We start from the raw sequence: 118325 nt of genomic DNA, 5'->3' as shown, positions 1-118325 counted from the left end.
AAAATGGTTAAAAATCTCTGATCTAGTCCAAAACTGTTTTACAGATAAGGAAACTGGGGTTCCTAGAGATGATATGACTTTCAAGGATAGGAAACTAGTTAGTGGCAAACCAGTTTATTTCCAGTTCTCCCTAACCAAAGATTCTGCATCCTAAAAGATCTTAGATGCAGAGCTGTAATGAATTTCAGTGTCCTTAGTTGAACCCTCTCATTTCACAGATGAGAAAGCCAAAGCTTGGAGAGGTTGTGACTTTGGTAAGCATCAATGATGTTATTTGATATTAAAGCTATCAGCAACATCATAAAAGCAAAGATATAAAATATAACTACTACAAACCCCATAAAACCTTGGAATTATGTTGTCTTATAAAATGGGCATAAATAATATTTTAAAATATGTTGTACTTATTTATTAGAATAGAGTGGTCCTTAATGTATATCATTTCTATGATGTACAACAGTAAGATGGCAATCATAAATTTGCCCAAACAAAAACTATTAGCTATTATGCATGTTAATTAATGATTAAAGTTATTTTTTGCTTAATGATAACTTTTAAAATAAAAGACTTTTAAATTTAGAACAATTTGAATGACAACTGTAATAGCTAATTAAAGAGAAAAAATGCCTTCTTTTTCTTTTAAGTTTTTCTGTAAAAATCAAAGACATTCCAAATTATTCCACTTATTTTCCCAGTTACCTCTCAAACATAATTTCCTGAAATCATAGGAAAGCAAGTATCAGTATCAGAGGTGGAATTTGAATCCAGGTCCTCTTACTTAAGAACCAATGGGTTCTTTCCAACACAGCCTTTTTTGTGTGTCTTGTGAATGAGTTCAATTATTGTATCAGTAATAAAGGTTTATGTAGAAGATATTGGTAGAATAATTGGGATGAATCTGTATTGACATGCCCTGGAAATTATTTTGTAAAAATACACCCAGAAACTTTGTTTTGAGTGACTAGGGATATTTGTTATAAGAATCTTGTTTTTCTTTTTTCTTTTCCCAATGGGGAAAGAGGACATTAGCAATAGGTAGAATTGCCAAAAAGAAAAGAAAGAAAAGAAGATCACTAAAACATTTTTAAATGCATGGAAGAGAATAGAAAGAAATTCGTTAACAGATAAGCTGTACAGCTTTGAAAGTTACATGATGAAATTTTTTATATATGTAAAAGGAAAAGCAAGCTATCCATAATAGATTTGCAGTTTCATGCAAAAATCCTGGTTTTCTCTTCTATTCTGCATATAGCAATGCATATTTTATTTGGTATTTAAGTTCAGAATAAAATCATAATAAAAAATAAACTGTAGTCTCTAAACTAAGAACTCTTATTACTTTGTGTTCTCCAATAATCTCAGCTTATATTTTTACACACAATTCACAAAAAAACCTTACCTTCATTACCTTGTCTTAATTATGACAATTCAGAGTAAGACCAGCCAACTAAAAATAGGAAGAGAAGAACCTACATATTCCAGCATTTTCTCTGTCTCTACCATCTTAAGAGAAAAATAATTTCATGGAGAAATTGAGTCTTATGTAATCCTGTAGGATCCCACTCAATCAGCATAGTTTCTATAGTAGCCAATAAGGCCTATTTTCAGAGACTTGTCCATTCCTAAGTGTATGGAAAATCATAGTTTAAAAAATTAAATACCCCTCCCTTCCTCTAGTTTCCTGAAGCATTCCTTATACTTTCCTAATAAAATTTCCTTATTAAAAAAAAAAACTTTGAGAAACCTACATTTCTTTTTTAGAGTGACAAATAAAAGTAATAAAAATTTGCAAATAGAACACATTGTTCTTCAGGTAAATTCCAAACTACAATGTAAGCTAATAAGGAATAATAACTATACTTTTCCTAAGCAGATTTAAATATCATATAAGTATTATTATCCCCATTTTACAGGTGAAAAATTGAAACTCAAAAAAGTCCAAGTGACTTGTCTAGGATCACATATTTGTGGTTCAGCATAATCTCATTTGGGCTTTTCTTGGTAGACCCTGTAATGGTTTGCCATTTCCTTTTCCATCTCATTCTACAGAGGAAGAACTGAGACAGAGCTAAGTTCCAAGGTCACACAGTAAGTTTCCAAGATTAGATTTGAACTCATGTCTTACTGATTCCAGATCTAACACACTATCCACTGTACCAACTACCTGCCATGATTACATATCCATCTGGTAAAATGTCTGAGCCCAGTCTCAAATGCAGAACCTGAATATCTGCTGAATTCCAAGACAGGTGTCTATTATATCACAATGAATTCAAACTTAAAAGCAAATTATTTAGATCATCATACTATATATATATATATATATATATATATATATATACATATATATTATACACAATATAAATATTTTGATAAACCAATAAAAATTGGGATAATTGCAAATGTCACTTAAGTCTGTAATAATTCTATTTTAAGACCTCAACAAATGATAAAGTTTCATTATCCCTTTCAAGATGATTGAATTTCCCCATGATTTCCAAAACTTTGATCACTTTCTCAAATTCCATGGCCCCTTAAAGGTAGAGGCTAATTTAATCCCTGGCCCAGGCTATTTGTAGTAACAGATACAATATGCCACCTCCTTCAGAAACACTGGAACAAGGAAACATCATTTAATTTGGTTGGTCACATACAAAGGTGGTAGATGAAGTAAAGACATCTAGATATATTAAGGGACAAACCAACCAAAGTAAGGAAAGGGTTGCACAAATATTTACAGTCCTTTCTCCCCAATGGCAAACAAATATTAACATTTATAAAACCTACTTTCCACATATAATGCCCCTGGTAAAGAAGTATAGGAATACAATCATTCTTATTTCCTATTCCATAGATAAAAACAAACATTAATACACTTCAAAATTTTGAATTACATTTTAACTCTGAAAATGAAACCACTTTTGAAGAGTCAAGTGTATATGAGCATTTCTTTTGGCCCATTTACTATTATAGACACATTTAAGTGTGGGGAAAAATGAGCCTTATCCATTTTTTATTAAAATTAATATCCAATAAATCCAAGTATTATATTTTATGAGATTTATTAATAATCACTTGAAGTAGAGAAACAAAAGTAAAAGTAAAGCCTGAGTAAAGAGCAGTCTTTCCCAACCATGCTTGCGGGAGAAGAGAGAGGAGGAGATGGGCTTACCAAAACTTTATCTCTAAAATATAAGGATGCAAAGGAAGAACTAAAGTGATATTCTGGGAAATGGAGTTCTGGGATACAAAATTCTAAATACACAATCTCCCCTGTGATTACCATGGAAAATGAGCATGTAGAAATCTCCCAGATTTACATGCCTAGTTTTCCCATGGAATCAGTACACATAACCAACTTATATCTCTAAAGATTTTTAACTAGAGGTGCATACAATATTGTACTCTCTAAGGGGAAATTACAATAATTTGGGGATAAGACGGAAATAAAAGAGAAAAGGAACAAAATCAATGTTAGGTGCATTGACCCCCCCAAAAAAACTATTAGGGGGCAGTCCCCTTTGGCATAAGAGTATACATTCAAAATAAATGCATTCAACCCCCCACAGTTCAAATCACCGCTATATCCCAAAGTTCATTCTGGATTCTTTGGTACAGTGTGAGGTTTCTGCAGACATCTCAATGGCACCATCTCCAAACAGTTCACTTTCTAGATTTGGGGAGGTAGAAAGGTTCTTAACCTAAAATTACTCTCAAAAGAATTTAAACTTTTCATTATAAGATAATAATACAATCCCCCACAAGGAGGGTGTTGACAAACACATAGATCACCCAGGGATACATGGCTAAATTATGAGGTCAATAAATTATGAGGCATCATTTGTCAAAAGAAATAAAAAACATCCAAAAAATCCAAATAAAAGAAAAAAGTAACTTCTGGATGAAATATAAAATATCAAAGTCTTATATGTAAAAAATCTAAGTATGGAAAAATAAACCTATAACAGGTCCTTGAACCAAGGCCCAATTACATTGATTTATGTCTTACAAGTCTGTGGTAGAAATTATGCACTTACCCAATCAGCAGCCTGGACTACAGAAAATTACCACACTATGAAAGAAAGAAAGAAAAAGATTCAAGCTTTTAGCAGCAAATAGGAAATAGCATCCCCTGGTCTGATTTTACCTTTGCTCTCAGGGATTGGTTAGTCAGAATGGCCATGAGATACTTGGTAGAAGCATGGATCTGACACAAGGGAATCTTACATCTGACTTTGCAAACAGCCACTTTGAACCCCAGAATAAATTCAAGGCCCCGGGGTCTTGGCGCAGAATCTCATGAATCCCAACAGGATTGGTTGGTCTTTTTGATCTTGTGCTTATTGGCACTGTACAGGTTAACTTTGTGTTCCTTGGCATTCTGCAGTGTCTCTTTTGTGATCCCTTCTCCTGGAATCAGACAATTATTAATAAAAGTCCCATAATATTTAACAATCAATGGCAGGTTTATATAGTCCAAAGTTTTGGGGTATTCATTGACATTAGAGGTAATGGACATTTTAAACTTACCCTAGTGCAAAATTTAAAAACCATTAATACTGGTAACATGCTTCAAGTACAAAAACTGAGAGAAAAAAACATCAAATACTGTATTGCACATATAAGGAAAACCAATAATATTTTTTAATCAAAAATATACAGTTCACAATCAGTAACACACTGTGTCAGCCAAGTAGAGGCAGAATACAAAGGATTCTCACCCCAAAATGAGATGCATTTCATGTGAATGCAAATTATTTTCACCAAGTAATAGCTTTATAAAACAGTAGTATAGCTGGTAATGCACATTCAAAGAAATACCAAAATTCACAAAAAGCATATCAATTTTTCTAATGGTTACTAATACAAGTTTTGTCCAACTAGTTTGTGGACTTTTATAATGGTATTTTCTCCATTCCAAGAATAGGATAGTACAAATAAAGAGAGTGCAAAAGAATGTATATGTAATAGCCAAAACACAATAAGAGAAAGTGACATAGTGTAAGAGAATATTATAGATTAAATTTAACATATAAACTTAAAAAAATTAAATCTTAAAGCAAAAAATTATAAAATACAATAAAATTATAGGATACAGTCACTATCAATAGAAGGTGCTCTCTGTGAAGGATAGTTTTAGGGTTGTGACTTTAAAATCTAAATTAATTTGGTTGCCATGAAAATCCCATATAAAATACCCAAGTCAGCTGGAAGTTTTGGTGATTTTAATTAATATAGGGGAAAGAAATTAAGAGAGAGAGAGAGAGAGAGAGAGAAACAGAGAGAGAGAGAGAGAGAGAGAGAGAGAGAGAGAGAGAGAGAGAGAGAGAGAGAGAGAGAGAGAGAGAGAGAGGAAAAGAGTTAATTTAAACTTTTAAACTGCTCCAGCTTAGGCTGAGCCAGGCAGAAGTTCAAGGGCTTGGCCAAGGAGGGCTCCCCTGAGAGACAAGGGGAAAGGGAGTCAGTCTTATCAGTCACCACATGACTGTCTCAAGGAAGCTGTCTGAGGGAGCTCCTCCAGGCTCGAGTTCCAGGATCGAACTGGCTCCCAGGCTTGCTCACAAGAAGTCACCAGAACTACCTCTCTGGGGAAAGAACTGGAAGGTTCCCTGGAGAGAGTCAGTGAGCCAAATATATAGCCCCCTTTTACTCTTGTGTCTCCTCTTCTAAATGCCCAGTCTTTAGTTCTCATCTTCTTTGATTAGATTATATCTTTAGAGTTACTTTACACTACTTTGTTAAGTTCACCATTTGTGAGTTACTTAACCTTTTTGTGATTAATCTAACCTTTATAGTTACTTAACACCTTTTTGTATTAAGATCTTAAAATAGACTTAACTAAAAGTTCTAGTTTCACTATAAAGTAAGAACTAAGTACCTTCATTGTTCAATTAGGAAATTACAATTTCATCTTCTCCATAAAGTAAGATCTAAGTAGGGTGGAATAATGCAAAGTTCCCAAGACATTCCTGATTCTGTTAAACTAAGTATCTTCATTGTTAAAATTAGGAGATAGCTAAATCCAATCTTCACATCTCTTTACATGTGAACAATGGAGCCAAGAGTCATTTTCTCCAATTTTGATAGCTCTTGGAATGGTTAAGAGGACTTGAAATGGACCTTCCCAGGCAGGTTGAGTTGCCCCAGGGTGCTGGAAGTTCTTTATTTACACCTTGTCACCTGGGTGCAAGTCATGGAGTGAGAAATCTATAGGTCCTGCTTATACAGCAGCTCCAGATTCACACAATTCTCGCAATTTGTTTCACAAATCTTGAATATATGAAGCAATTGAAGTATCTTTCCCTAGTAATAATGTGTATGCAGGAGAGGCTTAGCCTGTATATGGGGATGTCCAAAAAGCATCTCAAATGGTGAGATGTCTAGATCTCCCCTGGGCCTGCTACAAAGATAAAATAGGGCCAGAGGGAAAATTTCAGGCCATTTTAAATGAGTCTCAGTGCACAATTTGCCAATCATAGTTTTATGATTTCTATTCATTCTCTCAACTTGACCTGAGCTATGGGGATGGTATGGTACATAGAATTTAGGACTTATCCCCAAATAAGAATATACCTGAGACAAAACCAAATCAGTGAAATGAGTTCCTCTGTCTGAAGTACTTTGTGTTGGCAAGCATATGTGAGAAATAATCTCTTTTAAAAGCAGCTTGCTAACAAAAGTCACTGTGGCTCAAACAGTAGGAAATGTTTCAGGCCATCTGGTCAGCTGATCTACTATGACCAGACAAAATTTATACTGTCCAGCTTTTGGCATAGTGATAAAATCAATTTGCAGGTGTTCAAAAGGTGTATAAGTGAGAGAATGCCCACCAAAAGCTTTGGCACAAAAGGAGTGCTGATTAAATGCTTGGTGGGTAGGACAGGCTGTACATACTTTAGAGGCTATGGCATATATGCCAGGGGATATCCATACTCTTTTAACAGAATCCACAATTCCCTGGGTACCAAAATGACCATTTTTGTGAATAGATTGGCAATTTTGGTGATAAAAAGGTCTAGGGGTATAGGGGTTTTGCTTCAGATGATACCCATACTCCATTCATCAATTTCTTTAAATTTATGATTCCATTTTCCCACTTTCTTGTCATTATAAGAAAGGGGAAAATTTAAGTCATCACTAGTTGCTAATGTTAAAATTAACTCAGGCCCTTCTAAGTCTGCTAGCTTTGCAATGGTATCTGCCTGGTCATTCCCCCTAGAGACAAAGTCAGTGCCACCTGTATGGGCAGGGCAATGAACTACAGCTAGGGCATCAGGAAGCTGAAGGGCAGAAAGAACTTTATTAATAATTTCTGCATTTGCTATACATTTTCCAGCTAATGTTAAAAATCCCCTTTGAAGCCATAGAATACCCACTGCATGACATATTCCAAATGCATATGTACTATCTATGTAAATTGTTGCCTTCTTATCTTTGGAAATTATACAGGCATGTTTTAGAGCACTTATAGAGAACTTTTAGTTCTTCACCTTGAACATAATTGAGGGCAGTAAAGCTGACCACATAATAACAAATTCTGTGACTAAAGCAGCTCCAGTGTAGGGTATGCTATCCCTCATGAAAGAAGAACCATCAGTGAATAAGACTTGATCTGAATTGTCTAAAGGAGTGTCCAGGAGATTATCTCAAGGTTTTTCAGCCATAGACACTAAATATTCACAACTGTGCAAAGGATCTCCTGAAACTGTTAATCTGGAAGCAAGGTTGCAGGACTTAGAACTATACAGTGTTTCAAAGTAATATTTTCATTACTTAACAAGGTTACCTTATACCTTGCAAATCTCTGATCAGAAAATGCCTGTGTTCTATGTCTTAGCAAAAATACTTCAACTTCATGTAAGCACATTATGTTTAAAGGGCATCCCAATACTAAATCAACAGATTTTGTTACTAGCAAGGCTATGGCAGCTATGCCTCTAAGACATGGTGGTGCTCCTGAAGCTACTGGGTCCAGCTGGGCTGAATAATAAGCAACTGGGTGCTGAGCAGATCCAAAAATTTGAGTTAGAATACCTGAAGCTACCCCTCTGTATTCATGTATGTATAAAGTAAATGGCTTGCTGTAAACTGAGATGCCTAGGGCAGGGGGAGACAGGATAGCCTGTTTTAATTTAGAAAGAGCTGACAGGTGTTCTGCCTCTAATTTAAGTGGTTCAGGGACTGAATTTTTGTCAGTGCTATAAGGGGTTTTGTGGCTGCCAGTAGCCACAAATTAATATGTTTGTGGGTGAACACTCAAAAGGGAGGTTTAAGACTGAGGGAGAATGGGTGATGAGGTAAAAGGAGAGGAGAAACAATAAAGGAAGAAAGACTCAGAGATTAAGGATTCAACAACCTGGGCTCCAGCATGCATGGTCCTCTGATGGTGATAAGATAGAGCAACACAATAAAGAATGACTTAGAGAAAAGAATAGTAGCAAAAGAGTAGTCCTTACAGCAAGTAGGCTCCGGCTAGGATTGAGGTTTGATGGAATAGGGCTCTGGTGATCAAGAGCTTTGGTGGAGAAGAGCTTCCTCATGATCAGACATACTCTTTTTTATTCGGGTTACAAAAAGGAAGGGAGGAGGTACAAAGGTGGTCTGACAAGTTAGGTAATCATCACAAGATGCACACTGACATATCCTAGAATAATAAATGTAACTAATATCCCAAGTCAAGAGTACATATGGCCCAAGGCATCTAAACTTGTTTGATACAGTTGTTAATTGATTGTTGTCAAAACAAGGAAACTGAGTTAGTAGGTCAGTTTTCTGGAGTGTAGCCTCAGGGATGGGTTAGGAATTAGATAAGGTTAATTACTGAACCAAGGGCATAGAAATTGGCTTTCTAAAAATGAGCATGTAGCTCATAAGCATGATTTTGAGTACCCCTAAAATATAACCAAGGTGGATAGGTTTTGGACTGCTAGGTTTAGTGATTTCCCCATAGCAAGGGATCCACTGCTTACAAGATCCTGTTGCTCCAAGAATTGCCCTCAACTGTTTCTTAGTGGAGGGTATGCTCAATTTTTGAATATCTTCATTGTGCTTAGGGGAAATGGAGCAGGCTCTAGCAGTTAAAATAAATCCTAAAGATTTTACTTTGGGGAGACACCACTGAACCTTTGCCTTTGAGACCTTGTGGTCTCTCTTATGCAGCTCTAAAAGGAGATATTTGCTATCTTTCTGGCACATTGTGGCATTTGGTGAGGCCAAGAGAAAATCATCCACAGCTATTCTTAAATTTAATATTATCTGTGTCTTGACTCAAAATTTGTGAGAACAATGTAGGACTGTCCATGGACCCTTGTGGCAGCCAACACTAGGGTCACTGTGAACTTTTCCAGGTAAAGGCAAATATATTTCTGGAATTCTCATGAATTGGTATTGAGAAAAATGCTGAGCACACAACTACTACTGTAAAGTATGTGGCTGCGCTAGGAATAGAGGAGATAATTGTGTTTTGGTTTGGAACCATAGGATGTCTCTTTATGGCATGATTACTTAAAGCCCTTGAATCTTGGATAAATCTACAGATAGTTTTCCCATCAGGGCCTAATTTTGGCTTTTTTACAGGTAGAATGGGTGCATTATATTCAGATTTGCATGGAATTATTTTTTCTTGCTCAATTAATGACTCTATCACTGGAGTAATTCCCTCAATTGCCTCTTTTGATAGAGGATACTGAGGAATGGAAGGAGGTAGACCAACTTTTTTCCTAATTTAAATAGGAACAGTTGGTTTAAGTAGAGTAACATCAGAAGATGATGTGGCCCAGAGAGACTCAGATATATCAGCTGGGATTTCAAAAGTATGAGGTTCCTTCATCTCCTGGCTATCTGAAAGAAGTACAGGGAGCAAATTTAATGATTCCTCAGGCAATTCTAGTGACATAAAGCTGTCTGGAGAGTAAGTTATTGTGGCTCTAAGTTTACATAAAAGATCTCTCCCTAGCAAATTTATAGGGGGCTAGGCATTAGAAGGAAAGATGCTCTACTGACACCATTCAAGGGGAAAGCTTTGGGAATTTAAGGGGTGACCCTGAAATCCCAACTATATTTAGAGAGCCTATGGAATCACAATCAGGATCAGGTGTACTCATCAATAACTATCTGGAGGCTCCAGCGTCCAAGAGGCAATCATAATACATATTACCAACATTCAGGGTTACATGAGGTTCATCACTATGGGAGGAGGGGACTGGATAGTGATAACTGGCATTAAAACATCAGGGTCTGGGGAATCAAAGGTTTCACTCTCTGATTCTGGTGCCCTTATCCCTACCCCCACACCTTCATAAAGATCCTTAAGTATTTCTCTGGGATCTTCCCCACTGAGGGTCATTTTCACCCCGAATATAGTGTGGACAAGTCCAACTTTGGATATATTGTTGTTTGGAATTTTGGTGTGAATTATCATTTGCCTCACTTGGATTATTATTTCTATAATTGTTATTGTTTCTAAAGTTATAATTTCTAAACACCTGATTCCACTTCTTACAGTTCATCATTATGTGATTCCATTTTGCACAGAAGTAACATGTAAATGATTGATTTTTGGATTCCTACAAAGGAGCAATAGCCACTGCTTGACCTGCTTTTTCTTTTTTTCAAACCTCTCAGTTAAAGCTTTTATTTCCTTCCTTAATGCCTCTACTAATTCATTGGTCTCATCATTTTTCTGTTTATGGCCTTTATATACATAAACTGTGACTCTCCTCAATTCTTCAAGGTCCATGTTAGTACAGTTTGGGCAGTTTGTCCTAAAATAATCTTTTGCCACTTTGCAACAGTTATTTACAAACTGTCTTCTAATGTGCCTGACATCTCTCTCATTGAAAAAGTCTAGATCTATTTACCTACCTCCAAGTTCAATAAGTATATCCATAAACAGGGAGAGAATTTCATCCTCTGCCATGTACCTGGCCTATCAGAATGATCTCTCATTGCTTTTAGCAATGTCTCTCTAGCCTGGCATAGTTGTAAATAATCCCCTTCCTCATTAATATCCCTTTTAGGATCTTGCTCAGGCCAGCTTTTATTAACAAGAGAAACATTTTTTTTCTGTCAAAAAGGCTTGAAGCAAGTTTTCTGTGTCCACCCATGAAGGATCATATGTACAAAAAATGTTGCAAAGTTTCTTATGTGAATTTTAAAAGTCTCCATCTTGGTCTAGCACCCAAAAATTGTGCACACCCACACTACACGGGCATGTGCTAGTCAATGACAAATCAGAAATAACTAACTGCCCACCTGGGCTGTCCTAAGCCAAGCTAGAGCCAACCATTGGCATTTGTGAGACACAGGAAGTGAGGTAGGGAACAGCCTCTGGTATTCGCTCACTTCCTGTGGAGAGAGCGAGACGTGTGTGGGTGTTAGGAGCTTGGACAGGAAGGACGCCCGCAGACAGCTTTCCTTCAGAGCGGTCACGTGAGTTAAGGACTGATTCTTTCCACCTTGGCCCTTTGGGCCTAGAACTCCCTCTGCCTTGGTCAGAGGTTGAGTAGCCCCTTTCCCTTTTCTCTTCTCTCCTTCTCTCCCTCTCCTTTCCCTACTCCCAGTGTGATTAAACCTCCATAAACTCCATTCTGACTTGAGTGTTTCATTTTAGGAATTTCATAAGCAAATTCCTTGGCGGCCATTGTTCAATATTACATAAATCCTGTAGCCACATATTTAACCATTACAGTGCTCATACCCTCTCCCAAGAGCCAAATATTTCTACCATTACACTTAATGACTACAATAGGTTTGTCTTCAAAATAGGGAGTATTTTGCTTGAATATCTTAGGGTGTAAAAGGTGTGTGGTGCCTTAAGATCACCACTTGTCCATCCTTATTTTAGGTGAGTCCTTCCCTTAAGGCGAAAAGGTATTTAACTGAATTATTTGCTGTTCTCGTCTCTTGGCTGGATGTCTGTGTTGCTACAGAGTAAGGGGAAGGGTAGGGAGAGGAGCTGGTGAGTTTAGAGGGAGGGACTGATCTGAGGATGGGGAGGGATGGAGGCTCGTAGAAGGAACAGGGGAGGGAAGGGTGGACAAGAGCTGCACAAGGTGAGGGAGGAGGTATTCCACCTGAAGCACAGATGGGGAAGGATCTTCCTTTTGCATCTTGAGATCAGTCAAGTATTTTTCAAAATTTGCCATATGGGTCTGTAATTTAAGCAGACTAGATTTCTGTTTTCTATTCTTGAGGAGCAAATAAAGTGGGAAATGTACAATGAAAATGAAAACCCCGTGAAACAGAATTAAACAGAGCCAATCTGAACTTGTAAACCTTTCCAACTCAGGAAAATTCCCAGGGAACAAAAACTGTTCCTTTAGAGTTTCAATCATGCTTTGTAACATCATTAGTCTTCAGATATCTCTATGGCTTTTGAATACAGGGAGAACAAAAGACACTCACTTGAAGGTAAAAAAAAAAACTTTCAGGAGTTAGCTACGAAGTTTGGAAAAGTATTCTTCCTTCCTCTCCTCCCTAAGGGTGAAAATGCCAGGGAGAACAAAAATGGTATTTAAATGGAAAATACAGACTCCACCTGATATTTGGGTCAGGAAACCCCAGATGCTAATTTCCACAAATTTTGACTTCAAATCCACTGACCTGCTACTTACCCCTACTGTTATGCTAGGTTTTAGGGTGTATAGGGTAGCACAGGAGACCCCTCTGTGGCTAACCCCTCATTTTCCACCCTCTCAGCCAGGAGTGTGAAAACCCCCAGTGTCAGCTTAAAAATTGGATTGGAAATTAGGAGGATGTGGTGGGGTGGATAGCATGAATTGGCTGCTTCACACTGTGTTACCCTGCTGAAAAGTGACTAGTGCAGGCTTGAGACCCATGTGCATATGGGAAGTGGTGTAGCCACAACTTGAAATCACAGGACCAGATACTTAGCTTCTCACCTTCTGCCGCAGGAACTTCCAGGGATCTGCAAAGCTTGCAGGCAGCAACGCGAAACACTCTCAGCGAAGGTGTAGGGCAGGTGGAGACCCTGATACCCGGCTTTCATAGTGGGTGGGTCCCCACTACCAGAAAAACACCCCATTTTCACTCAAAAGCTATCTTAAAAAAATTGAGAGACTTCCGGTCAAGATGGTGGCTTAGAGAAATATAAAGTTCAGATCTCCTGAAACTCTTCCTTACCAATCTCAAACCAAATGCTCCTAGGGCACCGAAATTCAAAACGATCAACAGCATAGACCCCGGGACTCCTCCTCCTGGACCTGGACCAAAAATCAAAAAATAAATAAGAAAGAGGTAAAAGAAGTGAATGAAATCTTAGAAACATTAGAATTAATAGACATATGGAGAAAAATAAATAGGGATAAAACAGAATACACCTTCTTCTCAGCACCACATGGCACATTCACAAAAATTGACCTTACATTAGGTCACAGAAACATAGCACACAAATGCAGAAAAGCAGAAATAATAAATGCAGCTTTCTCAGATCACAAGGCAATAAAAATAATGATCAGTAAAGGTACATGGAAAACCAAATCAAAAACTAATTGGAAACTAAACAATATGATACTCCAAAATCTTTTAGTTAGAGAAGAAATCATAGAAACAATTAATAATTTTATCGAGGAAAATGACAATGGCGAGACATCCTTTTAAACCTTTTGGGATGCAGCCAAAGCAGTAATCAGAGGTAAATTCATATCCCTGAGTGCATATATCAACAAAGTAGGGAGAGCAGAGATCAATCAATTGGAAATGCAAATAAAAAAACTCAAAAGTGATCAAATTAAAACCCCCCAGCAGAAAACCAAACTAGAAATCCTAAAAATTAAGGGAGAAATTAATAAAATAGAAAGTGATAGAACTATTGATTTAATAAATAAGACAAGAAGCTGGTACTTTAAAAAAACAAACAAAATAGACAAAGTACTGGTCAATCTAATTAAAAAAAGGAATGAAGAAAAGCAAATTAACAGCATCAAAGATGAAAAGGGGGACAGCACCTCCGATGAAGAGGAAATTAAGGCAATCATTAGAAATTACTTTGCCCAATTATATGGCAATAAATACACCAATTTAGGGGATATGGATGAATATATACAAAAATACAAACTGCCTAGACTAACAGAAGAGGAAATAGAATTCTTAAATAATCCTATATCAGAAAATGAAATCCAACAAGCCATCAAAGAACTTCCTGAGAAAAAATCCCCAGGGCCTGATGGATTCACCAGTGAATTCTATCAAACATTCAGAGAACAGTTAATCCCAATACTATACAAACTACTTGACATAATAAGCAAAGAAGGAGTTCTACCAAACTCCTTTTATGACACAAACATGATACTGATTCCAAAACCAGGCAGGTCAAAAACAGAGAAAGAAAACTATAGACCAATCTCCCTAATGAATATAGATGCAAAAATCTTAAATAGGATACTAGCAAAAAGACTCCAGCAAGTGATCAGAAGGGTCATCCACCATGATCAAGTAGGATTTATACCAGGGATGCAGGGCTGGTTCAATATTAGGAAAACCATCCACATAATTGACCACATCAACAAACAAACCAACAAGAATCACATGATTATCTCAATAGATGCAGAAAAAGCCTTTGATAAAATACAACACCCATTCCTATTAAAAACACTAGAAAGCATAGGAATAGAAGGGTCGTTCCTAAAAATAATAAACAGTATATATCTAAAACCATCAACTAATATCATCTGCAATGGGGATAAACTAGATGCATTCCCAATAAGATCAGGAGTGAAACAAGGATGCCCATTATCACCTCTAGTATTTGACATTGTACTAGAAACACTAGCAGTAGCAATTAGAGAAGAAAAAGAAATTGAAGGCATCAAAATAGGCAAGGAGGAGACCAAGTTATCACTCTTTGCAGATGACATGATGGTCTACTTTAAGAATCCTAGAGATTCAACCAAAAAACTAATTGAAATAATCAACAACTTTAGCAAAGTTGCAGGATACAAAATAAACCCACATAAGTCATCAGCTTTTCTATATATCTCCAACACAGCTCAGCAGCAAAAACTAGAAAGAGAAATCCCATTCAAAATCACCTTAGACAAAATAAATTACCTAGGAATCTATCTCCCGAGACAAACACAGGAACTATATGAACACAACTACAAAACACTGTCCACACAACTAAAACTAGACTTGAGCAATTGGAAAAACATTAACTGCTCATGGATAGGATGAGCCAATATAATAAAAATGACCATCCTACCCAAACTCATCTATCTATTTAGTGCCATACCCATTGAACTCCCAAAATATTTCTTTACTGATTTAGAAAAAACCATAACAAAATTCATTTGGAATAACAAAAGATCAAGGATATCCAGGGAAATAATGAAAAAAACACATATGATGGGGACCTTGCAGTCCCAGACCTTAAACTATATTACAAAGCAGCAGTCATCAAAACAATTTGGTACTAGCTAAGAAACAGAAAGGAAGATCAGTGGAATAGACCAGGGGCAAGTGACCTCAGCAAGACAGTATACGATAAACCCAAAGATCCCAGGTTCTGGGACAAAAATCCATTATTCGATAAAAACTGCTGGGAAAATTAGAGGACAGTGTGGGAGAGATTAGGTTTGGATCAACACCTCACACTCTACACCAAGATAAATTCAAAATGGGTGAATGACTTAAACATAAAGAAGGAAACCATAAGTAAATTGGGTAAACACAGAATAGTATACATGTCAGACCTTTGGGAGGGGAAAAGCTTTAAAACCAAGCAAGACATAGAAAGAATCACAAAATGTAAAATAAATAATTTTGACTACATCAAATAAAAAGCTTTTGTACAAACAAAACCAATGTAACTAAAATCAGAAGGGAAACAGCAAATTGGGAAAAAATCTTCATAGAAACCTCTGACAAAGGTTTAATTACTCAAATGTATAAAGAGCTAAATCAATTGTACAAAAAATCAAGCCATTCTCCAATTGATAAATGGGTAAGGAACATGGATAGGCAGTTCTCAGATAAAGAAATCAAAACTCTTAATAAACACATGAAGAAGTGTTCTAAATCTCTTATAATCAGAGAGATGCAAATCAAAACAACTCTGAGGTATCACCTCACACCTAGCATATTGGCTAACATGATAGCAAAGGAAAGTAATGAATGCTGGAGGGGATGTGGCAAAGTAGGGACATTAATTCATTGCTGGTGGAGTTGTGAACTGATCCAACCATTCTGGAGGGCAATTTGGAACTATGCCCAAAGGGCGATAAAAGAATGTCTACCCTTTGATCCAGCCATAGCACTGCTGGGTCTGTACCCCAAAGAGATAATGGACAAAAAGTCTTGTACAAAAATATTCATAGCTGCGCTCTTTGTGGTGGCCAAAAACTGGAAAACGAGGGTATGCCCATCAATTGGGGAATGGCTGAGCAAATTGTGGTATATGTTGGTGATGGAATACTATTGTGCTAAAAGGAATAATAAAGTGGAAGAATTCCATGGAGACCGGAATGACCTCCAGGAAGTGATGCAGAGTGAGAGGAGGAGAACCAGGAGAACATTGTATACAGAGACTAATACACTGTGGTATAATCGAATGTAATGGACTTCTCCATTAGTGGTGGTGTAATGTCCCTGAACAATCTGCAGGGATCTAGGAGAAAAAACACTATTCATAAGCAAAGGATAAACTATGGGAGTGGAAACACCGAGGAAAAGCAACTGCCTGACTACAACGGTTGAGTGGACATGACAGAGGAGAGACTCTAAACGAAACTCTAATGCAAATATTGACAACATGGAAATGGGTTCGAATCAAGAACACATGTGACACCCAGTGGAATCACGCGTCGGCTATGGGGGGTGTGGGGGAGGAAAAGAAAATGATCTTTGTCTTTAATGAATAATGCTTGGAAATGATCAAATAAAATATTATTTAAATTTTAAAAATATTGAGAATTCTTTTTCCAACTTCGGTGGTTGACAGAAATGTAAGATTAAAATTAATATCCAATAACTCCAACTATTATATTTATAAGATTTATTAATGATCATTTGAAGTAGAGGAAACAAAAGTAAAAGTAGAGCCTGATTAAAGAGCAGTTTTTCCTGACCACATTTTCAGGAGAAGAAAAAAGAGGGGGCAGTGTTACAGAAACTTTATCTCTAAAACATAAAAATGCAACATGAGAAAGAAAGTGGGATTCTGGGAAATGGAGTTCCGGGGTACAAAATTCTAATTACTAACCATTTCCTCTTTCAACTTCTCAATTAGTTTGTGTAACATTTTCATCTTTTTAAATTCCAGGGTAAAATAACCATTTTACTAGTAAACTTTATATTACATATATTGTGATTTTTGTTAATACCTTTTGTTTTTAGATTGTCCTTGCTTCCAGCTTCTCAAATAAATTTCATAATATTCATATAAAGTCCCACAGTAAAATAAGTAAACTTTTCATTTACAAACTTCTTATAATTTTTATTGCAACCTCTTGTATTTATCTAATCTTTATTTACAAATATATAATTCCTTCCACCCATCTCCTATTAGGAGAATCACATGGGACACATAAGAAAGAATATTTTTTGAAAAAATGGAAATAAGAACTTCAGCAAAACAAATTCTTAAATTAACTTAGTTTTGACAGTAGCATATGCATTATTCCATACCCATAGTTCTGTCCCTCTTCAAAGGAAGCAGATAGATGTTTAAGGTTTAAATTTTTTTTGTTTATCTGTATTAATCTAGTCAATACCTTTCTGTAATACTTAATCATTTTAAGCTACTATGTTTTGCCTATATTGATCTTTAATTTGTACCTTTACCTCTGCTGAAGAACAAAATATCACTGTATAAGCCTATGAACATCTTGCCTAAAACCCTTGTCACTAGATCCATTGGCAATCACATGCTGCCTTTGTTAATTTTCACAAAGATGAGGATGGATGGATTTCAACAAAACTGGTTAAATTATATACAACCTTTAGAGGATTTAATAAGCTAAGAATTTTAAGGGGTATTCAGAAATAATTTTACATAACTAGTGGTTTCTGAATGGATGATTTTATATATATATTATAAAGAATGTTGTATTAAAGGTAGAGAAACAAATAAATGTTCCTACCAAGGTGTTTATATATATCAGGAAGCAGGAAAAAAGAGCTCCTATAAAACTCTTCATTTTAATTTACTTCCAACAGAACAATCTTGATTTCTTGATGATGTTCTAGTCCCAAATAAGTTTTACTTTGTTTAAAAATATGTTAAAAATATGTTTGCCAAGGTTGAGAGATTTGCTACATCTGTAAAAATTGTGACAAATATCCATCAGTTCATAGGGTTTTTTTATGTCATACAGCAACTATGTGAAATATGATAGTTGGTTTGTTTGCTATTGTAATTAACTGGGCTGTTGTGAATTTTGGGGACTTTGGTACTTCATTAAATGTGCCTTATCTACTGTGTTACTGTTTTATTCTGGAAATCATTTTGTACTCGCACATGGCTGATTTTAAACTATATATTTATTTTATTTTCCTTGGAGATTTCCCATTTTATTTCCTTTTCCTCAATAATATGCCACATGCTAGCCTGCTTAAACTACAAACCAACCTGAAATATTTGACAAAGTTCCAAAAGTCCTAACTGCTCCCAACTTGCAGAGTGGAGATTCTGCCCTGTGCTTCTATGCAGAAATTCAGAGCGGTGACAAAAGAAATCTAAATGGATAATAAATATGGGGGGAAGGGAAAGAAACTTTAGAAAAGATCTGGAAGTTTATTGCTAACTATTTTGAGTTTATTCTCCCCCTATAATAGTGAAGATGTCTATTGGGATTGGTGAAAAGGATTTTGACTGTACTGCCTGCCTGTACTTTTGTTTATATCATTGTATTTTTGATTTTTAAAACTTTCTTAAAACAACTTTTCATTGCATGTGCAATATAGTATCTGAGTTTTATTTTTCTCTCCTTTTTGTATTTGAAGCACGTGTCAATAGTATTGAGAAAATTTTTCTTTAAATTTTTTTTATTTTGCAGTAATAGAAGTTTTAAATACAGTTGTTCTAATATTAATGCATACCCAAAAAGCTTTAGACTATAAAAATGATGCACTGATTGTTTAAAAAAAATTTTTTATGGGACTTTGCTAAATGATTCTGTTTGATTCCAGAATAAGAGAAAACAAAAAGAGCCATTGCACAGTGCCAAAGAAGCACAAAGCTAAACTGCACAGGGTCAATTAAGCACAAGGTCAAAGAGATGAACCAATACTGGTGGGATTGATGTAATTTTGAGCCAAGACAAGAGGACTTTAACTTATTTGGGGTTCGAGGTTGCAGCTGTTTAACATGAGTTAAAGGCAGGTCTTCCTTGTCCCACATTCTACCAACTATCTCAAATTTGGCTCCTACCTGGCTCCTATAATCTAGTCCCTTTTCTGTCTTTCATAGTATGGCAAACTTTCTATAGTCCTGACTACTGATTGGGTAGTGCATAATTTCTTAAATCATTTTAATTGGGCCCTAATTCAAGGACCTGTTATAGATTTGTTTTTCCTTTACTTAGATTTCCTTTTAGACAGAAGACTTTTACATTTTGTATTATATCCACAAGTTATTTTTCTCTTTTAGTTGGATTTTTTCATGTTTTTTATTTTCTTTTGCAAATTTATTCATATACCTCATATCACAGCCATTCATCCCTGAGTGATTCCTCTGTTTGTTATTTTTCATCTCAGGGGGGCCAAGTTATTGTTGTATACTTTGATTTAAACTTAAGCAATTTTAGGATAAGAAACTTGCTACCTCCCAGAATCCAGAATGCCCCATGAAGATAGATGCCTGCAGAGACCACATGCTGTACCAGAGGATCAAGAGTGAACTTTGGAATGCGAATTGAACTATGGGGGGTTGAAATGACTTTGTTTTGAATGTGTACTCTTATGCCAAAGGGGACTGCCCCCAAATTGGCTTTTTGTCAACCTAGTAATCGTTGTTTTTGTTCCCTTTTCCTCTTATCCATAAATTATTGCAATTTTTAAGTTGATTATGTTTCCATGATTCTTTTGGGGAAACTGGTTTCCCAATAGGATCACAGGGAGATATGTATAAATGGAGATTTTGAGCCTTTGGAATTCATCCCCCCCAAATCCTTTAGTTTTTTCCCAAAATTCCATTTTCCTGCATCCCCACATTTTGTGTGATTGTATTTAGGTGGCTGTAACCCCTCCTTTGTGCTTTTTTGAACTTATGACCAGGCTGAATCCAGGCAGTTCTTTTGTTTTAGTTATTATTAATAAAATGTTAAAAATATAATATTTAGTTATTGATTATTAATTTAAAAACCCACACACTCTAGTATCTTTGCCAAGAAAACCACAAATGGGAAGTCCAACATAACTAAATCTTAAATTACTCATACCTGAACATAGTAGATTTTAAACTGGCTGAATATTCACATTTTAAATGATGCCAGTATGTGCTTAATCACATTCCATTTTTTTTTTATCATCACTTGAATGAAGACACAATGACATGAGTACCACATTGGTTGTTGATACAAACCTGGGAGGGATAGATAACATTTAGTATTATATGGCTTTGGCACACACACAGATCCCATCAACTTGTTTATCTGATGAAAGCTCTCCTTCTGGAAGATGCTGGAAAACTTGCTTCTGGGAGAATCATGATGATGTATAAGAAATGTACCTTGAAAAGTCTATGGAGAACATCTAGTAAAATGGTGGAGGTAAACTAAATGGCCTCTGTGGTGGCTCTTTCACTGTTTTTTGAAACATGGGAATTTCAGCATAGGCCCCATGATCCTTACAGGGCAATGCATCTCCCTTAGTGCCATTTTCACTGAAAAAAAATATGATTTCTGGTGCTGTAACTTTTGATGGTGCCAAGAACATCCTGCCATAAGCAAATAAGGATTTACTCTCTTTTCATAGTATAGATGTTAAAACTGAAAGTAAGGATGAAAAAGTTAATGCTAAGTGGTTAAATGGAGCTGGAGCTTAATCATGCACCCCTAACTGTATTGAAAACATAGACAAGGAAGCCTTGAGTCAAGAGTCCCAGTAAAGAAGAAAGATACTCTAACCTCCACTCCCCCCAGGGGATTTTAGAACATCTAAGGGAGATCCAGTGAGCCTGGCTCTGGTGAGTGAGTCAGAGCCTCCAAGTTATAATGGAATGATAGAATTAGTTTACAAAAAGATCTTGGAAAGCTGATTTGACAAATCTCACAATTAATATAATAATTGGAAAGCTAACACAATGGACAAAATCAAACAAGATTTAAGTTAATACAGACAAAGATATATGACAATTAAATATTCCTAGAGATTGGCTTCTGGGTCAGGCTATCAATTTATTAATTAGTCTTAGCTTAACCAATAAATGAATGGTTAAAAAAATTTTGTAGTGATTTAAACTAGTTTAATTTATCTCAGAATCATTATATAAAAAGTAAAAAACTAAGGCCCAAGGAGAACAGAAAGGGATGGGGACCTTCCTCATGGTGTCAGGTCTGATCATTCATTTCTCCTGCACTGTCCCCTGTTTCCAATGATAATCAAAACCCCAAAGTCCCCTCTTGTGGAACCATAAATAGACACTTTCAGAAGCTCATTATTTAGCCTTCCCTTGGACATCATGTCTAACTGGTGAATAGCCAATGAGGAGATGATCCATTGAAACTCTCAACTCCTCTTCATCCCTGATGACAGCAGGTTAGTCATGTAGACATCTCAAGTTTCCAACTACTGAGGGGGTAAAATCCATTTCTACTCTGTCATGAGTGTTCTTCTCCAGTGAATCTTAATGAGAAGTGAAAGGTCTCATTAGAGCTATATATATGGGTACATCTAGCTTGAATTGGTAAGCTAGATAGAACTTCATATCTTAATCTTCCATCTTCCTTCAGTGGAAGATTCTTAAAGTGGGACATATCTCTGAATTCCCTACAAACAAATGTGGGAAGATTTTGAGCCTCAATTTGGGACTCAGGAATACAAATATTTTGGTATTATTAAAAATAAATCATTGGGGGGCAGCTGGGTAGCTCAGTGGATTGAGAGCTAGGCCTAGAGACGGGAGGTCCTCGGTTCCAATCTGGCCTCAGACACTTCCCAACTGTGTGACCCTGGGCAAGTCACTTAATCCCCATTGCCTAGCCCTTACCACTCTTCTGCCTTGGAGCCAATACACAGTATTGACTCCAAGACAGAAGGAAAGGGTTTAAAAAAAAAAATTAACCATCGAAGGCAAAATCCTACAATTACATTCAAAGAATTTAAGAATCGATTGAGAGAGCACAAAGTGTGAAGGAGCTAAAAAATAGTTTATGTAAAAATAAAGGAGTTTTAGCCGACTGCAAGTTCAATATGAACTATTATTGTGACAAAACTACCCAGAAAACCATTATACCTTACTTCAATTTCTCTTAGCTAAAGGAACTGTGATTTCATCCATATGGAAATTCCCTCCACCAATGTAGATAAAAACTTCTCTTTTCTTTGTTGAATCCTACTTTTACCTATATTCTAAGAATATCATGAACTTGGAATGTTTAACTTTGTCAGTGGTAGTTCACCTTGATAGATTATATCCAACAATATAGTCACAGTATTTTGTTGAAAACAGGAGTACAAATTTATTAAGAATAGAGAATCCAAATACACCCTGCTCATATAGGAGGAATAACTCACAGACAAATATGCAAATAATTTTTCATAAAAACAAACTTTACTTCAATCATTCATTCCTTTGCTTTACATCTCCTAATAAATCCCCACGTATTCTAGACAGAAAAGACACATAGAAGGGAGACAAATGGCTATGATTCATGAAGAGAAGGTCTATCCACCCAGAAAAAAAAATATTGGGGACAGAAGTGGAGGCTGCATTTTCAGCATAAGTATCTCCCAGAAAATAACAATACAGATAGATACCTTGCCCTGGGGGACTGTTGAATCTTTGTAGCTGGGGTATATTGGAGTTTCTGGGAAGCAGAAAAAGAAATAGAACTTCTAAGCCTCGCAGATCTCAAAAAAAAAAAAGACAGACTTATCTGGGGAAAAGAGAGGGAAGTGGGGGAGTTATCTCTGAGTATCTCTTCAAGACTAGGAGAGACAAGTAAACAAAATCATTCTTCTCAAGAAAATCAGTAGCAAAAAGAGGACAAAAAAAAGTCTAACTAAAAATTACTTTTCTCAAAAAAGTATCAACAAGAAGTGACAAAAAAAACTAAGTCTATTCTAGTAAATATGTATTTTTCAAAGTACTTAATACACAGTTATCCTTGTAATCCCTTACTTTCTCATGGTAGGGATATCTATTGAACTGTTCTTTGTTCTAGTGCAGTGATGGACACCTTTTAGAGATGGAGTGCTGGGCCTGGCCCCCACTACACTCCCCAGACTGAGTACTGTGCCCACCCTCCCCAGAAACTATGTGTTATGTCCCTCTTCCCTACCAAGTATCTGGTGTGCCCTGCACCTCTTTACCCCCTACTAGGGAGGGATAAAGTGCTCCCATTGGGCTGCTGGACAGAGGGGCGGGTCATGTGAAAAAATGTCATCAGGGCTAGTGGAGAGGGGGAAGGGAGCAGCTCTGCCTGAGTCCCTCTGCCTTTCTAGTAATGAACTCTGGGGGATGGGGGTGGTGGTGGTGGCTGGGCAACCACGTGCTCATAAAGAGCGTTGTGTGTCTTCTTTTGCACCTGTGCCATAGGTTCATCATCACTGTTCTAGTGTATCTCTTTCTATTTCATCTTGTCTGACCTTGTGTAAACATTTGTTATTACTCTACTGTCCCTAGTTAGATAGCTGTACAAAAGATCTTTATAGAACACTTAGATAACTTCTTCAAGGACCATTCCATGTTGGAGACAAAGTGGTGATGGGCCATGCAAGAAGAGGGGCTGTAGTTATCTACTATAGATTATGTTCTGCAAAATTTTAATCTAGTTATTACAGCCTTGACCTTGTATTATTTATTTTAATGTGGTGTTAGTCAATTTATATGTTTTCAGAAAAGTTCTGCCACAACTTTCGTGGGTTGCCTCTTTAATTTTGTTCTATTGCTCCTATATGTTCACCTGGGACAGATTCAGTATTCAGAATTATTTTTTTTTTTTTTAAATATATTTTATTTGATCATTTCCAAGCATTATTCGTTAAAGACATAGATCATTTTCTTTTCCTCCCCCCCACCCCCCATAGCCGACGCGTAAGTCCACTGGGCATTAGATGTTTTCTTGATTTGAACCCATTGCTTTGTTGATGGTATTTGCATTAGAGTGTTCATTTAAAGTCTATCCTCTGTCATGTCCCCTCAACCTCTGTATTCAAGCAGTTGCTTTTTCTCGGTGTTTCCACTCCCATAGTTTATCCTTTGCTTATGAATGGTGTTTTTTTTCTCCTGGATCCCTGAAAGTTGTTCAGGGACATTACGCCGCCCCTAATGGAGAAGTCCATTACGTTCGATTATACCACAGTGTATTAGTCTCTGTGTACAATGTTCTCCTGGTTCTGCTCCTCTCGCTCTGCATCACTTCCTGGAGGTTGTTCCAGTCTCCATGGAACTTCTCCACTTTGTTATTCCTTTGAGCACAATAGTATTCCATCACCAACATATACCACAGTTTGTTCAGCCATTCCCCAATTGATGGGCATCCGCTCGTTTTCCAGTTTTGGGCCACCACAAAGAGCGCAGCTATGAATATTTTTGTACAAGTCTTTGTGTCCATTATCTCTTTGGGGTACAGACCCAGCAGTGCTATGGCTGGGTCAAAGGGTAGATATTCTTTTGTCGCCCTTTGGGCATAGTTCCAAATTGCCCTCCAAAATGGTTGGATCAGTTCACAACTCCACCAGCAATGAATTAATGTCCCTACTTTGCCACATCCCCTCCAGCATTCATTACTTTCCTTTGCTGTTATGTTAGCCAATCTGCTAGGTGTGAGGTGATACCTCAGAGTTGTTTTGATTTGCATCTCTCTGATTATAAGAGATGTAGAACACTTCTTCATGTGCTTGTTAATAGTTTTGATTTCTTTATCTGAGAACTGCCTATCCATTTCCCTTGCCCATTTATCAATTGGAGAATGGCTTGATTTTTTGTACAATTGATTTAGCTCATTATAAATATGAGTAATTAAACCTTTGTCAGAGGTTTCTATGAAGATTTTTTCCCAATTTGTTGTTTCCCTTCTGATTTTAGTTATATTGGTTTTGTTTGTACAAAAGCTTTTTAGTTTGATGTAGTCAAAATTATATATTTTACATTTTGTGATTCTTTCTATATCTTGCTTGGTTTTAAAGCCTTTCCCCTCCCAAAGGTCTGACATGTATACTATTCTGTGTTTACCCAATTTACTTATGGTTTCCTTCTTTATGTTTAAGTCACTCACCCATTTTGAATTTATCTTGGTGTAGGGTGTGAGGTGTTGATCTATTCCTAGTCTCTCCCACACTGTCTTCCAATTTTCCCAGCAGTTTTTATCGAATAGTGGATTTTTGTCCCAAAAGCTGGGATCTTTGGGTTTATCGTATACTGTCTTGCTGAGGTCGTTTTCCCCCAGTCTATTCCACTGATCTTCCTTTCTGTTTCTTAGCCAGTACCAAATTGTTTTGATGACTGCTGCTTTGTAATATAGTTTTAGGTCAGGGACTGCAAGGCCCCCATCATATGTGTTTTTTTTCATTAATTCCCTGGATATCCTTGATCTTTTGTTCTTCCAAATGAACTTTGTTATGGTTTTTTCTAAATCAGTGAAGAAGTATTTTGGTAGTTCAATGGGTATGGCACTAAATAGATAAATAAGTTTGGGTAGGATGGTCATTTTTATTATATTGGCTCGTCCTATCCATGAGCAGTTAATGTTTTTCCAATTGTTCAAGTCTAGTTTTAGTTGTGTGGCGAGTGTTTTGTAGTTGTGTTCATATAGTTCCTGTGTTTGTCTTGGGAGATAGATTCCTAGGTATTTTATTTTGTCTAAGGTGATTTTGAATGGGATTTCTCTTTCTAGTTCTTGCTGCTGATCTGTGTTGGAGATATATAGAAAAGCTGATGATTTATGTGGGTTTATTTTGTATCCTGCAACTTTGCTAAAGTTGTTGATTATTTCAATTAGCTTTTTGGTTGAATCTCTAGGATTCTTTAAGTAGACCATCATGTCATCCGCAAAGAGTGATAACTTGGTCTCCTCCTTGCCTATTCTGATACCTTCAATTTCTTTATCTTCTCTAATTGCTACTGCTAGTGTTTCTAGTACAATGTCAAATAGTAGAGGTGATAATGGGCATCCTTGTTTCACTCCTGATCTTATTGGGAATGCATCTAGTTTATCCCCATTGCAGATGATATTAGCTGTTGGTTTTAGATATATACTGTTTATTATTTTTAGGAATGACCCTTCTATTCCTATGCTTTCTAGTGTTTTTAATAGGAATGGGTGTTGTATTTTATCAAAGGCTTTTTCTGCATCTATTGAGATAATCATGTGGTTCTTGCTAGTTTGCTTGTTGATGTGGTCAATTATGTGGATGGTTTTCCTAATGTTGAACCAGCCCTGCATCCCTGGTATGAATCCTACTTGATCATGGTGAATGATCCTTCTGATCACTTGCTGGAGTCTTTTTGCTAGTATCCTATTTAAAATTTTTGCATCTATATTCATTAGGGAGATTGGTCTATAGTTTTCTTTCTCTGTTTTTGACCTGCCTGGTTTTGGAATCAGTACCATGTTTGTGTCGTAAAAGGAGTTTGGTAGAACTCCCTCTTTGCTTATTATGTCAAATAGTTTGTATAGTATTGGGGTCAACTGTTCTCTGAATGTTTGATAGAATTCACAGGTGAATCCATCAGGCCCTGGGGATTTTTTCTTAGGAAGTTCTTTGATGGCTTGATGGATTTCAATTTCTGATATGGGATTATTTAAGAATTCTATTTCCTCTTCTGCTAGTCTAGGCAGTTTGTATTTTTGTATATATTCATCCATTTCTCCTAAATTGGTGTATTTATTGCCATATAATTGGGCAAAGTAATTTCTAATGATTGCCTTAATTTCCTCCTCATTGGAGGTGCTGTCCCCCTTTTCATCTTTAATGCTGTGAATTTGCTTTTCTTCCTTCCTTTTTTTAATTAGATTGACCAGTACTTTGTCTATTTTGTTTGTTTTTTCAAAGTACCAGCTTCTTGTCTTATTTATTAAATCAATAGTTCTATCACTTTCGATTTTATTAATTTCTCCCTTAATTTTTAGGATTTCTAATTTGGTTTTCTGCTGGGGGTTTTTAATTTGATCGCTTTCGAGTTTTTTCAATTGCATTTCCAATTGATTGATCTCTGCTCTCCCTTGTTTGTTAATATGAGCTTTCAGGGATATGAATTTGCCTCTGATTACCGCTTTGGCTGCATCCCAAAAGGTTTGAAAGGATGTTTCGCCATTGTCATTTTCCTTGATGAAATTATTAATTGTTTCTATGATTTCTTCTTTAGCTAAACGGTTTTGGAGTATCATATTGTTTAATTTCCAATTGGTTTTAGATTTGGTTTTCCATGTACCATTACTAATCATTATTTTTATTGCCTTGTGATCTGAGAAGGCTGCATTCATTATTTCTGCTTTTTTGCATTTGTGTGCTATGTTTCTGTGACCTAATGTATGGTCAATTTTTGTGAATGTGCCATGTGGTGCTGAGAAGAAGGTGTATTCCTTTTTATCCCTATTTATTTTTCTCCATATGTCTATTAATTCTAATTTTTCTAAGATTTCATTCACTTCTTTTACCTCTTTCTTATTTATTTTTTGATTTGATTTATCTAAATTTGATAATGGTTGGTTTAAGTCTCCCACTAGTATGGTTTTATTGTCTATTTCTTCCTTCAATTCTCCTAGTTTCTCCATTAGAAATTTGGGTGCTATATTATTTGGTGCATACATGTTGATTAATGATATTTCCTCATTGTCTAGAGTCCCTTTTAACAAAATATAATTACCTTCCCTATCCCTTTTGATCAGGTCTATTTTTGCATTGGCTTTATCAGATATCATGATTACCACTCCTGCCTTCTTTCTATCAGTTGAGGCCCAGAAGGTCTTACTCCATCCTTTAATTCTGACCTTGTGGGTGTCAACCCGCCTCATGTGTGTTTCTTGAAGACAACATATGGTAGGGTTTTGGATTCTAATCCATTCTGCTATTCGTCTACGTTTTATGGGTGAGTTCATCCCATTCACGTTCAAAGTTATGATTGTCATTTGTGGACTCCCTGGCATTTTGATTGCCTTCCCTAATTCTAACCTTTTCTTCTTCGGCTCTACCTTTTAGTCCAGTGATTTACTTTGAATCAGTCCCCCTTGTCCCCTCCCTTGATGTTTCCCTTTTTAGTCCCTCCCTTTTTGTTCCCTCCCCCTCCCCCCTCTCTTTCCCTCCCTTTTTGTTCTCCCTCTCCCCCTCCCCCCCTTGGTTTTCCCTTCTCCTTACCCTTGTTGGGTAAGATAGAATTCAAGATCCCAATGGATCTGGATGTTTTTCCCTCTCAGAGTTGATTTCCCTGAGATTGAGGTTTAAGTAAACCCCCCCCCTCTCTTCCTCTCCTTCTTATAGGAGTTTTCTTCCCCTCCCCTTCCCCTGTGAATCTTTGTGTGAGAACCATTATTCTATTTGGTCTTTCTTTACCCCCTATTTATACATTACATTTTCCCCACATATTAGTATACATAGGTTGATATAAATGTAGTCCTTATAGAAGAGAGTTTGAGTAAAAGAAGATAACATTTTTCCCCTTTCCTTAATATTTACCTTTTCAGGTATTCCTTGCTCTTTGATTTTCGGTATCAAACTTTCCACAGAGCTCTGGTCTTTTCTTTGCAAAAAGTTGGAAGTCTTCTATTTTGTTGAATGCCCATACTTTCCCTTGGAAGTATATAGTCAGTTTTGCTGGGTAGCTGATTCTTGGTTGGAGACCCAGCTCTCTGGCCTTTCTGAAGATCATGTTCCATGCCTTACGATCATTCAGAGTAGAACTTGCAAGGTCTTGGGTGACCCTGATTGGCATTCCTTTATATCTAAATTGTCTTTTTCTGGCTTCCTGTAGGATTTTTTCTTTTGTTTGATAGCTTTGGAATTTGGCAATTACATTCCTGGGAGTTGTCTTTTGGGGGTTTAGTGTAGAAGGTGTTCTGTGAGCTCTGTCAGTGGATGTATTGCCCCCTTGTTCTAGAATCTCTGGGCAATTTTCTTTGATTATATCTTGTATCACCATGTCCAGTTTGGTGTTTATTTCTGGCTTATCTGGGAGTCCAATTATTCTTAAATTATCCCTTCTCCCCCTATTTTCCAGATCTATCACCTTGTCGGTGAGATATTTTATGTTCTCTTCTAATTTCTTGGTATTTTGGCTTTGCTTTATTGATTCTTGCTCTTTTACACGATCATTGTCTTCCAGCTGCCTGATTCTGGCCTTTAAAGCCTGGTTTTCTTTTACAGTTTGGTCAAACTGGTTTTGTAGATGCGTGAATTTCTTTTGCATTATTTCCAACTTTTCCTCCCAGAAGGCTTCCATCTTTTTGGTCATTTCTGATTCAAATTCTTCATAGGTTTGTGGAGAGTTTCCATTTCCTTTGGAAGGTTTTGGAGCATTTTCTTTTATATTATCTTCTGTCTGCTCTGTATTTTGTATTTTGGCTCCATAGAATGTGTCCAAAGTCGCCCCTTTCTTCTTATTTTTCTTGGTATTTTGGGGCTTCTGTGGTTCTGTGGAGTTTGTCATCTCTGAATGTGGAGGATTAGTTTTTCTTGTCTCTTTCTGGTGTTCAGGGGCTTTAGTCCTGGGCAGATAGTTCTATGAGCTTTCCCTGGGTTAAACTGAATATGCCTCACTGGAACTGGAATGGAAGGGTCGGACCACGAGGCCACACTCTCCCCCTGGCTCGATTTCCGGAAGTTGCCTTCAGAATCGCTGGCCGTGAGGCTGTTTCGTCGGCCTGCGGGGGGATGGGCTGCCGCTTCCCCAAGCTCCGAGAGCACAGACTTTCACTGAGACTTGGATAGCAGGATCCAGCCCGTGAGGCTGTCTTGCCCGCCCTGAGGGTTGCTGTTGTTTTGACCAGCTCTCTGCAGCGGAGGCCCCAGGCAGTAACTTTCCCCAGGACCGACCAGCTCTTTGCAGCGGAAGCCCCAGGCAGTAACTTTCACCCGGACTGGGACTTGGGTAGAAGACCCTGAGGGTTGTTGTTCCTCAGACCCTGCTCTCTGAGCCTGGCGCGGCTGCCGCTTCCGGGAGCCTTGGACTCTGCGCTCCTACCCCTGAGGTCCGAGTGATCTCGGGTTCTGGCTTTTAAGGGGAGCCGTACCTTTTGAACCGGGTCCAGGTCCAGGAGGAGGGTTCCCAGGGTCTGTGCTGTTGATCGTTTTGAATTTCGGCGCCTTAGGAGCTTCTAGTTTGAGATCGGTCGGGAAGGGTTTTCCGGAGATCTGAACTTCAGCTTTCTCTAAGCCGCCATCTTAACCGGAAGTCAGTATTCAGAATTATTAAAGTATGTCTTTCATGGTAACTTCAATAAGTAGGCTGCTAACACTGGAGATCAGATAGTAATCAGGATTTATTGTGATCCAAAAATTAATCACCCCATGGTCAACTTGCTGATGAGCTTCTCCATATTTTTTTAGATTGGACCTCAGAAGATACATGATAGAATTATGGGGTCCTTGCCTAGAGTTTTCCCACCACGGTTGGACCTTTCTAAATTTATATTCCCCTAGTCTAGCTTTCAAGAACCCAAGGTCACTTCTATACCACAATGAAACAATAGAGCACTATATGAAACAATAGAGCACTGAGACATCAGAGAGGGACTTCAGTAGAGGAATGCAATCCTAGGCTACATCAGTGATATTATTTTGTTTAGAGCAGTTCCATTCATGTTCACTATGTTTAATAGGGTAGTTTGAGAGGTTGCCATGAGTGGGGAAGGAAAGTAAATAGTATTTACTGAGCACCTACTATGTGCTAGGTATTGTGCTAAGCACTTTATAAATATTTGATTTCCTGACAAACCTGCCTGATAGATACTGGTTATTATTATCACTGTAAAGGAAATGGAGGCTGACAATAGACTTGCCTTTCATACCATTAGTGTCTTAGGTTACATTTGAATCCAAGTCTTCCCAACTCCTGGACCAGCAAGTTACCTCAGCCCTGGCCCTTACTCTGAACCTCACTTCTTGCTGACTCTATTTCAAATTGTAGTAATAGGTAGAAGTTCTGTAATCTGGACAAGTCATCACTTAACCTCTCTCAGCCTCAGTTTCTTTATCAGTAAAACTGGGATTATAAGCATGGAGTTGTGAGGATGTATAACAGTTATGCATCCTTTTGCAAATCTTAAAGCTTTATATAAATGCTACAGTAATAATTGTTTTTGTTTGATGAGGGCCACTCAAAAGAAGAATTAGTTGCCTTAGGAATGAGAAAGTTCTCCCCTCTCCCACATCTCTACCCCAAACCACACAGGGAGAGAACTCTCCTAGGAGAGGCTGGATGGCCACCCTGGGTAGGGTTTTGGAGCCAATTATTTTTCAGGTATGGGCTGGGCTACATGGGCAATTTGACCCTCCATTACTCCCAGGGAAACAGGAAGTACGACATACTTCAAACCAGGGCTAGATCAAAGTAAACAGAGAGATGTCTTGCCCTTTTCCCATGGTCAAACTACTGAGAAGGGAAAAAGAAGTCGCCCTGGCCCCAACCACAGTGGGCAGGGCAGAACAGGAAGAGTCTCTGAGCCCAGGAACCCAGTCTAGAAGGTCCAGGGAAGGCAAGGCACGCGGTCAGCCTGTGAAGACCCAGCCTGGCTTGGGAGCGCATGCGCAGAGCCGTGGGCGGGCTCTGGTAGCTACACAGTGGCGCTTTTGTTCCCTTCTGGGCTTCAGGCTGGCAGGTTCCTGTCAGACTTCGTCCTTTTCTCTCCCAGACGGAAGTGTAAGGCCGCCGGACTTAAAGAGAACGGGTAGGGGTGGTGGGGAGCATCTTTGCTCTTGCAGCAGGGAGGATTTGGCATCCGGAATCTGAGGACCCGGATTCTAGTCGTGGCTGCTCTGTCCTGCTGTGCGACCCAAGGCCAGTCCCCACACCTAACTGGGCCTCAATTCTTTCCTTCCGGAAATGAAGGAGCTGCACTAGGTTAGCCTCTGGGATCTCCTTCCTGCTCCCGAAATCTGTACCCCCCTCTACTCCGCCAAAGGCAGTGCCTCATTGGTCAAACACCCCCCCCCCCCCCCCCTGCAGTTGTGGAAAGGTCTACTTTGGATTGTGGTGAGGGTAGTGCTGTGAGATTTAAGACTCATCCTTGATGCATATTTTCAGAGTATTTTGCATTTTACCTGTTAATTAACAACAAACTAACAAACTTTAGCCTTCACACTTGACCACAGTGATAATGGGCATAGAAATAGGGGCAGAAAATTGACATTTCTGAAATTAAATATTTGAAATTAAAAGCCTTCATATATATATATATATATATATATATATATATATTTCTTTTGAGACTAGTGGTGACCTGAAGCATCTGAAATGTGTGTGTGTGTGTTAGGTTAGGTTATGGTTATGGAGATTAAAACATTGCATCAAAACCAAGCATTTATTAAGCACCTACCATATGACTGGCACTGTACTATTTGGGAATAGAAGGAAAGGCAAAAAGAGTCTGCTCTAAAAAGCTCACAGTCTAATGGCAAAAGACAACATTTAAAGAATTATATACAAAGAAGATATGTATAGGATAAATTGGGAGTACTCAAAGGAAAGGCAATAAGATTAAAAAGGACCGGGAAAAACTTCTTGTAGAAGATGGGACTTTAGTTAAAATTTAAAGACATTGGGATCTTGAACTTCTCAGGTCATATGAAAGCTTCTGAGTGATAATTTTCCAAGAAACGCCTAAAGTAGCCCTGTGCAATAATGTTCTGTGCAGGCTGCTATCAGAATAATAATAATGTTTTTGCTGTTGTTCAGTCTTGATCAAGTCTACATGACTTCATTTGAAGTTTTCTTGGCAGAGATACTGGAATAGTTTGCCATTTCCTTCTCTAGCTTATTTTATAGATGAATACTTGATGAGAGTTAAATGACTTTGTCCACGGTCACATAGCTAGTAAATGTTTGAGGCCAGATTTGAACTTGGGAAGATGAATCTTCCAGACTTAAGGCCCAGTCTTCTATTTATTATGCCATATAGGTGTCCTAATAATAATAATAATAGCTAGCCATTTTATAACACTTTAAGATTTACAAATAAATTTAAATATGCTATAAGGTAGGTACAATTAATACCCCCATTTTATAGATGAGGAAATTGAAGAAAGGTTAAGCGAATTGCTTAAGACCATATGCCTAGTAAGTATCTCAGGCAGGATATAAAGTCAAGTTTTCCTGACTCCTAACCAACCATTTATCTGTTATGCCACCTAGGTGCCCATGTTTCAATCTATTGGAAATTTATCATAATCCTTGAATGAGGCAATTTTGGCCTATATTTAAAATTAATTACAGTAGGAAGTGGCGAGCACTCCAGTATCTTTGCCAAGAAAACCTAAATGTGGTTACAAAGAGTAGGACAGAACTGAAAAAAAAGACTGAACAACAAAATGGAGAAGAAAATAAAAAGAATTATAGAAGTAGGTCTCACAAACTAAGCTTACCCTTTGTTCATTAATCATTGTTTAGTATATAGTAAATAACTATAAGACTTTAATCTTTTCACATACATTAAAATTTCTTTGATTGATTTTGTATTATTAAGATTCTGAACTTTCAGTGAAAAGTTTAAAGAAAAAATTTCAATATTGAACTCTGAATTTTATTAACTTTCTAGTTGGCTTTATACCAACATAATATTGTGAATAGAAGTAACCATACATTTCTAGAATTTTGGTTCTTCCTGTTGTTGATCAGGTAGTTTACTACTTTTCTCATTTTAAAAGACTAGGTTGCTCACTGATGCAGTCAGCAGAAAATATGAGTGTCTCTGGGAAAGAGTCCCTGTTCTTCATCAGCCCTCCAGATCTACAAAAGCTTTGTGCTGTTAAGGTAGTACTAAGTAACCAAGTGGCAGAGACAGAGATTAGAAGCACACAGTTGAAAATGTGCAGGTAAAAAAGCATTTGTGATCTTTGGGGTTTATGTTTCTTAATGAGATGGTATTTTACAAATATGAAATTTACAAATAAAATATTTAACCTCTATAACATTTCAGCATTTCAGTGGCACTGTGGTCTCATAGTTACAACCCAAATTTGGTATGAGTTTTGTCTATGCCTTTCAATAATTCAGTCATAGACTCTATTCTAACATCTCTAAAGGAACTTCCTCTAGGTTTTTGGTGTGGTCCAAAGACTCCTGAGGGTCCCTAAGAAACTTTCAGGAGGATCCTTGAAGTCAAAACTACTTTCAGAATGAAAACTGCTCTCCAATATATAGTCATAAAGAGTTTCCTGGTTCACCAAGCAGTGACTTGCCTAATGTTACAGAGCCAGCACATGTTAGAGTCTCTACTTAGCCCCAGATCTACTTGACTCCAGGCCAGCTCTATGTCCACTGTACTGTGCTGCCTCATTTTATTTCTTTGAGTGCCAGTTCTAAATCCAGATCCCTCTTGTGCTAAAGTCTTAGGCACCTGGACTTCTCTAGGGCTTCCCTGTTGAACTGGCTGGCAGCTTGTAACACCGGGCCTGCAATCTTGGCTCAAAGATCACTGTGGCTAGAACTCTTGATCTCCGGGGGATAACTGCCTACACCTAAAACTAAGAGGGACAAATGAAACAAAAAGAAACATTTCCAGATCCATTTCTCAGAGACACTGCTGTAAAAGAGAGGGAAAACAGGGGAATTCCTGAAATCTTTTCTTTCTTACTAGTTCAGTTCATGGCATCCACATTGAAATGAACTGTGGGAAAAAGCATAAACCAGAAAAAGAGGGATTATTTCAGGCTGACCAGTTTTTAAATCTGTAATGGATTTAAATAGCCAATCACCCACGTTAGAGGACAGAGAGTATAGTCTTAGGAGATCCTGGCATACCTAGGCAAGCTTTTCAGGGAATCTCTATGTTAGTTTATCTGGTCATGCTCCAAAAGCCTCAGTACACAAAAATGAAATAATCTTTGTCCTTGTCCTTGTCCTTAAGGATCGTCTCTTCTCAAGTAGGGGATATTCTGGGGCTAGTTCCTTGAAGTTAGCTCAGCAAAGAGTATTAGAGGAATAGGAATTGTAAAAAGACTCAAGAAACCTGAATTCTAGACACTGCTTCTCATTACTTTGAACAAGTCTTGGAGACTACATGGTACAGTGGAAAGATAACTGGATTTAGAATCAAAGAACTGGTTTTCATCATAGCTTTGCTACTTACTAACTCCATGACCCTGAGAATATTTTTTAACTTCCTTGAGTCTCAGTTTCTTACTCTGCAAAATGAGAAAATTAGGCTAAACCTTTAAAGTTCTTTCCAGCTTTAAATATGTGATCTAATTTAATCACCTACCTATTGGGTATTTCTCATTTCCATACTTGGGATACATTTGGGAATCCAAAAAGGTATGGAAAATGTCTGAAAAAGAGTTGGGTGCCTTAGATGAGCAAAAGAAAACAAAAGGGTAGGAAGAAGAATTTCAAATTGCATTATTAGTAACTAACCAAGCCATTTAATAATTCATTCATTCAGTAATTATCTCGTAGAATAGTAGAATAAGCAAAGCACTGTGCTTGGAATTGGTGGCTGATTCAAAAATATATTTGCCTTTAAGGAATTTACTGAGTAATAAGAAAACAGTGGTTTTAAAATTTGCAAAATTAAATAAAAATAAGTAAAACATTAATAAGTCTACTTTAAAATTAATGCATTTCATTCCTTAGGCAATTGCTATTTATGTACCAAGAGCTTCTAACATCACCTGTTCCTGGACTATTAAGCCAGATTTGGGTAGTGATGACGGTCAGTGCTATTTTTTTATTCTTAATTAATAATATTGAATTATTACCCTTATCCCCAAATATGTCAGAATTACAAATGAGCTAGATTAAATTAGAAGCTAAAAGCAATTTGAATCATCACTACTTTTTATTTAAGTATAATCCCGTGGAAGAAAAAACTATACTTGGAACTTTAGCCAAAATCCACCAGATAATTTATTAAATGTACAAACTTTTGTGCTTGTGAATTTACCCCTCTAATCAGAATTTTCTTTGATTGAAACAATTTCCATTTTCATTTTATAGTATTTCTAAAGACAAAATTCCACAGCAAAGTAAAACAAAGATTTAAACATAGTTTAAATTTAGGGGTTTTGATTTCCCAAATGGTAATGTTAATGCAAGTACACTTCAGAGAAAATATTATCCAGAAAACAATTACTTCCTCTTTAACTACTACCCTGTTAATCTTGTCAAAGGTGAAAAAAAGAGATATTTCTCTTAACTAAATTAAACAAAGATCTTTCCACTTTTAATTTTGGCACTATAAACATGAAAGTCTCTTATTTCTGAGAACCTAGCTTCATCCCCAAAATGGAGTAAGTCTTTCTGTGTAAGGAAAACTGAATAGGTCTTCTGTTCTAGTTAGTCCAAAAATTAATTCCAGGATATTCATTATTTCTTAATATTTTATATCACAATTGAAGCCTTAGTGTTCCACAAACCACAAAGTAATTCTAGGACACCCAAATCATACTTTATTATTGTCTCTTTAGAGTTGTACAATTGATAAGTTTTCAGATATAGGTGAACCAGTAAATCTCAACTACATGATCATGAAAATGTGGCCAAAATGATAAACACATGCTTTGGAATTGAGATATAGTTATTCTCAAAACAGAGATTCAATTTTGTTACCTTTTCGGTGTCAAATATAGCATACATACACACACACACACACACATATATTTGCAGTCTGAGGAAGCCCATAGGTCCCTTCTCAGAATAATGTTTTTAAACAGATACAATAAAATCCACAGTATTACAACAAAACCCAATTATATGAAAATATAATTAACATAAATGTCAAAAAAGAAAGCAACCAACTCCATAGACCTTAGATTAAGAACTTTTGCTTTTAGAATAAATTAAAGTACACTGCAGAGATGTTTCTGTATTGTTCATCTCCAAATTTCATGATATGGAAGTTGATTTTTCTTTACAATATCCTAGTATTGGAATATAAAACAGATTTTTTTTTCCTCAAAATTTTTTTTTATCAATTGTACTCATTTTCCTTTCTGGAAAAATGAAAGGTTCTTCTTTAATTTAGTGTTTAGCTACCAGAAGAAAAATAAATTTTAAAACATTAAAACAAAAAAAAATATTTTCTTTGCATATAAAACAACAATTAACTTATTTTGAAATAAAAATGATTTTGTAATCATGTAAAAAGTTGTTTTTTATGAGTCCAACTTGGATTGAATAAGAAAATACAAACTAAGTTTCTTTTACTGAGCATTATAGTTATATACTTCAGTAAACATATATTGTATATAAGGAAGATATATTCATTGCCATTTCAGGTAGTCTAGATATCTTTTTTATTGTTATAAATAGTAATAGTCTCCGAAAGAAAACTTATCTCTCAGATTTAGGAAATTTAATTGAAAGGGGTTTCCTTGATTATGACATATTAGAAAATGCTTCTTTTTCCAGTTTCACTTGCAAGTCTTAGGATCTAGAGGCCTGCAGAATGAACAGGTATCAGCAGGCTGGGAGCAGGGCAACCATAGTTCTTTTTATTTTTAAGCTTTGACATCTATAATTTCCAAAAATTTTGTCCAAGAATTGTTTATGAAGAACTATTTCATCTTCCTAAAAAGTGACTGTAAATTTAGAGAACTCATAGGTTAAATGATCAGAAATTATCTTTTAACATATAAATGTAGAGTCTAAAGTATAGGAAAAGTGGAAATCAATAGAAGTTGTTTAAAATGCAAATTTCTGTCATGATGGTGTCAAGAAATTTTCTCTCCTAAGAGGATTGGGACCCCTTTGGAGAGGCACACCAGGCAACAGGGATCTGATAATGATAGGCCAAACTGAAAACAAAAAGTACCTAAGGAAACCACTAGCAGCATCAAATTCATACAATAAAAATTTAATATTTCTAATTTTCAGATCTACTTAGCAGCATTTCTGTGGCAATTTAAGATAGATAAGTAACCTTTCACAGGATAGAGGAAGGAGTTGTTTAAGGGAACAGCAGGGGAGCAGTGTTCTGGGGGAATATTTGAGTTTGAAGCTGTTATCAGAATCAGATATGCCTTGTTCAAGGACTGAGACAAGGGAAAATGAACCAATACTTTTACAATTGTGAAAGAGGTGAGACAAAACTTTAGGCAAAACTGCAATGTTGAGATAACCATTTAGACCAGACTGTAAGTCTCTTATCCAAGGACAACAAATAGTTGTTACAGTAATGGATCAAATTATCTACTTTTTACTGTGTTCATGCACAGTTTATTATATAATGTTGCCTCTCTAACAATAGTTAGGGACTCTGCATTATTAGGCAGATCAGTTGGTTGAGATGGGGAGGAGTCTCTATATTGTTAGTCTATAGCAGTGAATAAAGGAGCTGAAAGGAAGAAGGAATTGAGCAAGTAGAGATAAAATTATAAACCATTCAGTGGTACATTGACTGAAGGTGCAAAAGCTAGGTAGAACCAGGCTAGAACCTCTGTCTTGGCCCAGTTAGAAGAAAAGGGTGGATGTTTGTTGGACTAATTAGGAAGCAGTATAATCCAAAGTGATATATCATAATGTGCAGATAGTAAGCTAAAGGGAATAATAAAAATTATAATTTATAATTGTTTAAAAATTTATAAAACTTCATATTCATACATACAATATTTTACCTATCTCATAAATATTAAAAAAACAAACCCCTAAACTTCAAACTCTTCTTCCTGCCTATACTTTTTATCATGTTGCTGAGAAGTTTTGACTCTCCCATCTTTGATTTTTAAAATGATATAATAGATATTTAAAAGAGAATGTCACTAGCTTAGTATCATAATAAAATTTATAACTTAGGGATTAATAGAAGAATGAAACCTTTTTCTAATTACCATTTCTACTATTTCTTTATTGTGCCTTCATATCTAAGCAAAAAGATTACCTCTGTTCAAGGACACTTGTTAGGAAGACTTGAATCTGTACTTTATATATTACTTTCATTTTTTGTGTATTGAAATTACTTAATATTATATTTATTAAATTTTAATAAATTAAAAAAAATATATGGATCTTTTTAGATACCATTTTACAAATCAGGAAAACTTCAGGCCTATACAGAAAAACATGGAGCTAAGGTAGGTTTGTAAAATTTTTTGCAATACTCAATAATTATTAAATTGACATGTTTCATTTTGCTACTACTTATAGTGAACAAAACTGCGGATATCTTTTTAATTTTAAATTAATTAATTTATTTGTTTGTATGTTATATTAAAATTCCTAGGTAATTCCCTCCCTCCTTACCTCACACTAGAGAAGGCATCATTTGACAAAAAGATATATGCCTGCATAAAATTTTATCATGCTTGTTTCTTTTTATCAATTCTTTCTCTGGAGATAGGCATACACAAGTCATTCTTCAAACAATATTTTGTTGCTGTATATGATATTCTCCTGGTTCTGCTCATTTTATACTTCATCATTTCATGTAGAGCTTAACATGTTTCTTAAAAAATTAACCTGCTAATAATTTCATATGCTGTAGTAGTAATCCACCATGATCATATATTACAACTTCTTTAGCCATTCCCCAATTGATGGGCATCCGTTCAATTTCTAGTGTTTTGCTACCACAAAGAGAGCTGCTATAAATATTTTAGAATATATAGATTCTTTTCCTTTTCCCCCAATCACCTTAGGAAATAAACCTAATAGTGATATTGCTGGGTCAAAAGATATACACAGTTTTATAACTATTTGAGCATAATTCCAGATTGCTGTCCAAAATGGTTGGATTGGTTTATAGTTCCACCAACCATGTATTTAGTGTTCCCGTTTTTCCACATCCCCTCCAACTTGTGCCATTTTGCCCTTCTTTCATTTTAGCCAACCTATGGGATGATATCTCAGTTTTATTTTGATTTGCATTACTTTAATTATCAATAATGATTTAGAGCATTTTATATAATTATATGTAGATTTGATTTCTTCATCCAAAAACTATCTGTTCATATCTTTTGACCATTTATAAGTTGGGAAATGGCTCATATTCTTATAAATTTGACAATATTCTCTCTATTTATTTTGGATATTATACTTCTGAGAAACTGTCTATAAAATTATTTTTTCCCAATGTATTGCTTTACTTCTAATTTTGGATACATTGGCTTTTTATTTGTACAAACCCTTTTTAATTGAATGTTTAAAAATTATCCATTTTATATCTCACAATGCTTTCTATCTCTTGTTTTTTTAATAAATTCTTCTATCCATAAATTTATTGGTAATATGCTCCCTGTTCTTCTAATTCCCCTTTTTATAAACTGTTTTTATAGAACTGCATGTGAGACCAATAATTTTGATTCTCATCTTAGTGTACATCTCCATTGTGGAACAATAATGTATCCAGGCAAGTAAAAACATAGCTACGTGAGGCAGCCTCCATATTCATAGACTAACTAGTAAATGCCCAGAGTACAAAAACTAATCTATGCATCCTTGGAACTCTGACATTGCCAAACCACTTTAGCATTCATTATTTCCATTGCCAGGCTAGAGACATCCTTCTGAGCATTGTTTCCATCTCTTACATTTTTTTTGCCTGGCACATAGTAAAGAATTATTTAAATACTTAATTTTTTAATTTTGAGGCATCTAAGACTTGGGGCTGACTGTGGTCTCATTATATTCATAACACTTTGAATGACTTTGGGGTACTTGACCTAACTAGTAGAGTTTGAGTGATCAGAAATATCTTAGTGTAGCCAAAGTAAATTTTAGCTGAGTTTATTCAAGAAAGGCTTCTTGTTGTTCACCTTTACCAAAGAACATTATTGATCTGAAACTAGAACCTGAGGTCAAGGTCCTATGCTATCCTTCTAAAGCCATAAATGGGGTTCCTAACCTGGGATCTGTGAACTTGGTTTTTAAAAAATTTTTGATAACTATATATTAAAAATTCTATAATTGATTTCCTTTGTAATCCTATGTATCCTATTTTATGCATCTAAAAGTATTGTTTTGAGAAGAGTGTGCTGGTAAATGTTTAACAACTGGCTTACTTTTAAAAATATGCTTGACATACTTTTAAGTTTAAGCTGCATTATTAACTCCATTATTTTATTAAGTCTCGACAATCGGCAAAACAACAAATCAAACTCTGATTTGGAGTTTGCTAATTTCCATGGTGCAAATGCTCACATGGAAATTTTATAAATCAACTCTTCCCAGCCTGTTCAAGTTGGTTCTAAAACACTTCTGGTTTCACCTTCTTGCAAAAGGGGTATATTGTATTAAGAAGATTAAGAATGTAGGATCTCTTTTCCTCAAGAGTTTTTCCTCCTTAGAAATATTCTTCCTCGCTTCTTGCTGGAAAACAATTTCTTATAAGGAACTAATAGATAACAGCAGCTAACACAATGCTCCCAAAGCCTTACTGTAGTTTTAAGCTTAATAACTTAAAACTATTTACTGGAATATTACATAAAAATTTAAAGTTTGCAAAAACCTTTTCCTTATATTACTGTGTTATAAAATATCATATCCTCAAAACAGTCCCATGAGGTAGGTGTTAATATTCCTATTTTACACATCAGTAAATTGAAAGTGAGAGAAGTTTAAATTATTTGCCAAGGGTAACACAGCTAACATGACAATGGGGATATTTAAACTTAAATTTTCTTGACTCCAAAGCCACTATCTATCCATTAGGGGCATAAATAAGGGGATGTTACCATTCTGATAACTCGCCAAGATGTTCTGAAAGAACTTTACAATATTTACTAAACAAAAGGTAAGAATTTCATTGCTTTTCATTAAGAAGTTATGAGACAAAGAATTTAAAATAAATGTCTAAATAGAAAAATATTTCTGAATATACGAAAGCGTGACAGAATTAATTTAATAAATGAAATATAACTCTACTACTGATTCTCCTTCTCTACCCACTCCACTCCCATTAGTCAAGAGAAGTTAAATGACCAAAAATGATTGAGCTAGAAAAAAATAGTAAATCCATTTAAAAGAACAAAAGGTCAAAAATATCAAAGAAATTAAAGAAAAAACAAAAAGGAAGTAAGTTTAGAAGTACCAGATTATAAACTTTATCATAAGGCAGTAGTGATCAAAACTATTTGATGCTAAGAAACAGAAAGGTGACTCAGTAGGACAGAGTATACATAAAACACACAGTAGTAAGTGATTATAGTAATCTTGTGTTTGACAAATGTAAAGATTCAAGCTTTTGGGATAAGAATTCACTATTTGGTAAAAAATTATTGGGAAAACTGAAAGCAGTCTAGCAGAAACTAGGTATAGAACAATATCCATTTACCAAAATAAAGTTGAAATGGATACAAAATGGAGACATAAAGGGAAATAGCATATTAGAAGAATATTTATACAACCCCCCCAATATAGTCAAGATTAGAAGGAAAGCAGAAAATTAGGGGCAAAATTTTATAGACAGTTTCTCAAATAAAGGTCTCATCTCAAATATATGGAGAACATTGCCAAATTTATAAGAATGAGTCATTCCTCAATTGATAAATGATCAAAAGATATGAATAGGTAGGTTTTTGGATGAAGAAATCAAAGCTATATATAGTCATATAAAATGTTCTTCAAATCATTATGGATTAGAGAAATGCAAATTAAAATAACACTGAGATATCATCTCACAAATATCAGATTGACTAAAATAATAAAAGGTAAAAATGGCAAATGTTGAAGGGGAAATAGAAAAATGGGGACACTAACATACTATCGGTGGAACTATGAACTGGTCCAACTATTGTAGAGAGCAATCTGTAATTATGCTCAAAGAGTTATAAAATTGTTTACATCCTTTGACCCAGAAATACCACCATTAGATCTGTTTCCCAGGGTGATTGGAAAAAAGAAAAAGAACCTTTATGTTCTAAATTATTTATAGTAGGATTCTTTGTGGTGGCAAAGAACTAGAAATTGAGGGAATGCCCATGAATTGGAGGATGGCTAAACAATTTGTGATATATGATTGTGATGGAATACTAATGCACTTTAAGAAATGATGAACTGGTTGATTTTAGAAAAACATGGAAAGGATTTGCATGAAATAATGAAGAGTGGAATGAGTAGAACCAGGAGAACATTGCATAAGCAAAAGCAGCATTTTTTATTTATTTTTGATTTTTGATATTGAATTCAGAATACATTTCTTTTTTTTTTCCTTCCATTTGAATTAGTTTATTTAGTCAATTTAGAACATTATTCCTTGGTTACAATAATCACATTGTTTCCCTCCCTCCCGTTCACCCACCCTTCCCACAGCCAACTTCCCATAGCCTAATTTCAATGGGTATTACTGGTGTCCTTGATCAGAACCTATTTCCATGTTGTTGTTTACACTAGGATGTTCATTTAGAGTCTACATCCTCAGCCACATCCCTTCGACCCATGTATTCAAGCGGTTGTTTTTCTTTGGTGTTTTTACTCCCACAGTGTTTCCTCTGGATGTGGATAGTGGTTTTTCACATAGATTCCCCCAGGTTGTTCAGGGTCATTGCATTGCCACTAATGGAGAAATCCATTACATTCAATTGTACCACAGTGTATTAATTAGTCTCTGTGTACAGTGTTTTCCTGGTTCTGCTCCTCTCACTCTGCATCAATTCCATGGAATTTGTTCCAATCCCCATGGAATTCCTCCACTTTATTATTCCTTTGAGCACAAAATAGTATCCCATCACCAATATATACCACAGTTTGTTCAGTCATTCCCCAATTGAAGGGCAACCCCTCATTTTCCAATTTTTGGCCACCACAAAGAGCACAGCTATGAATATTCTTGTACATATCTTTTTTCTTACTACCTCTTTGGGGTACAAACCCAGCAGTGCTATGACTGGATCAAAGGGCAGACAGTCTTTTATCTCCCTTTGGGCATAGTTCCAAATTGTCCTCCAGAATGGTTGGATCAATTCACAACCCCACCAGCAATGCATTAATATCCCGACTTTGCCACTTCCCCTCCAGAATTCATTACTTTCCTTTGCTGTCATGTTAGCCAATCTGCTAGGTGTGAGGTGATATCTCAGAGTTCTTTTGATTTGCATCTCTGTGATTATAAGACATTTAGAACACTTTTTCATGTGCTTATTAGTAGTTTTGATTTCTTTAACTGAAAATTGCCTATTCATGTCCCTTGCCCATTTATCAATTGAAGAATGGCTTGATCTTTTGTACAATTGGTTTAGTTCTTTATAAATTTGAGTAATTAGACCTTTGTCAGAGGTTTTTGTAATGAAGATTGTTTCCCAATTTGTTGCTTCTCTTCTAATTTTGGATGCATTAGTTTTGTTTGTATAAAACCTTTTTAATTTGATGTAATCAAAATTATTGATTTTATATTTTATGATTTTTTTCTAGCTCTTGCTTGATTTTAAAGTCTTTTCTTTCCCAAAGATCTGACAAGTACACTATTCTATATTCCCCTAAATTGTTTATAGTTTCCTTCTTTATATTCAGGTCATTCACCCATTCTGAGTTTATCTTGGTCTAGGGTATGAGATGTTTATCTAAACCTAATCTCTCCCATACTGTCTTCCAATTTTCCCAGCAGTTTTTATCAAATAGTGGGTTTTGGTCCCCCAAACTGGGATCATTGGGCTTATCATAAACTGTCTTGCTGAGGTCATTTACCCCAAGTCTATGGTGCTCAGGGAGGGGTAGTATCTCTGGTATGGAGGGCTTGTCATGCCCTATAGGGCAGCTCTCCAACCTCTGACCCTCACCTGACACCCAGCTCTCACTTGTGGCTCCCAGTAGCTGCTAGCATGCGGCAGTGGCCACACTCCGGGCAACGGCTTCGACAGGCCGACCAAACCTTGTGAGGGTATCCATTGGGTCATAGACCCCTGGTGAACTAAGGCTTTGCTCACCCAGCATGTGAAGACTGCTTTGGCGGAACAGGTGGAAGAAACCAACAAGAAGGTTCAACGGCTTAGATGGTGACGCAGCAAAGCACTGTGGAGTGCTTAGGGCGTGTTGGAGCACAAAAGACAACACGGCCATCCCATACAGCTGAGGAAGTCTCTAGGTGTAAAGATTTTTCGTGCCATTGGACCCAGGCTTCCAACGCTGAGAGTGGGACTGTCTCTGTGCAATGACTTTTCCACTTAAATCTCCTTCACGCACAAGTGTCTTTGTGCACACTCATCTATACACCATAGATAAAAGCGCACAAAGACAATCGTCATCCTCGGTTACTGAGGGACTACTACTAGACTATTCCACTGATCCTCCTTTCTCTCTCTTAGCCAGTACCAAATTGTTTTGATAACCACTGCTTTATAGTATAGTTTGAGATCTGGGACTGCAAGTCCTCCTTCCTTTGCATTTTTTTAATGATTTCCCTGGATATCCTTGATCTTTTGTTCTACAAAATCAACTTTTTTATTTTTTTTATAATTCAGTAAAAAAGTTTTTTGGTAGTTCAATGGGTATGGCACTAAATAAGTAAATTAATTTGGGTAGGATTATCATTTTTATTATGTTAGCATGTCCCACCCATGAGCAATCAATGTTTTTCCAATTGTTTAGATCTAGTTTTAATTGTGTGGAGAGTGTTTTGTAGTTGTATTCATATAGTTCCTGTGTTTGTCTAGGCAGATAGATTCCTAAGTATTGTGATAGAGACATGAAGATAGAAAGGTTTTGCAGGACTTGTGGACCAAGATGCAAGGGGGAGGGGACTTTGTCTCTGACTGAGACATACCCTCTCTCCCTGGAGGTTTGAAGCTGACTCAAAGACTTTTGTGAGGCAGACTTAGTTTTGGGGGTTTCTCTAGTTCTGGGCAGTCTCCTCCCCCTGTCAGCTCAACTGCCAACAACTTGGGACATTTCATTGGAACCCTGGTTCTTGCATTCTTGCATCTTGGTCCACAAGTCTTGCAAAACCTCTCTCTCTTCATGTCTCTATCATAGTATTGTATATTGTCTAGGATGATTTTAAATGGAATTTCTCTTTCTTATTCTTGCTGCTGAAATGGGTTGGAGATATATAGAAATGCTGATGACTTATGCGGGTTTATTTTGTATCCTGCAACTTTGCTAAAATTGTTGATTGTTTCAACTAGCTTTTTGGTTGATTCTCTAGGATTCTTTAAGTAAACCATCATATCATCCGCAAAGAGAGATAGCTTAGTCTCCTCATTGCCAATTTTAATACCTTCAATTTTTTTTCTTCTCTAATTGCTACTGCTAGTGTTTCTAGTACAATGTTAAATAATACAGGTGATAATGGGCATCCTGTTTTCTTTCCTGATCTTATTGGGAAGGCTTCTAGTTTATCCCCATTGCAGATGATGTTTGCTGATGGTTTTAGATATATACTTTTTATTATTTTTAGGAAAGGCCCTTCTATTCCTATACTTTCTAGTGTTTTCAGTAGGAATGGGTGTTGTATTTTATCAAAGACTTTTTCTGCATCTATTGAGATAATCATGTGATTTTTGTCAGTTTGCTTATTAATATGGTCAATTATGTGGATGGTTTTCCTAATATTGAACCATGCTTGCATTACTGGTATGAATCCTACTTGGTCATAGTGAATGACCCTTCTGATGACTTGCTGGAATCTTTTTGCTAGTATCCTATTTAAGATTTTTGCATCTATATTCATTAAGGAGATTGGTCTATAGTTTTCTTTCTCTGTTTTTGACCTGCCTGACTTTGGGATCAGTACCATGTTTGTGTTGTAAAATGAATTTAGTAGAACTCCTTCTTTGCTTATTCTGTCAAATAGTTTATATAGTATTGGGATTAGTTATTCTACAAATGTTTGATATAATTCATTTGTGAATCTATCTGGACCTGGGGATTTTTTCTTAGGGAGTTCTTTGATGGCTTGTTCAATTTCTTTTTCTGATATGGGGTTGTTTAGGTAATTTATTTCTTCCTCTGTTAATCTAGGCAGTTTATATTTTTTAAGTATTCATCCATATCACCTATATTGCTATATTTGTTGCCATATAATTGGGCATCATAGTTTTTAACGATTGCTTTAATTTCCTCTTCATTAGAGGTGATGTCTCCCTTTTCATCTTGGATACTGTCAATTTGATTTAATTCTTTCCTTTTTTAAATTAGATTGACTAGTACTTTGTTTATTTTATTTGTTTTTTCAAAGTACCAGCTTCTAGTCTTATTTATTAAATCAATAGTTCTTTGGCTTTCAAGTTTATTAATTTCTCCTTTGACTTTTAGGATCTCTAATTTAGTCTTCATATGAGGATTTTTAATTTGTTCACTTTCTAGTTTTTTAATTTGCATGCTCAATTCATTGACCTCTGCCCTTCTTAATTTGTTAATATATGAACTCAAGGATATAAATTTCTCCCTGAGTACTGCTTTGGCTGCATCCCATAGGTTTTGAAAGGATGTGTCATCATTGTCATTTTCTTCAATGAAGTTATTAATTATTGCTACGATTTGTTCTTTAACTAACCAGTTTTGGAGAATTATATTGTTTAATTTCCAATTAATTTTTTATTTACCTCTCCATGTGGTCTTACTAATTATTTTCATTGCATTGTGATCTGAGAAGGATGCATTTATTATTTCTGCTCTTTTGCACTTGATTGCAATGTTTTTATGCCCTATTACTTGGTCAATTTTTGTGAATGTACCTTGTGCTGATGAAAAGAAGGTGTATTCCTTTTTGTCCCTATTTATTTTTCTCCACATGTCTAACTCTAATTTTTCTAAGATTTCATTTAATTCTCTTACCTCTTTCTTATTTATTTTTTGGTTTGATTTATCTAGTTCGGATAGAGGAATGTTCAGGTCTCCCACCAGTAGTTTTTCTATCTATTTGATCCTTGAGTTCCACTAGTTTCTCCTTTAGAAATGTGGATGCTATGCCATTTGGTGCATACATGTTGAGTACTGATATTTCCTCATTGTCTATACTGCCTTTTATCAGGATGTAATTACCTTCCCTATCTCTTTTAACTAGATTTATTTTTACTTTGGCTTTGTCAGATATCATGATTGTGATTCCTGCCTTCCTTTTATCAGTTGATGCCAATAGATTTGACTCCATCCTCCTACTTTCCCCCTATGCATATCTATCTTCCTCATTTGTGTTTCTTGCAGACAGTATATGGTAGGATTTTGGAATCTAATCCACTCAGCTATTCGCTTGCGTTTTATGGGTGAGTTCATTCCATTCACATTCAGAGTTATGATTACTAGCTGTGTATTTCCCAGCATTTTGATTTCTACTCCTGGTCCTGCCTTGTCTTCTTTAACTATGTCCTTCTACACCAATGTTTGTTTTTAATCAGTCCCCTTAGTTCCCACCCTTATTTTACTTCCCTTTCGACCCCCCTCCCATCTTGTTCCCCCCCTTATTTTCCCTGTAGTCTTTCTAAAACTACCCCCCACCCTTTCCCTCCCTTATACTGCTTCCCTCCTCACCAGTCCGTTTGTTAACCTTCTACTCCCCTATAAGGCACAAATCTATTCTCTGCCCCAATGGATTGGATTGTTCTTCCCTCTTTTGGTCAATTTCAATGCTCGTAAGATTTGAGTATTTCCTATCTCCAACCTCTTTACCCTTCCAGTGGATTTATATTCTCCTCCCTCCCGCCATGAGCTTCTTTGTGATATATAAATTTACCCCCATTTGTTTCTTTTCCCATTTCTTTTAGTATTAACCTCTTTTTTTAGCTCTAGTTGTATACATATATATGTATATATATACATATGTATATGTATTTATGCGTGCATATATCTATATACCTATTTATGTCTTGTCCTTTCATCCTATACAGTTTGTCACTGTTCCCTCTAAGTGTAATTCTTCTAGCTGCCCAGGTGATAACAACAGTTTTTAAGAGTTACCAATGACCTCTTTTCTTATAGGGATATATAACATTTTAACTTATTGAGTCTCTTGGGGAAAAAAAGGGTTTTTTTGTTTGTTTTGTTTTGTTTTTCTTTTCCCCCTCTTTTTTTAATTACCTTTTGATGATTCTCTTGAGTTCTGTGCTTGGGCATCGAATTTTCTATTCAGGTCTGGTCTTTTCTTTACAAATTCTTGGAATTCTACTATTTTGTTGAATGACCATACTTTCCCCTATAAGAATATAGTTAGTTTTGCTGGGTAGTTGATTCTTGGTTGTAGACCTAGTTCCCTTGCTTTCCAGAATATCATATTCCATGCCTTTCAGTCCTTCAGTGTGGATGCAGCCAGATCCTGTGTTATCCTCACTGTGGTTCCATGGTATCTGAATGACTTTTTCTTGGCAGCTTGTAATATCTTTTCTTTGGTCTGATAGTTCTTGAGTTTGGCTATAACATTTCTGGGTGTTGTCAGATGGGGATTAAGAACAGGAGGTGATCTGTGGATTCTTTCAATTTCTACTTTTCCCTCTTGTTCCAATATATCGGGGCAGTTTTCTTAAATAATTTCCTGTAATATAATGTCCAGGCTTTTTCTTTTGCCATGGTCTTCTGGTAGACCAATGATTCCAAAGCCTGTGTCCAATTTACTGGGATTTCTATTTTATTACTTGCATCCTCCTGTGTATTGTTTGTTCTTGGTTCTTGCCTGTGCAGAAGCTGTCAACTGTAATTTCTTTCTTCTTTTTCTGTTGTTTGCTCATATTTACCCCTTCTTTGCTCCCCATATTTGTCTGTACTCTTGCTCCTCTCATTTTTTGGTTTTGGGGTTTTTCTGTCAGTCTCCCCTCTTGGGGCTTTGTCAGATCTCTCAGTGCAGTCTCTGAGGGAGGAGTGTTGGAGTCTGCCCTTCCCTGTCCTCTGGAGGCTTTTGATTGGATTAAAGCCCAGCAGTCAGTGTTGCAGCCTAGGCTTCCCTGAGTTCTGAAGACTTTTGATGGGGTTAAGTTCAGCTGGGTTGGGCTAGGTATGCTCTGAAGCCAAAAACCCCCTGGAAGGCTGGAGCATTATGTAAGATCTCCATGGCTCTGACCAGGCTACCAGCTACCTCTCCAGCTCCTTCCCCTCCATCTGTGCTCGACGCTCAGAGCTTGGCACTGACCTGCCCTCAAGGTACACCCTCCAGACCAGAGCCTTTGCCCACCCAGAGGTTCCTGCTGCCACTGGAGGCCCAGCACTCGGGGCGGGGATGGGTCCTGGGACCTTCCTTTTGCCTTCCCCTTAAACCCGAGTGTTCTTGGATTCTGAATTTTGGCGGCGGGGGAGGGGGGGAGGTACCTTTTGAATTGAGTCCAGCAGGAGGGTTCCTTTGCTCTGTCTTGTTGTTAGGTTTGATTTTAAGTCCCCTAGGAGCATTCAGTTTGTGATTGGTAAGGAAGGGTATTCAGAGGTCTGAACTTCTGCTCCTTCTATGCAGCCATTTTGACTTCCTTACCATGTAGGTATTTCTTTTTTCTCTTTTCTTTTCTTTTCTTTTCTTTTCTCTTTCTTTCTTTCTTTCTTTCTTTCTTTCTTTCTTTCTTTCTTTCTTTCTTTCTTTCTTTCTTTCTTTCTTTCTTTCTTTCTTTCTTTCTTTCTTTCTTTCTTTCTTTCTTTCTCTCTGTCTCTCTCTCTCTCTGTCTGTCTCTCTCTTCCTTCCTTCCTTTTAAACTTTTTATTGTTTTCCAATCTTCCAGTCTTTGAGATAGCTTGAAAATAAATTTTTGAGTATTGATCAAATTTTCATTTCTATCAGAGGTGCTTTTTTCTGGGTATATTTTATCTTTTTAATTTCATTTTCCCCATTTTCTTGTGGCATCTTATACAGCCATATTGTGTATTGAAAACTTATGTGATGGCAACACTGTCTTCTCTTCAGTAATAAGGATTAGTTGTTATAGAAATGTCAGCAAATCTGTTCCTTTTCACATCTATTTGTTCTCTTTTTATTTTATTTTGAATAAATGTTCTTGGTTTGGCTCAGTTTGATCCCATGCCTAGATTTTCATGGCTTTGTTTTCTTCTGCTTGTTGAAGTTTTATACTATATAGATTATTTTCTTCTGTAACGTTCACTCAACGAGTTTGTTGTCTAACTTGGCTTTGCCCCTGATTGCCATATCTTTCCTCTTTGGAAAGGAGATCAAATGTTTTCAGACTAAGGAAACTTTAAAGACTCTTTTTGATCTCTTCATTTCACTTAAATTTCCCCGTGAAATGATTATAATCAGAGTGCATTTCCAACTTTTTTGAGTCAGCAGCTTTTTTGAATAGGCTAAACTTGAGTTATTGTAATCGCATACAATGTTTAATTTTTATCCTTCTAATTTGGTGTTGATTTTTTTGGTTATATTTAATAATCTGATCATTCATAGGTAACTGATTCTGAAATAATTGCCACATCAGTAACCAATCACTTCCCTTTTATAAAGCTATAGTTATTCAGTAGTATTACCCTGATGCTTCATCATGGCATGGGATTGACCTAAGATTCTTCAAGGCTATGCCAGCAGAGTACAAGCTTGAGTGAATTTGTTCTTACTAGAAATTCTTCAATTATTGTCTTAAGCAAAGATTTGGGTATCTATCTAAGCCCAAAGAGGCTCCTTGCCAGTGGGCTATTCACTAGACATTCTTTAGGAATCAATGAAACAAAGAAAAATACATGAGGATTCAAAGTTCTTTGAAATCTCCTTCTGCTACTGAAGTAAGGGTGATAAAATGGATAAAAATGGAAATAAGTGCTAAGAATCACATAGTTTTACATTATCTATGCACACCAATAGCCAGTGTAAGTTCTGGTTCATCCTTATCTATCCTCCACCCTCTGGGTTCCCAGAGTTAGTTTGGTTACATCTCCCCTTTATGGTTCTAGGATTACTGAAGGCTCTGTTACAATCCTGTAATGCCCCCTGCTGGAGTTCTCATTACTTTATTTCCCTCAAGATTATCTGTTGAGAGCATGTTAATCAGCCAGCTATAAGTAATATTTAGAAAGGATTATTTACTAATGTGACATAATAAGAACAATTAGTACAAAACATCTTCCCCAAACGTCTGTAACATATTCTACCACAGGTGTATAGAATTGAGGGAAAAGTGAGTTCAAGCATAGGAAGCCCAAGTAGCAAAGAGGTAATTCAATTTCTGATTGCTAGAAGTTCTTTTCCCCCATTCATGGGGTGCAGAAGAAATTCCTCTTTGGCATGGTATAGACTTTTTCATGGGTTCTTTATAGAGTCACAAATCCAGTTTGTCTTTGGTTCTTGATCATACAGATACTGCTTCCATTTGATCTGGGACACCATTTAGGATATGGTTGGAAAGATAGGAAGTCCAATATTCTCTAGACTTTTAAAAGGTCAAGGATTAGGGGAGGAAAGGAGACTTGGTTAAGGTTCTCTTTCTTCCTCCCTACCAGACAATTCCTTCTCAGGAGAGTTTAAGTAGAATACCATACTTATTCCAATTTCTAGAATCAATATTTTTCCTGAAAAATGCTTTAAAAAAGGAACAAGAGAGCATAATTAAATCCTCCTACCAAATGAAACAGACTGGCTAGTGTCACTTGAATCAAACTGCCTTTCAAAATACCTTTTTGTACTTAGTTCAGGAACTAAATACAAGTATTTAATACAACAATCACGTTCAAAGAACATGATTAGAATTAAGATATGTTCCCACCTAATTAAAGAATCATAGCTAAAATGGGATGGAGTGATTTCTTACCTACTCTTACATACTATAAATGTGAAATGCTTCTCCAGTGACTAATGAATGAACCTATTTACTGGAACCAAATCATATTAATCTCAATATTCTCACTCTGAATGAAACAAAAAGATAAAAGAAATTTAAAGCTAAATGGAAAAGTCCTTTACAAGTCTTCTTGAAGAGGATCAGAGAAGAGTTGAATTTGTCTTGTATCCAAAGGTAACAAGAAACATCATTGCATGGAATGTCTTGTGGTGTTCATGATTAGAATTAAAAAAAAAAACACAACTCTGAATATAATTGAAGCTTATATATCCATTTCTATTGCAGTGGATAAGGTCATGGAGAAATTCTTTGGAAAGTTTGGTAAAATACTGCAAATTAAATTAAAATATACTTTAATATTCATTGACTTCAATGTAAAGATGGCATCAGGGGAGGCAACAAAAGATGTTGGAAAATATAGCTCAGGGTTAAGAAATGGAAGAGTCTAAGTGTTACTCACAAAAGTTTCATATTTATGAATCAAAAATACCAAGTACTATCTGCAAGAGAATCAGGAAGTGTTAGATCTGGTTAGCCCCAAGAAACATCACCAAAAAAAAAATGGAATGACATTACAGGAAATAGATAGGAAGAACAGCTAAACCAGACCAAGTATACATAGAGAAGACTTTTGCTGAAGGTGGTATAATTTTGAGAGCATTTAGCACTTAATTCTCAATATATCTGAAAGAAGAAAGATATCAAACATTTAGGGGAAATGCTATTTTTACTTACAAGAAAAGACAGAAACAAAAATAAGTAACTTCTGACCTGTAAGGTTACTTTCCCAACTCTATAAAATCTTTATGTTAAAAATGTGCATACTAATTTAGGGCATCTTTGATAAGATGTAATAAGGAAATAGGCCAGTTTTCTCAAATAATGTCCTATGGAAAAAAACTCATTTTTACAACCACAAAACCAACTAAAAGTTATATACAATTGTTAAATTTTATTTTTGTATAGAATAAGATTTTAATTGGTCACCAGGGATTTAATTGCTAAATCCGAAATAAATTACTAAAGTCAGAATGGATTTTATGGTAGTTTATTTTACAATAAAGAGGGAAGATATTAAGGAAGAGAGAAAGAGAAGAAAAAAGAGAAATATAGCTGCTCTGGGCTCCTCTTGAGCCAGGCAGGAGTTCAGAGGTCTCTGCCAAGGGAAAGGAATCTCAGGATGATGGGTCTTTCCAGAGGGTGGTGCCGGCCAAGGGAAAGGGAGTCAGCCTTGCACTCCCCAGAAAGCCAAGGAAAAGGGGTCACCAGGAAATAGTTCCAGTCAGCACTCTTCTGAATGAAGAAAAATCTCCATTCCAGTAGAACTCCAGTAGAACTCTCTCTCACAGGAGGTTCTACTCTAAGTGAGAGTTCCAAGTCAAAGTCAGTGAACTTCAAGTCCTTGTCACTTTCTTTTAAAGATCTTTTTTCTTGCATCACTTCCCCTAATTTTTATGTCTACCAATCACAGTTGACTCTCTGCTCCAGGATTGCCTAGAAGTTTTCATCTTTTGTAATTAAATCCAAAATAGGCAGATCTCCATATTCAACTTTTAAATACCCTGTTTACACTTCTGGGGATTAAATCTAAAAATAGACAGGTGATTACAATTTAATCTTCACAATCAAGGAAGAGCTAAGTACCTTCATTGATACAAAAAGGGGAGAGCCTAATCCAATCTCTACAATCCTCCTGATGATCATTGGGAGACTAGTCTCCCCATTGATCATTTAACATAATCATCTTTTATCACTAAACAATTCTAACAACAAATGTATACAATATTTCACTTTCTAAAAGGAAAACTACAATAGTTAGAGATAAGAGGGAAATAGAAGAGAGAGAAAGCAAAACCAATGTTTTGCTAGGCATGTTGACAAAAAGCCAATTTAGGGGGCAGGCCCCTTTGGCATAAAAGTGTACATTCACAATAAATGTTCAACCTCCTTTAGTTCAATTAATTGCACCCAAAAGTCCATTCTGGACCTTCTTGATGCAATGTAGGTTTCTGCAGGCATCTTTCTTCAAAGGGATCATTCTCTAGATTCAAGGAGTTAAGCTTCTTTTCTGAAGTATTTCTCAAACAAAATTTTAAATCTTGGATTTTTTTATAAAAATACAATGCAATCCTCCTTGAAGAGGGTGTTCACCAACACCTGTATCAATTCAACACATGTATGAGTCAATTATCAAAATTATGGGGTATATGAGTCAATTATAAAAAGAAAGACTAAAAACATAAAAAAATAGAGGAAAAAAGTAAGCTTTGGGGAGAAATAAAAATTCAAATTCAGAATCAAGATATCAAAAACTATGTATATAAAATTTCTGAATAAAAAAGAATAAATTCATAACAGGCCCTTGTATTAGGATCCATTTAAAGTAAATTTCTGGCCCACAATTATGTAGGAAAAAAATACAGTACTATTGTATTTACCCATTATAAGTCAGGACTACAGGAAGTTGCCATACCTTAAGAGAGAAAAAAGGACTAGATTTTTGTGAAAAAGGGAAATATCATTCCCTGGTCTGATATTTCATCATTTCTCAGGGAGAGGGGAGCCAGACAGCCAATTGTTAGGTACTTTTATAGAAATTATTTTATAAGGAGTATGCTTCAAGGAGTCCTGTGTCTTACTATATGCCAAGCACCACAATCTTCAGTCTCACACTAGGTTCAAGTTCTTTCATATTGGTGTAGGAGTTCATCAGTCCCACCTGGATTGGTTTCTTTTTTGACCTGTGTGCACTTTTGGCACTTTTCAGGTTAAGTCTATGCTTCTATGGCACTATGTAGATAAGGCCTGTGCTCCTTTTTTTGATCCGCTTTCCTAGAATCAGATACAATCATAAATCACAGTCCTATAACATTTATCAATAAATGGCAGGTTTCCATAGTCTAAAGCTTCTTGGGTATGCATTTTTATGCTAGGCATTGGGCATCTAGCTTATTCTATTGCAAAAATCAAAAATATTTAAAAGAAAACCTTCTCAATATTGGTGACATGTGCTCAAATGCAAAAAATGAGAGAAAATCAAATACAATATGGCACATGTAGGAAGAGAAACAAAAATGTTAAAAATATGTATATTTCACAGTCACAGAGGTACTGTGTTCAAAAATCTGTTTCTTCTTTTTTGCTACTATTTAGACGGGAGATAAAACTGAAAAGTATTAATATCAACAAAATTAATAGATTCTAAGAGGTACCACCTTCTGCCCCATGAAGAAGGACAGTAGCATCCTGGGTATTTTTGGATGAGCTCCATTTAAGTTATTCTGTGTGGAGTTAGTTGGTTTGAGTTATCATTTTCCTAATTTATATTAATATAATTTTGATTTCTAAAATTTTGATTCCTATAGTCATTACAGTTATTTCTATCAGTTCTAAAGTTATGATTTCTATGATCATTATTATAGTTATTTCTAAAGTTATTATTTCTAAATTTGTTATTATTTCTTTTATCCTGTAGCCAGTTCTGACAGACCATCATTACATGGCCTCTTTTTCACAGTAAAGGCATGTTATTGATTTATCTGTGGTTTCCTGCAAAGGGACTATGGTCTCTCCCTGATTTTTCAGTTTTTCCTTTTACCATTTCAATTTCTTTCTGTAAGTCTTGCACTGATTTATTGTTTTCCTCATGTCTTTTTGTATGGCCCTTCTAAATGTAGACTGCTACTCTCCTCAATTCTTCATGGTCCATAGAGTCCTAGTTTAGGCAGTTAGTTTTAAAGTAGTCTTTTACCACTGAACAACAATTCTTAACAGATTGTCTACGTATTTGTCTAATATCTCTTTCTCTGGACAAATCAAAGTCCATATATATGTTTCCCACATCAATAAGTCTGTCCATAAACTGGAAGGGAGTCTCATCTTTTTCTTGTTGGGTGTTTTCGAATTTTGACCTTGAATCAGGTCTATTGGAGCAAGCTCTCATGGCTGTCAATAATGCTTCTCTGGCCTGGTTTCAACACTGGGGTTCCAATGTGGATTTTCTGTTGGCCAATAATTTTCTCCCCTAACTCACTTCTGGTTAGTTGGAGAGATGATTTTATTTTTCTCTGTTTGTCTGAAATTTTTCTAATAAGTTTTCAACATCTATCCAAGTAGGGTCAAAAGTTTTGAATATGTTCTCTAATCTTTTTATAATTGATAAAATGATAAAAAATAAAAAATGTAATGTATTTCTTATAAAAAATAATTGATTTGGAAAATAGAACAAGAGGAGAATCTAAGAATTTTAGAAAATACCTGAAAATGTAGATTATACAATTATAGATATGCTATTTCAAGAAATCAAGAATGAAAACTGCAGAAACTTATTAGAACTAAAGGGCAAAATAAAAATAGAAAAAAATCTTCTAGTCACTTCCCAAAACACAAAAATGAAAACTCCCAAGAATATCACACCAAAAATCCAGTGCTTACACATCAGGTAATAAATTCTTCAAGTATTCAGAAAGAAAAAGTTCAGGTACCAAGGAGCCACAATCAGAATTACACGAGATGTAGTAAAGCTGCCACTTTAAAGAAAAGGGGAGCTTGTAATACATTTTTCTAGAAGGCAAAATATAAAAACTTACAACCATGAATAATTTACTCACAAAATCAGAATATGATATTATTGAGGGTAGGAGGAAGATGTTTAATTTAAAAAGACTTTAAATTTTTCTTATTGAAGAGGTGAGATCTGAGTAGATACAATGAATTGCAAACACAGAGGTCAGGAGAAGCACAAAAAGGTAAGTCAATTTGAGCAATATGAATGAATTTTAGGATGATGATATGGAGCATTCTAAGAGAGAGAACAAAGAAATATCTTATAACATCTACAAGAGTCATGCAGTGAGTAATAAAATAAGGCAGTGGGCATAGTTTTATTTTTATAATCTTAAGAGAAAAAAGAAAAGAGAAGGAAAATGAATACACTAAGAAAGTAAGAGCAAAGGGATAGGATTTACTCTCACATTATCATGGTGCATGGGGAGGACATTATACAAATATAGAGTGAGGAAGTATAGGAGTGAGTGATACTTGAACTTCACTTTCATATGAATTGGACAAAGAAGGAATAAATATACATACAAAGTATTTGGCATAGAAGTACATTAAAATCAACAAACAATATGGCAAGAATATGGAAAGAAGTTAGGATTAAAAGCAAAGGATTAGTTATAAACAAAACAAACTCCAATTTTGAAACATAAATTGTTAAGGAAGCAAGGATGTGATTTATCTCTACTACTATAGAATAGTAGTAGTAGTAGTAGTAGTAGTAGTAGTAGTAGTAGTAGTAGTAGTAGTAGTAGTAGTAGTAGTAGTAGTCTCTTGGTAACCGAGGATGACGTTTGTCTTTGTGCGCTTTCATCTGTGATGTAGATGAGCGTGCACAAAGATACTTGTGCGTGAAGGAGATTTAAGTGGAAAAGTCATTGCACAGAGACAGTCCCACTCTCTTGGCGTTGGAAGCCTGGGTACAGTGGCACGAAAAGTTGTTACACCTGGAGACTTCCTCAGCGGCATTGGATGGCCGTGTTGTCTTTTGTGCTCCAACATGCTCTAAGCACTCCAGCTTTGCTGCGTTGCCCTCTCAGCTGTTGAACCTTCTTGTTGGTTTCTTCCACCTGTTCCGCCAAAGCAGTCTTCACTTGCTGGGTGAGCAAAGCCTTAGTTCACCAGGGGTCTATGACCCGATGGCTACCCTCATAAGGTTTAGCCGGCCTGTTGAAGCCGTTGCCCAGGGTGTGGCCGCTGCCGCATGCTAGCAGCTACTGGGAGCCACAAGTGAGAGCTGGGTGTCAGGTGGGGTCAGAGGCTGGAGAGCTGCCCTAGGAGGGCATGACAAGCCCTCCATACCAGAGATACTACTCCTCCCTGAGCACCCTATACACCCCAACTATAGAATATACTGCTAGAAATGCTAGTTGTAGCAATTAGATGAGAAAAACAAAATAAACTATCTTTTGCTAATAATGAGTCAACTAAAATGAACTGAAATGATAGCCAGCAAAATTTCATGATATAAAATAAATCCAAACAAATCATGAACAATTCTGTATATTATCAATCAAAACCAAAACTAGAGATATAAAAAGAAATTCCTTTTAAAATAACTTGTTTTCAGTCATTTCAGTCATGTTAGCTCTTCATGGTCCCAAATGCAGTTTTCTTGGGCAAAAACAGTGAAGTAATTTGCCATTTCTATGTCCTCATTTTACAGAAGAGGAACTAAAGCAAACAGAATGAAGTGACTTGCCCAGAGTCAAACAACTAGTTAATGTCTGAAGCCAGATTTGAACATATCAAGATGAATCTTTCTGATTCCAAGCCTAGTATTCTATCTGTATGGCTTTAAAGTAACTACGGAATATCTAAAATACATGGGAGTCTACCTATGAAGATACACAGGAATGATAAAAATACAGCTACAAAGCATTGTTTATGGACATTAAGACAAATCTAAATAATTGGAAAAACATTAATTGTGCATGAGTAGGGAGAGCCAATTTTATAGAAGTGATGATAGCTAAATTAATTTATTTATTTATTCAGTTCCCTATCAATCAAACTACTTTCTAGAATGAGAAAAGCAATAATGAAATTCATCTAGAGGAGCAAAAAATCAAGAATCTCAAATAATGAGAAAAGCTGTGTAGGAAAGAGGCCTACTAGTAGCTTCTCTTAAACTATATTCCATAGCAGTAATAATCAGAGAAGTTGATTAATGGAAAAGGTTAAATATACAACACAAAGAAGTAAATGAACATATTAGCTTTGTATTTAACAAACTCAAAAATTCTAGCTACTAAAACAAGGATTGTTTGGGAAAATTTTCTGGGAAAAATGAACAGCAATATCATAGAAATAAGGTTTAGACAGCATCTCATATTATATGACAAGATAAGTTCCTAAAAGATACATATCTTGTACATAAAAGGTCATATCATAAACAAAATTAATTTTCAAATTTGTGAATAGATCACAAAAAAAAACAAGGGATAAAAAGGAACATAGAAGGAGGAATGAACAATTTTGGTCATATAAAATTAAAAAGTTTTTGCAAATACAGTGCAAGTAAGATTAGAAGGAAAATAGTTAATTGAGGAGGAAATCTTTGCAGTAAGTTTCTTTGATGAAGATTTCATTTGCAAGATATATAAAGAACTGATTCAAACATATAAGAGTAAAACTTAGTTGCCAATTAACAAATGGTCAAAGTATATATATATATATGTGAACAGGCAGTTCTAAGTTGAAGATATACAAGCTATCTATAGTCATATGAAAGAATGCTTCAAATCATACCTGCCTGTCTTCCTCTGGACTTCTCCCTAATGCCCCAGGAACATCTTCCATCATGCAAGATCACTTCAGCCTTAGAACTTATACTTCATCAGTACCCTGTGCTCTTGGGGTCCCTCCTTCCCTCTGATTAGAGAGTGAAGAGTAAAGAGCTCCTCTCAGAACTTCCATTTAAGGAGAGTGCTCAGACCAGCCACCTCTTCTTTTCTTACCTGGGTACATTCCTCTGTACTTCTCGATAATATCTCTGCTAATTATCTTCCCTCTGCCCCTCCCCCCATCCCCATAGTAGATACTTAATACATTTTATTGACTAGATGACTGAATTAAAGAAAGGCAAATTAAAGCAACTTTGAGATTCCATTTTATACCCATCAGATTAGGAAAACTGACAAAAAAAAAGTCAAATATTAGAGGGTTGTCTGCATTAAAACATGATGATATATTTTTGGAAGAGCTATGAATTGCTTCAGCCATCCTGGAAAGCAATTGGATACTGTCTTTCAAGTATACTTAACCATCCATATCCTTTGAACTAATGATACCATTACTTAGGTTTTATACTCCTAGGAGATTAAAGAAAGAAAGTGATCATGTATATACAAGAAATATTTCTAGCAGTTCTTGTGGTAACAAAGAACTGGAAATTATGAGAGTACCCATTAGTTGGGGACTTGCTGAATAAATTGTAATATAATAATGTAATGCAGTACTATTGTGCTGTAAGAAATGATTAAAGTATTTTAGGAAAATGTGGAAATATTTGTGTGAATTAATACAGAGTGAAGTGAACAGACTTGGGGGAATAATTTATGCTCAATTTCATATGGTAAAATGAACATTTTCAAAAGACTTCAGAACTCTTATCAATATAGTGACAAACTACCTCCTGGCAGAGAATGATAGATTAATATGTAGAATGAGATACACATTTTTGGACATGGTTAATATCAAACTTTGTATTATTTGACTATGCTTGTTTGTTACAAGGTTTTGTTTGTCTTTCCATTTTTTTCAGTGAGAAATGGTGGGAAAAAATAAGTAAAATAAAACAATTTAAAACAACAATAAAAATCAGAGAAATTGCATCTTAACCTAGAAGCAATAGAGACTCAATGGAACTTTTTGAACAGGGAAAGGAAGTAACATGGTCAGACCTGTGCTTTAGGAACATCACTTGGGCAACCATGTGGAGGATGGATTGGACAGGGAAAAGAGAAGGCAACCAATTTGTAGACTAATGCAGTAGTCTAGAAGGAAGGTGGCAAAGGCCTGAACTAGGTAGTGGCCATGTAAGTAGTGCAAAAGATGTAAACCATTTACTCTGCAACTTCTTTACATATCTTCTAGTTTCATTTTTAGAAGAGATATATAATATTTATGTAATTCAGTTTTGTTGAACTAAGGTTCACTTACCATATTAAGAAGATGTATTGGCATTATAAGTGTGTTCCAAAGTCACAGACTGTTATCACTCTGTCCACCTTCTTTTGCTACTCTATTACTTAAGAAGTAGAAAACAACAACACTGAACCGAGGGCCATTTTGTATTTTTCTTTATTTAATGAGACACCACAACTAAAGAATTCATTTTTTAGTGACTAACAGTGTTAATGAATCTCTGAATATTTGTCTAGGTTTGTTCTTCAGTGGTAGTAGAGACTATTGCTGGGCCATATTTCATAGGATCATAATTTAAAGCTGGAACAATCATCTACACCAGTTCTCTCATTTTACAGATAAGGAGATTGAGTACTAGAAAAATTAAATAATTTACCTAAGGTCATATTGGGAGTAAGTGAAAGAGCTAGGATTCAAACATATCTCTTTTATCTCTAAATGTTCTGCATTTGACGATTTCCAAAAAATAAAACACTAAACAAGATTTTTCTTAAATTTAAAAGTAAATGTATAGACACAGTCATACTTTGAACAAGAGTAAAAGGCATACATGCAATGATCTTTTACATTTACAACTGTGCATATCAATTATAACTTTTTCAGAGGTCTCATTGTAGACAACGGAATGTCTATTTGTAGTTTCCAGCCTACTCAGGCAACTGTAGTATGGAGTAAAAAGAATAGGGCATAGGAAATATTGGTGTCTTATTAAAAAAAAAACCTACAAAAGAAACACATACTGTAAAATAGCAATTATTCTCAATGCATTGAAATAATAAAATTGGCCATTTAGAGATTTTCTAACTGAATAAAAAGAGACTTTAAAGAGATCTCATTCATAAGTGAATATTGAAGTACTTTATATTTTAATCAAATAGATGAACTTAGATAAACACTTAAACTTATAATATTGACTTATGAAACTTTAGTGCTTTATGGAAATATCAAGAATGCCCTCTGTCTTAGAAAACTATTCTACCTTCTTAAGTTGTAATGATCTCAAGGAAAAAACTCTTGCTCCATTTTACTCCTGGACATATTTCCCAATCTTTGATTTTAGAAGCTATTCAAAATAATGTTATTTTTATATTTCCAAATAAACAAAAATAGTTTCCCAAAGTGGCTTGATATACTTTGCCAGAGCTTTCACTTCATGGAGATAGCCTTTGAAAACTTGAGCATCATCTCCATATGAGACATCAAAGTAGGACTTTTGTATTTAATAGTAACTATTAAAATTAGCCTCAGAAGTTTCTGGCAGGGTTTTAGAACAGGGACCAATAAAAAGAAATGTAATCTGCTAATACCTGCCTTTGCAAAGTTGGTAATTTGAAGTGAATTGCTATAAAGGATAATTAAAGTTTGTGAAAAGAAAAATTGACCTGCAAAAGTGGTCTGAGGTGGTCATTTTTATTTAGTATGGGAGTATAGTTCAGTGGAATGCATGCCACATTTGGATATAGAGACAATAACCTCAATCCCAGATCTAGTTTACATCTTGGTCCTGACACTTACCTCTCTGGCCTTGGTTAAGTTACTTAACCTCTTTTGGCCTCAGTTTTCTCATATGTAAAATGAGAATGTTAGACTGGAAGGCTTCTAAGGGCCTTTTTTTTTTTAAACCCTTATCTTCCATCTTGGAATCAATACTGTGTTACACAGGGTCACACAGAGTCACACAGCTTGGAAGTGTCTGAGGTCAGATTTGAACCTAGGACCTCCCATCTATAGGCCTGACTCTCAATCTACGGAGCTACCCAGCTGCCCCCTAAGGACCTTTTTATAAATTGATGACCTTTATAATCTAATACAGAGGTTTAAATGATCTTAAACGCCTTAATTCTTTAGTAGAAATCTGTCTTTTAAATATCAGTATTGTTCCAGTGATTCCATACAGCTACAAACCATGCAGTGTCCATTAAAAAAAATTAAAATTAAATAATATTAAAGCTAACAAGAGGAGATGGAAATATGTATGGCTTAGTATAATTAGGATGCATTATGTTATCAACTATGCTTTGCCCTTGAGAATTGACACATGAGATATATAGACAAACAAATAGAAAAGGAGGATGGATTTTCATGTGGCACAAATGAAAGAAATGGATATCCAGAATGGTACAATAGAAACACAAAGATAATAAAAGAACAGTAAGAATTCCAGTGCTTGGAAGAACATGGGGGAAAAGATGAGGAGACATGGAAGAATTCTCATATTGATGGAATTAATTCATCTACCAAAGCATCTGGAAGTATTTTAATCCAGAATGGTCTGCTTTCTGAATAAAATATTTTGATGAAAGGTTCTGATATGTGTTACTAAGAAAGGAATTTTAACTCAATTTATGTTCAATATTTACTAAGTACCCAATGTATACAAAATACTGTTCTAGGTAGGAAGAAGGATGTGGAAACAAAGTTTAAATATGATAGTAAAATCAGAACTCGACCTTCATGGAGCTTATAGTCTAATCACGACCTGGTGTATTATAATATATAACATGTATACAGATAATATAAAATAATATTTGTTAATGTGTTAAAATGGTGCAAAATGCATTGTGAGGTTTGAGGGGGAAGGATACGGTCATTCAAAGTTCTGTGAAAGAGTTGGTATCTGAATGTGTCTTTAAAGGGTAGCTAGGAACTCAAAAGCCAAGGAGGGAGAGAGTATTAAAATTTTTTTTATTCTGAGCAAATTTGTTCAGATATCATTCTATCATTATAAATTATAGAGTATTCTTAATAAACACCAAATAAAATGAACATTTCTCTACATAATGGAACTGGAAAAGAGTGTTGCACATGATTCTGTGAGTCTATTATATATAGCTTCTTTTCCTTTTTAAAAAATGTCATAAAGTCCATACTTTACTTCCAAAGCTATCCAGATTATCTGTGATTTTTTCTGAGTGTGATAACACTCTAGGCAGTCAACATTGTGAGTGCAAAGGTACAGAGACGGGAAAATATAACATGTGATAGTAGCAAGGTTGGAACATAGGGTATTGATGGATAGTATAGGATGAAGCTTTGAGAAAAGGCGATGACATTAGACAATAGAGGATCTTGGAACTTAAACTTGATATGATAAACAAAAGGCAGTCATGGGAGATTTTTGAGCAGAGAAGTGATATGACCAGACTGTGGTGCAGGAAAGATTAGTTAGCCAGAGGGATGAAAGATAGATTAGTGGAGGTAAGGAGACCTTTATGGGACCATTGTAATATTTAAAATAACATACATTTAGGGCTAGAAAGAGACAGAGATTATCAAGTAAAGATCATTCATTTTATGCTATGAGAAAATTAGAGATTCAGAAAAATTAAATCACTTCCCCATGGACAAACATTTAGTTACTGGCAGATCTGAGATTTGAACCCAGTTTTTCTAACTCCAAACAACAATTTTTCCACCAAAAGAAAGGATTTATACTGTACCAAGTGGGTAAAAGTGCCATAAGGAGAAAAGGGACAGACATAAAGATGTTTGGGATATAGAATTGATGATTCCCTAGGAAAATGCTCTTTGCTTCTTTGCTTTTAAGATTTTCCTCTTTTGGTTATTGAATATTTTTAGGTGGTGACTCCTCAAAAAGTAGTTCCTGCCATTCTTCAAATATGTCTCTCCTACTCAGTCACAGCCAGACTTTCGCCATCATGGAATAAAGCTGGTCATTTGTTAGTTCAAGGTAACTAATTTGCCTGATTATCAGTGAATTTAAGAGCCTTTCTTATCTTATGAGTCCTTCTAGTTTATTTTTGCTTGCCAATTTATTTTTTAACAACATTTATTAAACACCTTCCATGTGGGATGTACTAGATATGCAAAGATAAAAAAAAAACAATTCTTTTTTTTTTTAACCCTTACCTTCCGTCTTGGAGTCAATACTGAGTATTGGCTCCAAGGCAGAAGAGTGGTAAGGGCTAGGCAATGGGGGTCAAGTGACTTGCCCAGGGTCACACAGCTGGGAAGTTTCTGAGGTCAGATTTGAACCTAGGACCTCCCGTCTCTAGGGCTGGCTTTCAATCCACTGAGCTACCCAGCTGCCCCCAAAAAAACAATTCTTGAAGAGCTTACTTTTTAGCGGAAGTTGTGATGATACCATTGTGTATACATTGTGTATACAGGTAAGTAAATTCAAAGTAATTTTTTCTATCTGTTCTTGGTTTTTATTTATCTTGTTTATAGGGAATGTTGCTTTGAGTGTAGTCAGTCCTACACTCAGAGCCAACAACAATATAAGTGCCACCTAAACCTCTGCTGAACTTTTCTAGGATAATTTTGCACCAGATTCTTCTGATAGCAATGCCTTCCATAATTATAAAGATCTAATCATTCATAGCAATATTTTCAGATTTTAGTGTTAAGGTACGAAAGTAACATTACTTGCAAACCTTCTCAATAAACTCATTCAGATGAAGATGAATTCAGATGTAAAAATTGTATTAGTGATAATTCCTAGGAAACCCTAAGGAATGTATGCACATTTACTTATCTAATTCTATATAAATATTCTCTGCCAAGGAGGAAATATTTTATTGAAAAAATCTTTATATCTTATCCTTTCTTACATATTTGGCTAAACATTTCTGTGCTACTTTTGATTTAAATCAAATGTGGATAGTTTTATTTTTCTTTGAAATATCACCTAAGATTCCTTTGAATAACAAATTAATTTTATGGCATTTTTCTTAGTCTCTATGTATGAAAAAATTCAGAGATGATGACTTTTATGTGCAGCAATAAAATTATTGAATAATAGTAATACAGTATATTCTGTGGATTTCTTTAAGGGAGAGATTTTCTTTCTCAAATGGGAAAGCAAAGTGCCATTGGTAAGTAGATATGTTAGTAAATAAAACAATGCGATTATCAGTTCTTAATAGGCATCCTTATGTACCTTGGGGTTGACATGATTTTGGTTTGTATTTTTATAATGGATAAGAATGACAGATTTCACCTTGTGAACTCCGTTTAACATTTTGATCTGAAATAGAATTGAAAATACAATTTTTTTCAAAGATTGGCAGGTATTATATTAAGAACCTGATTAAGATCCTGATTGAAAAAGACTTTTATGTTCTGTTTAGAAATGCATTAGGAATAGTGAATTTTATCAACATTTACTTGTTTATGATGCAAGAGACTGTTCACATTGTCATAATAATGACATTTTTAAAAGTAACAACTTGACTCCTAAAAAGAAGCACATGATTCCTTTTCTACTAAAGGAAAAAATCTTACTGGAATGTCAGAGATGTTCTAAAACTTCAAGATCCATCATATAGGTCAACTGTACTCTTCAGTGGACATGCATTATAGGGCAATTTATTTTCCCACTATTAGTCCATAGTTTCACAAACATTTTGTGTAGTAGTAATTGTTGTGTCCTAATTTCTTGGTCCAGAAGTAAAATTTTAATCTTAGTTTAATTCTCCACTCAGTTGTATCTGAAGTGACAGTTCTAAGAATTTCTCATTCTGACATTGAAAGCAATTTTAATTGTGAATGAAAAAAAGACGAGGGCTCAAAGACTCTGGGAATTTTGCATTGTCCAGTCATAACCTCTGGGCATATTTACTATCTGAAAGGCAACTCAGGTCAAGTACTAGAAAACACAGAGGAAGGCTTTCTCTATATATTAGGATCAGTCCAATCTATGTATTATCCAATCATATAACAGTCTTTGGGTTTATAAAATGTTTGTGCTGGTCCTTTCTTTTACTGTAGAACTTTTCACATTCTTCCTCTCACTCTAATTTATCCCTGTAAGTCTAACTTCAAATCTTTAAGACCCAGAATTGTCAAACATATAGAACTTATTTGAATTATGTTTTTACTTTGGTTCATCAAGTACCCTTTTCATCAAAGCAGATTATGTGCTTTTATAATCTGCATGATTTTTGTCCACATTTTCTCATATATCACCTAGAAAGAGTGCTTTCTTAAAGTCACCTTAAGCAGTGCTATAGTCTTTTCACTACCTCTTTAAAAATATTAAAGGTATTAGTGTATCACACTATGGGGTATCCATCTACTGTGACTGGAATTTGGGATCATAGATTTCAACCAGAAGTAAATTAAGAGAACATCTGATCCAAACCTTTAATTTTATATAGTAAGAGCCTGAGGCTCAAGTAATATGCCCAAGATTGTATAGATGGTAGTAACAGAACCAGGGTTTGAACCAATTCCTAATCCATTGCTATTTCTATTACATCATATTCCCTATCTATATCACTTCTTCCATTCATTACATAATTAGAATACTTCTTTTTCTGTTATTAGTATTTATTTTGGGCATATCCATTAAAAATTGTTCATAGCTTAGTTTCTTTGGGGGGCCACATTCTTTTACTATTAGGCTGGAAATACTTAACATATTTTGATAATACAGAAAAATTTATTATGATAAAAACTTGACACCAATGGTAGTAAACATTTTACTTTCAGTTTTGGACTTCAATGTGTCAGAAACCCAACTTTGCATCAGTATTGAAGCTTGTACAGTTAGACTACCACCACCCAAGGTACCAAATTATTCCAATTTATAGGCCTTATGTTGTGATTTTTCCTGGGTTTTATTTTAGGGTGGTGCTTTCTTATTTAGCATGAAGAATGTCTGAAAGCTCATATTGTTTTGATAGTCATCAAAATACATTTATTGAGTATTTACTGTTTTTTATTGCTCTAGGTTTGTCTAAAGATCCCATCATCAAATTGTCTATGCCTCAAACTGGACTTTTGAATATAGGGCATTTAAGGAGGGACCAGTTAGGATAAATCATCAATAAATATGGAATTCTGGTTGTCAAAAATTATTGAGTTTATTATGTAAGAAGAGGTATCATTCCTAATACACTCACACAGATACATACATACATACATATATACCTATGCATTAACATTCACAGGCACACAAAATTGTGTTTTTATCACTACTAAGCACTGTGCCTGGCACATAGTACATATTTAATAAATTTTTGTTGAGTGATACATGCATACATTTAGTGTGCCCTAAAGTAGCCATAGAAAGAGGAAACATTAGATATGACAAGAAAGATATATCTGGTGATTTCAATAGTATAATGGAGGCATTATTAACAAATAGGGATTTGATAATTTTATGAGAAATGGGACATTAAGGGACTTGGAGTTCAGTTGGAGAGAGAGGAAATACCACAGACACACACAAATAAATAACAATATAAGATAAATGCTTAGTACAAATGAATTCTATAATAAGTGAATAGTCAAATAAGCTGTGATATTATTGCCTGTAAGACCACTATTGACAGATTGAAGACAAAGAGGGGTGCATGGTATTCTGAGTAATTGGGAAACCAGGTATTTGGTGATTTGGTAACAGTATATAGCGCGCACACACACACACACACACACACATAAAATCTGTGTGTAGGTGTGTGTGTGTAATTTAAATCAGTGTACCTGGGGAGTGAGGCAGAACAGATTATATGTATATATTTCTTTCTGATGGCTAGATTCATTTTGGGATTTATGTATTAAAATGTTTTCTTTCTATTAAAAGCTAAATGACTTTGACATTTCTGAAAACATATTAAAGAATTTTGATGATAACAAGCATGCTATTATTGAGGGGCATTCCATTTTAAGCAACTGGTGCTATGTCTTGCCAAGGTAAGATTTCAATTTCTAACTTCTCTGGCAGGTTAAAAAATATTAATTTCCACTTCTCAGTATATGCTAAATTAGATCACATAAGGTTAACATTTTGTTAATTGAGTCATAAATAGTGTCAAAAAATAAAAACAAAATAATATGGCAAAAAGAGATCTGAAATCTGGTCTTGTCCATATCACTAACCAGGTATGTCACATAGTCTATCTGGGCCTCAGTTTCCTTATACAAAATGGAGGTTTGGATTAATTGATTTTTAAGATCTTTAAGTTTTACTCATAAATTCTAAAGTTTCATGAGGTATTCTGTCACTATATGGATGTTTATTAACTTACTAAAATCATTCATTTCTTTCATAATTTTGCTCAAAAGAAGTTATTATAAATGTTATCATTAGTTCTAGTTCCAAAAAAATTATTATGCTTTTTTTCTAACCAAAGGAATATGTTCTTTATAAAAACAGATATACCCATTCCACTTGCAGGCTCTAGTTTATTATTGTATGACAGAATTGATTATCCCAAATTACAAAGTGAAAAGTCTAGATTTGAATTGTTACTAATAAAAGATTATGAAATGACACTGGGGCAGGTAAGTGGTACAGTGGATAGAGTGCTAGATCTGTGGTCAGAAAGACATCTTCCTTAGTTCACATGTGGCCTCAGACATATACTGGGCAGGCCATTTAACTCTGTTTTCCTCTGTTTCTTCATCTATAAAATGAGCTGGAGAAGGAAATAGAAACTACTCCAGTATCTTTGCCAGCAAATGAGGTCACAGAGTCAGACATGACTAAAAGGGACTAAACAACAACATGAAATAACAACTGTTAAAGCTCTATTCAGCTATAACAGTCTCACTAGTTTGAATCCTGCTAAGGACTAATGATTATTTGGATAGTCTGGGTTGAGTCAGAATCTTTAATTTATTATTTTAAGGGGTTTGTTGAAGAAACTAGGATAAATAAAATTATAAATTAACTCAATTACAGGAAAAATATTTTGAGTATTTTAAGAAACCTAGTCTTGGGGTCTGGAAGACCTGAGTTTAAATCCTGCCTCTGACACATATAAACCATGTGAGTAGTGGAAGTCACTTAACTTCTCAGTGACTGGGACAACCCTCTGTAATATTTAAAATAGTTGTCTGCCATAAACTGTAGGAGTTAAAATGGTTGAGGTATAAATTGTGATAGATATAAGAGAGGGTGAGTAAATTTGGCCTCTGAAAATATGTTTCACTACACTGTCTTGGTTTTTAAATCAAATATAAGGTGGTCGCCAGGGAATATATTCCCAAATTATGAATATGCCCAAGTCAACTGGGTTTTATAGAGAATTTAATTAATAATACAATGAGTAATCAAAGAAAGAGAGAGAGAGAAAAAAAAGTATAATTATGAAGGGCCTTAAGCCAACATGGCCTAGACCTGAGTCTTAAGAGAGAGAGAATCAGTCAGTTTTTTATCACTCACCACAAGATTTGTCTTAAGCAAGGATGTCTGGGGAACAGAGTCTCCCCAGAGGGAGTTCCAGCCAGAGTCAGCCTCCCAAGGGACTTCTTCTCAAGAGATCTTCAAAGGGCCTCCTCCAAAAGGATCTATCTCCAAGGATCCTATCTCCAAGCCTCTCTTTCTCAAGAGATTCCTTTTCTTATGTAGGGTTTTTTTTTTCCTATGTCACCTCCCCTAAGTTCTTCCATCTACCAATCACCGTAGATGTTTTCTAAAAGACAGCTCATCTGAATTCCAGCTAAGTCGACAAATCTCCTCAGTAAGTCTGAACCAGAGAAAACACAGCTGAGTCAACTAATCTCATCAAGAGAAAACTTGCCCGACCCTTTTAGGTACTAGTATCCCATTGTATCAATTCTAAAAACAGGCCTGGTTCAAAGAACTCCTTGCCTTATTGTAAGCATGGGTCCAAGTACTTTCATTGTTTAGCAAGGAGTTTTCTCCCCTAAAGCAGTCTTAAGTATGGTTGGAGTAGAGGTCCTCCCATTTCTGATCCTGGTGAGTTCTCACATCAAAATGGGGAATGTTTCCAGTAGGGAATTTGTTCCAATTGAGAATTCCCCGATGGGGAAATTTTTAACATTCACAACTCTGAGAAATTTCAAGATTTACACCTCTTAAGATATTAAATTACAGAGGCCTTCTGCAATTTCATCTGTGGAGAGAGTTTCTATCAACTGGGAGGTCTCCATCCTAATTAAAATATAGAGCTAGATTCTTCCCTTCTCAAAAATAGATTAAGTATTTTTGGTATATAATCAATGTGTTATTTACAAATGATACTTTTCCATGCATCAGAAAAGATACTAGGAAAACCTTTACAGAAACCTTTTTTTAGACATTATTTTGTGTTACTTTCTGTATTATACAGAAATTTATTTTTTTAAATGCACTACAGGACAGACATTTTTTCCTGATTCAGATTTCCTTCCTACTGATTAGTTTGAATTGGGGAAGTTTTATGTTTGCTTTTTCTGGTGTAAGAAGTAAAATTTTTTCTAAATAGCATTACATGGTCTACTAAAATTAAGCTGGAAATCAGTTTACTTATAAAACTATTACATTTTTGGTTAATGATACTTTTCATCATTTTTTCATAGCATGAAAATGGGGCAAATAACAAGTATTCTTCATACTGTTTCCCCTGATTGTCCTTTTCGGTCACGTGAAGATTTTCAGCTACATTGGGATAGTATGGTAAGAAATACTTAAGTTTTTGTTCCAGGTACCTAATTTGGCCAATGTTTATTATAGTCTCTTAAAAGCTTGTAATTTTTTTTTAATGTTTTAGTATGGATATAGCCTCCCGGAGGATTGTGGAAACATGGAAATATACTGTACTATCTACTTCAAATTGATAGGGGAAAGACTTTTCACATATCCTTTAAGAAACCACTCTCTCTTACCTGTTCTGTCACCATTGGTTTATATATATATATATTGGTCATATATCTTTATCTCTTACCTGTTCTGTGTAAAGATGAAAATTTTGGGGAGACTGAAGCAGGTAGAAATTAGTTTCTCTCTGCAAGGAGTATTATTTTTATGAGGTTTATTAAAGGTCAAGGGTTAAAGAAAATACAAGCAAGAGAAGCACGTGCTAGGTGGGCCATGAGGCCCACCCAAATTTCACTCACATCATGAGACGCATCTGCCAGCGGAGCCAGGAAGAGAAGAGAGCCTGCCGTGGGCGGAGACCCTTTAAATAATGATTTTGCTCTCAGCCCAGATGAGAATTCAGTGAGATTACAAAGCATTCTGGGGAAGTGGAGCAAGGACTTCTGGGGATTGAAGTCCTGGATTCAAGTCTATTTTTATATCTGTCACCATTGGTTTATATATATTGGTCATATATCTTATTTGTTTCCAAATACAATTATTTATTCCTTCCACTTTTAATTTGATAAAATATAAGTTTTTAGTCACAAGCTATATTCACTTATGTTTATTATAATAATTAACATTCATATATCTTAAATTTTACAAAACAATTAAAAATCATCTTATTTGAAGATCTCAATAATCATGCAAAACAGATATTAAAAGTATCATTTATACTTTACAAATAAGGAAATTGAGTGTTGGAAAGGTTAATTGACTGTCCATAGTCATAGTTATTATCAGAAACAAGATCCAAACTCAGGTCTCTTAAATTTTTTTTAAGCTAGGCATTCTTTTTCAACTAGTTTGGAAGTACAGAGATCACTAACAGACTGGATCTCACTTCTGATCCCATCTTTTACAGGAAGCCTTTGCCAACCCTTCTTAATTCTAGTGTACCCCCTAAATTAATTGGTAGCTATCCTCTATGTAGGATTATTTGTGAATATTGTGAATATTTATTTGTATATTGTCTCCCCTGTTAAATTTTAAGCACCTTGAAGACAGGGATTGTCTTTTGCCTCTTTTTATATTCCCAGTATTTAGCACAGTGCCTGAACTATGGTAGGCATTTAATAAATGCTTATTGATTGATTGATCAACATGGGGCTTTGACTTGCTCCACTGCCAACCTGGGCCAGTTTGTATTTCCTTAGGCAACCTGGTGGTACCTACCCTTGAAGTCTCACCATCTTAGTGCCAGACTTGCTGGAGACATCCAGTCAATTTAGCACATTAAAGCTCCAGTCTCATTAGCTCAAAGAATCCCATAACTGAGATTATAGGCTTTGATCACCACACCCAGACTTGGTCTTTTTTAGTCAAAGACTAACATTCTATCAACACTACTCTGATGGTACAGCCATTGGGCTTATTTTGGCCATCTTAGCAATGATTAATGGAAGGCCCAACTTTATGTATTATAGGACCATTTAAAGTAATTTTAAATGTTGTCAGTGATTAGATCCTATTTCCTCATGTATTTTGTCACACTTTCCTGAAAAATAAGGTGTAACCCATTGTTTTAGGAAAGTAATGCCAAAGAAGCAACTACATCTTAACTAATGCTACACAATTACTTTTTTCCTCTTCTGTTCTATCTTTTTTTACATCTTCCCTACTGTCTCAAATATCAGTTAAGACAAAGGAACATGCAAACAAGTGATAGCCAGTTATTAAACTGATAAAGTTCCTTTACACCTTTTCCTCATCTCACATGACCCACATGCCTTCTTCCACAATATCCTTCTTTCTCTCTCTCTCTTACAATAAGAAGTGTCCTTCCTCTTTGCCAAGGTGAACTCCTCTACATTTACAAATAATCTCATTCCATTCATCTTCTCTAGCTGATTGACCCTTCTATCATCTCTCTCACTAATCTGATCCCCCATTAGCTATTGCTCTATATCTCTCCTTCCTTTATTGCTAAATCTGAAGATACTGTCTGTAGACAGTGCCTAAATTTCTTTTCCTTTCATTCTCTTCTTAATTCTCTATACTCTTTTTTTCCAATTTCATCATTTAACTGATGATACCAATGATCTAATTTCTTTAAAAAAAAAAACACCTTACTTTCTATCTTAGAACTGATACTGAGTATCAGTTCCAAGACAGAAGAGTGTTTAAGGCTAGGCAATTAGGGGTTAATTGACTTGCCTGGGGTCACATAACTAGGAAGTGATGGGTCAGATTTGAACCCAGGACCTCCCAGGACCTCCTAACTCTAGATGTGACTATCTACTGACTCATCTAGCTGCTCCTAATGGCCTTTTCTTAATCTTCATCCTTCTAGACCTTTTTTCAGTCTCTGATAGTGCCAATCACACTCTTCTCCATTATACCTTCTTCTTTCTAGGTTTATGAGACACTGTGCAGTCCTGGTTCTTTCCTACCTGTTTGGGCACTCCATCTCAGTCTCTGTTGCTCCCTTGCTTATCTAAGTCACTCCCGCTCATTGTGGGTATCCCTCAGTTATCTGTCCTATGTCCTTTGTCCTCTTCTTTCCCTATACTTTTTCAGTTAGTGATCTTTTCCATTCCTATGGATTTATTTTCATCTCTAGGCTGATGATTCTTAGGTTAATTTATCCAACCCTAACCTCTCACCTAACTTCTAGACTTCCAACTCTAACTACCTATTAGGCACCTCAAACTGGGTGTCCCATAGCCATTGACCTGAATATGTCCAAAACTAAACTTAGCTTTCCCCTCAAACTTTCCATATTTCTAAGCTTTCCTATTAGCATGGTTGGCCCCACCATGGTCCTTAGCACCCAGACTCACAAAGAAGGCGTCTTCTGAAATCTTCCCTGTTTCTCTTCTGACACTGCAACCTCATTTCACTATGGTTCATCCTTCAGTTATCAAAATAATTTTCTCAAAGTGCATTTCTGACACATAAACCACATCCTCTATTCAGTCAACTCCAGTGTCTCTCTAGTAACAATGTGATCAAACACAAAATTTTGCTTGTCTTTTAAAATCCCTCATAAATTGGCTCCTTCCCACTTTTCTTGTCTTCTTACACTTATTCCCCATCAGGTACTCTGTGATCCAGTAACACTGGTTTCCTGGCTGTTCCATGAATAAGACCCTATATCTCTTTACTCTAGATAGTTTCACTGTTTATTCCCCATATCTGGAACTTTCTCCCCCATCTCCATCTCTTGGCTTTCTTGGCTTCCTTCAAGTCTCAGCTAAAGTCACACCTTCTACAAGAATCCTTTCCCAGACCTTCTTAATCTTAGAGTGTTTCCTGCGGAAAAATTTCTAAGTTCCTATTAGAAATTATATAGATTTCCTTCTTTCATCTATACCTAGCTATAAGATCTATATGTTGGGTGATTTTTAGCTAAAAATCCCCAATTTACTATGAATATGTTTTGTTTATACATGATTACATCTTTTCTATCTCATATAAACTATTTTTTCCTTAAGGGCAGGAACTGTTTTTGCCTTTATTTAAAACCCGCCCTGGATTTCTTTGAATCTAGGCCATTGATGGTGAACCTATGGCACAGGTGCCAAAGATGGCATGCAGAGCACTCTCTGTGGGCAGTTGGCTACCCCCACTTCTCAAACTCCCTCCTCCCCTAGAGTTCATTACTAGAAAGGCAGAGGGACTTGGGTGGAGCTGCTCCCTTCCCCCTCTCCACTGTGCCTGATGATATTTTTTCATATTACACACTCCTCTGGCCAATAGGCCAATGGAAGTTCATGGGGGTAAGGTGGGCAGCTCATAGATGGCAGAGCTGGAGGGGAGCTTAATACTCGGGCCACTCCTCCCCCTCTCTATACTTGCTGAGGACATTCCTAACTTCACTTACCCCTCTGCCCAGCAGCCCAGTGGGAATGCTTCCTCCCTCCCCTGTGTGGTGCAAAGGTGGGATGGGGTGTAGGTTCTTGATCTCTGGGGGGACTGGGGACCAGGCACTCCGTCTCTAAAAGGTTTGCCATCACTATAATAGTCATATTACAAATGTTTATTGTTGACTTCATATAAAGCTTTTAATGCTGATGCTGTTTTGGAAGGCAAAAAAAAAAACCATTGCCAACCATGTTTGAATTTTATTCAGCAAAAGAATTTTATGCATTCAGTTCATGTGCAATTTGGCACATATCCATGATAAGTTAAACAAAATTGTTTTTCTTTGTCCTTGAGTTCTTATCCCCCTTATACTTTGAGTAGTATAATCAAATGTTTGTCAGGTTGATATAATTTTTTAAAATGAGAAATAGAAGCTTGAGATAATTATGATTTTTCTTTTATTTATGAGTCTGCATAAGGACATAATACTTTTCCTTCCCTCCTAGTTTTTTGGTTTTCTGTGTGGGTTGACTAAGTGGAGGGTGACTGTTTTTTTTTCCTTTTTAATTCTACTGTCAGCAGAGGGAGCTTTAGAGTCGCTAAAATTTTTTTCTAAATATCTCAAATGTCAGTAGATTATACAGAATATTTTAAAATCTTTCATCTGTAGTTTGTTGTAAGATTTACTTGTTAAATGATTTTAGCTTAAAAATCCTAGTTTAGGTAACTTGATTTGAAGTATTTTGTGACTTTATGAAAACATAATTTCTTTTTCTCTATGTATATATAGCGCATATATACATGTGTAGATATGTATGTGGGGTATGTGTGTGTGTATCCTTTTGTAGTGTGTAGTATGTAGCATTTTTACCTCAGTTTTATACTAAGGCAAAGTGAAAAATAACTATTAAATTGTTCCAAAGCTAAGCTAAAATGAAACATCCTGGAAAGGAAAAAAAAAACCTTACCTAATTGTGTGCTGAAAAATTACCTTAATTATTGGCTTTACTCAAGTCATGATATTGCTGGGTGGGGGGGGAGCAGAATTTGGAGATGAGGAAAATGTTAGTGGTTTTAAATCAGACGAATGTTGTTTTTTTTTTGTTTTGTTTTTGGAATTTTAACACTTTTATTCACAATCAGAAAAAGGGTATGCACAAAGAAATGTTCTTGTAGACATATGGCACTCAGATCATCTTCTTCCTACTGAGGCTCTCAAAGAATTGGCTCTCTCAAGGTGGTCTTGGCTTTGGATGGTCTAGGAAAATCCTTAGAATAACAGACCTGTAGGATCACTGAAGGGAGTCACAGGTAGTATGATATAGAAGAGAAATAGGCTAGGGAATGAAAGACCTTACTTCTGGCCCCAACTCTTCTATTAATTTGCTGTATAACCTGGGACAAGTCAGGTATATTCTCTGAGAAATGACTTTAAGATCTCTTCCTACTCTGATAGTCTAATTAATAGGGATTTTTGTGACTGTTCCTAACCCAAGTAAATAACATCCCTACTTCTACCCTTAGTTTGTGGATGCTGGAATGTGGGTTTTGAAGGTCTTAGGACAGACAAAAGTGGTTTGAGCAAAGAGATAAAAGACAAACTTCCTCTCAGCTCTGCTCCATTTCCCACAATTTGGCATAAGTGAGAAAGATCACTAGAGTATTACAATGCTATGACCTTGAACAAACCCTGTTTTGATTTTGGCCCCAGTTTCCTGCTCTGAAATAGACCAAAGTTCTAAGTTAGAGGATTTTTTTAAAAGTTCAGTTTAAATAGGAAAGTCTTGGGGCAAGAGCAGAGAAGGTGGAGTAATATCAACTATAATACAAACTCTTCTCTTCCTTTGGTATTCTCTCCACAAACATTTGAGGGGAGGGGGGAGAGAAGGACTTCTAGTGTCCAATATTCAAATAATTCCCCTGTCCTTGAACCAAAACTTTTCTTTCTTATCAAGATTTATAATTTCTGAGAAATTTGGAAGAAAATGACTGAATTATCTTCTTTCATAATTCAGTTTTTTTCATCCTCTATATTCAGTAGCCCCTACTGAAATTAATAGTTAGACTTCCATAGTTAAATATATAATATTCTAATTAGAATCAAGATAGTATAATTCTTTTTATTTGCTATTATATTATTTCTTTCTCTTTCCTTGCCCCCAATCCAAAAGAAAATAATATGCTCTTCCAGAATAGAGCTGCTCATGATGTTATGAATAACCTACATTTTTTGCTTCCCTGAAATGATTCTTTTACTGTAGTTGGAGATGTCACATTTTTTTCCTTTTTTATTTATATTCGTATTCTGCAGATACTTGTTGCTTTGAAGGATTATTAGAAGATATCCTACTGCTCTCTTTAGAAAATATTTTTGGAACATATGACCTTGCTAGCCTATGAAAAATAATGCATATGGGGAAGCTAGGTGGCTTAGTGGATTGAGAGCCAGGTCTAGAGATGGAAGGTTCAAATTTGGCCTCAGATACTCCCTATTTGATCCTTGGCAAGTCACTTAACCTCCAGCCTTTACTACTCTCCTGCCTTGGAACCAATACATAGTATTGATTCCAAGATAGAAGGTAAGGGTTTAAAAATACTACTACTAATGCATATAGATATACATGCCTATGTATTCATTTTATCTCTAGTTGGGTATATGTATATATGCATATTTTATGTATATGAATATGTATGCATGTGCATACATACATATACATGCACTAATTAGGAAATTGGCCTGCATTTTATATAGACTTTCTCAGTCTTTAAAGTTCACCTCACAGCAATGCAGAGAGGTAGGTAATGTAATATTATTACTATTTTTCTCATTTGGAAAATGCTGTTTGCTCCTCATTACCACTTCCAGGCTTGCCTCTGATACCATTTCTTAGCAATATTTCTTCATTATATGCTCAGTCCATCCCTCTTTTTTCAATTAAATTGTATTTTTTCAATTATGAAGCCTTTCTTTTCTTTTCTTGCTATCTCCTTCTTCTTTCCCTCCCTCCTCACACAGTGGGAGGGGGGCTTATATATGTATAGTTAGGCAAAACAAATTCCCATATTACCCATATCCAAAAGTGTATATCATTCTGCATATCAGTCCATCATCTCTCAGGAAGGAGATAATAATTCTTTATCATCGATCCTTTAGAATCACATCTGGTAATCATATTAATGAGAGTTCTTAAGGCTTTTAAAACTATTTATTATATTTATATATGTGATGTTATAGTATACATTGTTCTCTGTTCTGCTCACTTCAACAAATCTTTCCAGGTTTCACGGCAAAATGAAACTTGGTTTCTCCTTTCATTTTTCATGGCATTATAGCATTACATTCATTACATTCACAAAGTGTAATTTGTTCAGCCATTCCTCAATTAATGTGTACCCTCCCTTGGTTTCCAGTTCTTTTTACTACAAAAAAGAATTACTATGAATACTTTTGTACATATGAGTACTTTTCCTCTTTCTTTGATTTCTTTGGGATATAGGCCAGGTAGTGGCATCACTCGATGAAAGGATATGCACATTTAGTTAAAATTGGGACATAGTTCCAAATTATTTTCCATAATGATTGGACCAGTGTACAACTTCATCAGTAGTGCATTAATGTGCTTGTTTTAATGTAGCCCCTCCAAAATTTAACATTTTCCTGTTCTGTCAACCTTATTAATATGATGTAATAAGATAGAACCTTAGGGTTGTCTTATGTGCATTTCTCTAATTATTAGTAATTTGGAGCAATTTTTTGTTACTGCCATCGATATCTTGGCTTTGTTCTATTCTTTCTTAAACATACCCTAGGTCATTGCTGTTATTAGTTTTGCTTAATTATTTCCCTCTTTTCTCAAAAAGTTTGGTCCTGGGCTTATAGTCTTAACTTCTGCTCCAATACTACTCTCATATTTAGTAATGAACATGGTAGATTTTGTAGGAAGGAGGAAATGAGGAAGGAAACAATTATTTATTAAATGTTTACTATGTGCCAGGCATGGTGCTAAGAGCTATAGATGTAAATACAAGTATACATCAAATACAATATGGTAGTATCAACACTTCTCTTTTTGTTTGGGTCCCATTTTGAAATCCTTTCTTTTCTGTGTATCTTTCCTTATGTTTTAATGATATATTCTTTTCTTTATTTTTTTTTTGTATCACTGCCATTATTCCCTATTCCCCCCTGCAGACTCCTTGTTGTCCCAATAAAAGTTCTTCCTTTTAACAAATAAGCATGTTCAAGCAAAACACATTTGTGTTATATTGGTTCTGTCTAAAAAAAAGTATGCCTAAGTTGATACCTATATGTATTACCTCTCTACCAAGAGGTGGGAAGCACATTTTATCATCAGTCTTCTGGAGTCATAATTGATCATTACATTAATCAGAATTCTTAAATCTTTCAAATTTGTTTTCCTTTAGAATGCTGTAGTCAATTCACAAGTTATTTTAACTCTACAAAGAGCTTATGTTCTAATGGAACAAATAATGTATATGTTATATGTGTGCTTATAATGTACATATAAGGTAGGTATAAGGTAGAATTATGGTATTAGGAGAAAGAACTAGAAGTTTACAATAAAATGATGATGATATCAAAGACTTACAGCTTCATTTATATTAAATAGAAAAAAATTGATGTTTAATCTTTAACATTGTTCAAGTACCCGCTTAGTTGCATCAGAAGCCAACCTGTACAGTTTTTTCCAAGGGTTGATGTGGAAAATGTATTGAAAAGCTTTCTTCTTGATCTGAAATCCAAACTCCCTCATATATGTGGTTTTCCAATAAAGATGACAAATAAGCCATGCTACTACACTCAAGAACTCATCAGACCTTCATTACAGGTAAGAAGAGAGTTTTCCTATTCAATAACCAATGGACCAATGACCAGTACTCTCTGAGTTGTCAAATGATACAGGATTAAAAATACTTTATTTTTAGTTTGGAAATATTTACCTAGAATATATCCAGCATTCTTGTTATGATTCTGGTTCTCTCTCTATAATGGTTATCTAACAATTGATATTATTGTATATCTGTTTAGTGATCTGTTGATAGTGAATCTGTTTTGTTTGCTTAGACTATTGACTGCTACTGTTACTACTATTAGCTACTGTGCTATTATTAGTAAGAACACATAGAGGCTTGCAAATTTCTTTACAAATATTATCTCACTTTATCCTCTTAACAGCCTCAGGAGGCAGATACTGTTACTACCCCCCCCATTTTACAGATGAGGAAACTGAGGCAGACAATTTAAGTGATTTGTTTAGGACTAAACAATGATCCTGTCTGAGGCAGAATTTGAACTCATGTCTCCCCAACTATAGAACTAGTGATCTATTTACTGTGCTACTGTTCTACCTCTATCTTTGTGTCCATTAATTAATTTTTAAAAATAAAAAAAACAAATGAGGGCCTCTGGTGTTGACTAGATTTTGAATGGAGAGGTTGTAGAAAGGTACAAACAAGAATTGCTCAATAAGAAAAGGTGTGAATGTCTTATAATCTAAATTAATGGCAAAAGTACTCATATGGATAAAATTATGCATCGATTAGAAGTATTTTCCAATAAAGCATAATACAAGCATCTGCCTATAACCAGCATACTATTTCTCTAATAACACAGAATTCTCTGAAAATAACTGAAAGAGAAAAAGAAAGAATAGTAAATATCTATGAGGACTAATGACTTGATTTTTACCTGGTCTATTAAGTGATTTTCCTTAGGCAGAGGAGACAGGGATGGTTTTTCTAATTCCATAAATTTTTATGATGAGATTCATTATCTCATTTGATCTTCATGAAATCTATAAAGCAGGGAGGGGTAGTATTATTCCTATTCAATGAAGGGGAAGGCTGAGGCCATGAAAGTTAAGTCTTAACTTGCTTGAAGTTACCCACCTAGATAATGTCAGAACTGAGACTAGAAACAAATTCTTCTGACTCCTAGTCTAATATTTTTTTCATTACACTTCATTATGCTTCTAGTGTTGAGGAATATGAACCTGTAAGTCAAAAAGGGTTAAAACCCTACAGTTGAAAGAAACGCAAAACACTACCACCCATAATTTAATGAGACAGCATAACTCAAATAGCAAAGTTCTTGGTGTTCCTGTCTCCCTTCCTCTCCTTCCTTCTCTCTCTGTCTCTGTCTGTCTGTCCCTCTGTGTCTCTGTCTCTGTCTCTCCTTCCTTCCCCCATTGTTTTATCTCAGCCAAACTTTCATAAAAACTGTCACCCTTGTGTCAATATTCTTTAATTATCCATTTAGAGCACAAATAAGGTTTAGATTCTTGTATGTGATTTGTTGTCACTTTAAAGGTCACCTAAAATAAATGTACAGTTTTAGAAAATGAGGTGAACTCCATACTTTTGGTTATGGATTTTTAAATCATAATTTAAAGAAAAGAACAATGCATTTTCATAATAATCAACAAGTATTTATTAAGCACTTACTATATACCAGGCCCAAAGTGAAACATTATAGACATATTCTGTCACATCACAATTTTAGAAAGCTTTGGTTTGTTTACTGTTAAGTTATAGAGAAAGGTTTGTCTAAAAGGAGGCCTGGAGCTAATTGCCCCCCTTTGTTGAATTATTTAGGACCTCATCTGCTGTTTTCATAGGTCCTTTTTGTAAACTTGTATAAATTTTGTATATGGGCCTAGAGGTTTTTGGAGTGTTGGGTGTGTTCTACAAATTGAAATAATAAGTAAAGAATAACTTAAAGACCAGAAGTCACAATTGGAAATTCTTCTCATGGTATATGTGTTTTGAGTATTTCAACTGGGGTAAAAATAGTATAACTGAGAATTTATTGCAGGCCACATATATTAGTGAAGTATAGAAAGACATAGTTTACACAGAAAAATGTGATATAAATTATTGTGTAGATCTTTCTTTGTTGAGATTGGCTCTCCAAACCACATAAGTTTTAGATATGTATTAACAATGTCATGAGTTAAGAACACTTGTCTATTTTAGCAGGATCTAACAAGGCAATTATTATTAGTACAAGGTCAAAACAAATTTTTAGGATGACTAAATTGATTAAATCAGTACAAACATGATACTGACATAATGGGGTTGTTTAATTGCATTCTGCCATTTATCAAAAAAGCTTTTCCATTTTGAATCTACCTGCTGGGATTAGCTAGGTGGCTCAATGGATAGAAAGCCTGGAGATGGGAGGTCCTGGGTTCAAATGTGGCCTCAGCATTTCGTAACTATGTGACTATGGGCAAGTCACTTTACTCCAAATGCCTAGCTCTTGACTCTCTTCCGTTTTGGAACTAATAATTAGTATGAATTCTGAGACAGAAGGTAGGGGTTTAGAGATAAATAAATAAACAGATCTGCTGTACCTTTGAAACAGCTAATTTTTTTCTGTCATTGCCTTAGCTACCAGATTATCAAAATGGGCACCCACAAATAGATAAAATTTAATTCATTTTAGTACTACTTTAACTGACTAAATATATCCCCCCAATCCATTTGATAAATTCCTTGTCTTTGTATTATTCAAAAACATAAGAATGGATTAGATTTGCCAAGAACCTTGACATTTGTGCCTTGTAGAGGACAGAGAAATTCGTACAATGTTTTATGTCGAGTCTCCAGAAACATTCAAAATGAGAAAATAAAGTTGGGAATAAGAGAAAAAATTAAGTTGTAGTAATTGTCCTCACCTTGCTTATTTAAAAAATATGAGTAAAGCTACTTGCTACTGTATAAGCTTAGGCAAATCATTTAGTTTCTTTGACCTATGTTTTCTTTAACTATAAAATTGCTATAATCATATGTAAACTAATTACCTTATAGGGCTATTATGAAGACATGTTTTTTCATCTTTAAATGTTTTATGAATTTTATTCATTATTTTCTAGATATTACATAAAATACTAACTGAAAATTTTAGATAGTATAAAGCACTTTAAAGAAAAAAACAGTAACTAGAAGGGGAAACTGTTTTATGAAATTGTATAAAAAATAAAGATAACAAATAGATGAATTAGGAGGTGATTACTCATTTTACAATGAGATTGCAAATAGATTAAATCAGTTACAACAATTTTAAGTTAGTTTGATTTACACAAACTTTTCAAGTATATGTAGGCTGAATAAAATAAGGTACACCCTTTCAAAAAGTGTCTTACTGAAGACCTATTTATTGTAAATTGTATATATATGATGTATGAGATATATAACTAAATATATGTATATATAACAATTCCTAGTAGCATGTAATAAATGCCAAATGAATGAAATTAACAGTAAGCTTCTTAGGATTTTAAACGATGGAGATCATCATGGGATTGGCTAACTAGAGGAGATTTCATAAAGGAGTTGGGACTTAAAGAAGGACTAGCCTCCAGAGAAGTGGAAAGTCATGTTCAGAGACAAATGAATAGATCTAGCTTGTAACAATAATTTTCATAAGTGATTAATAGAACCTGAAACTTTCTTTTACATATGAAAAAACAAGTCCAGGAGAATTAGGGTGACTTGCCCAAAGGCATAGAATCAGTTAGTGTCAAAGCAGGAGTTAAAATCTAGATCTCTTGATTCCTAGCCCAATCATCTTTCTACTACCTCTTGACTTAATTATCCCTACAAAATTGTATTTGTACAGTAAAATAATCTCTAAGAGAATATTATGTACATAATATGTGGAAAGAAAATAATAACCTACTCATTTTTAAAAGAGCAACTGCTGTTTTCTGTTGGATTATTTTCTTCTTTCCAATTGCTCTGAAATAGAATATTAGACTCTTGTTTAACCTTGTTTCCTCTCTATTAAATATTGATTTTGCTTTGTTTTTAAAATCTTGATAATCTGTGCTTTCAGGGAAACAAAGATAAAACTCCTAATCTGATTACCAGAAAAATGTTTAGGGCTTCTCAGACTGAGGTCCCTTCCATAAAACCCACCTTGGCTCAGAGTCCATTATCGACTACTCTGGCATTTGACCACAAGATGGAGCTTTCAGCCAACCAGCCAAAGCCAAGTATTTTTTTAAATCTTATTAATCAGCAGCCAGACTATAAGGATAAAGGCACATATGACAGAGAGTCACAGATACCTTTTGAAGCATGTGGGCACAAAAGCAGCAACATTCAAGCTCAAGATGTAATTCCTGATTACCAAAATAAAAATGCTTCTAAAATCATACCCATTTTTAAAAGTAGACTGATGCAGATGAATAAAAATATCCCAAAGACTGTTAATCAGAAGAAAAAGCAGCATATTGGTACAGAATCAAAGTTGTTTGCCAGCAAATCTTGTGTGACCCAAGTTAATAAATTGAATTTGGGCAAATCTGAGAAAAAAAGGACTAAAAATAATAGAGCTTCAGTGCATATTGGAAATGAAAATCCAAGTAGTTTTAGATCTCTACCAGACCTACATACAAAGTCAAATTTTTGTCTTTCTAAGGGCACATCATCAAATGTGAGTTTAGGTGAATGCAAGTTCCAGTTTTCCAGTGATTCAGTATTTCAGTTGTCATGTAACAACTCAGACTTAATTAGAAATGTCACAAAAATCCAAAAGAAAGAAAATCTAGCAAGTCAGGATCCTCTACTAGTTTTGGGAAAAGGCCATGAATCACTACCAAAAAAAAGACAATTCTACATTTTTGAGTCAGACACAGAAATGGAAGATTCCCAAATACCACAACAGTCAGTAAATCCAATTAAAGAAGTAGGTTTAAATATTTGCCGATTAGTATCAAACAGATCAGCCTCTAAGTCAAAAAGGAAATTTCATCAACAATCACCAGAAGTCCAGAAATCCCTAGACATTTATCCTGGGCTATTCAACACTTCAGTTAACCAGGTAAAAAATATCTTTCAATAATTAATTTTCAGTAATTCTAGTAATTCTAATTGAAAAGAGACTCTAAGCTTTGTAAAAAAAGTAGTAGATATATATCACATCGACATTTATTCAGCTTTTAGTTGTATGTGGTGCTGTTATGAGGACATCTAGCAAATGTAGTAAAACTCTATAGCCAAAAAAACCCTTATAAACAGAAATATTCAAGCATTTACATGTGGTAATTGTGAGATAATAATGAAAGTTGGTTTGTATATCCTTTCACATCTCCAACTTAGTTACTTGATCATTCCATCTCATAGATCCAGAGGAAGTTAATAAAAAGTGAAGTTATGTGATTGTTCCCTACCTCAAATTTTTATTTATTCTGTGACTCAAGAGGAGTCTGGGCATACTCATACTGCTTTTATGGCTCTCTGATTTCACTGGAATGCACATTTATTTACATAAATGAAAATCACAACATCCCCACATCTTACCCTTTATGGCTCATCTGTATTTTCCTTCATAGAACATCTACATCATGATAAGAGACTTTTTTCCTTCACTATCTTTAAGAACCAGTATACCATGGGGCCTCTCCATCTATTGTAACTTCTTGTCACTATGTGATAACACACTTTTTTGGGTCCTATGTGTTTGTAATCTCTTTAGAATGTTTGCTATACCCAAGTTGCCAAACACACACAGTAAAAAACACATTGCATATATAGAAACTGATGAGGGCTAAATGATTTCTGAAAAAAGTACACTATTGGACACAGGGATAAAGCCAGTACTTGAGGTATGTCATGTCAATATATTTACTTTGCTGCTTTCTCTACAATTATAAATATTTTTTATTTATTTGTAAAGGAATTAAGCTATTGTTCTAACTATTTTTAGGGAAAAGGATTAAGTAAATCAAAACCTAAGAAATCCCAGATGATTCTAAATATTTAGAACATGGACTTGGAAGAACATCAAAATACCCACCAGGTAATTTAATGAAAGAAATGCAAAATACAGTAGAGCCCTGTATCTGCAGGGAATATGTTACAAGATCCACTATGGAGGGCCGAAACCTCAGATTATAAGTGAATACCTGATGACCCCATACATATGTATTCTTTCTCCTATCTTCTGCCTCACCACTTGGTGCTCTTTGGCCTCCTCTCCCAACAAACAAAATAAAACAAAACACTAAAAAAAATTTTTTTAAAGTTAAATTGAAAGCAGAAGAGAACTGTTGCAGCTGCTCTGCTAGACCTCAGATTACATTTTATAGTTAACTGAGGAGAACTGAAATGATTGGTATCACAACCTCAGATAACGGGAGCCCAACTGTATTTCCTAGTTACAAAAAAATGTTTGAAGTCTTCTAATCTGAGTATCTTAGTCTTGACACCAAAAAGGTCAATATGCATATTAATACCTTTGTTTTTTTCTTCCTAGCTACCTCTCCATAATTATGACATTTATATAATTCTTTAAAGTTTGTAAAGCCCATTATATGAATTAAGTCATTTGAGCCTTACAATAATCCTGTGAAATAGGTAATTTGTATTTCTTTTTATTTTAGGTAATCTTACTTTTCTTTTCCTTTTTAAACCCTTAACTTCCGTGTAAGAATCAATACATACTGCTTCTAAGGTGTAAGAGCCATAAGGGCTAGGTAATGGCATTGAGGTGACATGCCCAAAGTCACACATCTATAAAGTGTCTGAGAACATATTTGAACCCAGGACCTCCCCACTCCAAACCTGGCTCTCTAACCACTGAGAAACATAGTTTAGTTGCTTCCTGCCTGTCTTTCCAAACTAGATGGGATCTCCTCAGTGAAGCCTTCACAGTAATTTTCCCCATTATAATTCTTCCCTCCTTTAACCTTAAATGGCACTTAGTTGTCTTTATACTTAAAGGTACTTTAAGGTACATCTTAGAATTATATATTTACATATTTAATATATTTATATTAATTTAATTTATTTAAATTATTTAATTAATTTATATTAATAATATATTTAAGAATACTTAAAGGTACATCTTAGAATTAGAAGGGATCCCTCAGATCTTTTAGTTTAAACCCTTTATTTTCCAGAGAAGGAAACTGGGGTGAGATAAAGGTTGAGGGGATAGTACGATCTAGTGAAACTTTTTAAGGATTGGAAATACTTAGATACGTTTGAAAGTAATAGAGAGAGAATCAGTAGGTAGGGAGAGGTTGAAGTTTAGAAAGTGATAGAAGATGGCCGTAATGATTTTCTACAGAAAATATAAGAAAGGATGGAATCAAGGGCAAAAGTAGACAGTTTATCACTTATATGCATGTATTCAAAGAACCAATACTTATTAATTCTACTATGTACAATGTACTCTTAGATCCTATGAGAGAAAAAAAAATAAGACATGATCTTTGTATGCAAAGATCTAACAGTCTAATATCAATTTGGCATATATACAGATAAATTAGAATAAAAAATTATTAAGCTAAAACAATATTATGAGATCAGATGAGGGAAAGAGCATTTGTTTATATTTTTCTCAGTTCCTTTTCCTAAAAAGGGGTTTTTGTTTTGTTTTTTCCATAAATCTGTACAATTTGATTGCTTGCTTATTTAATATCCTAGTTCCAACGGAGCATGCATAGTCATAGACCAAGCCAACGTACACTGAAGGGTACAAAGGTTTTTGTTTGAAGTAGGGAACAAATATGACCACATTGTGGAATTATGTAGTTTCCAATTTTAAAACCTGATTAAAATGCTAAATATGTATAAATCTGTATATGTATTTTTTATTTTAGATAATCTTCATTATGGAATGCAATATGGAACCAAGGAAGGCATTTGTTACATTTGCTTTATCATAGGCATACTCCAAAGTCTTTCCTAGAAGCCAAAAATGGATTTGCTCATCAGTTGAACAAAACTTGGAAATAATAAAGCCATGGACAAATGATTCCATAGTTTCTTATATCCTAAGGCTATTTGGGTACCATGAAAACTTATACTAATTGCTTTTTTAAACTTATAGCAACATGTCTAAGTTAATGTTATTATTTATCGTAATGCAATATTTCAGATGTAACCCATGTAATCTTTGAGTGTTTTATACTTACTAGCATTTGTTTTATTTTATATCTACCACAGTACATAAATCAGAAGTATGGATAGCTCAATTAACAGTTTATTTTCTTACTATAATACTGTTCTTCAGGCCAGTTTTGTCTCTTTTGACAAAAATGACTTGAATTACTTTGTCAAAACTAGCATTTAGTTTATTTCTCATTTATAGAATCATTAGTGCATATTAAACTATTCATGTTGCAATGTCCTCTGTATTATCTTATTCTGAAAAATAAACAATAAGCTTACTATAAGATGTTGTCTTTTTTAAAATGTCAGGTTCTAGCCTGGCACAATGTAAGAAGACTCTAAATATGACCATAGGGATACCACTGCTCTAATAGATTTTAAGAGCTCTATCAAAATATTCTTAAAGTAATTGTTGATCTACTAATATGAGTGGACTGATGAATAAATATTTTCTTAACCTATCAAGGAATTTCTATTAATCTCTTTACTTTTATGGTAAGCTTCTAATTATAAGGTGTCTGCAGTTGCTTGCTTTGTTTCTTTTGTTCCTTCCTTCTAATTTACATCCATTTCATTTACTGAAACTAAATTCTCCATTGTCATTTGTGATTCCTTAAACACCAAATCCAATGAACTTTTGTTAATCCTTATTTTCCTCAACCTTCTATAGCACTTGACACTATCAATGACCTCTTTGAAACTTTTTCCTTCCTTAGCTTTCAATAATCTGTTTTACCACTCCTGCTTTATCTTGTTTAACAATTACTCTTCCTCTTGCCTCCTAGCTCTGGACATTTCCCAAAGTTCAGTCTTCAGTCCTCCACTCTTCTCTCTCTATACACTCTTTTACTCAGAGAACTCATACATCTTTTTGGCTTCACATCAGATCTATGCAGATGACTCCCAAATCTTTATCTTCATCCCTGATTTTCTCCCAAATTTTAGTCATAGATCTCAAAGTGTTTCTTAATTGTCCCACCATTAACTCAAATTTTATTATCTTATTATCTAAAATTGGTTTGAAATGTTGATTTCATTATTTCTGTCGATGATATCATCATTCTCCTACTTAGACAGAACTCAGATGTTTGCATTTTTATTAATTTCTTCCACCCCTTATCAGTCTCTTGTCACTACATAGTGCTAAGTATATTCCAGGCACTGTAGTAAGCTCTAGACATTCAAATAAAGGCAAAAAAAAAATGTCCTCACCCTCAAGGAGTCTACATTGTAATGGGGGCCACAACATGTAAACAACTGAATGCCTACAAGATATATACAATATAAATAGGCAGTGTTCTCAGGGAAGGCAATGGTAGTGGGAGAGAATGAGAAACATCTCTTATGGAAGTGAAGATTTAAGCTTTCTCTTCAGGGAAGCCAGGTGGTGGATATGGGAAGGGAGAGAATTCTAGTGATGGGTGAAAAGGGATGAAGTCAGGAGTGAGTAGGTGCTATAAGTAAGGGACAGAAAGAAGGTTGGTGTTGCTAGATTGTAGCATCTATGCAGAGGAAGTATAGTTTGAAAAGACTATACATGGGATGCCATTTCCCTACATTTCAGACTGTAACTATTGCTCAAAGATACTTAATTCTGTTTAGACTAAGCCCAATAGACCTTTCCCTGCATTTTCCCCTGCTTTCACTTTGCAAAGTATTGCTCATTGTTATGGGCACGGAAGGATACCATTTGGGGTTCGGGAAGGATGCCTTTTGCAAGCATGCAATGACTCCAAAATTTTGCTTAAAAACAAAAAGAGATTTATTTAATTTAGAAAGTAATGTTGAGAGTGGCCAGGAGGATAGCAAGGTAGAACAGCAAGATGGGGAGCAGTTCCCTGGGAGGACAGCATGAAAGGAAAGGCTGTTCCCCCATGGGGACAGCATGGATGGAGAGGCTGTTCCCCAGATGACATCAGTTCTGGGGATTTTATACATTCTTCACAACAGTTAGTCACTCAGGCATGAGGTGGGGGTGATCATACTGGGGTCTGACTGGGGACATAAAGATTCCTTAGTTTTAGGGGACAAACAGATGTCTGATAGGATGGAGGTGTGGTCTGAAGGTGCATCTTTCTGACCATCTAGAGGACGATCAAAGGAAGATAGTCATCTCAGGACCCTAGAGGGGTCATTGGATGTTTTAGTCTCAGAGTCAGGAAAAACAACAAGGGAGTTCCCTGACAATAGTTTGCCTGGGTTTCTGGGGTACAGTGCCCATGTCACTCATGTTATTAATTTCCCCACCAGACTCCTTCCTTTGCTCTGTCAGATATCCTGTAAGACCTAACAACTTCCTTCTCTTAAATGAAGTTTTTCCCTTAACCACTCCATTTGATTTCTCCTTTTTTTCTAAACTTCAACAGCACTTTGTTTTAACTTGTCACAACAATATTTCCAGTGGCTTGAGAAAAGGACCTGTATTCAAAGCTTCCTTGTTTCCATGGAGCTTCTTACCAACAAACTATGCATACAATGCAGATTCAGAAAATGTTTATTTAACAAACAAGTGAATGCTTTTAATCTTAAGCTTTTTAAATTAAAAAGAAGTTCAATGTAGCTATTACATTCCTTCTTTATTTCATTGTTCTGAATTTTTTTTAATAACATTTTGGGTTTTTTTCCAATATATAGGACAATTTCTATTCAAGACTAACTAAAAGTCTCTCATGCTGTCCTTGGGTATAAAATGGAAATATATTAGCTAGATAATACAGTTAGGTAAATTCAGAATTGGTTGAATAATCAGACCTAAAGAGTAATTATTAACAGGTCAATATTATCATAGAAGGTGGTTCTTATGTAGCATCTAAGAGATCTGTCTTTGAATTTGTGTTATTGAATAATGACTTGAATGAATTTGTATACATTGGACAATGATTTAGATAGAGAAAAACTTCAAAGGATTAGAACAATGAAATAAACAATTATAAAATTAAAATCAATGTATCAAATATTATATTTTGAGAGATTTATTAATGATCATTAGAAGTAACAAAATAAAAAAACCATGTGCCTATGGCTAATCTACCTGTTCAAAAAGTATGCTCCACCACAGTTGCAACTCAGGGAGTAAAGAGAGGGAGACCAGGAATCCCACCCAATATCTCTCTCTATCTACATCACCACATAACAACAGGAAGTCAGTGGGCTCCTCGGAAATGTCGTTTTTAGGGTAAGAGATTTCCAATTATACACAAATAAAATGAAGACTAGATAACAACTTGTCTAAGATATTGTAGTGGGAGGAGTCTTGCAGGATAATGATGTCTCAGATCCCTTCCACCTCTTAGGTTATATGAATAGACCAGTTTGGAGTACAGAACATGCAAAGAGGTTTGAAACTAGAATCCAGAACTTACTATCTTTATGATCATGTTAATAGTCTCTCTATTAGTCTCCTCATCTACAAAACTGAGTTATTATGAATATAATGAAATAAAAGATTAGGGCTGTGTTGTAAAACTTAAAGCATAAAATAAATGACATTTCTTATTATGAGTAGGCAATAAAATTTAAAAAAAAAACCACTCGGGCTTTGAGAGAATAGTGATGTGATCAGCTTTGTGCATGAAGAAGATGGGTCTGTAAACTATATGAAGAATGGATAAGAAGAGAAGTCCAATTAGGAAGCCATTGCAAAAATATGGATATATGGTAAATAAAGTCTTTACTAATGTGAAAATAGGTTACTGAGTTAAATGAACATTTCAAAGATAGAAATTAGTATTTCAGAGATAGATAACTGATTGGATATGAAAAGTACGGGAAAGAGAAAAGTCAAAGTTAAGTTTTCTAACATGGGTGACCATGGTTGGTACCAATGACAACAGGAAGATCAAGATGAGAACAGGTTGGGAGTTTTGTCTGTGGGTAATTTATAAATCTGAAGCTTTGGAAAGGAATGCATTTTGCAGAAATTAGATTTTTTCTCCTCAACAGTTTTTTCAAACAGGCATCAGAGGAGAAAGATCTTAGAAATAGTACAACTTTAATGTCCTTTTCTCACCTTCATCCAATTAGTAACCAAGTTCTATTGCTTTTGTCTCTACACTATTTATTTCTTGTGTTGGTTATCTCTTTCCCCCTCCAGTTGCCAATATCTGACCTCAAACCCTTATTACCTCTCATCTGTATGTAGTTTTATCTCCTAATTGGTCTTCTTATGGAAAGCAAGGAGTGGCCTTTTCATGTCACTAATCCCTTTAGTGGTCTGATAAAGCGTATGAACTCCTCAGAATAATTTTTAAATGCCCAAAATAAAATATATAGAATGACAAAGGAAACCAATTATTGAAATAGTAATCAAAAGATGTTTTAAAAAACAAGTTCATTCCTCCAAGGTTAAGAACCTCTGATTTACAGTGTCCCCCCTCTCCAATCTGTCTTATACATTGATGCTGTATTTATTTTCATAGGATATAGAAATTCAAGGAATCTCAGAGATAATCTAATACAATCTGACTCCTGTCCAGGGAAGTCCTTTTCGCTCTTTATCGAATCTTCATGAAATTCATTGTAGGGCATACCTTTGTTTATGGAGGGACTACTTCACAGCTTAGCTGGGCTGGCTCCTCATGAGGATCTTCACCTCCCCTGAATGTGGGACTCCCCAGGGCCTGTACCTCATAGGATGTGGTGTCTTGCCTGGATAGGTTAATCTGTTGCTTAAACCTGGTCATATAGGTCACATAGCTGTTGCTATGGTGCCTCACAGAGAGTGGCTGCTGTTAGAATAAGCCATTTAGCAGTTATCTTCCAGTCTCCTCAGACCTTACAATGCTCACAAGGTAACTTTCTTGGCACATTCCTCCCAAGGTACCTGATTCCTTCTACTACTACCTCTGCTACCCTTTTTGGTCATTGGTGTTACCTCTGATAGAATCTCTTCATCTCCTAAACTCATTAAATCATTTCCTACACATGTCCACCTTGGAATACTTGTTTGTCTGGTATCAAGAAAGGATATACACAGAGGACTTCTGGGTAAGCATGGCAGCAGTCTAGACATGGGACACTTCCTCTCCTCAGCACCCAACAAAATAGACTACCTCAAAAGACTATAAAAACCATTATCAGAAGAATGGAGGAACTCTACAATAGGGTGCAGCATTGAAGGTATGTGGGGTTTGGGCATCCACACTACAAGAGGGTGAAAAAGCTCCCACCCAAATGTGAGCCAATCTACCCTCTTCCACCCCACCTACGGAGCCAATGTCAGAGCCAGCACGCGCCAGAATCAGCGAGTGAGCGAGGGGCACCTCTAGGTCCTTGGGAGCTGAATAGGACTGCTGGGGACCTACCCCTGAGAGTAGTTACACCTGAAACCCCTGCCCATCTAACTCAGATTTCTTACCAAAAAGGGAAGGAAAAACCACCGCAGTGATGGCTCATTGTGCCCAGGACCAACAAACACCCTCCAAGAAAAACAGGAAGAAGGCATTGACCCTGGAAAATTTTTATGGAGAGAAAACCCAGGCTACAGAGGAAATAGAGGAGGAAACTCAAACAAAGTCAAAACTTTCACAAAAAATGGAAATCGTCCACAAGCTCTGGAAGAATTTAATTTGGAGCTATAGAAAAGATGGAAGACTTCTGGCAAGAAAAGTGGGAAATAATTCAAAGAGAAAACAACAGTCTAAAGGACAAGAACTCCCAATTGGAGAAACAGCTGGAAGCCACAAAAAGCAGGATAGACCAAACTGAAAGGGGAAACCAGTCTTTAAAGCTCAAAATTAGGCAACTGGAAGACAATGATCTTGCAAAACAGCAAGACTTAATGAAGCAAAGTCAAAAGCAAAGTTTTTGCCCGAGGCAAAAAGCCTTGATCATTAGATCCATACACAGAGAGCCAGCCCTCCTCACTCAGATTTCTGACTGGAAAGAGAAGGAAAAACCATAGAGATGGCAAACAGTGCCCAGGAACAACTTCCCAACACCAAGAAAAGCAAGAAGAAGGGGTTGACTTTGGATGGTTTTTACAGAGGAAAAATACAGACTACAGAGGAAATAGCAGAAGAGGAAACACAAATAAATGTTCCAAAACCTTCCAAAAGAAAGGGAAATTGTCCACAAGCTCTTGAAGAATTTAAATTGGAGGTTATTAAAAAGATGGAGGCCTTCTGGCAGGAAAAATGGGAAATAATTCAAAGAGAATACAATAATCTGAGGGACAAGAACTCCCAATTGGAGAAACAGCTGGAAGCCTCAAAAAGCAGGATAGACCAAACTAAAAAGGAAAACCAGTCTTTAAAGACCAGAATTAGGCAACTGGGAGACAATGATCTTGCAAAACAGCAAGAATTAATAAAGCAAAGTCAAAAGACTGACAAAATAAAAGAAAACATAAAATGTCTCACTGACAAGGTGACAGATCAGGAAAACAGAGGAAGGAGAGACAATTTGAGAATCATTGGTCTACATGAAAAGCCAGAAATAAACAGAAATCTTAGCATCATAATACACGAAACCATCCAAGAAAACTACCCTGATGTTCTTTAACAAGGGGGAAAATAGACATTGAAAGAGTTCATAGACCACCCTCTACACTAAATCCCCAAAAGACAACTCCCAGGAATGTAATTGCCAAATTCCAGAGCTTTCAAGCTAAGGAGAAAATTCTACAAGAAGCCAAAAAGAGACAATTCAAAAACCAAGGAGCACCAATCAGGATCACACAAGACCTGGCAGCTTCTATGATAAAGGACCAAGGCCTGGAACATGATATTCAGAAAGGCAAGAGAACTGGGTCTTCAACCAAGAAATATCTATCCATCAAAACTGACTATATAGTTCCGGAGGAAAGTATGGGCATTCAACAAAATAGAAGATTTCCCAGTATTTGTAAAGAAAAGACCAGAATTGGAACTTCTGGGTAATCATGGCTGCAATCTAGACGCCACACTCTTCCTCTCCCCGGCACCGAACGAAATAGACTACATCAAAGGAGCATAAAAATCACCTTTGGAGGAACAGAAGGACACCCCAGTACTCCTAGTACTCCACAGAGGCAAAGGTACGTGGGGCTTGAACATTTCCACACTATAACAAGAAGGAGGAAAAGCTTGTACAGAAAAGTGAACTGAGCTGCCCTTCCCCCACCCCACCTCCCCCACCAAACCAGAGTGAGCGACCTGAATGCTCACCGGGACAGCGAGTGAGTGGGGAAAGTCTCTGTCTGGGGGGGGGGGGCACTCCAGGGTCCTTGGGATCTGGGGACTGCCAAGAAAAAACGTCTCAGGGCAGTTTCACTGGAGAATCCAGCGCTGATTACGGGGGTCAGCAGAGCTGTACTTGGGGTGCCTGCGCTGGACATCTCTGCAGAACTAAACACCACGGGCGGTCCACGCCCTGATTATCTGGGCGGAGCTGAACACCTGGGCAGTGTGGCTGTGATCAGGGACCCAGCGCTCTAAGAAATCTCAGAGGCTGGGAAGAACTAGTCTGAAGCAACCTAAATTCACAGAAAAACCGCCCATATAACCCAGACCCCAGACCAAAAAGGAAAAGGGAATAAAACCACCAAAGGGATGGCTCACATGGCCCAAAATCAAGCCTCCAGGAAGAAAGGGAAAAAAGTGACTATTGAAAACTTTTATGGTGGAAGTACCCAAGGGAAAGAGGAGAATGAGGAGGAAATCCAAAAAAAAAAAATCAGAACATGCCTCCCAAAATGGAAACTATCAACAAGCTCTGGAAGATCTCAAACTGGAGCTTATCCAAAAGATGGAAACCTGGAAAGAAAAATGGGAGAAAGAGATCAGCAGTCTGACAGATAAGACTGCTCAATTGGAAAAAGAACTCGAAGCATCCAATAAAAGGGCAGACAAGGCTGAAGAGCAAAACCAGTCCCTAATGACCAGAATTAAGCAACTCGAAGAAAGCGAGATGATAAAACAGCAAGAATCAATAAAGCAAACCCAAAAAATTAATGAATTAGAAGAAAACATAAAATATCTCACTGAGAAGGTCACAGATCTCGAAAACAGAGGGAGAAGAGAAAACCTCCGAATTATCGGTCTCCCAGAAAAACCAGAGATAAACAATAAATTCGATATTATTCTACAGGAGATTATAAAAGAAAATTGCCATCACGTTCTGGAGCAAGGGGGCAAAATAGAAATAGAAAGGATTCATAGAACACCTTCTATACTAAATCCCCAAAAGACAACCCCTGGGAATGTAATTGCCAAATTCAAGAGCTTCCAAGAAAAGGAGATAATCCTACAAGAAGCCAAGAAGAGGAGCTTCAGATATAAGGGGGCTCCCATAAGGATCACACACAACTTAGCGGCTAACACACTAAGAGACCGCAAAGCATGGAACACGATATTTAGAAAGGCAAGAGAGCTGGGTCTCCAACCAAGAATCAACTACCCAGCAAAACTGACTATATACTTCCAGGGGAAAGTATGGGCATTCAACAAAATAGAAGATTTCCAAGCATTTGCTAAGAAAAGACCAGAGCTCTGTGGAAAGTTCGATATCCAAGCACAGAAAGCAAGAGAAACATGAAAAGGTAAATATGAAAGAAAGGGAAAAGGAGATAAATCTTATCTTTTTCTTTAAGTCAACTCTCTTCTATAAGGACTACATTTACATCAAATTATATATATTAATATGTGGGGAAAATGTTTTGTGTAACTCTCATAAATTATAGCATCATAAGAGTAGTTAGAAGAAACATGCATAGGGAAAGATTGGGGCATTAAGAAGATTTGGGGAAAGTGGGGGCAAAGAAAGGAAAAGGGAGGGAGGAACCATCGATAATACTAAGATTAACTTCAAGAAATGGGGGGGGGATTTAATATAATAATCTTTCCCATATAAAGATACACATGGGAAGGGGAGGGGAAGAACTCTCATATGAGAAGGAGAGGAAGAGAGCATGAAGTGGAATTACTTAAATCTTACTCTCAGTGAAATCAAATTTGAGAGGGAAGAACATCTAGATCCAGTGGGATCCTGAATTCAATCTTATCCATTAGGGCAAGAAAGAAAGGAAAATTAAGGAGGGGGAGGAAGGAGGGAGTATAAAAAGGGAGGGAAGGAGAGGGGGAAGGGAAAGGGAGCATAAAAATGGAGGGGCTAGAAAGGGAAGCATCTCAAGGGAGGGGACTAGGGGGACTGACCTAAAGTAAATCACTGGTTCAAAAGGAGAAAGCTAAAGAAGAAAGGTCAGAACTAGGGGAAGATATCAAAATGCCAGCAAATCCACAAATGACAATCATAACTTTGAAAGTGAATGGGATGAACTCACCCATAAAACGTAGACAAATAGCAGATTGGATTAGAACCCAAAACCCTACCATATGTTGTCTTCAAGAAACACATATGAGACGGGTTGACACTCACAAGGTTAGAATTAAAGGTTGGAGTAAGACCTTTTGGTCCTCAACTGATAGAAAGAAGGCAGGAGTTGTAATCGTGATATCTGACAAAGCCAAAGTACAAATAGACCTGATCAAAAGGGATAGGGAAGGTAAATATATTCTGTTAAAAGGGAGTATAGACAATGAGGAAATATCACTAATCAACATGTATGCACCAAATGGTATAGCATCCAAATTTTTAATAGAGAAACTAGGAGAATTGAAGGAGGAAATACACAGTAAAACCATATTAGTGGGAGACTTGAACCAACCACTATCAAATTTAGATAAATCAAACCAAAAAATAAACAAGAAAGAGGTAAAAGAGGTGAATGAAATCTTAGAAAAATTACAGTTAATAGACATATGGAGAAAAATAAATAGGGACAAAAAAGAATACACCTTCTTTTCAGCACCACATGGCACATTCACAAAAATAGATCATACACTAGGTCATAGAAACATGGTACTCAAATGCAGAAAAGCAGAAATAATAACTGCAGCCTTTTCAGATCACAAGGCAATAAAAATATTGATTGGCAAGGGTACATGGAGACCCAAATCAAAAATTAATTGGAAATTAAATAACATGATACTCTAAAATCGGATAGTTAGAGAAGAAATCATAGAAACAATTAACAATTTCTTTGAAGAAAATGACAATGGCGAAACATCCTTTCAAACCTTATGGGATGCAGCCAAGGCAGTACTTAGAGGAAAATTCATATCCCTGAGTGCATATATTAACAAATTAGGGAGGACAGAGATCAAGGAATTGGAAATGCAAATCAAAAAACTTGAGAATGAACAAATTAAAACCCCCCAGAAGAAAACCATACTAGAGATCCTAAAAATTAAGGGAGAAATTAATAAAATCAAAAGTGACAGAACTATTGAGCTAATAAACAAGACTAGAAGCTGGTACTTTGAAAAAACAGACAAAATAGACAAAGTACTGGTTAATCTAATTTAAAAAAGGAAAGAAGAAAGGCAAATTAATAGCATAAAGGATGAAAAGGGGGATCTCACCTCCAATGAAGAGGAAATTAAGGCAATCATTAAAAACTACTTTGCCCAACTATATGGCAATAAATATACCAACCTAGGTGATATGGATGAGTATTTACAAAAATATAAATTGCCTAGACTAACAGAAGAAGAAATAGTTTTCTTAAATAATCCCATATCAGAAAAAGAAATCCAACAGGCTATCAAAGAACTTCCTAAGAAAAAATCCCCAGGGCCTGACGGATTCACCAGTGAATTCTATCAAACATTCAGAGAACAATTAATCCCAATACTATACAAACTATTTGACATAATAAGCAAAGAGGGAGTTCTACCAAACTCCTTTTATGACACAAGCATGGTACTGATTCCAAAACCAGGCAGGCCAAAAACAGAGAAAGAAAATTATAGACCAATCTCCCTAATGAATATAAATGCAAAAATCTTAAATAGGATACTAGCAAAAAGACTCCAGCAAGTGATCAGAAGGGTCATCCACCATGATCAAGTAGGATTTATACCAGGGATGCAGGGCTGGTTCAACATTAGGAAAACTATCCACATAATTGACCACATCAACAAGCAAACCAACAAGAACCACATGATTATCTCAATAGATGCAGAAAAAGCCTTTGATAAAATACAACACCCATTCCTACTAAAAACACTAGAAAGCATATAGGAATAGAAGGGTCATTCCTAAAAATAATAAACAGTATATATCTAAAACCATCAACTAATATCATCTGCAATGGGGATAAACTATATCCATTCCCATTAAGATCAGGAGGGAAACAAGGATGCCCATTATCACCTCTATTATTTGATATTGTATTAGAAACACTAGCAGTAGCAATTAGAGAAGAAAAAGAAATTGAAGACATTAAAATAGGCAAGGAGGAGACCAAATTATCGCTCTTTGCAGATGACATGATGGTCTACTTAAAGAATCCTAGAGATTCAACCAAAAAGCTAATTGAAATAATCAACAACTTTAGCAAAGTTGCAGGATACAAAATAAACCCACATAAGTCATCAGCATTTCTAAAGAGAAATCCCATTCAAAATTACCTTAGACAAAATAAAATACTTAGGAATCTATCTCCCGAGACAAACACAGGAACTATATGAACGCAACTACAAAACACTTTCCACACAACTAAAACTAGACTTGAACAATTGGAAGAACATTAACTGCTCATGGGCGGGACGAGCCAATATAACAAAAATGACCATCCTACCCAAACTCATCTATCTATTTAGTGCCATACCCATGGAACTTCCAAAAATTTTTTTACTGATTTAGAAAAAACCATAACAAAGTTCATTGGGAAGAACAAAAGATCAAGGATATCCAGGGAAATAATGAAAAAAATTGAAAGGAAGTGGGTTTGCAGTCCCAGATCTCAGACTATATTACAAAGCAGCGGTCATCAAAACAATTTGGTACTGGCTAAGAGACAGAAAGAAGGATCAGTGGAATAGACTGGGGACAAGCAACCTCAGCAAGACAGTATATGACAAACCCAAAGATCCCAGCTTTTGGGACAAAAATCCACTATTTCATAAAAACTGCTGGGAAAATTGGAGAACAGTGTGGGAAAGATTAGGCTTAGATCAACACCTCACACCCTACACCAAGATAAATTCAAAATGGGTGAATGACTTGAACACAAAGAAGGAAACTATAAGAAAATTAGGCAAACACAGAATAGTATACATGTCAGACCTTTGGGAAGGGAAATACTTCAAAACCAAGGAAGACTTAGAAAGAGTTACAAAATGCAAAATAAATAATCTGGATTACATCAAATTGAAAAGTTTTTGTACAAACAAAACCAATGTAACTAAAATCAGAAGGGTAGCAACAAATTGGGAAACAATCTTCATAAAAACCTCTGACAAAGGTTTAATTACTCAAATTTATAAAGAACTAAATCAATTGTACAAAAAATCAAGCCATTCTCCAATTGACAAATGGGCAAGGGACATGAACAGGCAATTCTCAGCCAAACAAATCAAAACTATTAATAAGCACATGAAAAAGTGCTGTACATCTCTTATAATCAGAGAGATGCAAATCAAAACAACTCTGAGGTATCACCTCACACCTAGCAGATTGGCTAACATGACAGCTATGCAAAGTAATGAATGCTGGAGGGGATGTGGCAAAGTGGGGACATTAATTCATTGCTGGTGGAGTTGTGAATTGATCCTACCATTCTGGAGGGCAATTTAGAACTATGCCCAAAGGGCGATAAAAGAATTTCTGCCCTTTGATCCAGCCATAGCACTGCTGGGTCTGTATCCCAAAGAGATAATGGACAAAAAGACTTGTACAAAAATATTCATAGCTGCGCTCTTTGTGGTGGCCAAAAATTGGAAAATGAGGGGATGCCCTTCAATTGGAGAATGACTGAACAAATTGTGGTATATGTTGGTGATGGAATACTATTGTGCTAAAAGGAATAATAAAGTAGAGGAATTCCATGGAGACTGGAACAACCTCCAGGAAGTGATGCAGAGCGAGAGGAGCAGAACCAAAAAAACATTGTACACAGAGACTGATACATTGTGGTATAATCGAAGGTGATGGACTTCTCCATCAGTATCAATGCAATGTCCCTGAACAATCTGCAGGGATCTAAAAAATACTACCCACAAGCAGAGGATAAACTGTGGGAGTAAAAACACCGATGAAAAGCAACTGCTTGACTACAGGGTTGGAGGGGATAAGACTGAGGAGAGACTCTAAATGAACACTATAATGCAAATTCCAACAACAGGGAAATGGGTTTGAGTCAAGAACACATGTGATAACCAGTGGAATCATGCGTAGGCTATGGGAGAGGGAAAGGAGGGGGGGGGAGGGGAGGAAAAGAAAATGATCTTTGTTTCCAGTGAATAATGTATGAAAACGACCAAATAAAATAATGTTTAAAAAATTAAAAAAAAATAATGATGGTGAAAATGGGCATCCTTGCTTCACTGCTGATTTTATTGGGAAGTCTTCTAGTTTGGCCCCATTGCAGATGATACCTGCTGATGGTTTTAAATAAATACCATTTATTATAAGGCCAAAAAAAAAAAAGAAAAGACCAGAATTAAATGGAAAGTTTGATATCCAAATACAAAGATCAATAGAAACATCATGAAAAGGTAAATATGAAAGAGAGAGAAAAGGAGAACATTTTTTAAAATTCAAACTCTCTTCTTTAAGGGCTACAATTAGATAAAATTATATATTAATATATGGGGAAATGTTATTTGTAACTCTCAAAAATTGTATTCATTATTATTATTATACTAATTAGAAGAATCACTCACAGGAAAAGATTGGGGCATTAAGGGCTATAAGATGATAAGCCAAAAAAAAAAGAAAAAGAAAAAGGGTGGGGGGGAATCAATGATGGTACTAAGAGATAATTGAAAAAATAGAAATAAAATAAATAGAATAATCTTTTTCACACAAAGATACACATGGGAAGGGGAGGGGAAGAATACTCTCATAAGAAGGAGACGAAGAAAGTGCTAATAGATAATACTTAAACCTTACTCTCAGTGAAATCAACTCTGAGAGGGAAGAGCATCTAGATCCATTGGGATCTTGAATTCTATCATATCCTACAGGGTAAGGGAGAAGGGAAAACTAAGGGGGGGTAGGGAAGAGGAAGTACAAAAATGGAGGGAAGGAGAGGGGGGAGGGAACTTAACAGACCCTAAAAAAAACAAAAACAAGAAGGGAACAAAAAGGGAGGGACCAGAAAGGGAAGCATATCAATGGAGAGGATTAGGGGGATTGGTTAAAAGTAAACCACTGGTTTAAAAGGATGTAGCAAAAGAAGAAAGGATAGAAAGAAAAGAGAGGATATCAAAATGCTAGGGAATTCACAAGTGACAATCATAACTTTGAACGTGAATGGGATGAACTCACACATAAAACGTAGATGAATAAGAGAGTGGATTACAATCCAAAACCCTACCATATGTTGTCCACAAGAAAAACACCTGAGGTGGGTAGATACTCAGAAGGTCAGAATTAAAGGTTTGAGCAAGACCTATTGGAACTCAACTGATAGAAAAAAGGCAGTAGTTGCAATCATGATATCTGATAAAGCCAAAGTAAAAATAGACCTGATTAAAAGGGATAGGGAAGGTAAATACATGCTGATAAAAGGGAGTATAGACAATGAGGAAATATCACTAATCAACATGTATGCACCAAATGGTATAGCACCCAAATTTCTAATGGAGAAACTAGTAGAATTAAAGGAGGAAATAGATAGGAAAACTATACTAGTGGGAAACCTGAACATATCACTATCAAATTTAGATAAATCAAACCAAAAAATAAACAAGAAAGAGGTAAAAGAGGTGAATGAAATCTTAGAAAAATTAGAGTTAATAGATATATGGAGAAAAATAAATAGGGACAAAAAGGAATACACCTTCTTTTCAGCAGCACATGGTACATTCACAAAGACTGACCATATACTAGGTCATAAAAACATGGCATACAAATGCAGAAAAGCAGAAATAATAAATGCAACCTTTTCAGATCACAATGCAATGAAAATAATGATTAGTAAGGGTACATGTAGAACCAAATCAAAAATTAATTAGAAATTAAATAATGATTCTCCAAAATCAGTTAAAGAAAAATCATAGAAACAATTAATAATTTCATTGAAGAAAATGACAATGATGAGACATCCTTTCAAACTTTATGGGATGCAGCCAAAGCAGTACTTAGGGGAAAATTTGTATCCTTGATTCATATATTAACAAATTAGGGGGGGCAAAGGTCAATGAACTGGACATGCAAATCAAAAAACCTTGAAAGCGAACAAATTAACCCCCCCCAGAAGAAAACCAAATTAGAGATCCTAAAAATTAAGGGAGAAATTAATAAAATTGAAAGTGATAGGACTATTGATCTAATAAATAAAACTAGAAGCTGGCATTTTGAGAAAACAAACAAAATAGACAAAGTACTGGTCAAAAAAAGTACTGGTAAAAAAAGGAAAGGAGAAACCCAAATTAACAGTATCATAGACAAAAAGGGAGACATCACCTCTAATGAAGAGGAAATTAAGGCAATCATTAAAAACTATTTTGCCCAATTATATGGCAATAAATATGCCAATCTAGGTGATATGGACGAATATTTACAAAAATATAAATTTCCTAGATTAACAGAAGAAAGAAATAGAATTCTTAAATAATCCCATATCAGAAAAAGAAATCGAACAGGCCATCAAAGAACTCCCTAAGAAAAAAATCCCCAGGGCCTGATGGCTTCATAAGTGAATTCTACCAAACATTCAAAGAACAGCTAATCCCAATACTATACAAACTATTTGACATAATAAGCAAAGAGGGAGTTCTACCAAATTCCTCTTATGACACAAATATGGTACTGATTCCAAAGCCAGGCAGGTCAAAAACAGAGAAAGAAAACTACAGACCAATTGCCTTAATGAACATAGATGCAAAAATCTTAAATAGGATACTAGCAAAAAGACTCCAGCAAGTGATCAGGAGGGTTATTCACTATGATTAGGTAGGATTTATACCATGAATGCAAGGATGGTTCAATATCAGGAAAACCATCCACATAATTGACCATATTAACAAGCAAACCAACAAAAATCACGTGATTATCTCAATAGACGCAGAAAAAGCCTTTGACAAAATACAACACACATTCCTATTAAAAACACTATAAAGTATAGGAATAGAAGGGTCTTTTAAAAAAATAATAATCAGCATATATTTAAAAGTATCAGCCAACATCATCTGCAATGGGGATAAATGAGATGTATTCCCAATAAAATCAGGAGTGAAACAAGGATGCCCATTATCATCTCTATTATTTAACACTGTACTAGAAACACGAGCAGTAGCAATTAGAGAAGAAAAAGAAATTGAAGGTATTAAAATTGGCAATGATGAGACCAAGCTATCACACTTTGCGGATGATATGATGGTCTACTTAAAGAATCCTAGAGAATCAACTAAAAAGCCAGTGGAAATAATCAACAACTTTAGCAAATTTGCAGGATACAAAATAAACCCACATAAGTCATCAGCATTTCTATATATCTCCAACACATCTCAGCAGCAGGAATTAGAAAGAGAAATCCCATTCAAAATCACCTTAAACAATATAAAATACTTAGGAATCTATCTGCCAAGACAAACACAGGAACTATATGAACACAACTACAAAACATTTTCCACACTACTAAAACTAGATCTGAGCAATTGGAAAAACGTTAACTGCTCATGGGTAGGACAAGCTAACATAATAAAAATGACCATCCCACCCAAACTATGGGAAGGGTTGGGGGAGGGGAGGGAGGAATAGAAAATGATTTTTGTGACTTCCGGTTAAGATGGCGGCTTAGAGAAAGCTGAAGTTCAGATCTCCGGAAAACCCTTCCCGACCGATCTCAAACTAGAAGCTCCTAAGGCGCCGAAATTCAAAACGATCAACAGCACAGACCCTGGGAACCCTCCTCCTGGACCTGGACCCGGTTCAAAAGGTACGGCTCCCCTTAAAAGCCAGAACCCGAGATCCCTCGGACCTCAGGGGTAGGAGCGCAGAGTCCAAGGCTCCCGGAAGCCGCAGCCGCACCGGGCTCAGAGAGCAGGGTCTGAGGAACAACAACCCTCAGGGTCTTCTACCCAAGTCCCAGTCCGGGTGAAAGTTACTGCCTGGGGCTTCCGCTGCAAGGAGCCGGTCGGTCAAAGAGCCGGTCGGTCCGGGTGAAAGTTACTGCCTGGGGCCTCCGCTGCAGAGAGCTGGTCAAAACAACAGCAACCCTCAGGGCCGGCAAGACAGCCTCACGGGCTGGATCCTGCTATCCAAGTCTCAGTGAAAGTCTGTGCTCTCGGAGCTTGGGGAAGCGGCAGCCCATCCCCCCGCAGGCCGAGGAAACAGCCTCACGGCCAGGGATTCTGAAGGCAACTTCTGGAAATCGAGCCAGGGGGAGAGTGTGGCCTCGTGGTCCGACCCTTCCATTCCAGTTCCAGTGAGGCATATTCAGTTTAACCCAGGGAAAGTCATAGAACCATCTGCCCAGGACTAAAGCCTCTGATCACCAGACAAAGACAAGAAAAGCCAATCCTCCACGTTCAGAGATGACAAACTCCACAGAAGCACAGAAGCCCCAAAATACCAAGAAAAATAAGAAGAAAGGGGCGACTCTGGACACATTCTATGGAGCCAAAATACAAAATACAGAGCAGATAGAAGAAGATATACAAGAAAATTCTCCAAAATCTTCCAAAGGAAATAGAAACTCTCCACAAACCCATGAAGAATTTGAATCAGAAAGGACCAAAAAGATGGAAGCCCTCTGGGAGGAAAAGTGGGAAATGATGCAAAAGAAATTCACGCATCTACAAAACCAGTTTGACCAAACTGTAAAAGAAAACCAGGCTTTAAAGCAAGAACTAATAAAGCAAAGCCAAAACACCAAGAAATTAGAAGAGAACATAAAATATCTCACCGACAAGGTGATAGATCTGGAAAACAGGGGGAGAAGAGAAAATTTAAGAATAATTGGACTCCCAGAAAAGCCAGAAATAAACACCAAACTGGACATGGTGATACAAGATATAATCAAAGAAAATTGCCCAGAGATTCTAGAACAAGGGGGCAATACAGCCACTGACAGAGCTCACAGAACACCTTCTACACCAAACCCCCAAAAGACAACTCCCAGGAATGTAATTGCCAAATTCCAAAGCTATCAAACAAAAGAAAAAATCCTACAGGAAGCCAGAAAAAGACAATTTAGATATAAAGGAATGCCAATCAGGGTCACACAAGACCTTGCAAGTTCTACGCTGAATGATCGTAAGGCATGGAACATGATCTTCAGAAAGGCAAGAGAGCTGGGTCTCCAACCAAGAATCAGCTACCCAGCAAAACTGACTATATACTTCCAAGGGAAAGTATGGGCATTCAACAAAATAGAAGACTTCCAACTTTTTGCAAAGAAAAGACCAGAGCTCTGTGGAAAGTTTGATACCGAAAATCAAAGAGCAAGGAATACCTGAAAAGGTAAATATTAAGGAAAGGGGAAAAATGTTATCTTCTTTTACTCAAACTCTCTTCTATAAGGACTACATTTATATCAATCTATGTATACTAACATGTGGGGAAAATGTAATGTATAAATAGGGGGTAAAGAAAGACCAAATAGAATAATGGTTCTCACACAAAGATTCACAGGGGAAGGGGAGGGGAAGAAAACTCCTATAAGAAGGAGAGGAAGAGAGGGGGGAGGGGGTTTACTTAAACCTCAATCTCAGGGAAATCAACTCTGAGAGGGAAAAACATCCAGATCCATTGGGATCTTGAATTCTATCTTACCCAACAAGGGTAAGGAGAAGGGAAAACCAAGGGGGGGAGGGGGAGAGGGAGAACAAAAAGGGAGGGAAAGAGAGGGGGGAGGGGGAGGGAACAAAAAGGGAGGGACTAAAAAGGGAAACATCAAGGGAGGGGACAAGGGGGACTGATTCAAAGTAAATCACTGGACTAAAAGGTAGAGCCGAAGAAGAAAAGGTTAGAATTAGGGAAGGCAATCAAAATGCCAGGGAGTCCACAAATGACAATCATAACTTTGAACGTGAATGGGATGAACTCACCCATAAAACGTAGACGAATAGCTGAATGGATTAGAATCCAAAACCCTACCATATGTTGTCTTCAAGAAACACACATGAGGCGGGTTGACACCCACAAGGTCAGAATTAAAGGATGGAGTAAGACCTTCTGGGCCTCAACTGATAGAAAGAAGGCAGGAGTGGTAATCATGATATCTGATAAAGCCAATGCAAAAATAGACCTGATCAAAAGGGATAGGGAAGGTAATTATATTTTGTTAAAAGGGACTCTAGACAATGAGGAAATATCATTAATCAACATGTATGCACCAAATAATATAGCACCCAAATTTCTAATGGAGAAACTAGGAGAATTGAAGGAAGAAATAGACAATAAAACCATACTAGTGGGAGACTTAAACCAACCATTATCAAATTTAGATAAATCAAATCAAAAAATAAATAAGAAAGAGGTAAAAGAAGTGAATGAAATCTTAGAAAAATTAGAATTAATAGACATATGGAGAAAAATAAATAGGGATAAAAAGGAATACACCTTCTTCTCAGCACCACATGGCACATTCACAAAAATTGACCATACATTAGGTCACAGAAACATAGCACACAAATGCAAAAAAGCAGAAATAATGAATGCAGCCTTCTCAGATCACAAGGCAATAAAAATAATGATTAGTAATGGTACATGGAAAACCAAATCTAAAACCAATTGGAAATTAAACAATATGATACTCCAAAACCGTTTAGCTAAAGAAGAAATCATAGAAACAATTAATAATTTCATCGAGGAAAATGACAATGGCGAAACATCCTTTCAAACCTTTTGGGATGCAGCCAAAGCGGTAATCAGAGGCAAATTCATATCCCTGAAAGCTCATATTAACAAACAAGGGAGAGCAGAGATCAATCAATTGGAAATGCAATTGAAAAAACTCGAAAGCGATCAAATTAAAAACCCCCAGCAAAAAACCAAATTAGAAATCCTAAAAATTAAGGGAGAAATTAATAAAATCGAAAGTGATAGAACTATTGATTTAATAAATAAGACAAGAAGCTGGTACTTTGAAAAAACAAACAAAATAGACAAAGTACTGGTCAATCTAATTAAAAAAAGGAAGGAAGAAAAGCAAATTCACAGCATTAAAGATGAAAAGGGGGACAGTACCTCCAATGAGGAGGAAATTAAGGCAATCATTAGAAATTACTTTGCCCAATTATATGGCAATAAATACACCAATTTAGGAGAAATGGATGAATATATACAAAAATACAAACTGCCTAGACTAACAGAAGAGGAAATAGAATTCTTAAATAATCCCATATCAGAAATTGAAATCCATCAAGCCATCAAAGAACTTCCTAAGAAAAAATCCCCAGGGCCTGATGGATTCACCTGTGAATTCTATCAAACATTCAGAGAACAGTTAACCCCAATACTATACAAACTATTTGACATAATAAGCAAAGAGGGAGTTCTACCAAACTCCTTTTACGACACAAACATGGTACTGATTCCAAAACCAGGCAGGTCAAAAACAGAGAAAGAAAACTATAGACCAATCTCCCTAATGAATATAGATGCAAAAATTTTAAATAGGATACTAGCAAAAAGACTCCAGCAAGTGATCAGAAGGATCATTCACCATGATCAAGTAGGATTCATACCAGGGATGCAGGGCTGGTTCAACATTAGGAAAACCATCCACATAATTGACCACATCAACAAGCAAACTAGCAAGAACCACATGATTATCTCAATAGATGCAGAAAAAGCCTTTGATAAAATACAACACCCATTCCTATTAAAAACACTAGAAAGCATAGGAATAGAAGGGTCATTCCTAAAAATAATAAACAGTATATATCTAAAACCAACAGCTAATATCATCTGCAATGGGGATAAACTAGATGCATTCCCAATAAGATCAGGAGTGAAACAAGGATGCCCATTATCACCTCTACTATTTGACATTGTACTAGAAACACTAGCAGTAGCAATTAGAGAAGATAAAGAAATTGAAGGCATCAGAATAGGCAAGGAGGAGACCAAGTTATCACTCTTTGCGGATGACATGATGGTCTACTTAAAGAATCCTAGAGATTCAACCAAAAAGCTAATTGAAATAATCAACAACTTTAGCAAAGTTGCAGGATACAAAATAAACCCACATAAATCATCAGCTTTTCTATATATCTCCAACACAGCTCAGCAGCAAGAACTAGAAAGAGAAATCCCATTCAAAATCACCTTAGACAAAATAAAATACCTAGGAATCTATCTCCCAAGACAAACACAGGAACTATATGAACACAACTACAAAACACTCGCCACACAACTAAAACTAGATTTGAACAATTGGAAAAACATTAACTGCTCATGGATAGGACGAGCCAATATAATAAAAATGACCATCCTACCCAAACTTATTTATCTATTTAGTGCCATACCCATTGAACTACCAAAATACTTCTTCACTGATTTAGAAAAAACCATAACAAAGTTCATTTGGAAGAACAAAAGATCAAGGATATCCAGGGAAATAATGAAAAAAAACACATATGATGGGGGCCTTGCAGTCCCTGACCTCAAACTATATTACAAAGCAGCAGTCATTAAAACAATTTGGTACTGGCTAAGAAACAGAAAGGAAGATCAGTGGAATAGACTGGGGGAAAACGACCTCAGCAAGACAGTAAACGATAAACCCAAAGATCCCAGCTTTTGGGACAAAAATCCACTATTCGATAAAAACTGCTGGGAAAATTGGAAGACAGTGTGGGAGAGACTAGGAATAGATCAACACCTCACACCCTACACCAAGATAAATTCAAAATGGGTGAGTGACTTAAACATAAAGAAGGAAACCATAAGTAAATTGGGTAAACACAGAATAGTATACATGTCAGACCTTTGGGAGGGGAAAGGCTTTAAAACCAAGCAAGATATAGAAAGAATCACAAAATGTAAAATAAATAATTTTGACTACATCAAACTAAAAAGCTTTTGTACAAACAAAACCAATATAACTAAAATCAGAAGGAAAACAACAAATTGGGAAAAAATCTTCATAGAAACCTCTGACAAAGGTTTAATTACTCATATTTATAATGAGCTAAATCAATTGTACAAAAAATCAAGCCATTCTCCAATTGATAAATGGGCAAGGGAAATGGATAGGCAGTTCTCAGATAAAGAAATCAAATCTATTAACAAGCACATGAAGAAGTGTTCTACATCTCTTATAATCAGAGAGATGCAAATCAAAACAACTCTGAGGTATCACCTCACACCTAGCAGATTGGCTAACATAACAGCAAAGGAAAGTAATGAATGCTGGAGGGGATGTGGCAAAGTAGGGACATTAATTCATTGCTGGTGGAGCTGTGAACTGATCCAACCATTCTGGAGGGCAATTTGGAACTATGCCCAAAGGGCGACAAAAGAATATCTACCCTTTGACCCAGCCATAGCACTGCTGGGTCTGTACCCCAAAGAGATAATGGACACAAAGACTTGTACAAAAATATTCATAGCTGCGCTCTTTGTGGTGGCCCAAAACTGGAAAACGAGGGGATGCCCATCAATTGGGGAATGGCTGAACAAACTGTGGTATATGTTGGTGATGGAGTAATATAGGTTTGTACTCCCAAGATATAATAAGGAAAAATACGTGTACAAAAATATTTATAGCCACTTTCTTTGTGGTGACAAAAAATTGGAAAATGTGGGGTGTTCATGGATTGAAGAATGGCTGAAGAAATTGTGGTATCTGATATTGATATAATACTATTGTGCTCAAAGGAATAATAAAGTGGAGAAGTTCCATGGAGACTGGAACAACCTCCAGGAAGTGATGCAGAGCGAGAGGAGCAGAACCAGGAGAACATTGTACACAGAGACTAATACACTGTGGTATAATCGAACGTAATGGACTTCTACATTAGGGGCGGTGTAATGTCCCTGAACAACTTTCAGGGATCCAGGAGAAAAAAAAACACCATTCATAAGCAAAGGATAAACTATGGGAGTGGAAACACCGAGAAAAAGCAACTGCCTGAATACAGAGGTTGAGGGGACATGACAGAGGATAGACTTTAAATGAACACTCTAATGCAAATACTAACAACAAAGCAATGGGTTCAAATCAAGAAAACATCTAATGCCCAGTGGACTTACGCGTCGGCTATGGGGGGTGGGGGGAGGAAAAGAAAATGATCTATGTCTTTAACGAATAATGCTTGGAAATGATCAAATAAAATATATTTAAAAAAAAAAAAAAGAAAATGATTTTTGTAACCAAGGAATAATGTTTGAAATTGGCCAAATAAAAAATGTCAAAAGAAAGGATATACACAAAGAGAGGAGGCCAAGGGTTTATAGCCACCATGGAACAAAGGTTTGATGCTCTTGCTCTACCTGACTCTCAGAACGAGTTCAAAACTATCCTGCCTGCTCTAGTTGCAAGGAAAAGAGACTCATATTGGGTTCTTTTCCATGATGTTTATAATGTCGTAACACTGATCTACTTGCTGTTCCTCACAGATGACTTTGTCTCCCTACTCCATGTGCTAGGAATACACTTTCTTTTCACATTCAACTTCTCACTTTCCTGACTCCCTTCAAGTCAACTCAAATTCCACTTTTTGTAGTGTGATAATTAAACTGTTTGGGAGCAAGGGAAATATATATATCAATTATGACCGCTGAAATATGTTTTCTACTGTGTCTTGGTTTTATATAAATATAAGATGGTTGCCAGGGAATATATTCCCAATTTATGAATATGCCCCAGCCAACTGGGTTTTATAGAGAAATTTAATTTATAATACACTGATTAATCAATAGAAAAAGAAAGTAAGAAAGGAATAAGAATGAATAAATCAGTCAGTTGGTTTTATCACTCACCCAAGATCTCTCTAGGTAAGGCTTCTCATGCCAACCTCAGGCTCCACCTTCAAGAGAGCCTCCTTTCAAGAAATGTTTCCAGAGAATTCTCCTCCTTCAGAGCCAGCCTTCTCTCCTCCTCAGTCCTCCTTCAGAGCCACCTCGCTCAGAGCAAAACCTCCTCAGAGCAAAACCTCTCAGAGCAAAAAACTCTCCTCCCTCTGTCCTCAGACCCCGCTATCTTTAAGGAAACCATCTTAGTTCCCTCCCCTCAGTTCTCACATCTACCAATCACTGTCCATGTCTCCCCTGTGCCAATGGTGGCTCTAGCTTAACCCAGGACTGCCCAGAGGTCTGCCCCCCTTTGCACATGTATGTTGAAGGTCATATTCTCAAATAATTAAATCTTGATCTTTGCTGCAGCCCTTCCTAAATCTTGTTACTCTGAGAAGGGTGGAGATTGTAAGTTCCAAGACCTGGTTCTGTCATTCCAAGTATCTCTATTGTATCAATTCTAAAATCAATCATGACTCAAAGAACTTCTTGTTCTATGCTTAAGCATAGGTCAAAGCCCTTTCCATTGTTTAGCAAAAGGTTTCTGTCCTAAAGTAGTCTTAAGTAGGGAGGAGAAGGATCCTCCCATGCCAAGGGGTTTCACATTCCAATAGAGTTCTTACTATCAGTAGGAAATTTTTTCCAAGTATGAAATTTCCCAATGGTGAAATTTCCAACATTCATAAATCTAAGAAATTTTAAGGTTTACAGTAGGTCTTTCCTTTTTCCACACCATTTCCACTATAAACATACATCATTGTTTATAGCTTGTCTCACCAAATCAAATGTCAGCTCTTTGAGGGCCAAAACAGTGTTTTTGCCTTTTTTTTTAATTTGCAGTGCTTATTACAGTGATGGTACATGTAAAAAATGCTTTTTAATTTACATTAAACTTTCTACTCTACCACACCTGATGCACAGGTCTGATTACCTCACTACCTTGCTCAATAATCTTTCATGACTCTGATCTACTTTTCCGGCTTGATCCCAAACTTTCTATACACCAGACAAATTAGTCTATTCATCATTCCCAAATATATTCTTACTTCTTCTCTATACATTTTTTGCATCAGCCTACGATGTCAGCCCCCTTGTGGAGCATTCTCTGATTCATTGGTTAGAAGAAATATCCTCTTATGAACTCTGGTAGTACTTTGTATCTTTCCTGTGAACTTAAAAAAAACCACAAGTTTGTATCGATACAAGTTTTTATGGATGTCTTTTGCTTTTCTATATATCACTATGATTTTTCCTAGTATCCCTTCCCTTACTACTGTCAGAAAAACATCCCATTTATTGAACTGGATTTTTAAGGAAATAAAGGAGAAAAATAGCATAATTTGTCACTACATAGAAAATGTCTGAAAATATGTGCAATGTATAAAATTTATGGACCTTCCATCTTTGAAAAAAGGGTGATGTAGAAGTGTCTTATATTTCTTCTTTCAAGACCTTTTTGTTCCTATAATTTTATAATATAATTGTTCTTTCTGTATAGTCTTTGTGTATAATGTTTTCTTGTCCTTGCTTACTTAATTCTGCATCATTTTGCATAGATCTTTCCATGGTTCCCTGATTCATTGTATTTGTCATTTCTTGCAGCCCAGAAATATTTTCTTATATACATGTACCACAATTTGTTTAGACACTTCTCAATCAATGGACTTCAATTTTGCTACCAATTCTTTGGTATCATAAAAATTTCTGTTTTAAATATTTTGGTGTATATGAGTATTTTCTGCTTGTCAGTGTCTTCTTTGGTATGGACATTTTAGTCACTTTATTTACATAATTTCACATTTCTGTCCAAAATTGGTGTGTTAATTAAGATCTTATAACTATTCCAATTCTAGTTTTTCCAGACATTTTTCAGTTCCATATTTCCTCATTTATTTATCTTATCCAAAACTGAGAAAGGAACATTGAATTCTCCTGCCACTATTGTATTACTATCTATTTATTATAGTTCAGCTAATTTTTCCTTTAAGAATTTAAATGCTGGGGGCAGCTGGGTAGCTCAGTGGATTGAGAGCCAGGCCTAGAGATGGGAGGTCCTAGGTTCAAATCTGGCCTCAGATACTTCCCAGCTGTGTGACCCTGGGCAAGTCACTTAACCCCCATTGTCTAGCCCTTACTGCTCTTCTGCCTTGGAACCAATACATAGTATTGACTCCAAGATGAAAGGAAAGGGTTAAAAAAAAAAAGAATTTAAATGCTAAGGAATTTGGAGCATATCAGTTTACTTTTGATATTGATTTATTGTCTTTGGACCCTTTCAGAATAATGGCTTTATATTTTTGCCAATTATTTCTGTTGTAAAAGGCTACCAATTCTACTTTTGCAATTTTTATTTCTCTTTTTAAAAATTCAGGAATTTTTACTGTCCTTGGAAAACCACGGGTCTCTCTGCTTGATCAGATGTTAATTAATAATTTCCTTTGACTTGCATTATTTGTTCACAGATTTCTGGATTAGTGTAGCTGATCTGGAGGAAACATTCTTTTCTAATATTAATATCTTCCCTGTTGGTTTATATGCTTATGTTCAAGGTTTTTAACTGACTTTTCTTCCTCCGGAGATCTTCAATAATTTCAAACTGCCTCCCCATTATATTACCCAACTGCTCAGTTTCTGGTGCCTTCTTAAAGTATGATTTCCCTGGGGGATGGCCATCAAAGCTATCTCAACCTTTTCCCATGTGAGCTAATTCAGATTTCACCAGCCTTAGTCTCTGCTCCAAGTGAACTGGCCCCAGTTTCATGCTGGGCTCTTTCCTTCAGACTCAGTGGAATGTTACATAGGCACACACATATCCTGCCCAGATACCTTTTGTTTTTCAGTTCTCTGGCTGAACTCTGTTGAAGCCCAGAATACTATCACACTGTTGTTCCAGCCAGGGTAGGCTTCTGCCTTTCCGTTATCTGTGCCATTGGAGGCATGCCCTGGAAGGTCTCTCATGAACTTTCCTATTCGTATACTTGCTTCATTCCTTTGCTTAGGGTATAATCTTCCTGAGACCTTCAGAGACCAGCCTTTTATGTTGTATCTCCCTCAGTGCCTGGTATATGGCTAAAGTTCAGTGTTTGTGAAATGGATTGAATTGGATCCTGTCACTGAAGGGTATTTCTCCCCACCATCAATTCAAGAGATCACACACCTGCAATATTTTCATTCTATTTTTGCTCCCTGTTTACTTATTTTTAGGCTGGCCAAACCTATGCTTGTCAGGGGTCCAAGCTGAGATTAACTTAACACAGCTCAGAGGCTATGGGAACTCCTACATGTTGCTCATTCTCATAAAAAGAAGAAAGGACAGGAGGGGGAGCTCACCCAGAATGCAGGAGGAATCACAGTCAATACTCTTACATTACTCTGCTGTTTCCCAGGGTAGAGGACTGGTTCTTATTTTGTTTGGCCCAAGGCAGGCCAGCATTTTTTTTATGAACATATCACCCCTTTGAGCTATCAGGGTTCACAAGCTTTTTCTTCTGGAAATCAAATAGTTCTATATCTCTTCTAATTATATACCAAGGGTACCTTAGCTCATGTGAAAGAGATAGAGGAAGAAAGAATTGACTGCTGGACTTGGGATCTGGAAGATCCAAGTTAAAATTCTATCTCAGAAACTTCATAGCTGTGTGAAGTAGAGAAAATTATTTTATCTATCTCAGTTCCCCCTTTTTCCATTTGTAAAATGGAAAGAATTATAGCATCTGCCTCATAGGATTGTTGTGAGGATCAAATGAAATAACATATGTAAAGTGCTTTGTAGACCTTAAAGGGTTCTATGAATGCCAGCTGTTATTATTACAGGCAACTAAAGTGCCAAGCCTGGATTGAAGAAAACTTATTTCCCTGAGTTTAAATCTGGCCTCAGATTCTTATTAGCTGTGTCATCCTGGACAAGTCACTTAACTCAGAATCACTTCCAAGATAGAAAGTAAGGGTTAAAAAAAAAAAAAGGAAAGGCATATCATCAACAGGAGAAGCCCAATTGCTCCCTGGCTGGTCAGAATATGTTTACATTACAGGGGTGTATGGGGTGCTCAGGGAGGGGTAGTATCTCTGGTATGGAGGGCTTGTCGTGCCCTCTTAGGGCAGCTCTCCAGCCTCTGACCCCCACCTGACACCCAGCTCTCATTTGTGGCTCCCAGTAGCTGCTAGCATGCGGCAACGGCCACACCCTGGGCAATGGCTTCGACAGGCCGGCTAGACCTTGTGAGGGTAGCCATCGGGTCATAGACCCCTGGTGAACCAGGGCTTTGCTCACTCAGCATGTGAAGACTGCTTCGGCGGAACAGGCGGAAGAAACCAACAAGAAGGTTCAACGGCTGAGATGGCGACGCAGCAAAGCACTGTGGAGTGCTTAGGGTGTGTTGGAGCACAAAGGACAACATGGCCATCCAATGCAGCTGAGGAAGTCTCCAGGTGTAACGATTTTTCGTGCCATTGGATCCAGGCTTCCAACACCGATAGAGTGGGACTGTCTCTGTGCAACGACTTTTCCACTTAAATCTCCTTCATGCACAAGTGTCTTTGTGCACACTCATTTATCATAGATGAAAACGCACAAAGACAATCGTCATCCTCAGTTACTGAGAGACTACTACTACTACTACTACTACTACTACAGGGGACAGCGCAGAGCCAAATGAAATGTAAAATGCCTAAGGAAAAGTTCCACAAGGAGCTTCATGTTCTGATGTTGCAGTCTCAACTTTGCAATATAATAGTAATTACTATTTCCTGCTTGTTTACATTTCTTTCAATTTCTTCTTGTGAGAACATTTTACATTTAGTGTCTCTTTTGTGTGGAGGAAATAAATACTTGTCCCATATTTGACTTACACTAATCACTGAGTATATTTCTCTGGGTATATTGTCCCCTTTGGGGAAATGCTTGACATGATCCAAAACTTAAACTTTAACTAATTGTTCCCTAGGGCTCTAAGGTGGGGAATTTAATGAGCCAAGGGATGTGAGAAAAAGGAGTCTGACCCTTTTAGGTAATTAGGTTCCTCTAAGACTGAATCTACTCTAATTAAGTCTGAATATAGTCTAGTCTGATTATCTTCCCTCTAAAATTACCTCTAGTTTTCACAAAGAAATAGGTTATATGATGTTTTTAGCACAATGTGTGGCACATAGTAGGCACTTAATAAATATCTACTGGCTGACTGGTTTCCCAATTAAGGTGTTCAGAGTAAAGGGGACTCTTATTAGGTGTCCCCCCAACCCCCAGAGCCCAGCAGTTGTTATTGTTTGACTGGTCTAGAGTTGGTTTGTTTTTCAAAGTGGTTAAAATTCCATAAATTCCAATTGTTGCAAGAACACTGATTTGCCATTATAATTCAGTGATGTTCCAGATTTTTTAAAGCAATATTGCATTTTTTTAATCATCTAAACTGGAGACATGTTGTAGTAGAAAGAGCACTGTATTTGCATCATGGAATCTGGATTTTACATCCCAAATCTGCTATCT

General features: G+C 36.0%; 1 protein-coding gene across 1 annotated transcript; it reads left to right on the top strand.

The window, feature by feature from the left end:
* The first annotated feature begins 31882 nt into the window (after positions 1 to 31882).
* Positions 31883 to 89345, top strand: C3H18orf63 (chromosome 3 C18orf63 homolog). The gene is made up of 14 exons (XM_056823580.1): positions 31883 to 32176; positions 33979 to 34146; positions 35906 to 35984; positions 39286 to 39342; positions 65179 to 65290; positions 66396 to 66437; positions 68056 to 68132; positions 69152 to 69261; positions 71875 to 71971; positions 72066 to 72151; positions 80628 to 80811; positions 84822 to 85811; positions 86697 to 86789; positions 88597 to 89345. The coding sequence occupies exons 2-13, from the start codon at positions 33995 to 33997 to the stop codon at positions 86751 to 86753; spliced, it is 2043 nt and encodes a 680-aa protein (XP_056679558.1). The 5' UTR covers positions 31883 to 32176; positions 33979 to 33994; the 3' UTR covers positions 86754 to 86789; positions 88597 to 89345.
* Positions 89346 to 118325: the final 28980 nt, after the last annotated feature.

Source organism: Monodelphis domestica, chromosome 3 (genome assembly GCF_027887165.1).
Source record: "Monodelphis domestica isolate mMonDom1 chromosome 3, mMonDom1.pri, whole genome shotgun sequence".
Taxonomy (NCBI): domain Eukaryota; kingdom Metazoa; phylum Chordata; class Mammalia; order Didelphimorphia; family Didelphidae; genus Monodelphis; species Monodelphis domestica.
Note: the sequence above shows the minus strand (reverse complement) of the source record. Positions and strands in the feature narration are given on the sequence as shown.

Excerpts from the sequence above, each read along its gene's own strand:
- C3H18orf63 (XM_056823580.1), top strand. The coding sequence starts at position 33,995 with ATGCAGTCAGCAGAAAATATGAGTGTCTCTGGGAAAGAGTCCCTGTTC. Across the intron at positions 39,343-65,178 it reads CAGAAAAACATGGAGCTAAG|GTGGTGACTCCTCAAAAAGT; the intron begins GTAGGTTTGTAA and ends GAATATTTTTAG. Across the intron at positions 85,812-86,696 it reads TCAACACTTCAGTTAACCAG|GGAAAAGGATTAAGTAAATC; the intron begins GTAAAAAATATC and ends AACTATTTTTAG.